Source organism: Salmo salar, chromosome 15, assembly GCF_965601325.2.
Source record: "Salmo salar chromosome 15, fSalSal1, whole genome shotgun sequence".
NCBI lineage: Eukaryota > Metazoa > Chordata > Actinopteri > Salmoniformes > Salmonidae > Salmo > Salmo salar.
The window spans coordinates 75,222,715-75,366,893 of NC_138305.1; the positions used below are offsets into that span (position 1 = coordinate 75,222,715).

A 144,179-nucleotide genomic window follows, 5' to 3' on the forward strand; every position below is an offset into this window, starting at 1 on the left:
GAATAGCAGCAGTGTAAAAACAAATGAGGGGGGAGGGGGGGGGGGGGGGTCAATGTAAATATTCCAGGTGGCCATTTGATTAATTGTTCAGCAGTCTTATGGCTTGGGGGTAGAAGCTGTTAAGGAGCTTTTTGGACATATGCTCCAGTACCGCTTGCTGTGCGGTAGCAGAGAGAACAATCTATTACTTGGGTGACTGGAGTCTTTGACAATTGTTAGAGGAGTACTCTGAGCAGGTGGGAATGTAGGGGTGCAGAAGGTCAATAACGTATGAGGGCGCCAGTCCATTGAGTGCTTTTTTTGGTGAGCATGAGCAGTTTGAAGGTGATCCTGTATTGTTCAAGTAAGCCAATAGCTCACGAGACTTTCACCACGACAATATCCTCTGTTATAGTTGACATTAGTATACAATATTTTCATCTCAGGTGACCTGACAACCATCAGTGGCATGTGGAGGAGTTTAGGTGAGATGGAGAGGAGGAAATTCTAGAAGATGGCTGAGGAGCTCCTGGAGTCAAGGGATAAAGGACAGATGACTGAAGACTTTAGGACAAGATGAGTTTTTACATTTTTTTATTTATTTTTATTTAACCTTTATTTAACTAGGCAAGTCAGTTAAGAACAAATTCTTATTTACAATGATGGCCTACCAAAAGGCTTCCTGCGGGGACGGGGGCTGGGATTAAAAATAAAAAATATATATAAATATAGGACAAAACAGACATCACGACAAGAGAGAAAACACAACACTACATAAAGAGAGTCCTATGACAACAACATGGCAAGGTAGCAACACATGACAACAACAGGGTAGTAACACAACATGGTAACAGCACAAACATGGTACAAACATCATTGGGCACAGACAACAGCACAAAGGGCAAGAAGGTAGAGACAACAACACATCACGCAAAGCAGCCACAACTGTCAGTGTGATTGATTGAGTCATGATTGAGTCTTTGAATGAAGAGATAAAACTGTCCAGAGTTGATAAAGTCACATAAAGTCATTTATGTGACTTCTGCACCCCGGTCGTTAGGATGGCAGCTAAACACTATATTTTAGCCCACACTTTTTAGCCACCAATTTGTAGTTTATAAATGTTTCATAGGTAGTTTATTGGACCCTAAAGAGGTATTACTTACATTTGATTTCAGCAACCCTCCAGTCGTTTGGACCAGTGACCTTGCAGCTATTGGCTCTTACTTAAAAGCTGCTAATTAGTCCCTGATAAGTGTGGGCTTAAATAAAGTGTTACTGTTTTAGAACCTCACATAGGGTAAGATAAGAAGTATGAAAGAAGATAAGAGGTTAATATAGGTTCAGAGATTACTTAGACAGAATGATTATGTCACGTCCTGACCAGCAGAGGGAGTAGTGGTGTAGTATTTTGGTCAGGACGTGGCAGAAGTTTGTATGGGCTGTCTAGTATGTCTGTTTCTGGGTTAGTCTTGTGACTCCTGATCAGGAACAGCTGGGGATCGTTGTTCCTGATTGGGAGTCATATATTTAGGAGTATGTTTGTCACTTGGGTTTGTGGGTGTTTGAGAACACTGCTTTTGTTGAGCCTGCTGCTCTGTTCATGTCGTTAGTTTGTTTATTGTTTTTCCGTGGTGTTCTCAATGTTATAATAAATATGTTGAGCACGCAACCCGCTGCGCCTTGGTCCCATTCTCACTTGCACGACAGATTATGTTACAGAAAATGTAATTAGTCATTTGTTTTCAGTATAAAAAGTGTATTTACATTACATTTATGTCATTTAGCAGACGCTCTTATCCAGAGCGACTTACAAATTGGTGCATTCACCATATGATATCCAGTGGAACAACCACTTTACAATAGTACATATATCTTTTTTGGGGGGGAGGGTGGAGGGGAGGCTTAGAAGGATTACTTAATCCTATCCCAGGTATTCCTTAAAGAGGTGGGGTTTCAGGTGTCTCCGGAAGGTGGTGATTGACTCCGCTGTCCTGGCATCGTGAGGGAGCTTGTTCCACCATTGGGGTGCCAGAGCAGCGAACAGTTTTGACTGGGCTGAGCGGGAACTGTGCTTCCGCACAGGTAGGGAGGCGAGCAGGCCAGAGGTGGATGAACGCAGTGCCCTTCTATGGGTGTAGGGACTGATCAGAGCCTGAAGGTACGGAGGTGCCGTTCCCCTCACAGCTCCGTAAGCAAGCACCATGGTCTTGTAGCGGATGCGAGCTTCAACTGGAAGCCAGTGGAGTGTGCGGAGGAGCGGGGTGACATGAGAGAACTTGGGAAGGTTGAACACCAGACGGGCTGCGGCGTTCTGGATGAGTTGTAGGGGTTTAATGGCACAGGCAGGGAGCCTGTACAATTTACTAGTTCTTATAAAATAAATGTAATGTTTGGTTACTCCTTATATAGTTTAATAAATGTTATTTTTTATTAAGTTGTCTGATTTGGAGGATCTGGGGGTGGAAGCTGTCCTCATCTTGAAGAAACATGGAGAACAAAAGGAGGTGCAGCACCTGGCCACTAGTGGAGCGCAACAGGTTGTCATGCCAACTTGCGTTGTCAGAGAATTTGGCCTTTACTTTGCAGGTAAAGTACTATTGTAAAACAGATTAAAAGCCAGTGTTAGGTATGCGTAAATGGCTGTACAGGAGTCAGGCGCAGGAGAGCAGATATTGGGTATCAAACGGAGCCTTTTATTTAGGCGAACCAAAAACCCACGGCACAACGAACACGAAATACAATACGGGTTGACATAACCCAGCGCAACCAGTCTAACGTGCGCATACATGAAACAAATATACAATCCCACACAAAGACATGGGGGGAACAGAGGGTTAAATACACAACAAGCGATTGAGGGGATTGAAACCAGGTGTGAGGAAAACAAGACAAAACAAATGGAAAATGAAAAGTGGATCGATGATGGCTAGAAGACTGGCGACTCCGACCGCCGAGCGCAGCCTGAACAAGGAGAGGACCCGACTTCGGCAGAAGTCGTGACAGCCAGACAATGTGGTTGCTGTGTTTCTTGTTTTCCTAAGCATATTTTCCATAAATACCTATAATAATTATTATTATTATGTGGGTGTTTATACTAGACCTATATTATGTCAAGTGTCATTCTGCACCATGTTATTTTAATTGTTAATAGGTGTAAACACAACTGGATCACAGGAGGTTGGGAGGAGCCCAGAAGATCTAGTCCAGGCAGTTAAAGACGTCTTCAATACTAAATTTAGTATGTTTATGTTTAAAGTGATTTCCTTTCTCACAATAGCAAACAGCAGATACATTTAGTCACATCAATAGATTACAGATACATTTAGTCACATCAATAGATTACAGATACACTTAGTCACATCAATAGATTACAGATACACTTAGTCACATCAATAGATTACAGATACACTTAGTCACATCAATAGATTACAGATACGTTTAGTCACATCAATAGATTACAGATACATTTAATCACATCAATAGATGACAGATACATTTAGTCACATCAATAGATGACAGATACATTTAGTCACATCAATAGATTGCAGATACATTTAGTCACATCAATAGATTGCAGATACATTTAGTCACATCAATAGATTGAAGATACATTTAATCACATCAATAGATTGCAGATACATTTAGTGACATCAATTTTGTTGTTTAGTGTTACCTGTAATGTACTATGTAGCATTTAATGTTTGATATATACAGTATGTATGTATGTTATCTGTGTCTTCCCTGTTAGATGAATGTTGTGGAAAAGGTTGGTTCCCCTACCGCTCTTTTGAGGAGAGGACCATCGTCATTAGATGTCTGGGGCATGAGTTAACCATCAAACGACTGTCATCTTTTGGAAAGAAACAGCTGGAAGACATACTGGCAAAGGCAGGGAACTTCAAATTTGAAATTAGTAGGTGTAAATTAATCATTCTATCTTGTTATTGTTCAAATTCCCGATTAAATTATTACTTGAGATAACTGAATAGATATTGTAGGCCGGCCCAGCTCCTGAAAATACTCTTAACTGTATCCAAGAGGTTTTTTTGTGTGAAAAATAAGTAAATAATGTCTCTTTCCCTCTCTGGTTAATGGGTTAATGTCTCTCTCCCTCTTTGATCATGTGTAGAATAAGGCCTTATTAATGGCAGTAATTTCCTATAACTTATGGTTTTGCCTTGTAATTCAATATTCTACTTTGATAGCCTATTAGTGTAACTTAACAATAGTCCTTTTGCACATTGCTCCAGTCCCTCCCAGACATGACGAGGGCTAGCCGGGCCCCAGTGGACCTCTAGTCCCCCCCCAGACGTGGCGAGGGCAGCCGGGCCCCAGTGGACCTTCAGTCCCCCCAAGAAGTGGCGAGGTCCAGCTGCGCCCCAGTGGACCTCCAGTCCCATCCATATATGGCGAGGTCCAGCCGCACCCCAGTGGACCTCCAGTCCCATCCAGATATGGCGAGGGCCAGCCGGGCCCAATTGGACCTCCAGCTCCCCCCCTTGTTGCATCCTCTCCTGCTCAGCCGGTGGGTCTACATTCTCCCCAATCATTTTTGTGACTAAATGAGCCTACCAGATGAGCTAAATGCCTTTTATGCTCGCTTTGAGGCAAGCAACACTGAAGCATGCATGAGAGCACCAGCTGTTCCGGACGACTGTGTGATCACACTCTCTGTAGCCAATGTGAGCAAGACCTTTAAACAGGTCAACATTCACAAAGCCAACTGGCAAGTGTCTTCACTGACATTTTCAACCTCTCCCTGGCCGAGTCTGTAATACCTACATGTTTCAAGCAGACCACCATAGTCCCTGTGTCCAAGATAGCGAAGGGAACATGCCTAAATGATTACCGCCCCGTAGCACTCACGTCGGTAGCCATGAAGTGCTTTGAAAGGCTGGTCATGGCTCACATCAACACCATCATGCCAGAATCCCGAGACCCACTCCAATTCACATACTGCCCCAGCAGATCCACAGATGATGCAATCTCAATTTCACTCCACACCGCCCTTTCCCACCTGGACAAAAGGAACACCTATGTGAGAATGTTGTTCATTGACTACAGCTCAGCGTTCAACACCATAGTGCCCACAAAGCTCATCAGTAAGCTAAGGGCCCTGGGACTAAACACCTCCCTCTGCAACTGGATCCTGGACTTCCTGACAGGCCGTCCCCAGGTGGTAAGGCTAGGCAACAACATATCTGCCACGCTGATCCTCAACTCTGGTGCCCCTCAGGGGTGCATGCTTAGTCCCCTCCTGTACTCCCTGTTCACCCATGACTGCGTGGCCAAGCATGACTCCAACACCATCATTAAGTTTGCTGACGACACAACAGTGGTAGGCCTGATCACTGACAACGATTAGACAGCCTATAGGGAGGAGGTCAGATACCTGGCAGTGTGGTGCCAGGACAACAACCTCTCTCTCTATGTGAGTAAGACAAAGGAGCTGATCGTGGACTATAGGAAAAGGGGGGCCGAACAGGCCCCCATTAACATCGACGGGACTGAAGTGGAGTGGGTCGAGAGTTTCAAGTTCCTTGGTGTCCACATCACCAACAAACTATCATGGTCCAAACATACCAAGACAGTTGTGAAGAAGGCACAACAACATCTTTTCCTCCTCAGGAGACTGAAAAGATTTGGCATGGGTCCAGTTGCAAAACATAGTCTGTTTTTTTTATGGCAGTTTTGGAGCAGTGGCTTCTTCCTTGCTGAGCGGCATTTCAGATTATGTCGATATGGGACTCGTTTTACTCTGGATATAGATACTTTTGTACCTATTTCCTCCAGCATCTTCACAAGGTCCTTTGCTGTTGTTCTGGGATTGATTTGCACTTTTCGCAGCAAGTACGTTCATCTCTAGAAGACGGCTGCATAGTCCCATGGTGTTTATACTTGCATACTATTGTTTGTACAGATGAACGTGGTACCTTCAGGCGTTTAGAAATTGCTCCCAAGGATGAACCGGACTTGTGGAGGTCTATAATATTTTTCTGAGGTCTTGGCTGATTTCTTTTGATTTTCATATGATGTCAAGCAAAGAAGCACTGAGTTTGAAGGTAGGCCTTGAAATACATCCACAGGTACACCTCCAACGGACTCAAATGATATCAATTAGCCTATCAGAAGCTTCTAAAACCATGAAATCATTTTCTGGAATTTTCCAAGCTGTTTAAAGGCACAGTCAACTTACAGTGCCTTGCGAAAGTATTCGGCCCCCTTGAACTTTTCGACCTTTTGCCACATTTCAGGCTTCAAACATAAAGATATAAAACTGTAATTTTTTGGGAAGAATCAACAACAAGTGGGACACAATCATGAAGTGGAACGAAATTTATTGGATATTTCAAACTTTTTTAACAAATAAAAAACGGAAAAATTGGCCGTGCAAAATTATTCAGCCCCTTTACTTTCAGTGCAGCAAACTCTCTCCAGAAGTTCAGTGAGGATCTCTGCATGATCCAATGTTGACCTAAATGACTAATGATGATAAATAGAATCCACCTGTGTGTAATCAAGTCTCCGTATAAATGCACCTGCTCTGTGATAGTCTCAGAGGTCCGTTTAAAGCGCAGAGAGCATCATGAAGAACAAGGAACACACCAGGCAGGTCCGAGATACTGTTGTGGAGAAGTTTAAAGCCGGATTTGGATACAAAAATATTTCCCAAGCTTTAAACATCCCAAGGAGCACTGTGCAAGCGATAATATTGAAATGGAAGGAGTATCAGACCACTGCAAATCTACGAAGACCCGGCCGTCCCTCTAAACTTTCAGCTCATACAAGGAGAAGACTGATCAGAGATGCAGCCAAGAGGCCCATGATCACTCTGGATGAACTGCAGAGATCTACATCTGAGGTGGGAGACTCTGTCCATAGGACAACAATCAGTCGTATACTGCACAAATCTGGCCTTTATGGAAGAGTGGCAAGAAGAAAGCCATTTCTTAAAGATATCCATAAAAAGTGTCGTTTAAAGTTTGCCACTAGCCACCTGGGAGACACACCAAACATGTGGAAGAAGGTGCTCTGGTCAGATGAAACCAAAATCAAACTTTTTGGCAACAATGCAAAACGTTATGTTTGGCGTAAAAGCAACACAGCTCATCACCCTGAACACACCATCCCCACTGTCAAACATGGTGGTGGCAGCATCATGGTTTGGGCCTGCTTTTCTTCAGCAGGGGCAGGGAAGATGGTTAAAATTGATGGGAAGATGGATGGAGCCAAATACAGGACCATTCTGGAAGAAAACCTGATGGAGTCTGCAAAAGACCTGAGACTGGGACGGAGATTTGTCTTCCAACAAGACAATGATCCAAAACATAAAGCAAAATCTACAATGGAATGGTTCACAAATAAACATATCCTTCTGTTAGAATGGCCAAGTCAAAGTCCAGACCTGAATCCAATCGAGAATCTGTGGAAAGAACTGAAAACTGCTGTTCACAAACGCTCTCCATCCAACCTCACTGAGCTCGAGCTGTTTTGCAAGGAGGGATGGGCAAAAATGTCAGTCTCTCGATGTGCAAAACTGATAGAGACATACCCCAAGCGACTTACAGCTGTAATCGCAGCAAAAGGTGGCGCTACAAAGTATTAACTTAAGGGGGCTGAATAATTTAGCACGGCCAATTTTTCAGTTTTTTATTTGTTAAAAAAGTTTGAGATATCCAATAAATTTCGTTCCACTTCATGATTGTGTCCCACTTGTTGTTGATTCTTCACAAAAAATTACAGTTTTATATCTTTATGTTTGAAGCCTGAAATGTGGCAAAAGGTCGAAAAGTTCAAGGGGGCCGAATACTTTCGCAAGGCACTGTATTTCTCCACCCAGCACAGAGCAGGTGTCTGCCTCTCAAGGGTGACACTGACATTCCTGCCCCAATCCCTAATGTTGTCCAGAGTTGTTCTTAAAACATAACACCAGTGACATATGTGACAACATTTCTAATCAATACTGAAATTCAATGATTAGATTATTGATACAATAATTACATGGAAGAGACTATGCAAATTTCTGCCATTTCCCTTTCTGCCTATGTTGCAACTTTTGTTGCTCGGGAAAGCCTCTGTGGCTGAGAGTCCACTAAAACAAAAAAAACAGGAAATGTTAGGAACATCACTAGAGTCAAGCAGCATCAAGTAAATGAATAACAATTCCAAGTGTACTAACGTTGCCTCTGGCGTATCTTTTCCCCATGGTGGAGAAGTGCATCAGTCAGGAGGTCAATACAATGGGACGGCGTCATTTCTTTGGTGAGCTTCCCAAAGCGCCTCAGGTACAACCACAACTTCTCCATCTGCTCCCCATCTGCCAGTCCAGCACCTTCGAAATATCTAGTCTTGAATTTCATCTAGAAATATAAAATCATGTCATACAAAGGGTTTATTTGGTTAAACCTTATAAACTATGAATAAATACCTACTGACAATATGAATGATCATGTTCAAGTACCTGACATGGCAAGTCATGTCCATCAGCATGGAAAACTGGCACAACGAGTTTGGTCCTATGCTTCAATTCAGGAAAGTTTCTCTAAAAAGACGAAATGTTAATATTAAAAACTATTTCAGGCGAAAACTGCTACTCAAATGTTAAAGTCAATGAGATCTTGAATAAAAAAGGTTAATTACTTGCACATGTGGCTGCATCTTGCATGCAATGTCATACATGAAGATGAGATTGATGTTCTTGCCTCTCATACCCTCCTTCATCTCTCTCCGCAAGCACACTGCATTTGACAAAACTACAGAAGAGATATCATTATTTGCAAACTAAATTAATCAAACACTGAACATTTTTTACAAAGAAAATGAAAAAAACCTCCTTATTACTGCATCCCACCTTTCACCCTTTTTCATGTTCAGGAAGTGAAGCGGGTCCTCATTCTCGCAGGAAAGCCCCAACACGCCTGTCTCGTCCAATTCCGTTATTTTGGGTTTGGACCTGATGTTGTTGCCCGCTTGAAATCCATGGCAACCTTAAACGTTTTTTTTTACATTTCAAGTACAGTACAGGTATAACGTACTGAGCTGTTGCCTGAAGCAGATCACACACAGTGGTGCCAGATTCAGTGCCTAAATGGATGTTGCATGACACAACCAATAATATTACATTCAACATACACAAGACCAACATACCGTCTCCAACCATCAGACCACTGAGCCAAACAGATGAAGTGGAGGGACAACTGCATCATTTAAATATGAATTAGTGGCGAGGTTTGGTATCATGAGTTCAAATAATTCTACATTTTGTTCACATTCCCTTCCAGTTGTGCATAAGGTAATAATGGAAGGTATCCTTAAAAAGAAGTGCATATTACATTCAGGTATTACCCCTGTCGGTGGTATGGGCTTACAAACGAATCGATCCACATCAGCTTGGTTTGCAAAGTACTTTTGTACTTTTTCCTCATATTTTGATGGCTCATAACCTGATCCAGACAACTTTCCTAGGCAAACCAAAAAGCCAATTTTCTGCTACCACCACTGTTCCATTGTCCTGTAAAGAGATGTCAAATATACTTGGATACAACTTTAGCGTTTTTGGACCCCATGAAGAGTAACTGCTGCTTTGTAACAGATCATGGGGATCCCAATAAACAAATCAAATGAAAGACTAGAAGTGTGTTCGTCTGTAAATTTGTTTGGCAAAAAATGGAACAGAGATGTTTCAAATAGATACTTTGTGTTTATAAAAGAGAGAGACATCACAATTGATATTTTATGCTTTGATGTGTTTTTTGGGGGTGATAAAAAATGAAATAGGCCAAAGCAATTACAACAAACCTTGGGCCAGAGCGGGCACTGGGTTCCATCGGCAGTTTCTGGGGCCAGACGGCGCAACATGTCAAGTATGTCGGAACTCCTCATAGGCCTCATTTGTCAGGGCGGTATACAAGTCTCTCCCCTGAAATGAATGAACAGAGTCACTTAAAGGCACTCTGATTAATTACTGCATTCCATCAGAGTAGGACATCAACACATACAGCAAATGCATCTTCACATAGTTTCTATGACAGATCTGTTTATCGAAACAGGAATTTGGTTATGAACTTTTGCAGACAAAGTAGAAATAGTATAGAATTAGATTATAAAAGTGATTACGCACTGTCCTATGAGGAAAATTGAATGACATGCATATGGCCCTCAGTGAAACACCACTCTCAAGCTGCAGGCTGGTTATCGGCTTGAGTAGTCAGCAGACCACTGAAGTCTGAGGCTGGTGGTGTGTGCGAGACCAATGACACTGCTTCTGGCTCATATACCTGACCAATGGCACTGCTTCCGGCTCACACTGGCAGAGCTCTACTCTCACATCATGCACTCGGCCTGAAAGAAGAAAAATAGTTAGTCATGAAAAGTTATATTAAAAAGAATGGAGCAAAAACTACACATTTTCCAATGCAAATATAAATAGTTTTCTTTGACATATCTGTGATGCGTAACGGGACAACCCGCAGTCAGGAATTCAGTTTCACCATCCTTCGGGGTCAACAACGTATAAACTTTGCACTTCACATAGTAAACATAACAAGTTGAAGAAGTTTAGGTTTGGTGAAAAACGTATGGGAAACAACGTTACCTCTGGGTGCATTATATTTCACCTTGTCCCAGCCATGACAGCCCATTGGGCAGAAGCCTATCTCCTGTTTCAGTAGTGTGAGGCAACTTGATATACAAGTATACCCCTTAGACAGGATGCTAGTCTGTCACAATGCCTTACCCTGAATCCATCTGCTTAATGCGGAGTGCCAAGCAGAGATGCATTAGGTCACGCTTTTTAGAGTCTTTGGTATGACTGAACTGGGGCTCAAACCCAACCTTCCAATCTCAGGGCCGACACTAACCCCAAGGCCACTGAGTTGATGGGTGCATTCTGCTTTAAATAAACAACATCCGCTGCAGATTGTCAGCTGCTGTAACTGAAAACTGAGGTTTTAGGTTTTCTCCTTCAATGATTTGAGGGCAATTGCTTACCGAAACTGTCATGTTCACTTTTAATATCTGTAAAACCATGTCTTTTGAGTTGTAAAGGGGTGGCCAGCCACATCATTAGTTTTAAAAGTCTCCCATGACTATATCCATTAATAGTTTCATATTGTTCTAGTTATGATCTCATAACACAGTTACGCTACTACAGTTAAGGCATAAGTCATAATCAAGGGATATACACTGAGTAAACCAAACATTAAGAACACCTTCCAAATATTGAGTTGTGCCCCCCCCCCCCCCCCCCCCTTTTGTCCTCAGAACAGCCTCAATTCTTCGGTGCATGGACTCTACAGGGTGTTGAAAGCGTTCCACAGGGATGCTGGCCCATGTTGACTCCAATGCTTCCCACACTTGTGTCAAGTTGGCTGGATGTCCTTTGGGTGGTGGACAATTCTTGATTCACACGGGAAACTGTTGAGTGTAAAAACCCAGCAGCATTGCAGTTCTTGACACAAACCGGCGCACCTGGAACCTACTACCATACCCCGTTCATTTTTTGTCTTGCCCATTCACCCTCTGAATGGCACACATACACAATCCATGTCTCAATGGTATCAAGGCTCCAAAATCCTTCTTTAACCTGCCTCCTCCTGGGTACCTGCTTTTATAAACCAATGAGGAGATTCGATGTGGGTACCTACTTCTATAAACCAATGAGGAGATGGGAAAGGTGGGACTTGCAGCGAGATCGGCGTCACAAAAAGAACTGACTTCTATTATACAGGCTGACTACACCGTAGTCAGGTTTATAGAAGCAGGTACTAACGTGCCATCTCCTCATTGGTTATACCCACGTGGGTGAATGAAAGACGAATGAAGTCAGTGGCGGTAATGCACCTAATTTATGAAAGTTGCCAATCGCAATATAAAGTCAAGAGAAGAAAAAGCCTGGAAGGAGGAGAGATGACTAGAAACGATTCGGTTGACCGTTTTATGTGTGTATTAATTGGCAGAGTAGAGGACCTTGTGCATTTCAGGTAAAATAACAACTCAATGTTTATATCCCAGGACAAATTACCTAGCAACAGCAAGCTAGATAAATAGGGCAAATTAGCTAGCAAGTGTAAGCTAGCTAGCTAAATTGCCATAAATGTTTAATGCTTTTCGACCTGTCCCAAATTAATATAATTGGTTCAGAGTTTGTTTCATATTTTAACCTGCATGTCATGATCGCGTTTGGTGTGGGGGACAAAATACATTTATGCATGATGGCGCACGCGCGCAGCCGGTTTGGATTCCGTGTTAGCCCTTGGCAACGCAGACGCTCGTTGGCGCGCGCGAGCAGTGTGGGTGCAATAATTGAATAATATAAATTTGTAGTCAGCCTGTTATGGGACTCCCAATCAAGGCCGGATGTGATGAAGCCTGGATTGAAACGGTTGCGTATAACAATGTGTGGTTCTGAATCACTATTCAAAGGTAACGCGTACCACACATGTGGCGTGTGGGGGATGTAATATTCATATGTGTAAACATTCTGAATTATAATTGGATGCATTCTACCGCGTGTCATACTGTGCTATGATTGGTTAAGACCACCCAGATGGATAGGTCACTGTCAGTTGATCATGGTTGAAGATAAGTGAACATGCAAGTTGTAGCTAACTAATAAAGAGCTACGTTAAGAAATATCCTGTAGTACTGCATTTTATTATTTTGTACAAAGCGTGCAAAACGAGACATGGTGTCAGAAGTGGGATGTCAAAGGGTGTAGGCGGATCGCTGCCCTAAAATAGTTCCAGACTGTAAACTTGTTATTGAACGTTCACTTGAAATGCTTTGGTATTGTATTTGTTTGAAATGTTAAGATGTCATTTCTACAGTGAAAGCTGAGTTGCTGAGAATCCCTTGTTCGAAAAGTAATAGTATGTTGGAACATTGTTTCAGTCTATGTTGATTCAGTTGGTGTAGTATGCAATATAAATGGTTACTTACCTTGAGTTCAAACTGCAGAGCATGTTTTCAAAAGAAACGCTTAGAATATGTAAACATATTATTTTGTTTTAAAAGAAGGGGATGTAATATTCATATGTGTAAACATACTGAATTATAATTGGATGCATTCTACCGCGTGTCATACTGTGCTATGATTGGTTAAGACCACCCAGATGGATAGGTCATGGTCAGTTGATCATGGTTGGAGATAAGTGAACATGCAAGTTGTAGCTAGCTAATAAAGAGCTACGTTAAGAAATATCCTGTAGTACTGCATTTTATTATTTTGTACAAAGCGTGAAAAACAAGACAGGGGATTCCGCATTCACCATATGAATGGTATGATGATCTTTACCTTTTAATGAGGTAATTGTAGTGTAATCGGGTGCACCACACTGGCAGTTAATAGGACTTTTAGATCGCAAAAAACAATATCATACATGCTAGATTTCAATACTGCCCGATGTAACGCGGAAGGTTATATTCTCTGGGATGAGCCATTGATCATATTTTTTTGCGATATTCCTACCTCGAGAAATATGTAATTTAACAGAGAGTACGCCACATTTATTCTATTTGTCTGCCTCTTCAGTCCAGGGTACATTGCATGGCCGTTGCGAATGTCAGATTCAACTCGGCGAGGAATCGATCTGCAGGTTGAACATGGCGAGATTGCAGACTCCTAAATTCATAGTGCAGTTTGTTTAGGCGATTTTACAGCTAACTAGCTACTTCACAAAAAAAAAAATAACAAAAAAAATAAACTAGCTACTTCACATGCTGATATTGACTTTGGCATTATTGTGTGTAGCTACATTTGCTAGCTAGCTACCTAGTGTTGCATTGTGGGTTTTGTATTCGACTTGAGCTGCAACATATTTCCACACCGACAAAATTAACCATTTGTTCGCAAAAAATAATGTTCTCAAATATGAGTGTTATTTAACACTGTAAATTATAGGATTTAGTGGTTTGCGGTGGATTTTTCCTTTAATTGTTGACATCGACTAGAAACAAATAGTTTTGCCTGAATAGTGCAAAAGGTCAACGCAATCATAATTATTGGGAGTAGGGTGGAGTTCTCTGTCTCCGCAGCCTCCTGCATATGGCTCTCCATTCATATTCGACTGATAAATTGCAATACGTTTCATCACCAAAGGGTGGCAGGAAATTATATTTTGGACCACAGCTCACACAAGCAACCTTGTTATGCATACATATTGTTTATGTTTTATCCAATCTATGAATAAGATATAGCCATAAGTGAGACTTGTATATTTATGTTAGGCAGATCTTCACCCCAAAAGCATTAGGCCAATTGAGGGCTTATAGTGGTTCCAACAGTTTACATATACTGAACAAAAATATTGAATGCAACATGTAACAATTTCAAAGATTTTACTGAGTTACAGTTCATATAAGGAAATCAGTCAATTTAAATAAATTATTTTGCCCCTAATCTATGGATTTCATATGACTGGAAATACAGATATGCATCTGTTGGTCATCGATACTTTTAAAAAAAAGTTAGGGCGTGGATCAGTAAACCAGTCGGTATCTGGTGTGATCACCTCATGCATGATATGTACATGTCGGGATAACTCTCATGTACATTCAGAAAGTATCCAGACACTTTCCCCATTTCCACATTTTGTTACATTACAGCCTTATTATAAAATGGATTAAATATTTTTTTCCCTCATCAATCTACACACAATACCCCATAATGACAAAGCAAAAACTGTTTTTTTCAAATGTCAAGGGGACTGAATGCTTTCCGAATGCACTGTATATATGGGTCATTCTATGAAAATGGTGGCTTTACGAAGAGCCAACTTTTACACATTTTATTTATTTAAAAAAAATCATAACTTATAGTCAGATAATAGTTAACCCCTTAACATTATATATCAACATAAATGACAGCATATTTTTTTATTTTTACTACATTACATAAAAAAATGCTTGTGCTGCCTTTTTCTCACTGGTTTTACCTATATTTTAGATGACAATTCAGGCTTTCTAGAATGTAATTTCAGTCTTTAATTTGCATATACAGTTGAAGTCGGAAGTTTACATACACTTAGGTTGGAGTCATTAAAGCTTGTTTTTCAACCACTCCACAAATTTCTTATTAAGAAACTATAGTTTTGGCAAGTCGGTTAGGACATCTACTTTGTGCATGACACAAGTAATTTTTCCAACAATTGTTTGCAGAGAGATTATTTCACTTATAATTCACTGTATCACAATTCCAGTGGGTCAGAAGTTTACATACACTAAGTTGACTGTGCCTTTAAACAGCTTGGAGAATTCCAGAAAATTATGTCATGGCTTTACATCATTTGAGTCAATTGGAGGTGTACCTGTGGATGTATTTCAAGGCCTACCTTCAAACTCAGTGCCTCTTTGCTTGACATCATGGAAAATCAAAAGAAATCAGACAAAAAAATGTAGACCTCCACAAGTCTGGTTCATCCTTGGGAGCAATTTCCAGATGCCTGAAGGTACCACGTTCATCTGTACAAACAATACGCAAGTATAAACACAAGGGGACCACGTGGCCGTCATACCGCTCAGAAAGCAGAAGCGTTCTGTCTCCTAGAGATGAACGTACTTTAGTGCGAAAAGTGCAAATCATCCCAGAACAACAGCAAAGGACCTTGTGAAGATGCTGGAGGAAACAGGTACAAAATTATCTATATCCACAGTAAAACGAGTCCTATATCGACATAATCTGAAAGGCCGCTCAGCACGGAAGAAGCCACTGCTCCAAAACCGCCATAAAAAAGCCAGACTACGGTTTGCAACTGCACATGGGGACAAAGATTGTACTTTTTGGAGAAATGTCCTCTGGTCTGATGAAACATAAATAGAACTGTTTGGCCATAATGATCATCGTTATGTTTGGAGGAGAAAGGGGGAGGCTTGCAAGCCGAAGAACTCCATCCCAACCGTGAAGCACAGGGGTGGCAGCATCATGTTGTGGGGGTGCTTTGCTGAAGGAGGGACTGGTGCACTTCACAAAATAGATGGCATCATGAGGGAGGAAAATTATGTGGCTATATTGAAGCAACATCTCAAGACATCAGTCAGGTGTCACGCCCTGGCCATAGAGAGGTTTTTGTTCTCTATTTTGGTTAGGCCAGGGTGTGACTAGGGTGGGCATTCTATGTCCTTTTTTCTATGTTTTGTATTTCTTTGTTTCTTTGGTATGGTTCTCAATCAGTGACAGCTGTATATCGTTGTCTCTGATTGGGAGCCATACTTAGGCAGCCTGTTTTCCTTTGGGTTTTGTGGGTGGTTGTTTTCTGTCTTGTGTTTTTCACCTGACAGAGCTGTGCGTTTTGTTCCACTTTGTTTTTTGAATCAGTGTTCAGATAAAATAAATACCATCATGAGCACTCAACACGCTGCGCCTTGGTCTACTCCCTTCGACGGCCGTTACATCAGGAAGTTAAAGCTTGGTCGCAAATTGGTCTTCCAAATGGACAATGACCCCAAGCATACTTCCAAATTTGTGCCAAAATGGCTTAAAGACAACAAAGTCAAGGAATTGGAGTGGCCATCACAAAGCCCTGACCTCAACCTATAGAACATTTGTGGGCAGAACTGAAAAAGCGTGTGTGAGCAAGGAGGCCTAGAAACCTGACTCAGTTACACCAGCTTTGTCAGGAGAAATGGGCCAAAATTCACACAACTTACTGTGGGAATCTTTTGGAAGGTTACCTGAAACGTTACACCAAAGTTAAACAATTTAAAGGCAATGCTACCAAATACTAATTGAGTGTATATAAACTTCTGACCCATTGGGAATTTGATGAAAGAAATAAAAGCTGAAATAAATACTTCTTTCTACTATTATTCTGACATTTCACATTCTTAAAATAAAGTGTTGATTCTACCTGACCAAAGACAGGGACTTTTACTTGGATTAAATGTCAGGAAATGTGAAAAGCTGAGTTTAAATGTATTTGGCTAAGGTGTATGTAAACTTCTGACTTCAACTGTATAATCAAAGACAGAAAAGGTTAATGATAATACTAAGAAATTGTTTGGATTAGTAATAATTGACTTTGAACACGTGTAAAGTTCTATTGTCTGACATTTTTCCATTTATACTATTGTTTTGCTGTTTGTAACATTAGAAATAATTGAGGTTGAGTCATCAAAAGTGAATGATCATATCCTTAAAATGTTTACTAATGAATGTAGCAACAGTTAGGTAGATACAAAAACCATATTCAATTAAATTGGGCTACTCTGATGCCAGAACACCAATATGCCATACAGTAACACCAGTGACACAATGTGAAACCAATGACAAACATAAGATTATTTCAAACAAATTTTATCAATTTATTAGCAACATTTTTAATTTCTGCTGCATCATGCCTTCTGCTCTGTGAGATGGTGCAGAAGGAGATAGGGAGCTCCTCTGCCACATAGAGGACACTTGCTTGTGTGACCCCCCGAAGTGAACTGACTGGATCTCTGAAGCATACTTGAAAGTGTAGTTCTCACTGAAGTCTATATGGATCAGGCAATCCCTGAGGGTCCGGTAGATGCTTTACTGCCATCTAATGTTGAACAGATGTCTCCTGAATTTAAAGAGTCTAGCTTGGAATTGGGTCACCAGCTCCTCCGTTATGGCTATATCCAGTGATTAAGCTGCTTTTCTCTTGTTCTTAATTTGCTCTGTTGTGCTCCATCTTCTCCAGACACCCCTGGGTGAGCGACACCTCTGTTAGATTGTTATTTGACCGGTGGTACAGTAGAGTGTTCACATTCTTGGCATTGATCATAGGCACATATCTTTGAATTGTTACAGACTGTGCTATCTGTCATCTCCTCCAGATTTCTGGAATGTGAAAGACCTAAGTTTGTGCATTTTCTCCTCCATAAACTGTAAGTTCTCATGAGTTTTGCACTGGCAAGAGTCTCGGTCTCTCCTTCGGTGTCACCACCCAAAATGGTCTCTCTCTGCAGAAGAAGGCATATGAAATGTTTTGGCCATGCTCAGAAAAAAATGTATTGTGGAGGTTTTTCCAGGAATCACAAGAGCCTCCTCTGTTTCTTAATTTTTCTTAGTGTTTTTCTTGCCAGGGGTTTGCCTGCTGACGTCATTACATTTACATTTTAGTCATTTAGCAGACGCTCTTATCCAGAGCGACTTACAGTAGTGAATGCATACATTTCATTTAATTACATGCATTTTTTTTTTTTTGTACTGGCCCCCCGTGGGAATCGAACCCACAACCCTGGTGTTGCAAACACCATCCTCTACCAACTGAGCCACAGGAAAGTCATCTCTTAGGTAGAACTGTCGTACAGCTCTCTTGTTTATTTCGGCCAAGCTTGTTTGTCGAGCTCTGCTTCGGGGCTTCCAGACTTTGTATGTGTCAAAAGAATTTTCTATCCTAATGATAATAATTAACAATCAATAAGCCTTGACTAATTCCCAAGGTTTGTAAGACAATGGGTTAATAATTAGGCATTTAAGGGTGGAATGATAAGAGAATTATCTAATAAAGGTAAATTAATCAATAATCCATTATTAATTAGTAGTTATGTAGCATGGATAATGAATAATTAATGTACTGAACGTTAGTCCCATAAGGTCTAGTAGAGGCCCGGGACAAAATGTGTGTGTGTGTGTGTGTTTTAGTGGGCCTAAGATAACAACAAGTAGACTGTGCTTGACCCGGCAGCTGAGGAACTTGAAGTAACTTAGAGGAGAAAGGGAGTGACCGTCAAGGTTTCCTAATCTCAGGGGAAAGCACAGACAGCGCTGGATAGTGATTAACAGTGGTGGGAAGTCAAGGGAGAGATACTGTTCACCTACTGTTTGTGTGTGTATGTGTGTGCATAGGTTATCTACTTTTGGTGTGGAGGTGTGGGCGTAAGCGGAGAGAGAGGATAAAATTAACTTCTTTGTTTATGTGGAGCGAAACGTTTTCTGAATAAACTGTACAGACCTTTTGCAGAAAGCTGAGTCCTTGCTTAATTATTAACCCATTGTCTTACAAACCTTGGGGATTAGTCAAAACTTATTGATTGTTAATTATTATCATTAGGATAGAAAATTCCTATGACAGTATGAAAAACCAATTCTCTGCTCACACAACTTTTTGAATTTGTATTTCTTTATCAGCTTTCCTGTCAGTATATTTACAAACCCCTGTTTGGCTTTGTCTGCTTTGTACTTTGCTCTTAGATCCCACAAGAGAGCATAGTGGAGGTATAGAGTTGTTCTAATTGATGAAGAGGCCGGGCAGCCTTGTAGAGTGCTTCTCGTCTTCGTTTTTGGACTGTCAAGGTCTTGATTTTTAGCCTGCAAACGGTGACAATGTTTTTGTGTTTGTGGTGTAGTCTTTTGTACTTTTCCAACTTCTCTTGCAACTCCTGACATTTTCTTCTGCCTATCTGTGCTTCTCTCCCGCGCACTATCCGCCCTTGGATTCGTTGTCTGTAAAGATGTAATATACAGTGGGGCAAAAAAGTATTTAGTCAGCAACCAATTGTGCAAGTTTTCCCACTTAAAAAGATGAGAGAGGCCTGTAATTTTCATCATAGGTACACTTCAACTATGACAGACAAAATGAGAAAAAAAATCCAGAAAATCACATTGTAGGATTTTTTATGAATTTATTTGCAAATTATGGTGGAAAATAAGTATTTGGTCACCTACAAACAAGCAAGATTTCTGGCTCTCACAGACCTGTAACTTCTTCTTTAAGAGGCTCCTCTGTCCTCCACTCGTTACCTGTATTAATGAGATAAACTTTTGTTATTGACCAAATACTTATTTTCCACCATAATTTGCAAATAAATTCATTAAAAATCCTACAATGTGATTTTCTGGAATTTTTTTTCTCATTTTGTCTGTCATAGTTGACGTGTACCTATGATGAAAATTACAGGCCTCTCTCATCTTTTTAAGTGGAAGAACTTGCACAATTGGTGGCTGACTAAATACTTTTTTGCCCCACTGTATAATTGTATTAGATTTTCAGTGTAATATGCATGCAACATAATACAAACATGAAATCCTACTCTGTCACGCCTATCCACAAAACTACGTAGCTTGTTAAAACAGTATATATCAATTCTCGTGCCATGTGACAAATATTGTGTAGGCCTACTTAAATGGATAATGCATCTGAATTACGAAATGCCACATTGGTTTCCTTACCGTGTAAGCAGTCTATGGACAAGGTATGACAGCAATCAATGCATTGGTTTTGTGCCGTAAATGCAAAATAATTAGCATTTGAAACAGTGGCCAGGTAAACAAAAGCAAGGCTTGCTGTCATACCTTGTCCATAGACTGCATACATGGTAAGGAAACCAATATGTAATTTGGGTGAACTATCCCTTTAAGTAACTCTGTAGATACAGAGTATATGTGTCTTCCTACAGACAGATTGTCTTAATTCTGACCTTGCAGTACTGGGTTCACTGTACTGCAACACTGTTGTTCCTGCTCGCAATCTCTGTTTTGCCTGTCTGACCCGCCATTTCCTTCACTCCAGTCTTTTTTCCCTTTCTGTGAGATCCATCACTCTCTTTCTTTTTTGACTCTCTAAATCCTTTAAGTAAGTCTGGTGTTTTTGTTTAAGGTAGGCTGCTCTGTGGTGTGGGTCAGCATCCCTGCGCTGTCTGTAGAGTCTTTGCTTTTCAGCAGCACCTAATTTCGCCATATCTAACAAAAGGAAAGCCATATTATGTGATTACAATATTGAAACAGTAATAAAATGCAAATAAGTATTTTTTTATATAATTGTTGGGGTTTTTATAAAACATTACGTTGAGAAAAAAGTTTGTGGTGTTATTGATTGTCACTGGCATTATCGTCATGTCACTGGTGTTACCAGCAAGAACAGAAACACCAGTGACAAGATGGCATATCTAAGATGGTGGCCACTGTAGCTCAAACCACACTTCTTAAATTGTAAATAAATCACTCATCATGCAATTTTATCAATAATTTTAATCCAATTTCCTTTCCCCTTACTATAAACTGTATAACACCAGTGACACATCTTAAGTCCTCGCATGAAATTACCAAGTTAATCATCAAATTGTTAACACATGAAGAGAGAGTGCACCATGTGCTTTTCAAAACAGTCCCATCTCCAATGAACCTTTGACCCAGGAAGAATTTGGCAAGGATGTTGCATTTTTTCAAGGTGGTGGTTTTTATGTATTTTAACACCAGTGACTTGAAATTGAGGGACAGCTATTACTTGTAAATTATTTGTAATATTTTAGTTTTTTAAGTTGTCCACTAAATAACTATAATACTTTCATTTGTATTATGACATTTAAAGAGGAAGAAAAATATATTTTTAAACAAAAAATATGTCACTATACCATCACTCCTGACCCGAGGGACAAGCCAATTTCATGGTACTGACCGTGCTCTACAATATATATAAACAATTGTTTGCAATATAACTGTCTTACATATGTTTTATTAATAATAAAACGTCAATAAAAAAAGTGTTTTTCCTGGTGAATAAGGCAGGGACAGGAAAGCCATCATTTAGTAGAATTACCCCTATCACTACTAAGCTATAGAGATGCATTCATTGTCATATTCTCTTGATGAAAAGTTATAATTCATGTTAAATCATGTTAGTTAAGCATTATATACTGAAGTACACATGTCTTCTGTCCAGTAAGTGGACAAGTTTAAAGACGTTCTTATTATTTAAGATCTGCATGGATTTTGTTTAGTTATATTTAGTCCTCTTTGGGGTTAAATGATAAAGAGACACATAAAACTCCCCTGTAAACCAAATGGTTATTATATAATGTATATCATTTTGCACTAGACTTCAGTATCCTGGGTCTGTGCAGATAAACGATATGTAAGCACGTTGTGTTATGTTACTTGAAAACATAACATGTCTCTACTTTCGGTATGTATTTTATTATTTATTACTATTGCGCATTGTACATATATTTAACTGTATTAAAAACTACAATACTGTGGTATATTACTCGTCCTATTAATTTCAACTATCCCTTGTTTTCTTTGTTGGTATGACTCGGCCTGTAGGCCATAACATAGCCCTGGACAAAGCGCCAAAATGTTATTTCATTTTACTTGGTAAGAAAACGTATTCGTACTGTATATATGCACGGAAGCGCTCTAATCAAGGTGCACCCATCAACTGTTACCCCAAAGTTTAAAGCTGCAAAGGTGCAACTGGTTGCTAGAATTCTAATAATTCGCCTAATTTCAGTTTATGTGATTGTACCATCTAAACCGCTGTGGAAATATATTTTCAATAACCAAAATATTGTATTTTCATCTGTTTGAAGCTGGTGTACAAAACCGAAAGTAAAAGACGCAAAAACTAAACTTAAGAACCGGAAACATAGAAATAGCCAACATAGAACAGATCAACTGCATCTTAGACTTGCTTTCAATTACAATGACATATCTATAACTCATTTATATTTGTATTTGGTTCGGTCTCCCAAAAAGAGCCATATTGCATCAGTTGGATTTGGATAGGCGCTTGGACAGACAGTCGTTGTGAGGAACAATCGCGCCCCTACAGACGACAAAAAAATCGTTGCGACCCATTAAATGGCATAGTCTCTGCCGCCCTCCCGCGGTCTTTTGTCGTGATGATTTGAACTGTATGTGCCAGTGACGCAAGTTCTTTAAACAGTTTAGCTAGCTTTTCCTGTAAAGGGTGACACTGACAGCTTCTCACGGAACTTATCATCTGTAGTGAGTTGTGGAAACTAGCTAACCTCCTAAATAAACATTTATATGTTCGTTCGTTCTGATCCACAGCAAAAACAGGTAACTTTTGAAATATAGTGCTTCCTTTGTATTCATTGTCAGTTTAACCTAAACAAACATGTTCGCATAAGCAGTAGAGATGACCAGGGATGTTCTCTTCATAAGTGCGTGAATTGGACCAGTTTCCTGTACTGCTAATTCAAAATGTAACAAGAAATGCATGGAGTCAAAAGTACATTATTTTCTTTAGGAATGTAGTGAAGTAAAAGTAAAAGTTGTCAAAAAATAAAATAGTAAAGTAAAGTACAGATACAAAAAAAACTTAAGTACTTAAGTATTTTTACTTAAGTACTTTACACCACTGATAATTTCTAGCTAGTATAGGCTACAATATAACTTCACCGGTAGGCTATTCCTTGAATTTTACGATCTGTCAAAACCATGTCCCTTGATCTTGCTAACCGGCTGCAATAGCATACTACCCGACTGAGTCTGCATATTGCTATCCTCACTGCACCAGGAGACTTGCGCCAAGACAAGCTCAACAAAGAGCCAGTCATCATTATCATCATGTCGGGAACACAATCGCAAGCCACAGCCTCCTCCCTCCAGATATGCAGGTAAGCGAAACGATGAGCTGTGTTAAGAAATGTAATTTATATGTTTCTGTATCTGTGACATATTGGATGAGATCCAACGAGTGTACTGTAGAGAGCAGTTCAACTACCGGTTTGCGTGCACATTTCAAAGCGGCCAGATAATCCGCCAAATAGATTTTGCTCTCGGTCTATTCCGGCAAATGTTGACTGCATAGAAGTCACATAAGGACGAGACAATCTAATAGGGAACAAATACTGGTATTCTTAATACAAAACGGCAGTGTGAGCCTCAAATTGTGCACGCGATCACATGTCGTGTGAGGACCTTTTCGACAATGATGCTTGGAAGTGATGACGAACCGGTACAAGATGCGTAGAGGCAAACAAGGACATCTTAAGGTCGTCCTGGGGCATTTGTAGTATATTTGCGAGACCCCTGTAAATCACACCACACAAGTAGGCCTAATACATAAATAAATAATTAAACTCCCAAATAACGTCTCGCTATTCAGTTTGAATGGGCAAACGTCAGACCAGTGTGTGCTGACTAGTATAATTGTAGCCGTTTTAAATCGTCTCCCAAACAGTTCCGGTTGTCGTAAAAAGTAAACAGAACAATAAAACATGGGCAGATAAATTATGCGCATTCCCGTCGGCGATAGTTTGGTTAATATTTGCATTGGCTTTTGTCGCAGCATTCATCTTATCAAATGCCTTTGCTGAGTCTTACAATGTAGTCTACAGCAGCGTCCATTTGCACTGCATTATGGTTCTGTATTATCATCCTCCTAAAGGTAGAGAGAAGCATTGCACCACACCAAGAGAGACAAAGGCATTGCTCAATATGAACATGTCCCATGAAGAAGAAAAAAGGCAAGACTAGCCTATACTTAACACTGATTGCTATAATGCTTTAATAGTTTGTTATAATCATTAATGTCTTATTATAAGGCTTATTATCTTATTATAAGGATACTAGTGTTATGTATTTCTATGCAGCAGTTACTCAAGCACCATAGCTGCTTGTTACTCAGTATCATTAGCTATAAAATGATAATACAACATTGTACGTAAGTTGTAGTAGGCTACATTGCTTTATGACTCTCACATACTAAAATAATTAATAATGTATTAAAATCATCTTGGTCCTACTCTGGAACATTCAGAGTAGGACCATTTGCAAAAGCGGAAATCCAACCAACTTCACCTCCCTTTCGGATCATAAACCAGGGTGGAGCAGATCCATGACATAGCAACACAGTAAATGAGAGTGAGTAGTTTCTAGACATGTACCGCCATATACGTTTATCATTAGCCAAGGCTCCTCCCCTGGCATTTGTTTACACTTGGGTCAGTCAATTTGGAGGGAAGCATTTTTACTGGATTGTATGGAACAAGCATGTCTGTGACTACTGCCAGGTAAGAGAGGACACTGCCATGTAGTGCTTAGAAAGTTCAAATTAAAACCTTAGAGTCGGTCTGATACTTTACAGGCAGCCAATGCAGCGAGGCTTAATCTGGAGTAATGTGATTGTACTTTCTTGTAATGTTGGTTAAAATGTGTCCGATAGTGATCGGTATAAGTTCTTATTTTAGGTACTTGACCAACCAGACCGTAGGGCATGACTACACAAAACCTTGCTCTCCCAGCTTGGGCCTTATCTGAATCAGATAAAATCTATTCTCTGTTGTCGATGACTTCACTAAGCTTAGACAATAGACTATTTGAAATCATTCAAATCATTTTAGCGTTTGCTGTAGTCTGCCTGGAGTGCCAGATGGGCAGGGTTTGAACTCTTGTGACTATTCTATTTGTTTCATTGTGCCAGGCAAACTCAATCAATCCCAGATAAAGTATTTTAAATGAGCGCTGGACACATAGCCGTACAGGCTGACACTTTATATTAAGTTCATCTTGTGCCTGTGTAACACTGTAATTACTCTAGTAAAAACCTTGTATTCACACGCTGTTGTATGCACTGTTTTGATTCAAATGATGAGACAATGCTTTTTGTGACCCTTGTGTCAGCAGATGACACCAGTGTAAGGTTGTAAGATATTTTAGGGCAGGGGTTCCTAAACATTAGACATGGCAAAATGTATGGAATTGCAAGAACATTTGCTTTAAAACAGACCAATTTTCTCTGCACCCCATGACAAAATGTGTAGAATTGCAGGAAATAAGCTTTACAATCGGTATAATGTTCTCGCTGCCATCAAGAGGCATTTTACATTTACTGTACTTTTCACATCATTTGTCAATAACGAACATCTCAAAATACTCTGGATACATTCAGTAACATAATAATATTCATAGAAACCTTGGAGTAGGTGCAAGATAAGAAAAAAGGATGACGAGGGTTTGAGTGAGAGGTCTAACTGGTGTCTCCAAGTGGCCAACCACCTCTCCAAACTGCACAGTTACTAAGTCATTTCAATGCACTTTTTTGACTCAATGAAAGAGCCTTCAACTATAAGGTGCTTTTTTGAGCTCTCCTAGCTTTGCCATTGAGGAACTGAAGCAAGCACACTTGTAGTTCCCACCATCACACAATTGCTGTTGTTTTTTACGCAATCCAAAAACGTTCCATTATAAATCACAATCCGGGTCAGATGTGCATCATTTGAAAGCTTAGTCTATTGCAACATGACTAGCTAAGTTATAAAATACGATCTTAGTGTTAGGATTTCAAAAGGCACTTCAGAGTAACAGATTGTGTCACGTCCTGACCATAGTAAGATGTGAATTTCTATGGTAGAGTAGGTCAGGGCGTGACAGGGGGTGTTTTGTGTTTTTCTATGTTTTCTATTTCTATGTTTAAGTTCTAGTTTTTCTATTTGTATGTTGTTGTTTTTTGGGTTGATCTCCAATTGGAGGCAGCTGGTTCTCGTTACCTCTGATTGGAGATCATATTTAAGTAGGGGTTTTTCTTCCTGGGTTTTGTGGGTGATTATATTTGTGAGTAGTGTTTGTTACTCCTCTGCGTCATGGTTTGTTATTTTGTAGATTTCAGTTATTTGGTGTATTGCATAGTTTTCACGGATTAAATAAATATGTGGAACGAAACACACGCTGCATTTTGGTCCGATCCTTTCGACAGCTGTGACCGATTGTAACTTCAGTGCTCATAGAATGGAGTCATGAGTGCATTCAAGTGTGTTCCACAGCTAATTGTCTTCACAATACAACGAACATGAGCTCATTCTGTTCAGGACAAGCCAGGGAATAACACGTCATCCTTGTAACTGTGGATCAAGCATAGCGATCATAAACATTGATACTGTAAATTACATTCGTTTTCAAAAATGGAAATGTGAAGTGCACATTTGGACTCATGGGTGTGTGGTTTGCTTCTATGACATCAAAGCGGTATTTATTATAATCCTCAACGTCTCTTCTTTCAGAACACATCGATTCCTCTCGATTTACAGCGTTTCCCTCACTCAGACAAAAGCAAATGTAGCAAAACCGATGTCAAAGCTGATGTGCATACCTATATTATGTAGGTACATGATGTAATGACGGCAAGTAAAATTTGGCGCTACACGTGCAACACAGCCTTCCTAAACTAGCCCACAATGTCTGTTGTGTTGATCGAGCAGTCAACAAGTCGAGCAGTCATTTGAAAGAGTAAGAAAATTTCAGCGAGACAACTCAAAGGCAAATCCATTAACGCCAAGATAATGGAATTCATTGTCCTTGACAATCAACCATTCTCTGTCGTGGGTGATGTTGGCTTTCGCCGACTGGTCGAGCACCGGTGCACATGTTGCCCTACCGGAATTACACAGTAATAGCGTCATTACTATTAGCTTCACGACATACTATGGAACGCCGTTTGGGTCTTTGTGTCAAAAAAGATATGCTTTTAATTTGACACGTCAAATAACAGTTCTATTATAGAATGTTGTGTGTCCTGAATTTGCACATGTAAGCCAGGTGCCACCACTACTATCAGTTGCACTGTCAAAGCTGTACAACAGTCTGCAAATTTGCAAACACCGGTCACGAACGATGTGTTTACAATACCGCGTTGGTAATAAAGCATTGTGTTCTACCGCAACTTCTGGGGTAGCTAGATTTAGCTTGGTACCTAGCTAGCACCAATACAACCAACATGAAAACAATGACCAGTAGAAACTGCTGTCATTTTCATTATTCTTAGCAATGATTTAGGAATCCTTGTGAGTAAGTATTAGCTAGGTAGCCACTTGTTGTTCGCCTACTGAAATTGAACTTCAGTTCATGAAAATAAATACCCTATGTCTTTTCAAAAGGCGGTTGATTGTAGGCAGGCTGATGGATGCCACATTGGCGAAGGTGTCATAGTTGTCCTCAATGACCTGTTTTATTTTTGTCAGCCCTATATCATTCCTAGCCCTCACCATTTCCACCACTTCCCGCTCCTGCACATGGCCACCACCATGGAGTCTTCTGTCATTCTGAGGGTAGAAAAGAGTATGGTCAATCTGTCATTAGAATCTAATCAAAATCAAATCAAATGTTATTTGTCACATGCGCCGAATACAACCTTACAGTGAAATGCTTACATACAAGCCCTTAACCAACAATGCAGTTTTAGGGAAAATACGTGTTAAGTAAAAAATAGATAAGTAAAAAATAAGAAATAAAAGTAACAAATAATTAAAGAGTAGCAGTAAAATAACAATAGCGAGGCTATATACAGGGGGTACCGGTACACAGTCAATGAGCGGGGGCACTGGTTAGTCGAGGTAATATGTACATGTAGGTAGAGTTAAAGTGACTATGCATAGATAATAAACAGAGAATAGCAGCAGAGTAAAAGAGGGGGGACAATGCAACCTGTCTGGGTAGACATTTGATTAGCTGTTCAGGAGTCTTATGGCTTGGGGGTAGAAGCTGTTGAGAAGTCTTTTGGACCTAGACTTGGCACTCCAGTACCGCTTGCCGTGCGGTAGCAGAGAGAACAGTCTATGACTAGGGTGGCTGGAGTCTTCGTCAATTTTTAGGACCTTTCTCTGACACCGCCTGGTATAGAGGTCCTGGATGGCAGGAAGCTTGGCCCCAGTGATGTACTTGGCCGTACGCACTACCCTCTGTAGTGCCTTGCGGTTTAAGGCCGAGCAGTTGCCATACCAGGCAGTGATGCAACCAGTCAGGATGCTCTCAATGGTGCAGCTGTAGAACTTTTTGAGGATCTGAGGACCCATGCCAAATCTTTTGAGTCTCCTGAGGGGGAATAGGTTTTGTCATGCCCTCTTCACAACTGTCTTGGTGTGCTTGGACCATGATAGTTTCTTGGTGATGTGGACACCAAGGAACTTGAAGCTCTCAACCTGCTCCACTACAGCCCCGTCGATGAGAATGGGGGCGTGCTTGGTTCTCCTTTTCCTGTAGTCCACAATCATCTCCTTCATCTTGATGACGTTGAGGGACAGGTTTTTGTCCTGGCACCACCCGGCCAGGTCTCTGACCTCCTCCCTATAGGCTGTCTCATCATTGTCAGTGATCAGGCCTACCACTGTTGTGTCATCAGCAAACTTAATGATGGTGTTGGAGCCGTGCCTGGCCGTGCATTCATGAGTGAACAGGGAGTACAGTAGGGGACTAAGCATGCACCCCTGAAGGGCCCCCGTGTTGAGGATCAACGTGGCGGATATGTTGTTACCTGCCCATAACCACCTGGAGGCGGCCAGTCAGGAAGTCCAGGATCCAGTTGTAGATGGAGGTGTTTAGTCCCAGGGTCCTTAGCTTAGTGATGAGCTTTGAGGGCACTATGCTGTTGAACGCTGAGCTGTAGTCAATGAACAGCATTCTCACATAGGTGTTCCTTTTGTCCAGGTCGGAAAGGGCAGTGTGGAGTGCAATAGAGATTCCATCATCTGTGGATCTGTTGGGGCGGTATGCAAATTGGGGTGTGTCTAGGATTTCTGGGATAATGGTGTTGATGTGGGCCATGACCAGCCTTTCAAAGCACTTCATGGCTACAGACGTGAGTTCTATGGGTCGGTAGTCATTTAGGCAGGTTACCTTAGTGTGCTTGGGCACAGAGACTATGGTGGTCTGCTTGAAACATGTTGGTATTACAAACTCAGACAGGGAGAGGTTGAAAATGTCAGTGAAGACACTTTCCAGTTGGTCAGCGCATGCTCGGAGTACACGTCCTGCGAATCCGTTTGGCCCTGCGGGTCTGTGAATGTTGACCTGTTTAAAGGTCTTACTCACATCGGCTTTGGAGAGCGTGATCACACAGTCGTCCGGAACAGCTGATGCTCTCATGCATGTTTCAGTGTTACTTGCCTCGAAGCGAGCACAGAAGTAATTTAGCTCATCTGGTAGGCTTGTGTCACTGGGCAGTTCGGGGCTGTGCTTCCCTTTGTAGTCTGTAATAGTTTGCAAGCCCTGCCACATCCGACGAGCATTGGAGCCGGTGTAGTACGATTTAATCTTAGTCCTGTATTGACGCTTTGCCTGTTTGATGGTTCGTCGGAGGGCATAGCGGGATTTCTTATAAGCTTCTGGGTTCGAGTCCCGCTCCTTAAAAGTGGCAGCTCTACCCTTTAGCTCAGTGCGGATGTTGCCTGGCTTCTGGTTGGGGTATGTATGTACAGTCACTGTGGGCACGACATCATCGATGGACTTATGATGAAGCCAGTGACTGATGTGGTGTACTGCTCAATGCCATCAGAAGAATCCTGGAACATATCCCAGTCTGTGCTAGCAAAACACTCCTGTAGCTTAGCATCTTCTTCATATGACCACTCTTTTATTGACCGAGTCACTGGTGCTTCCTACTTTAGTTTTTGCTTGTAAGCAGGAATCAGGAGGATATAATTATGGATAGTTATGGTCAAATTTGCCAAATAGAGGGTGAGGGAGAGCTTTGTATGTGTCTCTGTGTGTGGAGTAAAGGTGGTCTCGTGTTTTTTCCCCTCTGCCTGCACATTTAATATGCTGGTAGAAATGAGGTAAAACAGATTTAAGTTTCCCTGCATTAAAGTTCCCTTCCACTAGGAGCGCCGCCTCTGGATGAGCATTTTCCTGTTTGATTATGGCCGTATACAGCTCATTGAGTGCGGTCTTAGGGCCAGCATCGGTTTGTGGTGGTAAATAGACAGCAAGTGTGATCTACCGCTTATCATGAGATACTCTACCTCAGGCGAGCAAAACCTCAAGACTTCCTTAGATATCGTGCACCAGCTGTTGTTTACAAATATACATAGACCGCCACCCCTTGTCTTACCAGAGGCTGCGGTTCTATCCTGCCGATACAGTGTAAAACCCACCAGCTGTATGCTGTTCATGTCGTCGTTCAGCCACGACTCGGTGAAACATAAGATATTACAGTTTTTAATGTCCCGTTGGTAGGATATACGTGCTTGTAGTTCGTCTATTTTATTATCCAATGATTGTACGTTGGCTAATCGGACTGATGGTAAAGGCAAATTACCTACTTGCTGCCGGATCCTTACAAGGCACCCGACCTTCGTCCTTGATATCTCCGTTTCTTTCTCCTGCGAATGACGGGGATGAGGGCCTTGTCAGGATTCTGGAGTAAATCCCTCTCGTCCGACTCATTAAAGAAAAAATGGTCTTTCAATATGAGGTGAGTAATCGTTGTCCTGATTTCTAGAAGCTCTTTTCGTTCATAAGAGACGGTGGCAGATAACGCGAAAAAACACACACAATAGCACAATTGGTTAGTAGACCGTAAAATGGGAGCCATTCTATCCGGTGCCATCATAAGAATACACGTACTAACAAGATACATACAACACTTACTATATTATATTGTGTGAATTTACATGCATTCAAATATGTCATTTTGTGGTAAAGCATATTGCATATTCTGCAAACTGACCAATTTTCTTTGCGAAATGTCATAATGATAGAATTGGCCGCTGATTTCTTTAGGTTAGTATGAACCAACCTTGCAGCCTCTGCCATGGTAAGGAGTCTGTTGATAACATTTTGGATATGTGTTTACTGTAGGTGATGCATTTGTTACATACAATACCTCTCTGTCCTTGTCAATATCAGACTTAGTTTACAGTAAATTTGGTCCAGCTTACTACTTTGAACATCTCCAAGAGGCAATGTATCATCTTAACCCTGTAGATGCTCATTCCGTTAAGCCATTTCTCGTATATTTCAGCTATTCATTCTCCTTAATCATTCTCCTTACCGTATTAATCGAGAAGACGTCACTGGAAAACAAGTGTATGTGGAGTGGCTGCCAGGAACAGCTGTGTGTGTGTTTGTTTCACAGATACCTCTCTCGCTAGGTAGGCCTGTTGAGAGAACACATTGGGATGTGTTCATTAGGCATCAAATGTAAGAAAACAGACTTAAACCGGTAGGGACTACCTTGGATTGCCCAATAAGGACTGCAAATTTTGCAAAGTTTCGAAATATTTTAAAACATTTTGCTTTAGTGTGCCCAACTGAACACCACCCTGATATAATATTGGTGATGCTGAACCTCAGTCAGTCATATGCTTATAGTACCTGTGTACGCACCACAGCTTTCAATGTCTTAATTACATCAATGATGTACTTTCATGGGACGGGAACGATTTTTCGAAAGCACGCAAAATGTTTGGTCGTTTGCCATTCCCTGCTTAGGTAAACTGTTTTGTATTTTGTATTTTGCATGTTGTTGTTTCTTTTTGTTGCATGTCAGCTGGACATGGATTTTTCGAAGGAGAATCAGCACCACATTATAGTTGTTTGACGATGATTTAATTAACGCTTTCTACACCAATCTGTTGACTTATTGACTGTTGATAGTCATACCAGTTAGCCTACATGGGATGATTAATGATAGCATAAGAACTTTGTTCCACTTTTTAAGCAGTTACTTTTCAAAAGAAGGGAGATACAAATGTAACGTGGAACAGAATTTAAGACAACACAGGATCATTTTGAGCTGTATTAAATGCTTTGAAAAACTGGGCTCTGGAGTTACATTTTCCTGGGAAAATGTGTAATGTTGTGATGGCTATGGATTTAAAAATAGCTTTGATCTAAGAGATTCCAGCTGGTTCTCGTCCCTATCAGGTTGCCAGATCCTGCTATTAGGTTCTTTGTTAGAAGGAGGAAAGTGTGTGTCACTGTGTCGAGTCATAAAAGAGAGATGCTGAGATTAGAGACACGGAGGTGCTGGGCTTCATCTGATTTATCATAAACCCTGGACACACACACACACACACACACACACGCATTACATTTGATCTCAGTGTAATGCTGACAGATGTTATTGTATTACCTTTACACATTCCAATCATACCGTACATCTCTTTCCTGTAACTCATTATTAAAATGACTATGATTATGACATTTACATTGCCAGATCCAATGAAAGCTCAACCTCCCCACAATATTTCCTGTCCTGCTCTCCAAATATGGCAATTGCCATGGCAACCACATGGAGAGCGAAGCTGTTGGCCAAGGTCCCATGGGGATGGGCAGTAGCGCGAGTGCTAGGAAGCCAGTTAGTCCGGAAATCACAACAGAGGCGGGGTCAGTGTGAGTATGATGTCATTGTGGGTTGTAACAGGGAGATGAGTAGTGAATGAAGAGTAGTGAATGAAAAGGAGAGAGGCTGATCAGACAGACAGACAGACAGACAGACAGACAGACAGACAGACAGACAGACAGACAGACAGACAGACAGACAGACAGACAGACAGACAGACAGACAGACAGACAGACAGACAGACAGACAGCAGGAGTGTTAAGACTGATTCTAAGTCAGTGCACACAGGTTTCCCTCAATCAGCAGACTGAAGATGGGTCCCAAACAGCAACTCAGCAGGTAGAGTTGCCCCCCCCACACACACACACACACACACACACACACACACACACACACACACACATTTTTTCCCCAGAGGCCATGATCATGCTTTGTAGCCTACTTCTTTGAGTGAGTTATGACTACCTGTGTCCTTTTGTCATTTACTCAGTTAATTAAGTAGACAGGTTCAGTATACAGTAACCTCCATTGTGATTACAACGCTGATTTTCTAACATTGCATACTATTGGTCATTAGTTTCTCCCTATGACTTAGTGATCAGTCATGCATTGCGTGAATCAAAGTGAGACGAATTGGAAGTGCACTTGGCTCTCTTACTGGCACGGATTTCACTGATCGCCTCTTTATTAAGGAATGTTTTACTTGCAATGACTGTGATATGTGGTCGTCTTACGTACCTTAGTTGAATGCACTGATTGTAAATCACCCTGGATAAGAGTGCCTACTAAATTACCAAAATGTCAATTTATGATTGTGAAATAATGTTAAAGAAGTAGTAGAAGTATCAGAAGTAGCAGGCTTACACAATGTGGATTTGTATAAGACTGTCCTATTACTTGTGGTTGCTTATCTGAGATGTATGTGTGTTGTGTGTGTGTGTGCGTGCGCGTGTGTGTGTGTCTGCGCCGATACGTACGGTCCTGGTTGTGTACGGTCTGCATGAGTGAGTTTGTCAGGAGTCTTGAACAGTGTGTATTGACTCTACATCATGTCTGCGTGAGTGCGTGTGCCCACTATCTGTCCTCATGACACATTCAAACAGAGCAGGCCATTAACTCATTGGGGTGTGTGATGTAGATGGCTTTTTAGGGGGAGCACACTTCAGTGAGGCCTGTGAACAGAAAGACGGAAACGTGCCACCGTTAGTCGGGGACGGCTGATGGGGGGTGATCAATCTGACTTAACTGCTATGATACTCCTAATTTGTTTTCGGAGACAGAAAAGCTCAGTCCATCTGGCCAGAAACAGTGGAGATTTGCTTTGTGACTTCCATGATTAATAGCTGAGAGAGCTGTGCGTGTGTGTGTGTGTGTGTGTGTGTGTGTGTGTGTGTGTGTGTGTGTGTGTGTGTGTGTGTGTGTGTGCGTCGTGGAACGTTGGCATACCAAAAAACAAAACAAAATAAGCATCAATCAAAATATTTATACAAATATAACATTCTGATTATGAAACTGATAAGAATGATTTATGATTATTGAACCAAGAATGTGTGAATGAAAAAATATTTGTACTCCCTTTGTACTCCCATTGGTTCATTCTAGATCCAACCAAAGTATTCAAATGCGTGTATGAATGTTTGTACAGAATGGCTTTTGTAGCCCTCTAGCTACAACAAACTTTCAATAATGAAAAAACTCTCTTAACTTCAACTCATATTCAACTCATGCATCAACGTTCACAGAGGGAGAGAGAGAGAGAGAGAGAGAGAGTTACTATACTTTATTTATAGTGCAGAAAATGGTTTTCGGGAAACAGCTAACATGCTGACAAAGTGGGATCTAATGATGAATGTAGCACCAAGAAAAAACTGTAGCACTGCTCGTTTGTCGACAGTACCTTCCTGTCTACTGATCAGTTGATCTAACCTTTTTACTGAGACTGTCATCTATAGATGTTACTGCAACTGCACTGGTGCAATCATGTATCTATGTAGGAGGCAGTGAAGAGAACTTTCCCATTGGAGGACAGTAAACCATTGTATTCTTCTATTCCTAATGCTAATTTGTGATGCTCTCCATTTCTGTCTGTGCCAGGATCATGCGTCCCGATGATGCCAACATAGTGGGCAACGTGCATGGTGGCACCATCCTGAAGATGATTGAGGAAGCTGGATGCATCATAGGAACACGCCACTGCAACACGCAGTCTGGGGTACGTGTGTGCCTGTGCGAACTGGGTAAAGTGTGTGTGACTGATTTGCACCAGGAACAAGTGTTAGCCCTAAGTTGATATTTTATAGTGCTTGCACTACTAGCATATCTGAAGGCAAAATGTTCCTCAATTGCAGTTTTATTAATATAATCTGGCGTCTTACAGCTTGGCTAGAACGAAAGCCTGCACCTACCACACCTGCCCTCTGCTTTTTAATAAGAAGCCCCATCCCTGTCTTAGAGTCTACTTCACCTGAGCTGTACCTACCTCGTCAGTTTCACCAGTAGCTTCCTTTTGATTTGCATCCTCATGTTATTGTCTTATACCTTCTAGCACATTCTGAACTTGTTTTAGTAATGACAATCATCTGCGTCACATGCATTAGCATTTTTTCTTTCATGGTGCAGAGAGAAAGATTATAAGAGCATTATTAAATCTATTTTCATGCTATTTTACACATTTTGTCATGATGCTGAGAGAAAATGTTTCTGTTTTAGAGCTCAGGGATTCTTGAAAGACGGGAAAAATCGCAACTTTTTCCCCACAAATATTTGTCTTAAAGGGATACTTTGGGATTTTTGAAAAAATACCCTTTATCTTCTTCCCCAAAGTTAGATGAACTCGTGGATGCTGTTTTTATGCCCATGTGTCCAGTATGAAGGACGTTAAGAGGTAGTTTTTACTAGCATGTTAGCAGATACCGATAGACTTCCAATCATTGCGCAATAAAAACATAACCATTCTATCAGTTATTTCAGCACCTGACGGAGTTGATGTTAGATAAAAATCTGACAGAGTTGATGTTTTACGGAGTTGACAAAAATTGAAATTGTCTTCCTATTTCAAGTGGTTTGTATACACAGAAGCAATTTTGTTTTTCCTCAGTTGCTTTACGACTCTAAAACCTAATTAAATGTAACATATTTGAACCAAAATTCATATTCTATCTTAATCTATTAGGCAGAAGGAGTTGACAGTTTATGGTTGGGACCATGGAGATTCCAATATTGTTTGTTTAAATCTATCAAAAGTAGAGAACTTTACAGACCATTAGTGATCTTGTGGCACTACATGTAATGAGGACATGAATAAGGGGTCCTTATGGTATAGCTGGCCCTGCTCATTCCTGATTAATTTAGCATTTTAAACAAATCTGACAGAGTTGACCAAATCTCCAGACACGTCTTTTAGGAATCGCAGTTTTGAGAGAAATATTATTTAAAGTCACAGAGGGCTATTGCAAGAAACTACATAAGATCATTTCCCAGTTAATATCCATTATTGCCATTTTTCGTTCATTTTAAACACTTTTTTGGAGAGTTTGAAATTGAGATCCTTTGCTCCAGAAAAGGGCATTTCCAGGCGTAGAGCCGACATGGAAATTAATCATATTTAAAAACTAATATTTTCCCTTATAGCATTCCTCTAAATGTACATTTTAAGTTCAAATAATGCAACAAAAATGTATTTTTTTTACTATAAAAATAAAGTTTCCTTGCCGAACAAGGGTTGTCCCGACTTTCAAGAATCTCTGAGCTAATTTCCTGCTATTCTACACATTTTGCCATGAGACTGAGAGCACATTTTGCAGTTTTAAAGCTAATTTACTGTAATTCTAAACATTTATTTCATGGCTTATGATGTGTTCATATTAGAGGTCGACCGATTATGATATTTCAACACTGATACCGATTATTGGAGGACCAAAAAAAGCCGATACCGATTAATCGGGCGATATTTTTTTTTTTTTTTTTTATTAAAAAAGAAATATATTTGTAATAATGACAATTACAACAATACTGAATGAACACTTATTTTAACTTAATATAATACATCAATAAAATCAATTTAGCCTCAAATAAATAATGAAACATGTTCAATATGGTTTAAATAATGCAAAAACAAAGTGTTGGAGAAGAAAGTAAAAGTGCAATATGTGCCATGTAAAAAAGCTAACGTTTAAGTTCCTTGCTCAGAACATGAGAACATATGAAAGCTGGTGGTTCCTTTTAAAATGAGTCTTCAATATTCCCAGGTAAGAAGTTTTAGGTTGTAGTTATTATAGGACTATTTCTCTCTATACCATTTGTATTTCATATACCTTTGATTTTTGGATGTTCTTATATGTTCTTATAGGCACTTTAGTATTGCCAGTGTAACAGTGTAACAGTATAGCTTCCGTCCCTTCCGTCCCAGGAACACATCGACAACAGCCACCCTCGAAGCATCGTTACCCATCACTCCACAAAAGGGGAACAACTACACCAACTCTCAGAGCGAGTGACGTCACCGATTGAAACGCTATTAGCGCGCACCCTGCTAACTAGCTAGCCATTTCACATTGGTTACACCAGCCTAATCTCGGGAGTTCATAGGCTTGAAGTCATAAACAGCTCAATGCTTGAAGAATTGCGAAGAGCTGCTAGCAAACGCACGAAAGTGCTGTTTGAATGAATGCTTACGAGCCTGATGCTGCCTACCATCGCTCAGTCAGACTGCTCTATCAAATCATAGACTTAATTATAACATAATAACACACAGAAATACGAGCCTTTGGTCATTAATATGGTGGAATCCGGAAACTATCATTTCAAAAACAAAACGTTTATTCTTTCAGTGAAATACAGAACCGTTCCGTATTTTATCTAACGGGTGGCATCCCTAGGTCTAAATATTGCTGTTACATTGTACAACCTTCAATGTTATGTCATAATTATGTACAATTCTGGCAAATTAATTACGGTCTTCCTTAGGAATAAATGGACTTCACACAGTTCCAACGAGCCAGGCGGCCCAAACTGCTGCCTATACCCTGACTGCTTGCACGGAACGCAAGAGAAGTGACACAATTTCCCTAATTATAAGAAATTCATGTTAGCAGGCAATATTAACTAAATATGCAGGTTTAAAAATATATACTTGTGTATTGATTTTAAAGAAAAACATTGATGTTTATGGTTAGGTGCAATGACAGTGCTAAATCATCACCCGTTTGGCGAAGTAGGCTGTGATTCGATGAGAAAGTAACAGGCACAGCATCGATTATATGCAACGCAGAACACGCTAGATAAACTAGTAATATCATCAACCATGTGTAGTTAACTAGTGATTATGTGAAGATTGATTGTTTTTTATAAGTTTAATGCTAGCTAGCAACTTACCTTGGCTTCTTGCTGCCCTCGCGTAACAGGTAGTCAGCCTGCGACGCAGGCTCCTCGTGGAGTGCAATGTAAGGCAGGTGTTAGAGCGTTGGACTAACAAGGTAAAAATCTGTCGTTCTGCCCCTGAACAAGGCAGTTAACCCACCGTTCCTAGGCCGTCATTGAAAATAAGAATGTGTTCTTAATTGACTTGCCTAGTTAAATAAAGGTGTAAAAAAAAAAAAAAAAAAACGATTTCCGATTGTTATGAAAACTTGAAATCGGCCCTATTAATCGGTCATTCCGATTAATCGGTCGACCTCTAGTTCATATGCTATCTGGGGGGCCCGACCTCTGGAGGGATCCCAACCCCCTCAATAAGGGTTGGAGGCCCCCAAAGCTCGTGGGAGTGTGTGCTATGTCAGTGGTCACATGGTGTTCCTCGATGAGAGATAAGATGGCCGCCGGTATCATTTTCAGGGCACTCCAACATTCCTCACATACTGTAACTGAACCTGTCCCTCTAATTAACATCACCTCATCTGCCCAGACAAAACGACTGTGGGTATGTATGCGTGTGTGTAGGTGTGGGTGTGTTTGAAAGAAAATGGCTGTGTCCCAATACTGTTAACATGCATCTGTTCCTTCCTCCCTTCCTTAAGGGCCATATCTTAATATTCCACATTGTTTAACCCAGGTAAAGAATGCAGAGCAGACTTTGAATGAATCTTTGTCTGGATGCATTTCTAAAGAATTGGGAAGGGCAATATTTGAGCGTGTTAATGTAACATGTCATGGCTGGCATAATCTGAGCATAGGAGAGAGGCTCATTTAGATGTCAATGCTTCTAAACTCAGCAAAAAAAGAAACGTCCCTTTTTCAGGACCATGTTTTTCAAAGATAATTCGTAAAAATCCAAATAACTTCACAGATCTTCATTGTAAAGGGTTTAATCACTGTTTCCCATGCTTGTTCAATGAACCATAAACAATTAATGAACATGCACCCGTGGAACGGTCGTTAAGACACTAACAGCTTACAGACGGTAGGCAATTAAGGTCACAGGTATGAAAATTTAGGACACTTAAGAGGCCTTTCTACTGACTCTGAAAAACACAGAAAGAAAGATGCCCAGGATCCCTGCCCATCTGCGTGAACATGCCTTAGGCATGCTGCAAGGAGGCATGAGGACTGCAGATGTGGCCAGGGCAATAAATTGCAATGTCCGTACTGTGAGACGCCTAAGACAGCGCTACAGGGAGACAGGACGGACAGCTGATCATCCTCGCAGTGGCAGACCACGTGTAACAACACCTGCACAGGATCGGTACATCCGAACATCACACCTGCGGGACAGGTACAGGATGGCAACAACAACTGCCCGAGTTACACCAGGAACGCACAGTCCCTCCATCAGTGCTCAGACTGTCCGCAATAGGCTGAGAGAGGCTGGACTGAGGGCTTGTAGGCCTGTTGTAAGGCAGGTCCTCACCAGACATCACCGGCAACAACGTCACCTATGGGCACAAACCCACCGTCGCTGGACCAGACAGGACTGGCAAAAAGTGCTCTTCACTGACGAGTCGCGGTTTTGTCTCACCAGAGGTGATGGTCGGATTCGCGTTTATCGTCGAAGAAATGAGCGTTACACCGAGGCCTGTACTCTGGAGTGGGATCGATTTAGAGGTGGAGGGTCCGTCATCATGTTCTGGGACAGTGTGTCACAGCATCATAGGACTGAGCTTGTTGTCATTGCAGGCAATCTCAACGCTGTGCGTTACAGGGAAGACATCCTCCTCCCTAATGTGGTACACTTCCTGCAGGCTCATCCTGACATGTCCCTCCAGTATGACAATGCCACCAGCTATACTGCTCATTCTGTGCGTGATTTCCTGCAAGACAGGAATGTTAATGTTTTGCCATGGCCAGCGAAGAGCCCGGATCTCAATCCCATTGAGCACGTCTGGGACCTGTTGGATCGGAGGGTGAGGGCTAGGGCCATTCCCCCCCAGAAATGTCCGGGAACTTACAGGTACCTTGGTGGAACTGTGGGGTAACATCTCACAGCAAGAACTAGCAAATCTGGTGCAGTCCATGAGGAGGAGATGCACTGCAGTACTCAATGCAGCTGGTGGCCACACCAGATACTGACTGTTACTTTTGATTTTGACCCCCCCCCCCTTTGTTCAGGGACACATTATTCCATTCCTGTTAGTCAAATGTCTGTGGAACTTGTTCAGTTTATGTCTCAGTTGTTGAATCTTGTTATGTTCATACAAATACTTACACATGTTAAGTTTGCTGAAAATAAACGCAATTGACAGTGAGTGGACATTTATTTAGTTTACATTTTTGGAGGTTTGTCCATAAATCTGCTCAAACCAACTCTTGTCCGGTCCAGATGTGGCCTTGGATGTGGCATTGGGTGTGGCCTTGGATGTGGCTTCGGATGTGGCCTTGTTCTTGCGCTGGCTCTTGCTTAGGTTGGAGTATCCTGTAAAACAGGTTTGGTTGGTATCCGAGAGAGCAAAGGCGTCTTGATCCCTGACAGATTTGTGTTGTTGAATGGTGAAAGGCAAAGGGAAAAGGAGAGGGTAGAAGGCTAGGGAGTGCTACATGGTGATACAGTTAAATTTGAAAAGTAGAATTGAATGAAGGTCTTTGGTTTGTCAATAGGAAAACAAGGAGGATGAATGATCAAATTCTCTTCAAATAGTTATGTAAGTAAACCTACCTGGTTTTGGGCAGATAGTCAGTATCTGGTCGAGGTAGTAGAGATTGCAATATACATTGACTGGACACAAATAGCCGTCCCAGTACCTTGTCATATTGATACAATCCACTAGGTGACTCTCCAGGGCTGAGGACGTCTGCATGGATGTCTTGAATGGGTATTGACACCATTTGCTCCTTACATAGACAACCAAACATATAACCATGAAAGACAACTGTCGGTGTTAAGACATTGTTTGTGTATCTTTTTTTTGTCAGGTCATAAATAATTATATATACTAGCTATTGTCACGGGTTGTGAAGGATCATATCTAACCTAGATGATGTGAAATGTTTGGCCATTGTCAAAGCTGGAAACCATAACCTAGACTGAATTGCATCTCTCTCTCTCTCTCTCAGGATCGCTGCGCAGCGCAGCTGGCTCGTGTGGAGCGTACCGACTTCCTGTACCCCATGTTCATTGGGGAGGTGGCTCATGTCAGCGCCGAGATCACCTACGCCTCCAAACACTCCGTGGAGGTACAGGTCCACGTGATGTCAGAGAACATCCTCACAGGTAACCATAGCGACAGTCCATTATGCGTACCTCTTCCAATAAAACGTCAAGTGTACCCTCCTTCATGTCGATGAATGTCATCGGATATTCAAATGTAACACTTGCTGTCTGAGATTGTGGCTGGCAACAACACTTTTGGATGACCAATTAGCCAGATACTGTACTTTGGAATTGGCTCTGGGTGGGTTAACGAATGACCTCATTGTGTTTGGCGGTGGTCGGTCACTAGGGGGCAGCACAGCGTAAGTCAAAGAACAAAATGGAAAGAAAATGCTTCCTATTGTGTACTCTAGGACCCAAAATGAGAGCTTGACATTAATGTTGCTTCCATTGACAGTTTACTTCTATGATGTCATATATGTGCTTAGTCGTGAAGGGTATGGTTTTGTACCAGAATAATGTTACCCCGCTGACATCATCTGCACAGTACAGTCAAATGCTTGAGAATGGAAAGACTTGGTGTTTACACATGTTGACATTTTGGTGTAGCTATTCAACTTGGTATGTTGGTGCTCCAATGGTGTGAGTGCAGTTATCGTCTTCGTATCTCATGGTTACTCCTCAATGAGCTGCACACATCAGTCCCCTGCCTGGTCCCCAATTCCGGATTTTGCATTATGTGTGGACTAGCTACTATGTATTGGGACATTAGCTGTAAATCCACATTAGCTGTATATCCACATTCATGTGCGTGTTGTTGTATGTATGTATGTATGTATGTATGTAATCTTGGGCTGGGTGCACATGCACTGTAGACAAATATAGACTCCAGTTAGAGGTTGGATATTGGAAGGTACACACACGGCTAAAATGCACACACACCACACACTTATGATTCAGGTACACACACACACACACACACACACACACACACACACACACACACACACACACACACACACACACACACAGACTCCCCGTGGATGAAGGGAGCGAACAGCACAGTGGCACGGCCTGACATGCTCTTCTGAACCTGAAATGTCAGCTGACATGACAATGCTGCGAATGACTGTCCGAGCAGTACTCTGATCATATCTGTGACCTCAACAGAAAGCAGCAGGAGACAATCCAATGCGCGTCTTGGCCCAAAAGGCTGTGGCCATTAATTGTCTTTGAAGTAAACACACAGAATAGTCATGTATGTTATGAATGTTGGTTTGTTTTGTTTGGATCCTAGCATCGCCACAATGAATACACTGGACATTCCCACTAGCATGCTAAGCTAAAATAATGTACATTTGTGTGTTTTAGTTAAAAGTAGACTCAGCGAAATGAGGCAGATGCAAAAAGTAAACAGCATAGTGGGTCAATTTCCGCAACAACTAAGAGCGTTGAAGCGCGAGGCTCAACTTCTCCACTGTTTTGATCCCCTGGGTACCACGCTGTGTACAGCCTGAAGTGAACCTGTGCACATGCGCAGATACTGTGTGTGACTGTGTGAGAGTGAAGTCTTGCATCTCGCTCATCTCAATATCTGCGGTGCTGCTCATGGCAATGTCATTTCACTGAGTTTACCTTTAAGATCAATAATGGATCAGAGGAAAGAGTGTGTGAGAGAGAGAAAGGGGGATGAGAGAGAGAGAGAGAAAGGGGGATGAAAGAGAGAGCGAGAGAGAGAAAGGGTGGATGAGAGCGAGAGAGAGAGAGAGAGCGAGAGAAAGAGAAAGGGGGATGAGAGAGAGAGAGAGAGAGAAAAAGGGGATGAGAGAGAGAGAGAGAAAGGGGGATGAGAGAGAGCGAGAGAGAGAGAGAAAGGGGGGATGAGAGAGAGAGCAAGAGAGAGGGGGATGAGAAGAGGAAACAAAAGTGTGATCCCCCAGGCGGCCGTTGCCACAGCAACAATGTTTCTCCGTGTGGCAGGAGCAGGTTGGGAGACGCGGGGGCAGGGCGATGAGGATGACAGGTGGAGAGAGAGGAGCTAGCTGATGCTGCTGCTGCTGCAGCTCCACACAGGCACAGCCAAAGACACCCTTCAGTCAGGGTCCTTCCTGAGGGGAGGGACTATAACTAGACATGGGGAAGTCTATTAGGTCTGTCCTATGAAATACAATGGACTGGAGTGGGCATTTTAACAAGATTGCTCTTGTTCATTTCCATTCATTCTGTATCCTACTCACTTTGTCCACTAAATAGTATAGAAGTATGACATTCTGAACACAAACAAATGCTAGCAATGTTTAGGATAGCAGGGTATCTCCCTTTTGGCATGGGACATATTCTCCCTGTGTGTGTGTGCGTGCGTGCATGTGTGTGTATGTATATAGGTGTGTATGTTTGTGTGTGTGTGTGTGCATGTATGTGGGTTTGTGTATGCATGTGTGTTAATTTGTGTGTTTGTGTATGTGTGCCACTATGTGTGTGCTGTGTCAGTGTTTGGCCCTTTAAAGGCTCCTGCAGGCCCTAGGGGAAGAGAAGCTAACGGGAGCAGACATTATTTGCTTCTGTCCTTTCCACTCAGTGTCAGGCGTCACAAACAGCGGCCCAGTCGGCTACAGACGCCGTGTGTGTGTGTGTGTGTGTGTGTGTGTGTGTGTGTGTGTGTGTGTGTGTGTGTGTGTGTGTGTGTGTGTGTGTGTGTGTGTGTGTGTGTGTGTGTGTGTGTGTGTGTGTGTGTGTGTGTGTGAGTGTGTACCAGGGCTTCTGTGGATACACACTTGCCTCTTTATTGCTTCTACATCTGTGGCTGTTTTCACCAAGTGACATTTGAGATTTCGCCCTCTTGTGCCTCTTTTTTGACCATAGCCTCCCAAGCCTACTGGTTTACCTTGTACAGACCAGTTATAATTCCACAGTCCTATTCACTGATAGACGTGTTGTGGTAAGGGTTTGATGGTTTTGTATATTCATAGAAAACTAGCCTCTATACTCTTCTTCCCTGGGTGACGGATGGACGGCTGGGTACTGGGTTGTGTGTGTTAATGTAAATGTGTGACTGTTTTTTCTGGTGTGTGTATGTGGTGTGTGAAGGTGTGTGTATGTATGTCTGCACGCGTGTTAATGTAAATGTGTGTGTGTTGGTACATATATGTACTGTATGTGTGAGGGGTGTGTGTGTGTGTGTGTTTGTGTGGTCACATGACCGGGCTCCCAGGTTCCTCACAAGCAGTCAGTGTGCATCTCGTCAGCGTGGCCTCACTCACACTCCCCCAGGGGAACTCTGGGTACTGTGTGCACAAGCCGTGATGATTTTCCCCGCAGGGTGGACCATCCACACACGCACACACACACACACACACACACACACACACACACACATACACACACACACACACACACACACACACACACACACACACACACACACACACACACACACCACACACACACACACACACACACACACACACACACACACACACACACACACACACACACACTTTAAATACTTTACTTGAATCCACAAATCACATTACATCAAGAAAGATTTAAACACGTCAAAGGTATTGAATACAAGGACACTTAAGGATACAAAAAAAAAAAACACTTTCTCCACACAGCTAGGCAGCCTATAATGGCTGAAACAGAGAAGTACCTTACCAGTTGCTTTGCTTCTGTCTTAGACAGGCCGGCAATCTGAAGGCCACGTACCGTAAGCCTATGTACCTGGCCAAGACTGCCAAATATCAGTGCCACCAACTTGCAAGTATATCCAAGGCTGTCCAAGCGTGATAGAGGGGCTGGGGCTCCAAGCATGATAGAGGGGCTTTAAGAAGCCTTTCAGCAAAGGCCTGCTTCATGTAACAATCAAATGAGCAGCCCACTTCCAAAATGAGCACCTCCCTCTGGCCTTCACCCACAACAACACTATCTGGCGTATTTGGAACACAGGAAAACACATTATCATCAACATCAAACACACACACACACACACACACACACACACACACACATAAAATTGAGCATAATTGTCTCGCATATAAACAGTCACATCGCAGTCATCCATAGGGAGCAGAGATTTACACTACTGCTCACTGAAGTTTTCACATCAGATGTAGCCTATCCACTATCAACTCTATAGGATCTTTGGCAAAATTCTCAGGCAATAAGACTAAACACAATTCCTCTTGTGCTCTGAGAAATACATTGTTGTGTGAATCATTGAGCATCAATCAAATAAGCAAATGTTTACTCCATTCAAAAAGCCGTTACTTTAGTTTAAAGTACACTGTATGATGACTAAATTTAATCCCGCCCTAAAGTATATTTATAGTCTATCTTCCCCACCTGTTCTGTTCAGCAGGCCGGCAGTTCTGCATTGGTTTTAGCTTGGCTCACTTCTATGGAAAGTCTGTGGTTTTGAACATCGGATCAAGTGTTAAACAATCCCTGCTGTCCTGTCTTTGTACTTGGAACACATTGTTCTGAAGAGCCAGTAAAATATGGATTATGTTGGGATGGGAGGGATAGAAAGAAAGATCTTGGGGCCATCTCTTCTGGGGTTTGGATTCGGAGTGTTTAAAGTCACTAGGAATGGAAGAATGGGATGAAGGGTTGACTAGGGAAGGGGATGTGAATGTACTTTGTGCTTCAGACTAGTCAAGAATAGTCTCCTCACTAAGTGAACTCCGCATACAAATGTTGTTTGAATTAGGCCAGTCGGGGAGCAAATTTCTCTTCTTAGATTTAGCAACATTTGAACATCTCTTCCCCTTCAACCCTCCAAAACAAAAACAAACAAGAGTTTGTTTATTCCAAGGATTTGAATGACTTTGGTAGCAAGCAGGACTACGTAACACCGAAATCAGCTTTTAGGGAGTGGTAATGAGGTGCCCAATAATGGTTGCATTTTGAGATTAACTGTGTGGGTGAATTTAGCGTGTATTGATGGTTTAACGAGAGATCAGCTGGCGATATTCTGGTGGCCATCGATGGTTGCAATAGGCCCGTCAAGACTACGACGCCATATCAAACATTCACTTATGCAATATTATCCGTTTCAAATTCTGAGCCAGTGATCTGATAGCATTGCACTCCTCTCCCCATCGGTTCGAAAGGTCATGAATTGGAGTGGGAATCGCTTTCATTCGGATTCTTCCCTCATCCCTTCCCCTCCCACCCTCTCCCCTACATTTCAATGAGGAGGTCCAGTAGAGCTATTTATAGCCTAGTGTCAGTCTTGGTGAGCTGAGGATATGTAAATAAACCTCTGCTTCCTCATATGTGAGGGACTTCCTAGGTGGGAGAGAGCAGTGAGCTAACGAGGCCGGGTGAAGCACGCCCGATTCTGCGCATGGTTGGCATGGCAACGCCATCTGTCTTCACAGCTATAACTTGGGCGTGAATGCAAATCCCAAATGCAGTCTTTGTTGTCACAATTCCTCTTCCATTCAGAAGCTGCGCTACATTTTTACAGCCTACTACTATGTGGTGTGCCGACCAAGGCTACATACAGCGTGTAATAATGTGTGATGCTTGTTCCATTGTCAGCTACTAAGTCTCTGTTTAGACAGGCAGCCCAATTCTGATATTTTTCCACTAATTGGTATTTTGACCAATCACATCTGATCTTTTCACATCAGATCTTTTTCAGAGCTGATCTGATTGGTCAAAAGACCTTTTAGTGAAAAAAAACATCATAATTAGGCTGCCTGGCTAAACCAAAGATGTATATATACACTAGATGACCGATAGGGGGAGCTGTGTTAAAGCCACCCTGCCTCCATCTTGGCATCCCCACCAGTGTAAAACATATTTTAAAAGCTATAGAAAGGCATTTATTAATGTCTACATTCGTTTTTTGCCACATTTATTATATTACAGGCACCTTAAACGCATACTTTCAATTATATTGTGGGAACTAAATAAAAGAATAACATTTTTCAATTAAGTAATACTTAAATACATGTAATTTTGTAATTTTTTAATTTTTTAAAAATACTGTAGAGTTCTATTAATTCCTATGGAGGACTGGTCCTATATGGGAGTGCCAATATGGTCGACCGGTGGCTTCAAAGCCTCTCATTGGTCAATACATAGCATCAGCAATCCAGGGTTTATATACATCATTGGTCTGAACGCAGTCTAACGCCTCGATCACACCGGTAGCGTTGTTGCGCAAAATGGTACGCAGCATCAACAAAAGTTCAACATTCACCTTCTGCTACCATTTCTGTCAAATCGTCTACGCATACAGTTTGACGCAGACGTTAGATAAATCCAACGTATACAACACACAGAACGCACTGCAACTGCCTCTGCAAGGCTGCAAGGCAAACGCAGCATTCCATTGGAAATGAATGTACTTTTGGTGTACCAAAATACAATGATGCTGTCGGTGTCATCGAGGCGTAAGGAACACAATGGTGACAGAGGATATTATTGTTACACTGAACAAAAATATAAATGCAACATGCAACAATTTCAAAGATTTTACTGAGTTACAGTTCATATAAGGAAATCAGCCAATTGAAATAAATTCACATGACTGGGAATACAGATATGCATCTGTTGGTCACAGATACCTTTAAAAAAAGGTTAGGGGTGTGGATCAGAAAACAAGTCAGTATCTGGTGAATATTATTTGCCTCATGCAGCGCGACACATTTCCTTTGCATAAAGTTGATCAGGCATGTTGATTGTGGCCTGTGAATGTTGTTCCACTCCTCTTCAATGGCTGTGCAAAGTTGTTGGATATTGTGGGAACACGCTGTCGTACACATGGATCCAGAGCATCCCAAACATACTCAATTGGTGACGTGTCTGGTGAGTATGCAGGCCATGGAAGAACTGGGACATTTTCAGCCTCCAGGAATTGTGTACAGATCCTTACGACGTGGGGCTGTGCATTATCATGCTGAAACATGAGCAGTGGCGTAAAAAGTACCCTATTGTCATACAGTAAAAGTAAACATACCTTAATAGAAAATGAAAGTTGCCCAGTACAAAAAAAGTGAAAGTTGCCCAGTACAATCCTACTTGAGTAAAAGTATTTGGTTTTAAATCTACTTAAGTATCAAAAGTAGAAGTAAAAGTATAAATCATTTCTAATTCATTATATTAATCAAACCAGACGGCACAGTGTTCATGTTTTAATTTACGGGTAGCCAGGGGCACGCGCCAACACTCACACATCATTTATAAATTAAGCAAGTGTTTAGTTAGTCCGCCAGATCAGAGGCAGTAAGGATGATCAGGGATGTTATGTTGATAAGTGTGTGAATTAGACCATTTTCCTGTCCTGCTAAGCATTCAAAATGTAACGAGTACTTTTGGGTGTCAGGGAAAATGTATGGAGTAAAAAGTACATCATTTTCATTAGGTATGTAGTGAAGTAAAAGTTGTCAAACAGATAAATAGTAAAGTAAAGTACAGATACCCCCAAAAAACTACTAAGTAGTACTTTCAAGTATTTTTACTTAAGTACTTTACACCACTGAACATGAGGTGATGGTGGGGGATGAATGGCATGACAATGGGCCTCAGGATCTGGTCATGGTATCTCTATGCATTCAAAATGCCATCGATAAAATGCAATTGTGTTCATTGTCTGTAGCTTATGCCTGCCCATACCATAACCCCAGCACCACCATGGGGCACACGACGCCATACATGCTGTCTGCTATGTGCCTGGTACAGTCGAAACCGGGATTTATCCGTGAAGAGCACACTTCTACAGCGTGCTAGTCGCCATCGAAGGTGAGCATTTGCCCACTGAAGTCTGTTACAATGCCAAACTGTAGTCAGGTCAAGACCCTGATGAGTACGACGAGCACGCAGATGAGCTTCCCTGAGACGGTTTCTGACAGTTTGTGCAGAAATTCTTCGTTTGTGCAAACCCACAGTTTCATCAGCTATCCAGGTGGCTGGTTGGTATCAGACGATCCTGCAGGTGAAGAAACCGGATGTGGAGGTCCTGGACTGGTGTCGTTACACGTGGTCTATGGTTGTGAGGCCGATTGGACGTACTGCCAAATTCTCTAAAATAACGTTGGTGGCGGCTTATGATAGAGAAATTAACATTAAATTCTCTGGCAACAGCTCTGGTGGACATTCCTGCAGTCTGCATGCCAATTGCACACTCCCTCAAAACTTGAGACATCTGTGACATTGTGTTGTGTGACAAAACTGCACATTTTAGAGTGGCCTTTTATTCAAGGTGCACCTGTGTAATGATCATGCTCTTTAATTAGCTTTTTGATATGCCACACCTGTCAGGTGGATGGATTATCTTGGCAAATGAGAAATGCTCACTAACAGGGATGTAAACAAATTTGTGCACAACATTTGAGAGAGAAATACGCTTTTTGTGCGTATGGAACATTTCAGGGATCCTTTATTTCAGCTCGTGAAGCATGGGACCTTTACATGTTGCTTTTCTATTTTTGTTCAGTATATAAGATGATGGGAATTAGTAGAACATAATTTGTTTCAGTGTGATGTAGTGCACAATATGCAGCACAGTTCATATCTATGCTCTCTATATCTAGACAGATCACATGAGCAGTCCTAGATATGACATCATTATGCAATTGGGATGTCGTCATCACAACAGTCTGGGTGATAATAATGAAGCCTCCCTGTATGTCAGTGTACTACTGCTTCTGCTAAGAGGTCCTGGTTTTTATGGCACAGGTGTGCACTTGCCCCTGATAACGCATTAAAGATAATGATCAACTTTATGGGTAAAGCGCTTTTCAAACGTTACGCTCAAAGTGCTACATATAAAGGTCATAAATCATAATGTTAATAATCCACAAGACATTCTGCTCTTCTGTTGCACTCTGCATATGAGTTCCCTGATCAGATTGAATACCGACCTGAGTTAATTAGGTTGCATGACCAGGAGCGATGTGATATGAAGAGTGGGATTTCTTGATCTTTGCATACCTCACCTACAATTTCCTCTGTGCATCTGTTGTGTACAACAAAAAGTCCCCCCCCCACACACACACACACATGCATACACACACACACACCCAAAACACACTCGCAGTTAGTTAGCGAAGAACTGAAAATACCTCGTCAAGAAGGAGCTGATATCGCCATGACAACACCACAGCCTGACGACGGGAAGCGGTGCAATTTGATACCTAAATATTTTTGTGTCGAGACACTTGAGAGATCGACGCACTTAACTTTCTCATTCATTTCTCGCTGGTTTCATTTCAACCAATGGGATTTGGGGACCCTGGCTGTGCAGGTCACATAGGGTTTGGTCATACCTGGGATGAAACAAGGTTTCTGCAGAGTCTCATAGGTTTCCTCTGTTTGTCTTTTGAAAGAATACAAGTGTTGTCTCACTTTCAGCAAGTGCCACGTGTTTCCTCTGCAAAAATACCAGGAAAGGGAAGAAAACTGACATTCAGCCAAAGAATTTACAAAGGTTGCTGTAGTAGGCCTTTCGAGTGGTGCAGCGGTCTAAGGCACTGCATCGCAGTGTTGTGGCGTCACTACAGCCTGGGCTGTGTCACAACTCCCATAGGGCAGTGCACAATTGGCCCAGCTTCGTCTGTGTTAGGGGAGGGTTTGGCCGGGGGGGGCTTTACTTGGCTCATCGTGCTCTAGCGACTCCTCTTGGCGGGCCGGGCACCTGCAGGCCGACTTCAGTGGTCAGTTGAGCGGTGTTTCCTCCGACACATTGGTGCAGCTGGCGGGGGTTAAGAAGCGCGGCTTGGCGGGTCATGCTTCGGAGGACGCATGACTCGACCTTCGCCTCTCCTGAGCCCGTTGTGGAGTTGCACGGATGAGACAAAATTGTAATCATGGAATTGGGGAGAAAAAGGGCTACCTAAAAATTTCACCCCAAAAAAGGTTGCTGTAGTGCTAGCCTTTACTAGCAGTCAAACACTGAATTCTTAGATGTCATATCATTTCAAGGAGTCTCTCGTTATTTCTATCATATCCCTGTATGTTTCTAGCATTCCATTTTTAAAAGTGGACTCAGCAATATGACATCCTCACACACAGCGGGGTGACTTCCTGCTTACAGATATCAACATTGACAAACAAATCACTAACAAAAGGAGGGCGCTAATTAAAAAGAGCCAGTAGGCTGTCTTGGCAGATTTTAGTCTTATTGTTGATATTGTGTTTGATAATGTCATATTGCTGACTGTACCTTTCAGTCGCTGCGGATCTTTGAAGAACTAGGAGGGCATGAAATGCTATGTCATAGTAAACTCATGTTCACATTCACAGGTGCCACAAAGATGACCAACCGGGCTGCACTCTGGTATGTCCCCTTCTCTCTGAAAAACGTGGACAATGTCACAGAGGTGCCTCCCATCAAGGTAGGTCAATGCACAGAGAAGGATGAAGTTGACCCTAGACACTGATCTATAGTTAGTTTAGCATTTCCCTCACATGATGGTTACTGTGTGCGTGTCCCTTCTAGTATGCTAGCCCCGGGCAGGAGGAGGAGGGGAAGAAGCGCTACGAAGCTCAGAAGATGGAGAGACTAGAGACGAAGGAGAGGAACGGAGAGCTGCTCATGCCTGTGTCTGCCCCAGGTAAACACCACTTACCCCGATTGCTGACCTCTGACCTCTAGGACTTATGGGATTTATCTCCTCTATACGATCTAAACCCTAAGGGTTGGATAGAGGGCACACCCTATGTCTAAATCGGTGCAGTAGCATTGATATCACCCATGAGAAGAAAGTCTGTTTAGCCTAGGGGTTAAGCGCTTTGGGTTAGTAAAAAGGGACACATGCAAAGGTTGCTGGTTTGAATCACCGAGCCCACAAGGTGAAAATCTGTGGATGTGTCCTTGAGCAAGGCACTTAGCCCTAATTGCGCCTGTAAGTTGCTCTGGATAAGAGCATCTGCTCAATGACAAAAATGTAAAATTGCTGTGTTTGAGAACCGTGTTTGAATTCCCCCTAGTTGTAAACTAAATGAGTGTAAAAGTGTGATGGCTCAGTTGGTTTGGCCATGGTGCTTCTGCCTCTCTTGTCACAAAGTAGTTACCAGTTGTATTTGATGTAGGCACCAGAAAGTATACATTTTATCACATAAATCACTCTTACCCTAGTAAATAAGTGAAGATCAGTTGAAGTGCCAGCTTAAACCGAAGTAGTACAAAGTATGGTATAATTTCGATAGTGTGTGTATTACTGGTGAACAGCTGATCTGACAGTAAAATAGTGGGTAAAATAGCATGTTGTTTTTCTTTCTCCATCTAATTTTGATTTTCCTGGTTCGTTCGACCTGCTGCACAGACAGAACAACAAAAGGTATGTCTGTATGGATTTTCAAAAGACTGCATGCATGTCAGCACTGTCACGTCCTGACCAGTATAAGGGGTTATTTGTTATTGTAGTTTGGTCAGGACGTGGCAGGGGGTGTTTGTTTTATGTGGTTCGGGGTTTGTTGGGATATGTATTTATGTAAGAGGGGTGTTTGTTTTATGTGGTCCGGGGTTTTGGGGTATTGTTCTATGTTTTATATTTCTATGGGTTTTCTATGTTGTGTATTTCTTTGTTGGCCTGGTATGGCTCTCAATCAGGAACAGCTGTACATCGTTGTTGCTGATTGGGAGTCATACTTAGGTAGCCCTGTTTTCACCTGTTTTTTGTGGGTAGTTGTTTTTGCACTGCTGTGTTTAGCCTGCAAGACTGTTTGTGCGTTCGTTCGTGGTCTTGTTTTGTGATTAAGTGTTCAATAAAAGTAAATATGAGCACTCAACCCGCTGCGCCTTGGTCCACTTCATACGACGCCAGTTACAGAACTTCCCACCCCCAACGGACCAAGCAGCGGGCCCAGGAGGAGCAAGGACCCTGGGCCAGGGAGAGAAGGGAGTGGAGGACATCTTGGACATGAGAGGAGGTAATGGCAGGGGACAAGACCCTGCCATGGAAACAGGTGGAGACAGCGAGGGAGGAACGGCGAAAGTGGAGCGAAGAGCGGGCCCAACGAAGGAAGCACGAGAGGCCCCCCCCCCAATAATTTTTTTGGGGGGGGGCAAACGGGTAGTTTGGCTGGGCCAAGGGTGAGCCCTAAGCCAACTCCCCGTGCTTATTATGGGGAGCATATGGAGTGGAGAGCACCAGTATATGCAGAAGTGCGCACGATCTTGCCCGTGCGCATGCACAGTCTGGTGCAAGCGATCCCAGCCCCTCGCAAGTGCCGTGCTAGAGTGGGCATCCAGCCTGGAAGGAGGATGCCGGCGCAGCACATCTGGCCACCAGTGCGCCTCCTAGGCCCAGGCTACCCTACGCCTGCTCTACGCACGGCAACCATCAGGCCTCTGCACAGCCCAGTTCACCCTGTGCCAGCACTCCGCTTGTGCAGGGCTGCTATTACCATCCAGCCAGGGCGGGTTGTGCAGGAGGTGCGCTCCAGACCTCCAGTGCTTACCCATGGCCTGGTGTATCCAGTTCCTGCTCCTCGTACTAGCCCTGAGGTGCGTGTCTCTCGGCTGGCGCCTCTAAAGCCAGCACCACGCACCAGGCCTCCAGTGCGTCAGCCCAGTCCAACTCATCCAGTTCCTTCCCCTCCCACTAGCCTTGGGGTGCGTGTCTCCAGTCTGGTACCTCCACTACCAGCCCCACGCACCAGGCCTCCAGTGCGTCAGCCCAGTCCAGCTCGTCCTGCTCCTCGCACTAGCCCTGTGGTGCGTGGCCCTAGGCTGGCGCTTCCTAAGCCAGCCCCACGCATCAGGCCTTCAGTGCGCAGTCCCCGTCCAGAGTGTCCGGCGACAGTGCCTCGTCCAGAGTGTCCGGCGACAGTGCCTCGTCCAGAGTGTCCGGCGACAGTGCCTCGTCCAGAGTGTCCGGCGACAGTGCCTCGTCCAGAGTGTCCGGCGACAGTGCCTCGTCCAGAGTGTGCGGCGACAGTGCCTCGTCCAGAGTGTCCGGCGACAGTGCCCCGTAGAGAGAGGGCCCACAGTCCGGAGCCAGCAGAGACGGCCCACAGTCCGGAGCCGAGAGAGACGGCCCACAGTCCGGAGCCGGCGCAGCGAGAGTCGCCCTACAGTCCGGAATCGGCGCAGCGAGAGTCGCCCTACAGTCCGGAATCGGCGCAGCCAGCAACGCGCATCAGTCTGAGGTCTCCAGCGACGCGCATCAGCCCGAGGTCTTCAGCGATGCGCCATAGCCCAGAGACTTCGGGAAGGGTAACATTTAATAATTATTTAGTGGGGGTGGACAGGTTAGGTGGGGGAGTAAGGCCAGAGCCTGAGCCACCTCCAGAGTAGGTGGGTTGGGGAGGGGGGGGGGGGGGGGTGTAGCACAAGAACCGTCGGTGACGGTGGCCACCCTCCCTTTAGTTTGGGTTTATTTTTTATTTTGGGTTTATTTTTGTTTTTTGTGTAGGTACATCCGGGGTCTGCACCTTTGGGGGGGGGGGGTACTGTCACGTCCTGACCAGTATAAGGGGTTATTTGTTATTGTAGTTTGGTCAGGACGTGGCAGGGGGTGTTTGTTTTATGTGTTCCGGGGTTTTGGGGTATTGTTCTATGTTTTGTATTTCTATGGGTTTTCTATGTTGTGTATTTCTTTGTTGGCCTGGTATGGCTCTCAATCAGGAACAGCTGTACATTGTTGTTGCTGATTGGGAGTTATACTTAGGTAGCCCTGTTTTCACCTGTCTTTTGTGGGAAGTTGTTTTTGCACTGCTGTGTTTAGCCTGCAAGACTGTTTGTGCGTTCGTTCGTTTTCTTGTTTTGTGATTAAGTGTTTAATAAAAGTAAATATGAGCACTCAACCCACTGCGCCTTGGTCCACTTCATACGACGCCCGTTACAAGCACAGAGATATTAGGACGGATGGATGGAATTTTTCCATCCTTGAACGCTTCGCAAAGTCTTCCTGGTTATTCCCTGATTATTTTAGTAATACTGAGGCCATTTAACTGTCTCAATACTTATATTTCAACCCTGTTTTTTTTGTGTGTGTGTGTTGCAGAGCCCTATACGGTCGGCTTTAGCCAATCCAGTCTGATCCATCTGGTGGGGCCTTCAGACTGCACGCTGCATGGCTTCGTACATGGAGGTGAGTAAATCCGCTCGATCACTTCTACTGTGTGTGTGTGTGTGTGTCATTCAACAGAGTTTTAAATGGTTTGTAAGTTCCGGATAGATTGTAAGGAAGAGAGAGACAGAGAGGCAGCAGCATCCAGCCAGGATGTCTTATGTAATCACGACAGTGCTAGCATCCTCAGCAGCGTTCTCTGCATAGCGTCCTTAATGAGCCACTCCATGTGAGCGAGGAGGGGAGCATGAAAAGGGCACAAACTGCATTCTAAATGGCCGCCGCCGCTTGTTCCTCATTTGCCTCTTAATTGGACACATTCCTCAGTGGGTCCAAATTAAAAAGTCAGACATTTCACATCAGCCTCTTAACTGTGTCTTCCCCCCCCTCTCTGCCCCCCACGTCTCTGCTCTCTCTCTGTCTCTCTTCTGTCTGCTGTTATCTATCCTTTCCTCTCTTCCCTTGTGTCTCTTTCTCTCTCCTCCTTTCTGTTTATTTCTTCGTTCCCTCTGTAGCGATCAATGCAAATGAATACGGAAATGTAATATTGTCGCACAGCAACAACATTGACCTGACATATTATCACTGTGTCACGTTAACTATCAGTCAGACCTTTTCAAATCTGCTGCTGCTTAAAAAGATTGAAACTTCAAAAGAGTGCAAGTGAATGCAGGTTGTTTTTTTTGTTGCCCAGTATCTGTAAAATCTGATATTCAACACCATCTCTGGCCATCTGTAGAAGGTAAACACAGAACTTTTCCCGTGCGCTGATCTGTATTTCTCTCCGATGGCCATTCTTGTGGTAATGAGCACATCACAGATGAGGAGCAACAAGGTTCCCAAGCCGCCAGTTATCGATCGCTCATCATACACAGCTAAAGTCATCATGGGCCATTTTACCCCTCTCTCTCTCTCCCCCTCCCTCCCTCTTTTCATATAATGAAGGTTTTTCTCTTTCATCGTATGTCTGGCAGGATTTCCACGCTAGACAGGCCGGGATGGTCCTATGGAGTGTTGTTGGGAATACCAATAAGCTTGCCTGCTGGGTTGAATAGTACAGTGGTTGAAGCCGCTGCCTGATGCAGGGTTTTAAAGTTAGTACATGTGCTGGGAAAGCCTTGGAACACTGTGTGTGTGTGTGTTTTTGTCTGAAGAATCGTGTTGCTTTCTGAACAATATAAACCATTAAAGACAAAAAAAAGATATGATTTTGATTGCGCAGCATCTTTAATGACTGATTTCTAATGACTCAGGAGATTAATCCAGGGCAGATGAATCACCAATGATTTTAGTGAAAGTGAATAGATGGATGGGGAGCACAAGGCTCTCAGGCAGTGAGAGGGGGGCCTAAGGGGTCCATCCATGACAGAGTGGAGTCTGGACTTCAGAAGTCCTTCAAACTAGGCCAGCCCAGGGAGCCGTGACTGTGTCTCCCCCTCACAGCCAAACTGGATGTCACAGCCACAGTTTACATGGTCAAGGACAAGTGCCTCATCAAAAGGTTTTTCTGAGTAGGCGGACACTGCCCCTAGACCTAGATGCTGATCTTAGATCAGCTAATGGATTAAGTTAGGAATTGGGTAGAGGAAGCTGATCCTGTGCTTAAGAACAACTTCCATCTGCAGTCCACAGCCTGGACTCCCCACACTAGAGTGCTGCTGAATTCTGTTTCGCCAAAGTGTGTATCCATTCACTCCCAACCTCATAGGTTTAAAAGAAATGGACTGGTGTAAATAAGGTGAACATTTCCTCTCTAGCCCATGCTCAGACCAATCCAATGCTTTCAAATACTTGAGGGCTAACTCAGCTGGTGTGAGAGGAAAGAAAGAGGATATCTCTCCCTGCCAACCATCATTCATTCTCTTTCTTTCTCTCTCTCTCTCTCCCTCTCTCGCTCTCTCTTGCGCTCTCTCTCGCTCTCTCTCACTAGCTCACTCCTTGTGGTGTTAGGAAGCTTTCCACGTGTTTCCATGGAAACAGCTGTTGACTGCCATAGGCTGTGAGATCATGGCAGTCTGATTAAACAATAGACAAATAAATGGAAAAACATGGGTGATTCAAAGGCTTTGTCGTTTCATTTCAGAATTGTTTGGCATGTTGTAGCATTCATCAATCAGATGTAGTCCTGCTGTCTAACGGGGCCATGGTGTGTGTGTGTGTGTGTGTGTGTGAGTGAGTATATATATATGAGTGTGTGTGTGTGTGCTTATCAATCAATCAAATTCTCCTTCAATTCAAGCTAACTAACAAAACACATTGACCTGACGCATCACCAACATGACGCGTGCACACACAAACTGTCATTTACGACGCATCACCAACATGACGCGTGCACACACAAACTGTCATTTACTGTAAGTGTTAATCAACTTAACACCAGCCTTGGCTTGTTTTGAGTACTAGAGTCAGTCTGTCTGTTATAAAAGTGTCTCTTAAATATTCAGAATGTAAATAAACAATCATTTATATGTATATATTTGTTGGTTAAATCACTGTTAACACATATATCCAAGCCTTGTTTGTCCCTCCTTTTTGCTCTCCATATCCCCCTGAAACTTTGAAGCCATTTCTAGTATCGTGACACTGTTTCCTGCCAGCCCTTGATCAGCCGAAGCAATTTTTATGGTAACCATGACAGCGCCCACTTGCTATTTGTAGAATACAGCACCCACTTGTTATCTGTGCCCAGTGGGAAGTTGTTTATGCAGGAAACAGCTGCAAACTCTAAAACAGCGGACAAATATACATAAAATATGTGGCTTTTCAGGACCTCGGGAGCTACTTGCGAAAACATTAACGGGACCTGTTTCTATGGTAACACCTCATTAGGAGGCAGGTTGAGCCATTTGATTATAGCACTCGCTGCGGAGAGAACGAGAAACACAGAGAGAGAGAGAGAGAGAGAAAGAGAGAGATTTTATTTACCCCCATCCGTAGGGGAGTGCTGTTTTTTTTTTTTATAACTACGCATCCTGGGGAGGTCATGAGTGTGGGCACGGCTGATGGGAGACGAGCGAACACCTTGGCGCTGCCCAGATCTCCCTTTGTTATCTTAAAGCCTGGGTTTCAACTCAGAGAATGCTATTCTGTTCTTCTGAAATAGACTACATTTTCTTCATATCATGCTTCTTTAGACCTGTCTTAAAAAAAATTATGGATTTATTGTGAAGGTGCAGGCTATATGGATATATTAGACTTTTTAAAATGTAGATGTTCCTAAGGTCTATATCAGTAGCTTGTAGGCTATGTGTGGAAGCCAGGAGATGTTAAATGTGTTTGTTAATTAACGGTCAATTACCGTGAGGCCGACCAGTTATTTGCTTGACAATCACCGGCTGACGAAATTTTGTGACCGCCACAGCCCCAGTCGGAGGTCAATCCAAAGAGAGGCCAGTCGTATCTCAACAAGCTCCGCCCCCCTTCTCATCAGTTGCCATATTTTGAAATATACAGTCGAGACACTGACCTCTTACGCATTCCCTCCCTTGAGCAAGGCAGTTAACCCCAAATAACAACTGCTTCCCAGGCGCCGATGACGTGGATGTCGATTAAGGCAGCCCCTGCTCCTCTCTGATTCAAAGGGGTTGGGTTAAATGCGGAAGACATATTTTGGTTGAATGCATTCACTTGTGCAGCTGATTAGGTATCCCCCCTTTCCCTTTTCATTTTAGATGGGTTTTCTCTCCATTTGAAAGATATTTCCTGTCGGGTGGTTTGTGGAGGAGGTATAAACTCATGATGTGTCTCCAGGCGCAGGGCTTTTTCAAGCTAAATGATGGGAGGTGCTAGTGTTATCCATTAGCATGAGTGATAACATAACAGTGTTAGCCATTAGCATTAGTGATAACGTAACATAGTGTTAGCCATTAGCATTAGTGATAGCATAACATAGTGTTAGCCATTAGCATTAGTGATAGATTAGTGATAACATAACATAGTGTTAGCCATTAGCATTAGTGATAACATAACATAGTGTTAGACATTAGCATTAGTGATAACATAACATAGTGTTAGCCATTAGCATGAGTGACAACATAATATAGTGTTAGACATTAGCATGAGTGATAACATACCATAGTGTTAGCAATTAGCATGAGTGATAACATAACATAGTGTTAGCCATTCGCATTAGTGATAACATAACATAGTGTTAGCCATTAGCATGAGTGATAACATAACATAGTGTTAGCCATTAGCATGAGTGATAACATAATATAGTGTTAGTAAATTAGATATATTTCGGCATAGGAAGAAATACCAGGGAATAACAAACACCATGACATAAAACTGCCATATAGAGCGTATAATCCCATTTGCAGCATCTCTTGACTACAACAGATTTGACTTCGCCATTTTGAATTCCTTGATAACACTGTCATTTCCAGGACTGTAACGTTCTAATAAATGTTGATTAAAGGCAGAGAGAGACTTCATTGCCTAAAGCCAAAGGCACCAATACATGTAGGAAAATAAACAGTGCGTATTTTGAGAGAAAAACACAAAGTTTGTTCTTGTTTACATCCAGTTCTGTTTACATTCAGTTCTGATTAATGGCTCACAAGAGGGTCTCTAGGAAGTGGTAGCAGTGAACAGCAGCAGCAGGGCGGCTGCATGCACAGACACGACTCCCGACAGCTCCTGAATATATGCGAGTGGCATTTCCCTAGACCCAGGGGAAATTCAATCCGAGGTGAGATCCCATCAATTTTCACGTGGGGCTGAGAGGGGAAAAAAACAATGCAGTGTCTCATGATGCTTCATCACACACACGGTCATTGAAAATGATCCTACACCGATGGATAATAACTTCCCCTGTCCACACACTGAGAGCACGCTGGCTGCTGTCACCTTTTTAGATGCACAACCACATCAAATGGGAGAAACAAGGGAAAAAAGGAAGCCGGGCAGGGACTTTTTTTTTCAGAGGGCAGCTTCCTGCTGTCTTCCATTGTGAAGATTAGGGAGGTGAGAACGTAAAGGATGTGATTGCCTCCCCTGTAAATGGCCTTCCACATACTGTCTATTTTTATGACATGTATTGAGGCCCCTTCTTGGTCAGGTCTGCCTTGATAAAGATGTCCTTCCTCAATGGGACTTCCTGGTTCAAAAAAGGTTAAATATAATTGAAAAAATGGGTTACTTTCACACCTGTATGCCATCAAACCTATTCCAGAGCCATAGCACTGGTCTAGTATACACTTTGGAGGTAGCCGTGTTGCCTATAGGCTCAACCCATGCAAGATTATTGTTTTTTTACCGTTCCAAAACGACCATTAAGCCCCATTCATGACTATCTACAGTATGTCTGCGCAACGTGCAACCTCATGCAGGCAAGTTAAAGCACACTGCAGCACACCAGCAGGCTGTTAGACGTATCAACCGAATAAAATTAGTTCTCTCAGCTTTAACATTCCCATATGAACAGCTGCATGAAACACTTTTCAGACCTCAAAGTTGTAGCATAGATAATAGTGAGCCAAAACCTATCTTTGTATTTTTGCTGAACTTATAGCTCTCTTTGATCTCCAGCACCTGCTCAAAGCCACTGGATGTGTTATGTTTCTATCTTATGGCTACTATCCTAGAACCCCATGCTTACATTTCCTCAGCAAGAGAAGAATTGATAGTGACAGGCATTCATGTCTGGTACTGTATTACATAAGCAATCTCAAATGTGACTTTGCATCTTTCCCAGCACTTAAGATGCTACCAGCATATAATGACTACATTTAGCCTCGTCTAAATGTCTGGTACTTCGCAGAGAAACTGAGCTGTGCCGTCTCACTTCTCATGTAGAACCAGGCTACGTAATACATTCTGATTGCAAGAAACAACCTTGAAGTTCTGATCGTTGTAACTAGGCCTTCATCAGAACTGCGTGTGTGTGTCTGTGTGTGTGTCTGTGTGTGTGTGCTTGCATGTGTGTAGGTGTTTGTAGGTATGCGTGTCTAGGTCTGTGCGCGCGTGCATCAGTAGGTGTGAATTGGCCATTTATTGTCATAGAGCTCTCTGGCACAGGGGAAACGTATCAAGAGTTCTGCAGAGTTTTCTATCTTCCTGTCAGCGCTGACACCTCTGGTCCGCATCAATCTCTGGCTGTGGCCATGAAGGGCATGATTGGACAGTCTGCCAGCCCTCATACATCACATCCTGTCTCCTCACAGGAAATCCATCCCCCTTCCCCTTATCTCGGTGCACTCTCAGCCGACAGCAATCTGGTATCATCAGCAATGGATGTACAGTACAACCCCTCCTAACTCTCTATTTTGCTGTAAATCTCTTTTTCTCTATCGCTCTCTCTCTTTCTCACTTTCTCTCTCCTCTTTTTCACTTTCTCTCTCGCTCTCTCTGTCTATGCAACAGAGATGCACACCACTGATTTTGAGGCTCCAAATCGATATCAGAGATCATGCATTTGATTAGAATGGACTGAAACAAATGCAGTTTGACATTCCTTGTGCCTCCTCTTCATGAGCTAACTGTCGATACATTGTGAAAAAGGGGAAAAAAATTGATTAAATAGTCTGAAAAATAGACTGCAAAGTAGGTCATGTTCTCATGGCCCTGAAACTGATCAATGCTGAATATGAAAGACAGAATACTTTTATTGATATACTGTGGGGGAAATTATATTAGAGGAAAGATTTGATTTAATGACAACATAGGAGTCACATGCTATCTGGTCTCCCCAGGTGTGACAATGAAACTGATGGACGAGGTGGCCGGAATCGTGGCGGCCCGACACTGCAAGACCAACATAGTCACTGCCTCTGTGGATGCCATCAACTTCCATCGCAAGATCATGAAAGGTAAGGAAATGGTAAACGGACTGTTATCCGTACGGGTGTCCCTCAGATCTTAGTCCTTGGTCCCCTCCAATTTACTATAAGCAATGAAGAACAAAATGTGTCAATACTAAATAATATACAGTACATACTGCATAATTACAGGTAATTCACTTCATTGGAGATTTATTTACAGCTTTATATTAAATATATTTTATTTAATCACACATGTTTATTAACATAGTAGTAACCGCAGTAACCAAGCTGCTTGGCGATGGTCTTGTAGCCCATTCCAGTCTTGTGTAGGTCTACGATCTTGTCCCTGACATCCTTGGAGAGCTCTTTGGTCTTGGCCATGGTGGAGAGTTTGGAATCTGATTGATTGATTGCTTCTGTGGACAGGTGTCTTTTTTACAGGTAACAAGCTGCAGTTAGGAGCACTCCCTTTTAAGGATGTGCTCCTAATCTCAGCTCGTTACCTGTATAAAAGACACCTGGGAGCCAGAAATCTTTATGATTGTGAGGGGGTCAAATACGTATTTCCCTCATTAAAATGCAAATCAATTTATAACATTTCTGACATGCGTTTTTCTGGATAATTTTGTTGTTATTCTGTCTCTCACTGTTCAAATAAACCTACCATTCAAATTATAGACTGATCCTGTCACATCCTGACCAGTAAAGGGGTTATTTGTTATTATAGTTTGGTCAGGACGTGGCAGGGGGTATTTGTTTTATATGGTTCGGGGTGTGTATGTAGAGGGGTGTTTGGTTTATGTATTCTGAGGTTTTTGTCATTGGTCTATGTTAGTGTATTTCTATGATCTGTCTAGTCATTTCTATTTCTATGTTTAGGTAATTAGGGTTGGGGCCTTCAATTGGAGGCAGCTGTCTATCGTTGCCTCTGATTGAAGGTCCTATAAATAGGAATGTGTTTGTCATGGGATTTGTGGGAGGTTGTTCTTTGCATAGCTGTGTGTTGCCTGCAAGACTGGTTGTCCGTCCGTCCGTCCGTCCGTCCGTCCGTCCGTCCGTCCGTCCGTCCGTCCGTCCGTTTGTCTTGTTTTGTTTATTAAGTGTTCACATTAAAAGTTAAATATGAGCACTCAACCCGCTGCGCCTTGGTCCATCCATTACGACGACCGTTACAGATCCTTTCTTTGTCAGTGGGCAAATGTACAAAATCAGCAGAGGATCAAATACTTTTTTCCCCCACTGTAGGCTAACCTGCTAACTGATGATTAACAGCTTCAGAACACACCATTACCTGAGAATGTGTCAAATTCAACTGCCTTCAATTTCAACATTTGACAAGCAGCATGTTGCATGTGGATTAGCTAACCTGTGTCACATTTGAGTTTATCATTACCAGCCACTTTTGTTGTGCACCGTATCTGGAAAAAAACATGGTATTTTACCTTATTTCCCATTTACATTATTCCTGACTAGGCTAATATTGTTTATTGCTCTAGTGAGAGGATATAAATCATTGATGACAATCCATTACTTCCTGTTCCCTTACCTGGATGTCAATACAGTGAATAATTGATTCTCTGCTTGAGCCATAATACTCTCAGATTAGCAAGTGCAATAGGAGCCTCCACACAGAATGTTGATGTACTGTTGATCTTGGGTGAAGACCATTATCAATAAACCCGGCAGAGGGACACATCCATTTCTGAAAAATTGACATTCTATCTGCATAATTTGACCGTGACACTGTTGACCCATATGCCATGTCACAGTCTTGGCTCAACAGCAATTACCCATCTGAAACTCCAGACCTACCTTAGTCTATCTGTGTGATGGGAACTTGACAGAGCTTTTACAATTTGTGATTCTTTTATAAACAGTGTTTAACTTGAAACCCATACAACTCTTGTCAGTGTTATCATTCCAGGGTTTATTTGGTTGTTTAGTTGTACAGGCTCATGCTTTTAGAGATGGGTTTTGTTCTCAACAAAAGTTTCTTCATCATGTATCTCATGGAAGCCATGTTACTTGATGAGGTGCATTTGATGAGGGGCGGCAGGTAGCCTAGTGGTTAGAGCGTTGGGCCAGTAACCGGAAGGTTGCTGGATCGAATCCCCTAGCTGACAAGGTAAAAATCTGTCGTTCTTCCCCTGAACAAGGAAGTTCACCCGCTGTTCACCGGTAGCCTGTTATTGTAAATAAGAATTTGTTCTTAACTGACTTGCCTAGTAAAATAAATACAAATTTGATGTCCTGGATGGAAGGAGCTGACAGTTGGTTATGTACTAGCCCTTAGAAGCTAAGCAATTGGCTGAATGTCTTGCCATGATTTGGAAAACCGTGGACATAGCCGTTGGAGGCTGAGCAATGAGCACTAAAGTTGTTGTGTTATGACATGATCCAGATACACAGTGCTGTATTTATTCCAGTGATGCCAGTGTTATGGTTGTCATCAAGCACGGTGTTCCCATCCCACGATGTGGGGATCAGTAGGACACCGCCATAGAGGTATGTGGTCTGTTAGCATTAAGAGAGTAGTCGAAATGGTGCCTCTCTGCATCTCATCCATCAACAGTGGACAGACCCACTTAGACCTCTCAGATAGACACCTCATAAAAAAATGCAATCAATACTGTCACTGACTCAGCTGCCTTTACAGCATCCTGCGTAAACCAATGTGTTCGGACCGTGTGATCGCTGTTGAATACACGCACAGGATGCAACCGTTTGTCTTTTTAGAGAACATAACAGGATGCTAGCGCATCAGGAATATATCGTAGTTCAGCACAGAATGCTGGTCATGTCTTTAACCTGTCAACCCACACAAGGTAGGGGGGTGTTTCCGCTTATTGGCGATGGAAAAATACTGTATAAACCGGCATGCTTTCAGCTGATTGGTTTATGAGTTGTGGGTGGTCCCACCAATGTCTAACACATGTTCCCTTGGCCTACGCTCTGCACCCACACAATTAATGATGTGTTTATACAGGACTTTGACTTATGGTGTACAATGTTTTTGGTCCGCGAAACAGCACTGAACTCCGTTGCAAAAACCCCATAATACTCAAACGTTTGTAGCAGGAATTATCTTGTATTTTTTACTATGTCAGTGTCAAGGCTGTGAATATATATGTGTTACTTGCGATGTATGCGTTACCTGCTCGTTTGTAATTGCAATGTACAGTATATAGGTCATATGAGACCTGAAGATTCCCTTGACACATTGGGGCGTGCAGGCTTACCTTCCTAGCAGGAGGTGGGAGATGGGTGAGAGTAAGTGACTTGTTCTCTACGTAGTCAGTTTCCTGGTCTGATATATCCCATCTGGCAGTCCGTTTTGCGGCTGTAGAGGAGTTTGAGGCAGCGGTTCAATTTGTTTCTCTGCACCTCATCCATCACAGAGAGAGAGAGAGAGAGAGAGAGAGAGAGAGAGAGAGAGAGAGAGAGAGAGAGAGAGAGAGAGAGAGAGAGAGAGAGAGAGAGAGAGAGAGAGAGAGAGAGAGAGAGAGAGAGAGAGAGAGAGAGAGAGAGAGAGAGAGAGAGAGAGAGAGAGAGAGAGAGAGAGAGAGAGAGAGAGAGAGAGAGAGAGAGAGAGAGAGAGAGAGAGAGAGAGAGAGAGAGAGAGAGAGAGAGAGAGAGAGAGAGAGAGAGAGAGAGAGAGAGAGAGAGAGAGAGAGAGAGAGAGAGAGAGAGAGAGAGAGAGAGAGAGAGAGAGAGAGAGAGAGAGAGAGAGAGAGAGAGAGAGAGATGCTGCATAGGGAAGACAGATCAAATTCAATAAGGTAAATGGTGGATTTAAAGAACCCTCTCACTACCATGTATCACATAGATTGACTGAGCCCTTAATGTGGCCCCTAGTTGCCTTTTCACCTCATTTAACACCTGATATATGTAACAAAAGGCTAATCTCAATAGGTAGTCCAGGTAAATCATGACATCACCAAGTGGGGGAGGGGCCTTTCCTGTTTTGTTCTCTATTGCCCCTCTATTGTTCCTCAAGCAAGGGTGATGACATCAGGGATTCCCATCAGACCAACTCCCTGAATGCCTTACTCCTGGTTTGAAGTTGTGTCTAACCCTTTTGTGTTTGTACTTTACTGTATTTATACTTGGGATATTGCTTTTCAACAGAAAAAGTTCAAAAATCGCTGGAGGAAGTCTTTAAACAAGTAGCAGTGCACTCTTCCACACAGCGACGAGACTACAACCTACTTTTCTCTGTAAATGGAAACTAATGGTTTAATCCCATGAGAGTCTAAGTCCTGTCTAAACCGGGGATGGGGGAACTACTAAGCTAATCTCAGCAAAAAAAGAAACGTCCCTTTTTCAGGACCCTGTCTTTCAAAGATCATTCGTAAAAATCCAAATAACTTCACAGATCTTCATTGTAAAGGGTTTAAACACTGTTTCCCATGCTTGTTCAATGAACCATAAACAATTAATGAACATGCACCCGTGGAACAGTTGTTAAGACACTAACAGCTTACAGATGGTAGGCAATTAAGATCACAGGTATGAAAACTTAGGACACTAAAGAGGCCTTTCTACTGACTCTGAAAAACACCAAAAGAAAGATGCTCAGGGTCCCTGCTCATCTGTGTGAACGTGCCTTAGGCATGCTGCAAGGAAGCATGAGGACTGCAGATGTGGCCAGGGCAATAAATTGCAATGTCCGTACTGTGAGACGCCTAAGACAGCGCTACAGGGAGACAGGACGGACAGCTGATCGTCCTCGCAGTGGCAGACCACGTGTAACAACACCTGCACAGGATCGGTACATCCGAACATCACACTTGCGGGACAGGTACAGGATGGCAACAACAACTGCCCGAGTTACACCAGGAATGCACAATCCCTCCATCAGTGCTCAGACTGTCCGCAATAGGCTGAGAGAGGCTGGACTGAGGGCTTGTAGGCCTGTTGTAAGGCAGGTCCTCACCAGACTTCACCGGCAACAACGTCACCTATGGGCACAAACCCACCGTCGCTGGACCAGACAGGACTGGCAAAAAGTGCTCTTCACTGACGAGTCACGGTTTTGTCTCACCAGAGGTGATGGTCGGATTCGCGTTTATCATCGAAGAAATGAGCGTTACACCGAGGCCTGTACTCTGGAGCGGGATCGATTTGGAGGTGGAGGGTCCGTCATGTTCTGGGACGGTGTGTCACAGCATCATAGGATTGAGCTTGTTGTCATTGCAGGCAATCTCAACGCTGTGCGTTACAGGGAAGACATCCTCCTCCCTCATGTGGTACCCTTCCTGCAGGCTCATCCTGACATGACCCTCTAGCATGACAATGCCACCAGCCATACTGCTCGTTCTGTGCGTGATTTCTTGAAAGACAGGAATGTTAGTGTTTTGCCATGGCCTGCGAAGAGCCCGGATCTCAATCCCATTGAGCACGTCTGGGACCTGTTGGATCGGAGGGTGAGGGCTAGGGCCATTCCCCCCAGAAATGTCTGGGAACTTACAGGTGCCTTGGTGGAACTGTGGGGTAACATCTCACAGCAAGAACTGGCAAATCTGGTGCAGGCCATGAGGATAGGGGTGCAGTACTGCAGTACTTAATGTAGTTGGTGGCCACACCAGATACTGACTGTTACTTTTGATTTTTACCCCCCCCCTTTGTTCAGGGACACATTATTCCATTCCTCTTAGTCTGTGGAACTTGTTCAGTTTATGTCTCAGTTGTTGAATCTTGTTATGTTCATACAAATATTTACTCATGTTAAGTTTGCTGAAAATAAACGCAGTTGACAGTGAGAGGACGTTTGTTTTTTTGATGAGTTTATATGGAATTGTTTTAAGAAGGTCGTACCAAGGATTATTTTGCTATTTGATTTAGAATTTTAACACCACTTGAATTATAAAAAAATATCAAAAAAAGTATTTGATGTTATACAAGTGCATTGAATAACAAATTCACTACATGGAACAACAGATAGTCCCTCCCAAAAAATCTAAAGGAAGTTTGTTCTAAAGTGTCTATCCTATATCTGAGAGATATAAGAAAGATCAGGAAACATTATTATTTAAATTTTTTACATGTATTTAACCTCTTATTTTTTTCACTAAACAGTCTCCTTCTATAATGCCATTCATTTTTTAGAATGGTACCGGGGGACCTTGAGACGAGTCTTTTGAGGTCTACAACCGACATGTTCATGAGAGTCTCACCTTTACACATAGGGGTCATATTAGTGTTTAGGCTAAACTGTTCGGACGCTACAGACAATTTTGTGAGGAGGACGATTTTTGGGTAGTATCATGGTCTGACAAATACCGCTCTAACTCTGTGACCTTTCACCTCAGATGCGGAACTGTTACATCGGCGGATGCGGTGGATTGAGACGCAGATATCTCTGACTTAAACAGAGAGATCGTGACGGGGATGTTTTTATGACGCTAATTCGATTTCTGCAGGGGCGCGGACATTGATCTTAGGGGGTTGACGGGTTTCATTGGGCTATTACTGTTCTACTTTTGTGTTTGTCTCACTGTTTCTGTACTGACTAGAATCAGGACCATTTGAAAGATCTAGGGTGAGTGTGTTTACCACTTGAGACCAGTACTAGACCCAAAGCAAAAACCATCAGAACTCGGGGTGCCGAGTTGAGCCCCCTGACTGTATAGACTGTATTTTCAGTAGTTCAGGCATTACAGGAGAGGCATGTCTCGTAAGGCTGTCTCTCTCATCTGGCCGAGTGAAATGGAAAAATAAAAGAGGTGAAATTGTGATGAGATCCAGAGTTGATAAGATCAAAGCGAGCAGACGTGAGGGAAACTTTGGATGACGAGTGTGGTTCCTGGCACGGTTGACGCACGTCTGTGCAAAGTCTCTGGACTCAGTGCCAGCGGCAGATGCACTTTCTAGATATACTGCCTGTTTGGCCTTTCAGGTTCACGTCCACATTTTTTGTATGTTTTCCGTTCAGTTTTATTGTGAATATGCCTAGGTTTTAGAACATTTGATGAGTTATTTTGAATGCAGCCATGTTGCAGATGCATTGAAATGTTAATTAAAAAATAATGACTTTAAAAACTTTGAACAATAAAAACTATGTTTTTCTTCTTAATACAAAGTGGTCAACTAATATTTTTTTTTACAGCACCGATTATATTCAGTGTCTATGTTCTCAACAAAGACCATTAGCAAAACCAACCAGATGTAAACTCACACTTAGTTGTCGTCTTGTGCCGGAGGATATGCTGCTGTGAGAACTTTGTTGTTGTTAAACATTGTTGGCTGAGATAAAAGTGAACAAGGATGAAAAACAAATAAGTCTTAATTATTCCCTGGGTGGATGGAACGTTAAACAAGTTGAGTTGTTCAGTGCTTAGAAATAAAGATGTGTTCTTTCTTTTCGTGATATCTTTCACTCAGAGGCACAGGCACCAGATATTGTGTTGTAAAAGTCATTGAATGACTTTGTAATAAACATGTAACGAGAAGCCCGTGCTGTTGTTTTTCGGTCTTGCAAAGCCAAATTCTAAACTGTTGCCTGGCATCTTGGAACCTTAAACTTGTAATTCCTGTGCCTACACATAGAACCAAAAACGCTTGACTTTAGTCTCTCGTAAATCTGAACTGGAACGCGGGTTCGGAGGTCTAATTCACTTCCAGAACCCCGTACTTTAGCCAACTCCTCTGACTATTATTGTCATACCATTGGCAACATTTTACTTGTAGTAATGCACAGCATGGGCTAAATCGCTGTAATACTGACAAATCCTCTAGCCGCAGGATGTCTCAACTTCTCTTTGAACAATGTCCACAAGAAGGTGGCGATTATTTATGTAGATATCACGTCAAATTTGCTATGTGTGGTAATTGCAGGCTGCTGTATTCCTGTTATGTTAAAGGGTTGATAAAATGTTCCCTCTTCGTCCCCAGGCTGTGTGGTAACTGTCTCGGGAAGGGCGACATTCGCCAGTAACAAGTCTATGGAGATCGAGGTGTTTGTGGACGCCGATCCTCTGATAGAGGCTGAGAAGGGGAAGTACCGGGCCGTCACAGCCTTCTTCACCTACATCTCACTGGACAAGCAGGGCAAGCCTCTACCCATCCCCCCAATGAAGGTACCATATAAATATAATTCTTCGAAAAAGTGAATTGACTCCAACCCCATTGCTTGGTGCCTACCATAGATATAGAATTATATTCTAGGAATTATATTTCTATGGTAGACACTAAACAGCAGGGTTGGAGTCAATTCCATTTGGAATTGAGTCTGTTCAAGAAGTGAATTGAAATAAAATTCATGAATTTCCAATGGGCTAAGATTTTGTTTGTGTGCAGTCAGGAGAATTTCAGCCAACAGCTGCAAACTGAAATATGCATTGTCTTGTGTAAGTGACCAATTTGGTTTATCACACCAATTGAAGACTTTCAGCCAACAAGTCCAGGGCCTGTATTCATAAAGCGTCTCTACAGTAGGAGTACTGATCTAGGATCAGGTGCCCCCTATCCTTGTAATCATATTCATTGTGATCTAAAAGGTGAAACTGATCATAAATCAGTACTCCTGTTTGAGACGCTTAATGAATACGGGCCCAGGAGAGTGTGACAGTACATCTAAGGAGCTAATAGGGTCATTCTTGAATTGCGGTAGCATTTGCGTCCCTCGCCTTTGCAACCATGAAAAACAATTTAATATGACAAATAGTTACACATCGTACATGTTTTTGTTTACATTGGTCTGTTTATCAACGATAAAACGTAATGCAAGTCATTTATACAGCAAAACTTTCTGTTTATGCATTGTTTAAAGCTAGAATCCTTAATTGGTGAAACGGCCACGTCCGTTTGGGATATTATACAACAACAAAGAAGTTAATGCCATCAACAAACACCGTTTTCTTCCCCTCTGACATCACTGCACGCGCGATAGAACAGCACAATATGATGGACTGCAATTTTTACCTCGATGCCTGACGCTCCCCACCTCTGCTTCGTCAACAAAACAATAACAACGGCCATGGGGCGGACTGTAGCGCTGTTTTCCCCTACTGCGGGTTCCATCTTTAAAGTACTTAGAGTAAGCAAATTTGCTTGTCCCAGTAGTGACCCAGTAGAGATGTAGTTACATGTTTCGGGGATTTTGAGATCTGTTGAGATTTAGATATCTATAATTTTTTTATGATAGAAAGTAAACAAAATACTTGTATATATTGTATAGATCATCAATAAAAAGAAAGACGCCTATTAAAATAACTTGTTTTTACAAATATAATATGTGTCCCGAAGTTTAATGTCATTGGTGTTACCGCCTTGAAAATTACAAAGATTACAAAGATATACAAGGATCTTTAGCATTCCCTCTAGGGGCAAGTTGTTATTGGGGGATGGGTCTATATTAAAGAAAAGTATTAGCTAATCACACCCTTTTAGTCTGTCATACATTTGAGGATTCCATTGATAATTTGATTTTAAAAAAGTGTCACTTACTCAATTTAAATGAAGGGAAATTACATTGTGAGCAAAATTATTAATCATATCACTTTAGTAAATTAGGTTAGATTTGAGCATCTGTGGCCTCCATTTCAGAAAATCCTATTTTACCTAAAATGTATCATTAGTGTAACTGTCAAATGGTGTAATCTCGGTTAACTCAGAACCAAAGTCTTGCGTAATTGGTCAGATGCTCAATTAAGTTCTGGGTCCATACGTGTTTAAGAGAAGAGACCAAACAAGGATCGAAACCTGGAACGAAGAGCTCCACCCTCTCTCTTTGCAAGTTAGGGGTAGGCCAAATGTCCCCTCCCCTTCCGAAATGCAAAAGATGCTAACACCTGGGAAACTAATACTGCTCATTATCGCACACATCCTGTTGTATCATGACAGACCTACGGTACCATTTATGTTTACGTAGTCTGTCCGTGAGAGATTATCAGTGGTGTTAGTACTCCTACTGGTGGCACAATGGTATCATAATGGTAAAAAAATTAATTAAGTCATTAAGCTGCCATATTAGTTGATTTAGAATGGGAAGATGTACCCAAATACATTTTTTTTTAAATGTGTTGTTTAGAAAATTTCTAGAGTTCTTTTTTTGAGGGGGGCCCATGCGCAAATGCCACTGCAATTCAAGAATGATGCAAAAGGCAGATGGAGTACATTGGTTTTTCCTGTCTTATTTCTTTGAAAATAGGCTGGAATGGAAAATGTGCCAGATGAAAGGCTTGCAAATTAGTTTTGATAAAAGCAAAGTGTGGAAATGAATTGATGTGGCGGTGTGTGTGATGCGTTTCTTAGAGCACTGTAGGTAATACAGAGCTTACCCCCCCCCCCCCACACACACACACACACACCTATCCTTAGCCACTCCGCTCTGTGTCGTTCTCTGTCTTGCTTTTACTACCATGCCAAGGGGATTATAATACCACCAGTATACACTCCACCCTTTTGGAAAGGAACACCATCTATCCTACACAGACTGCATCCGTAGCCTAGACACTTCCTAGCTACATCAGAAAGACAGAACTGAACACCCCCCCCCCTTTAGTCTCCCTTCAGTAAGCACACATTTCCATTTCAGACAAACCTCTCTGGCTTTAGCATTGTCCGTTGTGAATTAATCAGCTAGGTTACCATTTTATACGGTATTTCAGATCCTGATCACAAGGCTTTTGTTTTCAGGGAGACCGAAGAGTGGCGTTGAACATTATTGTAATTTCTGGCGCACGCTTGCTTTTAAAACGCTTTTAAAAACGTCCATCTCTTTTAAGAATTAGGCCAAATGAGGCTAGGCTGCCAGTGCGCCTGTACTGAGTCATCACATTACTGGCAAAACTATAACAAACATAACATTGTAGATTTCAGTGGCCCATTATGTACATTTCTCATGATATACTAAAAGTAATACATCAATATCAGTCAATCAGTACAAACAAGAAAGATAATATCGTTGGGGATGAGGGGTCTTAATGAAGACTTTTTATGGCTTGGCCGAGCGCTCCAACGATGGACGGTGTACCCATCCCTACACCATAGATCTGAACATTTCTATTCCTAGCAATCCCACTGAGCCCCAGAGGCTGGCATCACGTGCAAGAGGAAACGTGTAACGTGTATCACTACAGTCAACGCCACGACTGATTTTTAAATGAAATGTTAAATAGAAATATATTACTAAATTCATATGGCCTTCTCCTGGAAGAAGTTGTTTTATTTTCTACGTCTTTGCTATCATAATGGATTTGGCACAATATAAGCTGAAAACCCCAAAAAATCCAACTCATTAAAAGACAAAACAAACTGACAGTTGGTGTGTGTGTGTGTGTGTGTGTGTGTGTGTGTGTGTGTGTGTGTGTGTGTGTGTGTGTGTGTGTGTGTGTGTGTGTGTGTGTGTGTGTGTGTGTGTGTGTGTGTGTGTGTGTGTGTGTGTGTGTGTGTGTGTGTGTCGTGCGTGCGAATTCTGGCCTGTGTGGGTTCTTACTCAGGGCACTGAACCATGTGCAATTTATGCAAAAAGAGTGGAGTTGACTCGGTACTGAAAAAACATCACTACACAGTGTTTTGATTGCCATTCACTCAGGGTCTATAAAAATAATATGAACATTGGCTGAACAAATGTCAATGTCTCCTTCTGTAATTGCACTTGTCACGTTGTGACCGATTTACACATGTTCCAACACTATAAATAGATTACACATGTTCCCAACACTATAAATAGATTACACATGTTCCAACACTATAAATAGATTACACATGTTCCAACACTATAATAGATTACACATGTCCAACACTATAAATAGATTACACATGTTCCAACACTATAAATAGATTACACATGTTCCAACACTATAAATAGATTACACATGTTCCAACACTATAAATAGATTACACATGTTCCAACACTATAAATAGATTACCCATGTTCCAACACTATAAATAGATTACACATGTTCCAACACTATAAATAGATTACACATGTTCCAACACTATAAATAGATTACACATGTTCCAACACTATAAATAGATTACACATGTTCCAACACTATAAATAGATTACACATGTTCCAACACTATAAATAGGATTACACATGTTCCAACACTATAAATAGCCTATCGACAGGCTTCCGCCTGACATTTTTTGGCTCCAGGTCATTTTTGCTCTCTCAAGTGAAAAATCTCTGCCGTCTATTTTTAGCGTTTCCATTTTTAGCTCAGCAGGGAGGGGGGGAGTGTGTGTGTGTGTGTGTGTGTGGGGGGGGGGGGGGGGGGGGGGGGTTAGTTGGGATTGGCTGCTAGTGTCTGTGGATAGGCAGAGGAGGGGAGCGGAGAGGGGGGGAGAATCAGCCTCAGCATCGGTACCCTTGAACATGGCCACAGTAAGAAAATTGTGAAAATGAGTCAAAGTCCACTGACTGTGTGTCCCTGAAGTACGTTGTGTTTCCATGGAGCCAGGAGTGGTATGCCCATGTATTAGGCTCTCTTCTCTGTACAGATGGGAGTGACAGTAGATACTGGGCAAAGAGCAGACTGGACTCATTAGACAGACATTAGATTTTTGCACCTCCCAAGTATGATATGTTATGTTACAAATGCAATAATGGTCTGGGGACTTAAGACAGAAACAAAATGATGGAGGTCGGATGGAGTGGGCATATACCGTGACCGTCTAGCAATCCAAAGGTTACGTGTTGGAGTCGCGTTGGGGACAACTGTAACATTTTAGCTAAACCTTCCCCTAACCCTTTTCCCTTAACTTAATTCACCCTAACCTGCTATGTAAATTATCCTAACCTTTGTTGTTAGTTCTCCTAACCTTTTAAATAAATTCTCCTAACCTTTGTCATTTGTTCAGCTAACCAAAAATGTACCTCCTAAGCAGCCTGGTTTCAGAAAAAGATGTATAATACTATAATACGAATGATAAGTTACTTCATCCAATTCGTATTATATTGTACAACTGATTTTCAATTCATGACGTAACCTAACGTCAAGTAATATATCATACTAAATGGAGGGAACTAATTTACATACCAAATCCTACAAATTTCCCTGAGGCCAGGTTGCAAAGAGATTAAGAAACATTTTGTGATAGAGAGAAAGAGAGCTGGAGGGCGAGAGAGAGAGAGAGAGATGGAGAGAAAGACGGGGAGAAAGAGGAAGGGAAAGATGAAGAGAGAGAGAGAGAAATAGGAAGATGGAGAGAGAGAGAGATGGAGAGGGAGAGAATAAGGATGGAGAGAAAGATTGGGCGAGAGGAAGAGGCGGAGGAAAAGAAGAGAGTGACTTGACAGCCCTGGGTTTTTACTCCTCTTTCTGGCTCCCTCCATCCCTCCCTACCTCACTCCATCCCGCTACAGAGCTGGCATAGTCTCAGCTGGCCCCTTTGACATGAAAACAAGCAGGGTTGTCATGGCAACCTCCGCTAGATCACATGAAGCAGCCTGCAATTATTTTTAGATGCCTCCCGTTGAACATGATCATCATCCGGTTAATGGCTGTGCCCATGTCAGGATTGTACCTCAACAATATTTTCGAAACAATATTTTTTTCCCGTTGATAATATTCTCAAAGATATTTTCTACCACAGCAAGTCCACTGATCAAAGGTAGCGAGAACAAGTCGACATGTAAAATAGATCAATTTTGACGATGTGTGGATTGATGGCATATCATAGCGTATTAGATTCTAGAAGGGAGGGAATAGGGAATGGAAGTTGTTGGGATGAATCCCACCTCTGATTCGAATGAAAAGCCAACAGGGAGGATTTAGATTTTCACACAATGTGTTGTTTCATGTATTCCAAAAGCTTTTAATTGTGCAGCGTGACATCCATGCGAGGGTAGAAAGTCTGTATTTAGGTTTAGAGCTTTGCCACACAGTGTATTTGAAACTAAACACTATTTGGACTACAACAAATGCTAAATTGAATAGTCAAAATGTCAACCTTTATCTCACATAAACACACATACATACACACACACATACAAACACACTATCCTTATGGGGACCAAAACATTTATTCCCATTCAAAATCCTATTTTCCTTAGCCTTAACCCCTACCCCTAAACCTACCCTTAACCTCTAAACCTAAACCTAACCCCCAATCCCTAACCTTAATTCTAATTGTAATCCTCACCCTAAACCTAACCCCTAAAATAGCCTTTTTCCTTGTTGGGCCTGGCGAAATATCCCCACTTGTCCGGATTTTCCTTGTTTTACTATCCTTGTGAGGACTTCTGGTCCCCACAAGAACACTAAAACAAAACACACACACACACACAAACACCTAGGACACCATCCAACCACATACCACTAGTGCAGATGGCTATTATTTTTCTCTTACCGGTTACTTACTGTTTAGAGCCACTGTTCAGGCGAGGGTGGCATTTGGCATGTCACTGATGCCTGTGACTGCTCCAATAACAGGCCATGCCAACACAGCGGAGCCCTCTGGCATTTCTCTGGCACCCTCTGAGCTGGCCTCCCTCCACCCTGTGTGCCAAGTTTATGCCACCGCATCCATCACCACCCTCTCAGTCTGTATACAGCCTTCTCCTGCCCTCCTTTTAGACAGCTAACATACAACTGATCTGTAGGTCTCAGTACTGGGGCTGTGTCTGAAATGGCTCCCTTTTCAATGTATGTTGTGCTGCTTTTGGCAGGTTTGGGAGGGAGGTCATGGGTGGTTTGGGAGGTCATGGGAGTACTGGGACTGGTCTTGCATTTGAAATGGCACCCTATTCCCTATGTAGTGCACTACTTTTGACCAGGGCTCACAATCCCTTTGTATCACAGGATCCCAGCTTGTACCTTTACTGCTTGCCAGATCCAATTACTTTTTATTTAAGCACTCACCCAAGATTGTGTGTTTTCAATTGGTTAATAGTTCATGACGAGTTGGCTGGACTAAGACAGAGTTTTTCCTCGGTCACGTGGTCATCATCTCAATTACTTTTTAAATGTACATTTACTTCATTTAGCAGACACTCTTATCCAAAGCGCTTGTACAGCGGTCTTTAACAGAAAAACAATTTTGCTGTAAATCTGTCTCTCTCGGCTCTCTCTTTCTCCCTCTCTCTCTCTCTGAGTGTCTATCCTTGAGTAACCTCAAGATAATGTCCCATTATGCAGGACCCAGTCGCTCTCAGGCCAGTTACAAAGGCCTAATGCCAGAGGCTAATTGAGCCATTATGGACGCAACAAACCACTTACAGTACAAGACCCCTTTTTGTCTCTGACACTACAGTAGCCTATATTAGTAGTATATACCTTGAAACCCAGCAACAGCAGGCACGTAATGGCTACCCATACAGGACTAGCCATTTCATATCATCGACATACAGTTGAAGTCGGAGGTTTACATACACTTAGGTTGGAGTCATTAAAACTAATTTTTCAACCACTCCCCAAATTTCTTGTTAACAAACTATAGTTTTGGCAAGTCGGTTAGGACATCTACTTTGTGTATGACACAAGTACTTTTTCAACAGTTGTTTACAGACAGATTATTTCACTTATAATTCACTGTATCACAATTCCAGTGGGTCAGAAGTTTACATACACTAAGTTGACTGTGCCTTTAAACAGCTTGGAAAATTCCAGAAATGATGTCATGGCTTTAGAAGCTGCTGATAGGCTAATTGACATCCTTTGAGTCAATTGGAGATGTACCTGTGGATATATTTCAAGGCCTACCTTCAAACTCAGTGCCTCTTTGCTTGACATCATGGGAAAATCAAAAGAAATCAGCCAAGATCTCAGAATTAGTTTTTAGACCTCCACAAGTCTGGTTCATCCTTGGGAGCAATTTCCAAACGCCTGAAAGTATCACCTTCATCTGTAGGTGTACACAAGTATACCACCATGGGACCATGCAGCCATCATACCGCTCAGGAAGGAGACGCGTTCTGTCTCCTAGAGATGAACGTACTTTGGTGCGAAAAGTGCAAAATAATCCCAGAACAACAGCAAAGGACCTTGTGAAGATGCTGGAGGAAACCGGTACAAAAGTATATATATCACAGTAAAACGAGTCCTATATCGACATAACCTGAAAGACCGCTCAGCAAGGAAGAAGCCACTGCTCCAAAACCACCATAAAAAAGTCAGACTACGGTTTGCAACTGCACATGGGGACAAAGATTGTACTTTTTGGAGAAATGTCCTCTGGTCTGATGAAACAAAAATAAAACTCTTTGGCCATAATGATCATCATTATGTTTGGAGGAAAAGGGGGGAGGCTTGCAAGCCGAAGAACACCATCCCAGCGTCATGTTGTGGGGGTGCTTTGCTGCAGGAGGGACTGGTGCACTATACAAAATAGATGACATCACGAGGGAGGAAAATTATGTGGATATATTGAAGCAACATCTCAAGACATCAGTCAGAAAGTCAAAGTTTGGTCGCAAATGGGTCTTCCAAATGGACAATGACCCCAAGCATACTTCCAAAGTTGTGGAAAAATGGCTTAAGGACAACAAAGTCAAGATATTGGAGTGGCCATCACAAAGCCCTGACCTCAATCCCATAGAAAATGTGTGGGCAGAACTGAAAAAGCGTGTGTGAGCAAGGAGGCCTACAAACCTGACTCAGTTACACCAGCTCTGTCAGGAGGAATGGGCCAAAATTCACCCAACTTATTGTGGGAAGCTTGTGGAAGGCTACCCGAAACGTTTGACCCAAGTTAAACAATTTAAAGGCAATGCTACTGTTAGGTTCTTATTTGTCAGAGTAAATAACACACGGACACTAGAGAAGCTTTAACCATTTTTACATTTACATTTTAGTCATTTAGCAGACGCTCTTATCCAGAGCGACTTACAAATTGGTGCATTCACCTATAATATCCAGTGGAACAACCACTTTACAATAGTGCATCTAAATCTTTTAAGGGGGGGGTTAGAAGGATTACTTTATCCTATCCCAGGTATTCCTTGAAGAGGTGGGGTTTCAGGTGTCTCCGGAAGGTGGTGATTGACTCCGCTGTCCTGGCGTCGTGAGGGAGCTTGTTCCACCATTGGGGTGCCAGAGCAGCGAACAGTTTTGACTGGGCTGAGCGGGAACTGTGCTTCCTCAGAGGTAGGGAGGCGAGCAGGCCAGAGGTGGATGAACGGAGTGCCCTTGTTTGGGTGTAGGGCCTGATCAGAGCCTGAAGGTACGGAGGTGCCGTTCCCCTCACAGCTCCGTAGGCAAGCACCATGGTCTTGTAGCGGATGCGAGCTTCGACTGGAAGCCAGTGGAGAGAGCGGAGGAGCGGGGTGACGTGAGAGAACTTGGGAAGGTTGAACACCAGACGGGCTGCGGCGTTCTGGATGAGTTGTAGGGGTTTAATGGCACAGGCAGGGAGCCCAGCCAACAGCGAGTTGCAGTAATCCAGACGGGAGATGACAAGTGCCTGGATTAGGACCTGCGCCGCTTCCTGTGTGAGGCAGGGTCGTACTCTGCGAATGTTGTAGAGCATGAACCTACAGGATCGGGTCACCGCCTTGATGTTGGTGGAGAACGACAGGGTGTTGTCCAGGGTCACGCCAAGGCTCTTAGCACTCTGGGAGGAGGACACAAGGGAGTTGTCAACCGTGATGGCGAGATCATGGAACGGGCAGTCCTTCCCCGGGAGGAAGAGCAGCTCCGTCTTGCCGAGGTTCAGCTTGAGGTGGTGATCCGTCATCCACACTGATATGTCTGCCAGACATGCAGAGATGCGATTCGCCACCTGGTTGTCAGAAGGGGGAAAGGAGAAGATTAATTGTGTGTCATCTGCATAGCAATGATATGAGAGACCATGTGAGGATATGACAGAGCCAAGTGACTTGGTGTATAGCGAGAATAGGAGTGGGCCAAGAACAGAGCCCTGGGGGACACCAGTGGTGAGAGCACGTGGTGCGGAGACAGATTCTCGCCACGCCACCTGGTAGGAGCGACCTGTCAGGTAGGACGCAATCCAAGCGTGCGCGGTGCCGGAGATGCCCAGCTCGGAGAGGGTGGAGAGGAGGATCTGATGGTTCACGGTATCAAAGGCAGCAGATAGGTCTAGAAGGATGAGAGCAGAGGAGAGAGAGTTAGCTTTAGCAGTGCGGAGAGCCTCCGTGACACAGAGAAGAGCAGTCTCAGTTGAATGCCCAGTCTTGAAACCTGACTGATTAGGATCAAGAAGGTCATTCTGAGAGAGATAGCATGAGAGCTGGCCAAGCACGGCGCGTTCAAGAGTTTTGGAGAGAAAGGAAAGAAGGGATACTGGCCTGTAGTTGTTGACATCGGAGGGATCGAGTGTAGGTTTTTTCAGAAGGGGTGCAACTCTCGCTCTCTTGAAGACGGAAGGGACGTAGCCAGCGGTCAAGGATGCGTTGATGAGCGAGGTGAGGTAGGGGAGAAGGTCTCCGGAAATGGTCTGGAGAAGAGAGGAGGGGATAGGGTCAAGTGGGCATGTTGTTGGGCGGCCGGCCGTCACAAGACGCGAGATTTCATCTGGAGAGAGAGAGGAGAAAGAGGTCAAAGCACAGGGTAGGGCAGTGTGAGCAGGACCAGCAGTGTCGTTTGACTTAGCAAACGAGGATCGGATGTCGTCAACCTTCTTTTCAAAATGGTTGACGAAGTCATCCGCAGAGAGGGAGGAGGGGGGGGGGGGGGGGGGGGAGGAGGATTCAGGAGGGAGGAGAAGGTAGCAAAGAGCTTCCTAGGGTTAGAGGCAGATGCTTGGAGTTTAGAGTGGTAGAAAGTGGCTTTAGCAGCAGAGACAGAAGAGGAAAATGTAGAGAGGAGGGAGTGAAAGGATGCCAGGTCCGCAGGGAGGCGAGTTTTCCTCCATTTCCGCTCGGCTGCCCGGAGCCCTGTTCTGTGAGCTCGCAGTGAGTCGTCGAGCCACGGAGCAGGAGGGGAGGACCGAGCCGGCCTGGAGGATAGGGGACAGAGGAAATCAAAGGATGCAGAGAGGGAGGAGAGGAGGGTTGAGGAGGCAGAATCAGGAGATAGGTTGGAGAAGGTTTGAGCAGAGGGAAGAGATGATAGGATGGAAGAGGAGAGAGTAGCGGGAGAGAGAGAGCGAAGGTTTGGACGGCGCAATACCATCCGAGTAGGGGGAGAGTGAGAAGTGTTGGATGAGAGCGAGAGGGAAAAGGATACAAGGTAGTGGTCGGAGACTTGGAGGGGAGTTGCAATGAGATTAGTGGAAGAACAGCATCTAGTAAAGATGAGGTCAAGCGTATTGCCTGCCTTGTGAGTAGGGGGGGAAGGTGAGAGGGTGAGGTCGAAAGAGGAGAGGAGTGGAAAGAAGGAGGCAGAGAGGAATGAGTCGAAGGTAGACGTGGGGAGGTTAAAGTCACCCAGAACTGTGAGAGGTGAGCCATCCTCAGGAAAGGAACTTATCAAGGCGTCAAGCTCATTGATGAACTCTCCAAGGGAACCTGGAGGGCGATAAATGATAAGGATGTTAAGCTTGAAAGGGCTGGTAACTGTGACAGCATGGAATTCAAATGAGGAGATAGACAGATGGGTCAGGGGAGAAAGAGAGAATGTCCACTTGGGAGAGATGAGGATTCCAGTGCCACCACCCCGCTGGCTCGATGCTCTAGGGGTATGCGAGAACACGTAGTCAGACGAGGAGAGAGCAGTAGGAGTAGCAGTGTTATCTGTCTATCTATCTAACCAAGTTTAATTCTTCCCAAAGTTTCTGTACAGCTGTATTCAGACACCAAAACATTTCTCTCCATTACAGTATATACATCCTACTTAAGACACGCCTTCTTTCCAGTCCTTACATCTTATGGTTCAACAGAAAGAGGGTAACAGGATACCAAACCCTTATTACTCCCTTAAGGGAATCTGTCCTCACCCCCTGACCTCAACTCCTCCTTCATCTAATCCACAGATGTCCATCTGTCTCCCCTGTATCAACACGGTGCTCTGCTCCCGTCCCCCAACACATTCCAACACATTCCACAGCTATCTGTCTTTCTACAGAGGCCCAGTCTCTTTCTCCTTTGATTCTATGCTTCTTTCCTATCATTTATTTAATATCTCAATGTTCAAAATGTCGAATCTAACCCCTCCAAATACTAATTGAGTGTATGTAAACTTCTGACCCACTGGGAATGTGATGAAAGAAATAAAAGCTGAAATAAATAATTCTCTCTACTATTATTTTTACATTTCACATTCTTAAAATAAAGTGGTGATCCTAACAGACCTAAGACAGAGAATTGTTACTAGTATTAGATGTCAGGAATTGTGAAGAACGGAGTTTAAATGTATTTGGCTAAGGTGTATGTAAACTTCTGACTTCAACTGTATGTTGTAGTGAACTCATTTTTAAAGTCTACTGTTGAAACAAAAATTGCTGTGTCCTGCAAAAAAAGGGAGGTGAGTGGACCACTGAACTGTGCTTCATGCGATGTAGTTGTTTTCTGTTAGTAAATAAATTGTTGGTTTTGGACAATGCAGTATAAGGTTTTTCACAGTGAAAAGCATTCTCTTTGTTTGCTGTTGCAAGTGAGACTTCAGAGGCAACCGATTTAATGGGGGGATGGAAACTGAGAGGAAGGAAACTGATTTGAAAGTGGTCAGTTAGAGGGAGAGGAAAGAAGTCCTGCAGCGCTGGTAAAATGGAACCGCGCATCTAGCGCTTCCAACTGACTGAACATGGTGTATTGAGGCTGATTTGAGAAGCCATTGAAATTCAATGAGCGCAGCTACGTGGGCAGTTAAGGAAAAGCAAGACAAAGAGGAGATATTGTGGCTGACCACATAGTCCTGTATTTGGAGTTCGTAGCTGAGGAGAGAACTGTCTAAAATTCAGGGATGTTGTTAAAGAATCCTATTCTCTTTCAAAAGGCTGCGTATTTTATGAAAGAATCTGAGAAGGTGTCCAAATGTTGTGTGAAATATATGTGTAACAGACCTTCATTAAGCCAGGCGAGCTCACTCAAGCACAGTATTTGAAGTTATTTCAAATAAGATTTTAACCCAGATCTGATTTTAGATTTTATTTAACCTTGATGTGTAATGATTGCCTTAAACAAAGATACAAACCACAACACAGTAGTGGTTTGGTCTGTCCTATAAAAACATGAATATAGTTAAGCAATAAGGCCAGAGAGGGTGTGATATATGGCCAATATACCAAGGCTAAGGGCTGTTCTTAGGCACGGCGCCACGCGGCGTGCCTGGATACAACCCTTGGCCGTGGTATATTGGCCATATACCACAAACTCCCGAGGTGCCTTATTGCTATAATAAACTGGTTACCAACGTAATTAGAGCAGTAAAAATAAATGTTTTGTCATACCCGTGGTATACGGTCTGATATACCACGGCTGTCAGCCAATCAGCATTCATTTAGCAGTTTACCACTCCTTTTACTACCAGACCAGATTGCTGTCCGTTATAAGTGTTCATAAAACAGATGAATATAATCTGAAAAATATGGGAAATGCAGCTTGAACGTTATAAAGAGGATTGTTGTGACTGAATCATTTTCTAATCGTGACATCTACATGTGTGGGGGTTAAACAGTAGGAGATGGTGGTTCAGCGTTATCATTGGTGATTAGGACAATGCCACCGAGGGAATACCAAACGATGCAGAGACACAGAAAGGATATTTACCCGAGCACTGGCGTGTCTCATGTAGTTATGCAAATGCACATCAATGGGTGCACAAACACTTGCACGCACACACACACACTCACATAGACATGCACACACACACACACGGACGATGATGCATGTCAAATCAAATCAAAGTTTAACATGTACTCTCTCTCTCTCTATCTCTATCTCTCTCTCTCTCTCTCTCACACCTCAGTTTCCCATCCTCCATAATAATTTCCTCACCAATGACAAAACAATAGCGAGACACATTTCACATTTCACGCTGACTGTTATGAGCTACCTTGTTCATTAACAACCGTCAGATCTAGATTTTAATTGGCTTCTCCCATTAGACAAAATGCCACATTATACCTGTTGTGAACTGGAGTGTCCTTTGTTACGTGTGTAATTAAAGACATAAAACCCAGAAAGAGGGAGCGAGGGAGAGAGAGAGCAAGAGGGAGAGAGAGAGGGATAGAGCGAGGGAGGGAGGGAGAGAGAGGGAGGGAGAGAGAGGGAGGGAGAGAGAGAGAGGGAGAGAGAGAGAGGGATCGAGGGAGGGAGGGAGAGAGAAAGAGCGAGGGAGAAAGAGAGAGAGAGAAAGCGAGAGGAGAGAGAGAGGTAAAGATATTACAGTGCAGTGATGTATCCTCCGCTGCATGCAAACAGCTTTAAGATAATACATATAACAAGAAGACATGTGGTGTATAAGATATACCACTTCTCAGACGTTCTTATCATAAACACCTTACTGTAGAGTGAGTTCATACATTATTAGCTTGTGTATGTGATGCCTTGGAGGATTGAACCCACAATCTTTTTTTTTGCCAGTGCTATGCACTTACCAACTGAGCCACACAGGACCAGGTGTATGTATGTGTATGTGTGGTGAGCCATCGTCTTGACAAAAGGTTGTGTTTGTTATATTCCCTAAGTCCTCCCTGCCTTAACTGTTAGTACCTAATCAGCTGGGCTGTGTGCCATGCAGTCTCTCTGACTACACAGCCTCTGCCCCTTCAGCTTAATTCAATTTGTTCAAGACAGGAACTGTTTAGTGCCCTCTGCCCCCCCCCCCCCCCCCCCCCCACCCTCCACGTACACATACACACACATGCGAGCATACACGCACGTACGCACACACAAACACACACACACACACACACACTCATCCAATGCCCAGAGCAACAGGACAGTCAGTGACCCAGGAAGGAGTTCCTTCAAGGTCACATGATGTCATCCTTTGGAAGAAAAAACAGCTGAGGCAAAGACAAATGTTTATTTTAGCTCTCAGATGGCCTCAGTGTTGTAGAGAGTGCTTTAGACATGCACCATGTCCATGTTACACTAACTGCTGGCTAATATAGGATTATGTTTTCCTCTTTATTGCAATACAGATTCACCTTTGCAGTGTGTGTGGTGCAGTAGTCGTGTGAAATAATCTAGAAGTGTAGGTACATGTAAATGTTAAGACACATTTTTATTTATGGATTATGTTAATTGCGTAAATTAAAAAGTAAGTACACCAACATGAGTTTTCCATTCATAAAATGTGTAGGGTAAATTGCCACAGTAAATTTGCCGTGGTAAACTGGGAAATATTTGATTTCAGTTGCACAGAATGATTGTCGAATGGTTAAATCTATGCTTAGTCTGGCTCAATGAGTAGGTTTAATTTATACCAGAGATAGTAAAATCCTGTGGAGGTTGAAAATTCTTGAAAGATTTTGGAGAAAAGCAGGAGTAGAAGTTAACACGGATAAAATCTTTAGAGAGGCGTAGTACAGTGGTCAGTAATGGTTTCAATTGTGATCAGCTGTGCGGGGGATTTGAGCTCATATGGTTTAACGAGAGATCACCTGGAGAAAATACGTTGGCCACCAATGGCTGCAATCGGCCCATAGTGTTTTTTTGAAGAATACCAATATTAACCCAGATTTTTCTAAAGAATCTTATTGTATGTATAATAATAATATTATCGGATCTCAGTGGGCCTCAGAAAGGAAAGGGTTGAGAACCCTGGCGCTACATATTTTTGGTATATTCTCATAGATAGACAGATTTATTTCCCGATTTAAAACAAAATACAACCACATGTGGATAATGCGTTTACAATCATCGAGGATGGCACAAAAAAGTTTGAAAACGTCTTTCCATGTTGATCCTCTTAAATAAATGGTTCAACAGTTAACAAACATAAACATAGTAGTCCTAGGCTACACAGGAGGTCTAGCCTGCTAGCCATACCGTGGTTATTTTCTTTTTTCTTTTTTCATTTCACCTTTATTTAACCAGGTAGGCCAGTTGAGAACAAGTTCTCATTTACAACTGCGACCTGGCCAAGATAAAGCAAAGCAGTGCGACACAAACAACAACACAGAGTTACACATGGAATAAACAAACGTACAGTCAATAACACAATAGAAAAAGTCTATATACAGTGTGTGCAAATGGCGTGAGGAGGTAAGGCAATAAATAGGCCATAGTAGCGAAGTAATTATAATTTAGCAAATTAACACGGGAGTGATAGATGTGCAGATGATGATGTGCAAGTAGAAATACTGGTGTGCAAAAGATCATATAAGTAAATAAGAACAATATGGGGATGAGGTAGGTAGATTGGATGGGCTATTTACAAATGTGCTGTGTACAGTTGCAGCGATCGGTAAGCTGCTCAGATAGCTGATGCTTGGAAGTTAGTGAGGGAGATATAAGACTCCAGCTTCAGTGATTTTTGCAATTCGTTCCAGTCATTGGCAGCAGAGAACTGGAAGGAAAGGCGGCCAAAGGTGATGTTGGCTTTGGGGATGACCAGTGAGATATACCTGCTGGAGTGCGTGCTACAGGTGGGTGTTATTATGGTGACCAGTGAGCTGAGATAAGGCGGAGCTTTACTTAGCAAAGACTTATAGATGACCTGGAGCCAGTGGGCCAGCCGACGAGAGCATACAGGTCGCAGTGGTGCGTGGTATATGGGGCTTTGGTGACAAAACAGATGGCACTGTGATAGACTGCATCCAGTTTGCTGAGTAGAGTGTTGGAGGCTATTTTGTAAATGACATCGCCAAAGTCAAGGATCGGTAGGTTAGTCCGTTTTACGAGGGTATGTTTGGCAGCGTGAGTGAAGGAGGCTTTGTTGCAAAATAGGAAGCCGATTCTAGATTTAATTTGGAATTGGAGATGTTTAATATGAGTCTGGAAGGAGAGTTTACAGTCTAGCCAGACACCTAGGTATTTGTAGTTGTCCACATATTCTAAGTCAGAACCATCCAGAGTAGTGATGCTAGTCAGGCCGGCGAGTGCGGGGCGCGATCGGTTGAAAAGCATGCATTTAGTTTTACTAGCGTTTAAGACCAGTTGGAGGCCACAGAAGGAGTGTTGTATGGCATTGAAGCTCGTTTGGAGGTTTGTTAAGACAGTGTCCAAAGAAGGGCCAGATGTATACAGAATGGTGTCGTCTGCGTAGAGGTGGCTCAGGGATTCACGCGCAGCAAGAACGACATCGATATATACAGAGAAAAGAGTCGGCCCGAGAATTGAACCCTGTGGCACCCCCATAGAGACTACCAGAGGTCCGGACAACAGGCCCTCCGATTTGACACACTGAACTCTATCTGAGAAGTAGTTGGTGAACCAGGCGAGGCAGTCATTTGAGAAAACAAGGCTGTTGAGTCTGCCGTTAAGAATACGGTGATTGACAGAGTCGAAAGCCTTGGTCAGGTCGATGAAGACGGCTGCACAGTAATGTCTCTTATCGATGGCGGTTATGATATCGTTTAGTACCTTGAGCGTGGCTGAGGTGCACCCGTGATCAGCTCGGAAACCGGATTGCACAGCTGAGAAGGTACGGTGGGATTCGAAATGGTCAGTGATCTGTTTGTTAACTTGGCTTTCGAAGACTTTAGAAAGGCAGGGCAGGACGGATATAGGTCTGTAACAGTTTAGGTCTAGAATGTCACCGCCTTTGAAGAGGGGGATGACCGTGGCAGCTTTCCAATCTTTAGGGATCTCAGACAATACGAAAGAGAGGTTGAACAGAATGGTAATAGGGGTTGCAACAATGGTGGCGGATAATTACACATACAGTACCAGTCAAAAGTTTGGATACACCTACTCATTCAAGGGTTTTTCTTTATTTTTACTATTTTCTACATTGTAGAATAATAGTGAAGACATCAAAACTGAAATAACACATATGGAATCATATAGTGACCAAAGAAGTGTTAAACAAATCAAAATATATTTTACATGTTAAATTCTTCAAAGTAGCCACCCTTTGCCTTGATGACAGCTTTGCACACTCTTGGCATTCTCTCAACCATCTTCACCTGGAATGCTTTTCCAACAGTCTTGAAGGAGTTCCCACATTTGCTGAGCACTTGTTGGCTGCTTTTCCTTCACTCTGCGGTCCAACTCATCCCAAACCATTTCAATTGGGTTGAGGTTGGGTGATTGTCGAGACCAGGTCATCTGATGCAGCACTCCATTACTCTCCTTCTTGGTCAAATAGCCGTTACACAGCCTGGAGGTGTGTTGGGTCATTGTCCTGTTGAAAAATTAATTATAGTCCCACTAAGCGCAAACCAGATGGGATGGCATATCACTGCAGAATGCTGTGATAGCCATGCTAGTTAAGTGCGCCTTGAATTCTAAATAAATCACAGACGGTGTCACCAGCAAACACCCCCACACAATCACACCTCCTCCATTCATGGTGGGAATCACACATGCAGAGATCATCCGTTCACCTACTCTGCGTTTCACAAAGACACGGCGGTTGGAACCAAAAATCAAAAATGTGGACTCATCAGACCAAAAGGACAGATTTCCACCGGTCTAATGTCCATTGCTCGTGTTTCTTGGTCCAAGCAAGTCTCCTATTATTATTGGTGTCCTTTAGTAGTGGTTTCTTTGCAGAAATTTGACCACAAAGGCCTGATTCACGCAGTCTACTCTGAACAGTTGATGTTGAGATGTGTCTGTTACTTGAAGTCTGTGATGCATTTATTTGGGCTGCAATTTCTGAGGTGCTGGTAACTCTAATGAACTTATCGTCTGTAGCAGATGTAACTCTTGGTCTTCCTTTCATGTGACGGTCCTCATGAGAGCCAGTTTCATCATAGCGCTTGATGGTTTTTGCGACAGCACTTGAGGAAACTTTCAAAGTTGTTGCAATTTTCCGGATTGACTGACCTTCGTGTCTTAAAGTAATGATGGACTGTCATTTCTCTTTGCTTATTTGAGCTGTTCTTGCCATAATATGGACTTGGTCTTTTACCAAATAGTTTTCTGTATACCACCCCTATCTTGTCACGACACTGATTGGCTCAAACGCATTAAGAATGAAAGATATTCCACAACTTAACTTTTAACAAGGCATACTTGTTAATCGAAATGCATCCCATTCATTAAGTTGGTTGAGAGAATGCCAAGAATGTGCAAAGCTGTCATCAAGGCAAAGGGTGGCTACTTTGAAGAATCTCAAATATAAAATATATTTTGATTTATTTAACACGTTTTTGCTTACAACTTGATTCCATATGTGTTATTTCATAGTTTTGATGTCTTCACTATTATTTTACAATGTAGAAAATAGTCAAAAAAAAAAAAATGAGTAGGTGTGTCCAAACTTTTGACTGTGGCTCAGTTGGTAGAGCATGGTGTGTGCAACGCCAGGGTTGTGGGTTCGATTCCCACGGGGGGCCAGTACAAAAAAAAAATGCATGAAATGTATGCATTCACTACTGTAAGTCGCTCTGGATAAGAGCGTCTGCTAAATGACTTAAATGTAAATGTAAATGTATAACACATAACAAAACAAAGAACAGGAAGACATTGTCATAGCCTGGAGCATTGTATACAGACATCAACAGTTGTTTTCTATTGCTCGATCATTAGCCAGCTTTAGACATTCTTTTTAAATGAAGTTATGGCCGGCGTTGCTTTGAGTTGCTGTGGTAGTTTATTCCACTCAACAGCGCCGGTATATAAAAAGGTGTTTTTACCAGATAGACTCTTACATTTCAATTTGATAGGTACCTGGGAGCTGAGTCAGTAATCATTAAATGGACCGGACCATGTCTTGTCTATTGGATATGACAGTTAGTACAGGGGACAGAATAAGTAGTAGGAGGAAGTGTACAATAAAAGCAAAGGGTTGGCGTTGAACCTGTGTGATGTGAGCCCTGATTCATAAGTTCCAGGGGCAGCGGCTTTGACCACTGGACCACCCCAGGTCACCGCCACCCGCTGATTAATAGTTATGTGAAGATGGGTTTGTCATGGCTAGGACCCTGCAGCTGGATGTGGTGAATCCACAGTGTGCCATAAGGTTGAAATGCCATCTGTCAACAGGTGCCCAAATATGCAGAGTCATGGGAAATTGCACGGTTTTACCCACGGTGTGTTTGTGTGTGTATATGTGTGTGTCTATGTGTGTTTGTGTGAGTGTGTGCACAAGTTTGTGCGCGCATGTGTGTGAGTTCATGCATGTATGTGTGCCAACAGCCATGGTTGCAACTGGTTGTTTCAGGCTGTTAATTGATTTGTATTCAGAGCTTGCAGTGTGAGATTCTATGTGTCGTGACATGAACAGTTAGGGGATACAATTTGAAAGAAGTGCACAGCATATAGGCATTCATAACTTGCACATTGAGTGTGGGCAATGCACTCTACAAATGAAATATGATGACTTATTAGAACTGTTTATAACCCCTGACATGAACGTTTTGTAACACCTTTATGAACTTCATAGTAACCCACACATTTTATTCAACATTACTCACTCATTACACGACCAGTGAACTTGATATTTTATTTTATTTAGCCTTTATTTAACTAGGCAAGTCAGTTAAGAACAAATTCTTATTTACAATGACGGCCTACCCCCGGCCAAACCCTAACCCGGACGACGCTGGGCCAATTGTGCGCCGACCGATGGGACTTCCAATCACAGACAGTTGTGATACAGTCTGGAATCAAACCAGGGTCTGTAGTGATGCCTCTAGCACTGAGATGTAGTGCCTTAGACCGCTGCGCCACTCGGGAGAACATTTTGATACATGGAGAGACAACATATTATAAGATATTATACTGGCTTATACAAACTGAAGTCGCTTCAGTTTCACATAGAAATGATACTGAAATCGCTCCAATAAGTAGTGAGCATAACATCAGAGCCACACAATTTTCCAGTGGAACTCATGCTAGAAATGTTTGGGGAAATATGCTTCAGTACGACTGAGGCATGTGTGATGGGTGCATCCATCCATCAATGTGTCATCCTGGCTTGCCTTGTACACCAGCCTGAGTGAAGTGACAGGATTTGGGTATTGTTGGTGTGTATGTTCACAGCAGACAGGGAATGCAGGGAAATAGGTCACACACACACACACACACACACACACACACACACACACACATTGATAGCGTCCCTGTCACTATACACTGTGAGTGGATGGAAGCAACATCCTAGCGATGAAACAGTACCATGTAAGGATATTTGACATTGCTGTAACATTGTTGTGTTAGTCGTGAGGTTGTCATGAGGTTGCCAGGCAGCTTCATTAACACTGTGCAGCCAGCGACCATGTCTTCCCGTGATGCAGCCAAGTGCAGCGCGGCTGAAGAAAATAGCCCCATGCAACAATAGTGTCGACAGGGGTGTAAAAGACTTGACAGAAGTGAGTGTGGATGTGGCTCAAAGACACGGTGTGTGTATGTGTATGTTGATCTGGGTGAAACTGTACTAAAAATGGCCGCCTTTCTCTTTCCACAGCTTGAAGGAGATGGGGAGCAGAGGCGTTTTGAGGATGGCAAAATGCGATACCTCCAGAATAAGGCAAAGAGACTGGCAGACAAGGAGCGCCAACAATGACACCACAACCCGGAATACTCCATCATCCAACCCACAGCACTTAGATGGAAAACCTCCCTATCTTATTACTAAACCTAAAACTAAAATAGATAGGGTCTGACTTGAAAAAATGTATGACTTGAAAAAATTCATCATACTCTTCTTGACTTTTTAATGTAAGTTTCATTGCTGCGCACCAAAGTGTCTATATGTGTATGTAAAAGAAAGGAGATACGTATGTATCTTTATTTTATCGTCAAAGATTTTTATTTAAGAAGGCTATCGACGATCAGTCTTTGTGCAAAGTTATGGGTCTGTATATGCATCGATAAATACATTAAAAGTAAATAAACACAGTACATGGTAGCCAGAGGTTTCTGTCTGTCCTTTGCTTGCTCACTGATGTCCTAGGCCCGGACTTGCCTTGGCTGAGAGGGCATCCACTAAACATATTTTATGCATTCTGTCGTTCACACAGAAATCAGTCCTCGGCTCGGGGGCTATGACTCAGCTCCTTCCCTCTCTCACTCACTCGCTCTCTTGTCATTTCAGCAAGACATGACACCCACCATCTCAGATTGTTCAGGAATCGTTTCGGTAGTTAGAAACAGATAGCGTTAGCGTTCCTGCAACATTATTTTGTTGCATTTTTATTTGAGCTAATTAAGCTAACTTATTGCAACCAAATGGGCCCTTTTAAATGATAGGATTCATATAATATCCAATAATTATAGTACACAACATCCGATTTGGACCAAACGTCTTCCTAACGTTGAGTAAGACATGAGGAATCCAATAAAATGGAAAAAAACACCCACGGCTGCTACTGCCACACCCTTATATTAATTTTGCTGGTCTCAATTAAATGGATCACAATATTTTCTTTGCCACTTTAGGTAGAAAGCCAATAGCTTTTGCTCATGATGAAAATAAATGGTGTGGTCATCCTCTTAAGTCAAGCCAGTTGTCCATAAAAGCAATTCATTATGGTCCAAATTGAAATACAAGGTACTATATTTATTGAAGAGTATATGAATCCTATAAATGAAAATGGCCAATTTGGGTGCAAGCTTATTTTCTTGGACATCAACTTATATTTCAACAAAATAATGTTTCAGGAATGCAAATCTCATTTGTTTTGAACTACAGAAACAATTTCAGCACAATCTGAGATGGTGGGTGTCAGTATCCTCTTTCTTGTGCTTCTTGAGGTGGAACGACCCTTAATCTGTCTTCCTCCTCTCGCTCTCCACTGATTCACTGTCTTTCACTTCATCTCTCCCTCTTTCTCTCTCTCTCTCTGTCTTTCTCTTTTTCTCTCTCTCGATAGATGCAGGGATTCTCCAGTTGCCTGATGTGTTGATAGGACCGTACAACATTTTTAGCCTGTGTGTGCGTGTGTGGTTGTGTGTGTGCGTGCGTTCGTGTGTGTGTGTGTGTGTGTGTGTGCATGTGTGTGGTGTGTTTCCATGCAACACGACAGACCTCTGGCACGTAGATTGTTGCTAAATGAACATAGATCAACAGCTATTCAAATATCTCCAAATGGGGATCCCGAGGCAACTCTACATTCAGAAGATGAAGTCTCTGGTCTTAGATTTCCTTTCATAGTCACCTGCCTGCTACGGTAAAGATGCAACTAATAGGAGAAACCATCTGAATCAAGAAAATGTAAAACAAAATGAGCCAAGGTTGTTAACCACTGCTTTAACCATCAAAAGTATTCATGTACAATACATGTAATATAGTTTTCCCATTTTGGGATAGTATCTATACGGCTATTTGAGATAGTATTTCCTACTATTTAAACAGGCGTAAGGTTACACAGCAAGACAGTGTGTCATTGGACTCCCAAAGGTTAGTGTCTTCACAGCTGGGTGCTTTTAATTTTCCCATTGAAAATGAAATTAGGGGGGGGTATTTTTATCCTTAGTGAAGGATAGAGTAGGAAGACGGAATATGAGGAGAGGAAAGGGGGTTGTAGACAGATTTTTATCTCAGATGGGGGGAAAAGTATTGGGCTTGTTCAAACACTGCTAATATACCACGTAGGCTATACACACAACCAGGCCTGCAACTCCTTAACCAGATAGTGGAGAGCAAACTAGTTTTGATTATTGAATAAAAAAATATGCTGTATTTACTGAGACAATCCCGTTTAAAGTAATAATGAGCAACTTTCAATGTGCTGAAACGCATTGAGTACACAACTTCTGTTTACTATTTTATTTTATTTATTTCACCTTTATTTAACCAGGTAGGCAAGTTGAGAACAAGTTCTCATTTACAATTGCGACCTGGCCAAGATAAAGCAAAGCAGTTCGACAACATACAAAAACACAGAGTTACACATGGAGTAAAACAACATACAATCAATGATGCAGTAGAATAAAAAAATAAGACTATATACAATGTGAGCAAATGATGTGAGATAAGGGAGGTAAAGGCAAAAAAATGCCATGGTGGCAAAGTAAATAAAGTATAGCAAGAAAAACACTGGAATGGTAGATTTGTAGTTTGAAGAAAGTTCAAAGATAAAATATAAATAATATGGTGCAAAGGAGCAAAATAAATAAAATAAATAAATACAGTAGGGTACAGTAGGGTATAAATACAGTACTACTTCAACTACTTCGTCTTGTGAGTATATCTCACTGTCCATCCTCTCTCCCCCACATCCTTGTTCCTCACTCCCAACAATACAAATAAGATGCATACTGGCACTCCTTTGCAGTGGTGGAAAAAGTACTCATTTGTAATACTTGAGTAAAAGTAAAGATACCTTAATAGAAAATGACTCAAGTAGAAGTGAAAGTCCCCCAGTAAAATACTACTTGAGTAAAAGTCCCAAAGTATTTGGTTTGAAATATATTTAAGTATCAAAAGTAAATGGAATTGCTAAAATGTATTTAAGTATCAAAAGTAAAAGTAAAAATAATTTCAAATTCTTTATATTAAGCAAGCCAGACGGCACAATTTTATTTTCTTTTTTTATTGACGGATAGCCAGGGCACAGTCCAACACTCAGACATAATTTACAAACGAAGCATTTGTGTTTAATGAGTCCTCCAGATCAGAGGCAGTAGATGACCAGGGATGTTCTCTTGGTAAGTGTAACGAGTACATTTAGGTGTCAAGGAAAATGTATAGAGTAAAAAGTACATTATTTTCTTTAGGAATGTAGTGAAATAAAAGGTAAAGTTGGCAAAAATATAAATGGTAAAGTACAGATACACCAAAACACTACTTAAGTAGTACTTGAAAGTATTTTTACTTACTTGACACCACTGCTCCTTTGCGGAGTGAATCTCTGAATCTCAGATTCTATAACCTAACCTGTTTCATAAAGACTGTGTCTCAGGTCGTTTCCTCCTCCTCCTTCATACGGCCCCGGATGTGTTCCCAACATCCCAACCCAGCCTTGGGGGGTTTGCGGCCGCCTCGCGCTCTTACCCAATGTGGAGACTGACAAGGCTATTTGGAAGATGAATTATCCACAATGGCGGGAGGAAACCCATTAGGAGGGAGGGATGGAGGGAATAAACCATCCGGAGGAGAGAGAGAGAAAAAAGAGAGAGCAATCCGGTTTCATCAACGCTGGCTCCCGGCCTGTTTTATATGTTCCACCCGCTGTGCATAGTGGGGAGAGTCACGATCACTAAGGTGTTCACTGATGGCAGGGCCAAACAACCACTAAAGGAGGAATAGCACAGAAATGCAGCCTATCTAGCTAACATCCACAAGGTTAATGTAAAAACAAATAAGCTCTTGAATGTTAAAACTCTGGTCTGCTGTATACTGTGGCCAACAGTCCAAGTCTACTCATAGGCATACTGTTAGAGGCAAATTGCTGTTGGAGAAAAATAAACTAGAAGATAAATAACAAGGGGATATTGGCCTACTCTTTGAAAGCTAGAGGAGGAACACAAACCTAGAAATACTAGATGCTGCCACTGAAAAAGAGTGAGTTTAATGAACCAATCCCATGCACCCTGCTGAAGAAAAGAAAACAGCATACATTTCATGCTGGTCCATGCTGGTATTTTCTGGTCCGTGTTGGTCTATGCTGGTCAGTGCTGGTCAGATGCTGGTCTGACTAGCATAGTCTAGCGGGTTATGCTGGTTTACCAGCATGGTCTAGCAGGTTTTGCCTGGTGACCAGCCTTCACTATGTTTTGGACACTGGTGATCAGTCTTCGCTGTGTTTTGGACACCAGTGACCAGCCTTCTCTGTGTTCTGGACACTGGTGACCAGCCTTCGCTGTGTTCTGGACACTGGTGACCAGCCTTCGCTGTGTTCTGGACACTGATGACCAGCCTTCGCTGTGTTTTGGACACTGGTGACAAGTCTTCGCTGAGTTTTGGACACTGGTGACCAGTCTTTGCTGTGTTTTGGACACTGGTGACCAGTCTTTGCTGTGTTTTGGACACTGGTGACCAGCCTTCTCTGTGTTTTGGACACTGGTGACCAGTCTTCACTGTGTTTTGGTCACTGGTGTCTTCACTGTGTTTTGGACACTGGTGACCAGACTTCAGTGTTTTTTGGACACACACCAGCATATGCTGGTGACCAAGCTGGTCCATGCTTGTCTATGCTGATCTAGCATGGTCAGACACTAGCTGGTTAAGCTGGTCTGACCAAGCCCGTCAATATCATATTTCCCAGCATGCTCTATTGCAGTTGATTTTTAGAATTGTTTGTTTCAATATCTTTTTTGTTTGTTGTACACAAAGATAAATAACATACATTTGTGTAAACTAATCCAATTTGTTATTTGGACTTATTGCACCTGTTACTGAAATGGTTGATCCAGTTTAGATGGTTTGGGTAGTCACAATTATTTTCCTTTCTAACCCTGGCAGTCATTCTGAATGCATATTTTGGTGAAGTAAAGTTCCAATTGTTGGATATCCCCACTCTGGCTGGATTCCAATAGGAATTAAACATCACTTTGCAAGCCAGCATGATGTGACTTGATGCTGGTTTTGCTGGGGATCAGCTTTGCTGGTCACCAGCAAAAACACAGCAAAGGCTGGTCAACAGCAAAGCACAGCGAAGGCTGGTCACCACAAAAACGCTGCGAAAGGGACCACGAAAACACAGCAAAGGCTGGTCAACAGCAAAGCACAGCGAAGGCTGATCACCACGAAAAACACAGCAAGGCTGGTCACCAGCAACACCAGCACCTATGCTGGACCAGCCTATGCTGCTCTATGCAAGTTTTGTCAGCAGGGTAGTGAGTGTACGGCTGCTTAAAGGGTCATGCTTTAAGAATTCTTTGCTGCCAGAAACGGAAAAGTGTCTTCACATACACAAGCACAGACTAGTTTAGATTCGACCTGAAGTCATGTAGATTTGGGTTGTTATTATTATTGCTTCTACTGACCTCTGAACTTAATAAGCAGACCTTCAAATGTGTTCCCAAAGTATTTAATGCTGGTGTGTACAGTAGGACTGCTGAGGGAGATTGGCTGACGGGTAGCCCTGTGCTGAGGGAGGTTGGCTGACGGGCAGCCCTGTGCTGAGGGAGGTTGGCTGACGGGCAGCCCTGTGCTGAGGGAGGTTGGCTGACGGGTAGCCCTGTGCTGAGGGAGGTTGGCTGACGGGTAGCCCTGTGCTGAGGGAGGTTGGCTGACGGGTAGCCCTGTGCTGAGGGAGGTTGGCTGACGGGTAGCCCTGTGCTGAGGGAGGTTGGCTGACGGGTAGCCCTGTGCTGAGGGAGGTTGGCTGACGGGCAGCCCTGTGCTGAGGGAGGTTGGCTGACGGGCAGCCCTGTGCTGAGGGAGGTTGGCTGACGGGCAGCCCTGTGCTGAGGGAGGTTGGCTGACGGGCAGCCCTGTGCTGAGGGAGGTTGGCTGACGGGCAGCCCTGTGCTGAGGGAGGTTGGCTGACGGGCAGCCCTGTGCTGAGGGAGGTTGGCTGACGGGCAGCCCTGTGCTGAGGGAGGTGGGAGACGGGCAGCACTCTGTTGCCCTGCAGACACAGTGGGCGGGGATGCCTTCTGTCACTTTACTTCCAGGTCACCTAGCGCCACACAGGAAAGGGCCCTGCTCTGTCTTTCTCCCTATCTCTCTCCATCTCTATCCCTCTAACTTTCTTTCTATCCCTCTCTCGCTATCTCTCCATCTCTCTGTTCTCATACATGACCTGTGATACCCTTGCAGCGTGCTCATCCAGTGATCAAGGATCACTGATCTCCTTTTATTAAATCAATAGTATCTACTACTATGGATAGATGGGATGCTGGGATGCAAGTCCAGTTTGTTAAACCACAATGAAGAATTCTCTATGTTGACTTCTCATCCAATTGGTTTGAGGTATACTGAGCTCTTTCCGACTAAGACTGACATGTTTGTGGCCTTATACTGTATATAGAAAAGGCAGAATGATTTTATTCATCACCATATGGACACTCCCCTCTCACACACACACTTGTTTTTCTATCCTCGTGGGGACCTAAAATTGATTTCCATTCCAAATTCAATTTTCGCTAGCCTTAACCCTAATCTTAACCCATAATCCTAACCCTAACGCCTAACCCTATACTTAACCCCTAACCTTAATTCTAACTCTAATTATAATCCTAACCATAAATCTAACCCCTAAATTTAAAATAGCCTTTGTCCTCGTGGAGACGTGGGAAATGTCCCCACAAGGACTTTGGGGGATTTCAGGTTCCCTTGAGGATAGAAGAACAAGACCACACACACACACACACACACACACACACACACACACACACACACACACACACACACACACACACACACACACACACTGTATTACTACAATATCAGGTTTTTTCTTTCACTTTGAATATCCTCCGGCGTGGGAATGATCCCAGAATGATGAGTATTTGGTATGGATGTTACAGACAGCCAAATAGTTACTCAGCTCATCTGAAGCGGCTTGGGGTGCTCAATTCATGGAATATTTCCATCCTGAGATGCTGTTACAGTACAAATGCTCATTAATGCTACTCCTTACAAGCATGTCACGTGGAACCCACAATCACCTAACACAATGCATTGCTATGGACACCAGAAAGGTATTGAGACAATACATGTAAGACAATGCATGCAATGGCTATAGGTTGCCTCCCGTGACCTTGTTGCTAATTCTAGTGTATGGGTGGGATAACATTTGAAATGTTATATTTGATGTTGAATGCATGTTTGCATGGTCTTTCAGATCTGATTGTAGGCCGAATGTAGAGGCCCTCAAAATAAGGTCCCAAATCCTTTTTCCTGAGCTAACTTGGAAACACAATATAAGATGATATACACAGCAAATTCTCTGGTTCAATCAAAATGCATCATGCAGGGGAGGATTTCTGTATTTTGAAAGTTACATATCTTGAACACTTGTCAACAATGGACTAATGAAACAAATACCAAAACATAGTTTTTTGGTGGAATTGTCCTTTAAACGTGTCTATGGGTCCACACTTTTCAATGTTAAATTAATAATTTGCTTAGTGTAAAGCCTTATGTGCATATTTTCCAGTGTACCTTGCCTTTCAAGTGAATTGTGAGTTACCACTCATGACTGTATTTGTTAGTGACAAAGACATGGTTGTTGCATTCATTCATTTTCAGTCCTGTGGCCTTCACCAAGTGAGATTCTAATTGAATATGTAACATAAAAATTACATTTTTTAACGCAATCAGAATGTACACATTATGCTGGCTTGCAAAGTGATGTGTAATTTCTATTGGAATCCAGCCAGAGTGGAGATATCCAACATTTGGAATTTTTATTCACCCGCAACCTGCATTCAGAATGACTTCCAACGTTGACAAGACTAAGATATGAGACTACCTAAAGCATTTAAACTGGAACAACCATTTCAGTAATGGGTGTAATAAGTCCAAGTAAGAGATTGGATTAGTTTAGAAAAGTTTGTTATTTATATTTGAGTAGCATAAGACTAAGTTATCAATGTAAATGCAAAAACATTTACATTGAAACAAACAATTGTAAAAATCAACCTACAATTGAGCATGCTGGCAAATATGATAATGTTTTGCTTCAACTCTGGTTATTAACACCAACACTGGGGTTCTTTTACACCAATGAGTGTTAATTTAACACTTACAAAGTTCATTTGTAACTCTGAATCAACACCAGAAATGTTACACTGAAAAATCAACACTAGGTAACACTGTCCAATTTGTTGTGTAGGACATTTTCTCACCCCCCAGAAAAGAATAAAATAAAATGGAATAAAATAATTATAAAGGTGAGTAGAGATCCTCTTGCCTGATTCACACTATAGGATAATTTATTTTCAGATTGTGCTTTCCAGCATGGTTACCTCTTAGCTGGAAGATGTAGCCTCACCTTCAGTATTCAAGTAGCCTACAGTGCATACTGCACATCATTGGTTGGACATCAGTTGAAATGCATAACGGGCCCACAAAAAGATGTCAGGCCCTGTATGCACTGCAGTACATTGTGCAGCTCACTTTGAGATGGAAAAATGATATTCTCTGCCAAGGATGACATAACTTCACTTGATTTTTATAATGCTGCCCAACTATTTAATTTCTGTTCTCATGGTTGTCATGTAGCTATGTTTATTAGTATTTCTCACTAGCCTACAATCTGAGCCCCAAAGAGGGAAACCCATTCATACAGAATCACCAGGAAAGAAGTCTTATGTGTTATGTAACAAGTGCAATAATGTCAGCGAAAAGGGACCGTGAGAAGAAGCATAAAGAATATTATTGGAAAACAAGTGGCTGAGGACAAAAAACAATTGATAAATATGAGGGTGTAATGGTTCTATGAGCTAGGGACTATGCTAGTCACTCAATGGGATATCCTTCCGCTTGGCGGCAGGATGAGTCGAGATATTAATATCAGAGTAATTCTGTGCCATGGGTGTGATGCGCGAGCCCCCACCCCCTATAAATATCTGGGCACGTAGCATCACTTCCTCAAGACACTTCACGAGGCTACAAGGTTACCGACATCTGGAATAGTATAGTCCCTAGCTCTAAGAACTGTGGTTACATGAGTAACCTTCGTTCTATTTCGCTTGACAGACTATGCTAGTCACTCAATAGGATGACAATACCAGAGGCAACTCCCCTGGTGGTGTGCTACAATAGAGGATGGCGCTGGGTGGCCAGCTAGGCTACATGCTTGCAGGATAGTGTCAACAATCCAATGTGACAACTGTTGGTTTGAGAGAGGCTTACCCTGTACTTCAACGTCCGCTCCACGTATGTGTTTAGGGATCTCACAAGACAAACGTACATCAACATCATGAGGAGGGCATGGAGGGGGCATGGAGGTGGACAAGGTTGTTGGCACAAATTCCCTGTTGTTGTGACCGGGGGGGCAGGACCTTCTGGAGGAAGGCAGGATTAGGCCGCAGAATAACGCTCGCCTTACCCGGGCCCAGACGATAACACTCATTACTAACAGATAAAGCATGGAGCTTGCCAACCCTCTTGGTAGAGGCGATGGCCACCAGAAACAGTCTATAAGAGAGAGACATTTCAAGTCTATAGCGTCTAACGGTTCGAAGGGAGGTCTTGATAGTATTCCAGAATCAGATCCAAATCCCATTTGGAAACTGAGGGGGCTCTTGAGGGGCGTAATCGACGGACTCCCTTAAGAAATATTGCCATGAGTGGATGGCTGCCAAGTGGACCATCCTGCTCTTTATCATGACATGCTGAAATGGATGCTGCGAATACCTTAAGTGTGGATGCAGCCCTGCCAGCATCGAACAAAGATCTCAAGAACAGGAGCACAGTTTTTATGCCGCAAGATTCTGGGTCAACCCCCTGCTCCCCACACCACTGGCAGAACACGCTCTACCTTGTGTCATAGGTTGATGTGGTGGACGAGGCCCTGGCACTCTGTAAGATGTTAACTACAGAGGGTTCAAGATCTAAACCAGACCATTTTTGCTGTTCAGCAGCCAGGCCCACAGCTGTAGGAGGGAGAGTTTCAGATGCCACAATGTGCCCTCCGCCTGTGACAATAGGTCCGATCTCCGAGGTACAGTAGTTCCCATGCTCTCCCTGCTAGGATTGACAGTATTGTGCTGAACCAGTGTCGTCTCGGCAATCTCGGGGCAATCAGAAGGTCCTGGTGGCCTGCTTTGCTGATTCTGTCCAGAGTCGCTGGAATCAGCGGGATTGGAGGGGAAGGTGTGTAGCCTCTTCCTCGGACACTCGTGTGCCAGGGCGTCTAGACCAAGTGGTCCGGGGGGGTTGGATATCGAGAACCAGAGGGGGCACTGTGTGTTCCTCTCTGAGGCTGACAGATCCACCTCCGCTTCCCCAAATAATCCCTTCATGCAACTCACTATTCGGGGATGTAGTCGCCACTCCCGTTCCGGAAGGCCGTCCCTGGACAGCATGTCCACTGCAGTGTTCAGGATCCCTGGGAGGTGTACAGCTTTAAGTGAGGCCAGATTCTTCTGTAACCACAGCAGAAGGGTATGTGCCATCTGGTGTAGGTAGATGGAACCCAGACCCCCCTGGTGGTTTATGTTTCGGAGAAAATTTAGCAGAGCTAGTTGGAGTGTTCATGTGGAGTTTGGACCAGCTAGGGTTTCATGTCCTGCTGGCTGCCCTCCCCCTCAATACTGCTCCCCAGCCTGTCAAGGAACCAGTTCCCTCCGATGGACTCTGCCCAAGCGTTTCCTGCCTGGAAGGAATTTTAGAGATCGCCACCTTGCCAGTGCTCGTGCGCATTTCTTGGACACAGTCAGGCGACAATACCTTTGTTCCTTGGGATGTAAACCCTGAGCATTGAACCACCTCTGCAGGTGTAGAAGGCCCACTTTGTATGCTATGCCGTTGAATGCAAAGCGCAGGAACTTCCTGTGAGCCGGGTGGATCGGTGTGTGGAAGTAGGCCTCTTTTAAATCGAGAGTGGTGAACCACTTGCCTGGGTTGATAGCCTGTAGGATGCGAGATGGTTGAGAGGCCTCAAGTCCAGGACGGGGCGAAAGCCAGCATCTTTCTTGGGGACTAGGAAATATAATCCATAGAACTCACTGTGCTGTTCTGATGGTTCGAGTTGTCTGATTGCATTCTTCTCCAGCAGGGAGGCAATCTCAGTTGGAGAGCTTCTCTTTCCAAGGAGTCGGCTGTTGTAGTTGACCAAACCCCTCTGAACGATGGTGGCAGGCATTGGGACTGGAGTTTGTACCCCTGTAGTACTGTATCCAGCTCCCAGGGGCACTCCACAAGCTCCTACCACTTTTCCCAATGGGCTTGGGAGAAGAGACCGATGCCGGGGCCACACCCATCAGGATGACTGAGGTGGCCCGTCTTTTGTCTAGGTCATTAACAGCAAGGATGGAGATAGCATCAGGATCCTGTCTTAAGTCTTCAACGGAGCCTGTCGGGCTGAGAGAGCGGACCTGCGAAAACAGAGAGGCTGCCTGGGCCTCCAACTCATCCAGAGTAGGTCCCCTGTCCTTCTTGGACTGCTTGGTGGGAGGGCCCACCGCTGGGGAGGGTTGTTACGCTTGAGACTGCTCCCGGAGCCTCTAGCATTTGTCTCCTTCGTCATAGCTAATCGTGCATCACATAGGCGTCGGCCAAGAGTAGCACAAAACATGCAAGCCAGCATTGCATTTATCGCAAAAGTATGGCATGGATAATCTTCTCCTCGTCTAGACATAAGCAGAAATACAGATGTGTCTTATAGACCAGATAATAGTCTTAATACCACCCATTTAATACTATACCAGGAGTAAGTATAAAGTAGTTCTGCTCTTAGGGCAATATGTGAGTTAAGTAATAATATATTCTATGGATATCAGAATACATTTGAGAAATTCCACTCACAATGCCCAAAATGTATGGATGTGAGGAGCCAAACACAACTGACATAGTAACAGACTGTGTGAGGAGATGTCCTGAGAACAGACTGGCCAACTCTTGCGAGATTACGGAGGCGCCAGCAAGAGAGTATGCTAGCTAGGATGCGAAGCCTGGAAATTAAGGTGCAACTCAGCAATCATCAGTCCTACTTCTGGAGAGCAACTGTGTTTAGCTAGAGCTAGATAACACACAGAGTTTCCCCTATCCTGGGTAGGTGCGGTACCCAGCCTCAATCTCCAGAGAGAAGAGACTAGCATCCAGCTGAAGCTAACAAGCAACAGGTAACGCAATTAGCCAGGAGGCTAACATGCGGACAGACAAGACAACTGAGCCTAGTGCCGTGAACAGGTTGGCCCAACCCGTTCACCCTACTTCGTAGCACGGTGTCGACCTGTAAGAAAAATCTTAACTGACGACAAAACACTGCAGAGCACTCCTGGGAGGATTAAGCTCTTCCCAGAATAGAGTATACTCTACACACTCAACAAAAACTAATCTACAGAGTCTTCATCCACTTCTCACTCTCCTGTGTAGCCGAGGGAAGAAAAGAGGAAGTAACGCTATGCGCCCAGGTATTTATAGGGGGCACGCGCATCACACCCGTGGCACGGAATTACTCTGATATTTATATCTCGCCAGGCGGAAGGATATCCCATGTCCCTCAAGCTGAATAGAACTTCTCTTTAGTATCCATTTGCGTGACGATATACTAGGATATACTATAATCATAATTCATGTCGTTACTCAGCTATCGATGCAAAGTCTTGTCCAGTATAACTTCAATTTCACGAAAATACATTTCACTGCCGGTGCAACCACACATGCACAAAATGTAGCATCCAGGTCAACTTGTGTTCTCCAGCATTACAATGTACACTGAACAAAAATATAAACGCAACATGTAAAGTGTTGGTCCCATGTTTCATGAGCTGAAATAAAAGATCCTAGAAATGTTCCATACACACAAAAAGCTTATTTCTCTCAAATGTTGTGCACAAATTTCTTTACATCCCTGCTAGTAAGCATTTCTCCTTTGCCATCTGTGTGGCAAATCAAGAAGCTGATTAAACAGCATGATCATTACATAAGTGCACCTTGTGCTTGGGAAAATTAAAGGCCACTCTAAAATGTGCAGTTATGCCACAGATGTCTGAAGTTTTGAAGGAGCATGCAATTGCCATGCTAACTGCATAAATGTCCACCCGAGCTGTTGCCAGATAATTTTATGTTCATTTCTCTAACATAAGCCTCCTCCAACATTGTTTTAGAGAATCTGGCAGTACATCCAACCGGCCTCACAACCGCAGGTCACTTGTATGGCATCATGTGGGAAAAGGGGTTTGCTGATGTTAACGTTGTGAACATCAGCAATGTTCACAACGGGGGTTATGGTATGGGCAGGCATAAACTATGGACAACGAACACAATTGCATTTATTGATGGCAATTTGAATGCACAGAGATACTGTGATGAGATCTTGAGGCCCATTGTCATTCCTTTTTTAAGATATCTGTGACCAACAGATGCATATCTGTATTCCCTAGCCATGTGAAATCCATAGATTAGGGCCTAATGAATTCATTTCAATTGACTGATTTCCTTATATGAACTGTAACTCAGTAAAATTTTGAAATTGCATGTTGCGTTTATATTTTTGTTCAGTATACTTCTAATGTTTTTGCAACGACATCTGGATCAAAATACATCTTAGGAGTCTTTTCTCCTCTGAGTCAAATAATAATATTCAACCAGGCGAAATAAAAAAAATGGTTAGTTGAAATTACGCATCAATATTGTATTGTATAGATGTTCAAAATATAGGCTAAGCACAGAGGAGACGACGACCAAGAAAATGATATTGTCCCAATAAATTATTTCTTATTATTGCGGTTTACTCCCACTGCCACAGGGAACTAAGCATGCCACATCCATCCAGCGGCGCAATCAGATATCGTTCAGTTACTGCCTCTCTTCGCGGCGAGTAGGCCTACATCCTATGTGATATGGAGCATTGTAGCCTTAATTAAATGGGGAAATTGACGAGCTATATAATTTCTTATTACTCATTTTTGTAGAGATGCCACTCCATTAGTGGGTGTGCGTCAAATATACGTTTTCTCCAAATAGGACAAAGGACGCGCGCTACAATAATGGCCACGTACAGCTGTGCTGATACTGTTTCAAATCTGCCCGTTCATTGTCGAAGTCACACTGTTGGATTGATGTTAACAGTCGCCCGTGTCGTTCCTCAATTCGGAATGTAAGGACTGACCACGACTTTTGTGGACTACAGCAAAAGTAATATCACAGAAAGATTGGAATAGTCTGCGGGTGGAATCTTTCATAAGGTAAGAATACAACATTATCCTAAGCATCCACGCATAATTCACGAGGCTGGGTGATTAGATTAATTTAGCAAACCTATTTAAATGATTTATGAACCAGATAAGTAGCTACTAATGCTGTTTATTAAACAAAACATAATTGCGTATTATTGCTAATTCAATGCTTAAGGTAAACTGTATTTCTCTTCACTTACATGTTGATGTCATGGCGAAACCAACCCTACAGCAAAAAAAGAGTCATAGACTAGAAAACCAGAGACTAGAATTTATATGCAAACCTCTTGAATAAAATATAGCCTAAACTGTGCCTACATAGGAGGTAAGCCTTAACTGTATTTTATTAAATGGTGATATGCCTAATTTGATGAACAAGACAGTATTCGAAACGAATTAACCGTTATCAATTGACAAGGCACGAGCGCTGTAATCATTGGAGAAGTCATGGCTTACTGTACATTGCCTGCAGTCAGAGTGAAGAAGCTCTATCTATGTATGATTTCATTGCAAAAACTCGGTTCAACTGTTTAAAATTAAGGGCTTGAGAACTTCTGAGTTTGTGAGAAGAAGATAGAAGACAGTTGTATGGTTTTATGAATTACATGTATTATGTATATGGAAATTGGATCTCAGAAAATACAATGCTTTGGCAGCATAGAAAACAGTAAATTACAATACAGAAATGACTAGAAAATGGATGCATCTGTGGTTAGGTCTACAGCCTAACACCCAAAGCTTCTGGCATAACGTGCACATAGCAGGTAGCCTAACTGTTAAGAGCGATGGGCCGGTAACCTAAAAGGTCACTGGTTCAAATCCCTAAGGTGGGCATTCTGCCCTTGAGCAAGGCAGTGAACACTGAACAACAACTGCTCCCTGGGCATTTGATTAAGGCAGCCCCCCCCCCCCCCCCCCCCCCCACCTCTCTGAATCAGAGGGTTAAATACGGAACTGACTAGGTATCCCCTTTCTTGCACCTCTTCAATGTATCAACTACAATGGTGTCTTATGAACATTATCAATCATTTATATCAGGCACATATTCATCCTCAGGCAGAGACTGTAGTACTTTGTCTCAACTTTTTTAGTTTCCTATTGAATTGCGTAAAACATTTTTGTTGTGTTTTTGTTAAGTTATATCAAGCTTTTGTGTCTAATGGCAGGAAATGATTTTGCATGTCTTGGCTCTGCCGTTGCGTTGCTTTGTGGCCAGTTGTCTGCACCAACCTAATCATTGAAGTATTGTCTAACAGGGCCATAAGGAAAGGGACTGAGGAACTGCTTATTGCCACCACTTTTGTCTGTAGATTACCATATATTACACAACTGACAGGATATTGGAAATTGGTTGTCGGTGTGACTGAAGACCAACATTTGCCTACTGAGCTAAACCTTAGACATTATCTCTGAGAGAGCCAATACACAATTCTTTAGGTCTCTGGCATGGTGTCAGAAGAAGCCCGTCTGGTGAACTGGCTCCACTACATTCACTCTTCCTTTCAATCTTGGCACCAGTGTTACTGACCATGTATCGTCCCGGACTGCAATAACCTGCTAAGCAAAAGCCGAGACGTTGGGTCGTTCAGCCCAAACACAAAATTACAAGTATTCAGGTCTCCGGCAAGGTTACTCATCACATGAAACAGTTGAATTAGCTAACTCATATACCACATCTATCTATAAATCACTGATAGGCCTACATCTGAGCACCAGTACAAACCCTTACATACACACACATGAACATGAGTACATCAATATACTGAACACAAATACTATTTACAAATACACATTCAGGTACACACTTGAATACAATTATACATGCAATCATACACCAAATGACATGTAGCCTATGCATTTGCATATGACTTGAGAATATTCCATATCATACACACCTGAACAGAAATTAGATGGTTCCTAGTCATTCAGTAGTATTAATTAAGGCAGCTTATGAGTCATACACACAAGCTTGTCACCTGCCGCCCCTCTGTTTAAAATATTTTAACTAGGGCATTGCCGACTGGGATTCTTTTTTAGACGTGTGAATTACGGGGTGCAGGTGCACCAGATAGCAAGGTTATTATAGTAAACTAAAACTGAAATTCAAGCCAAAACTAATCATGAAAAAACTATTCAGTAAAATGAAATCAAATAATTAACTTGTTTAAAAAACTAAAACTGTTCTGAAACTATTATCTTCGACTCCAAAATAAACTAAAATACAATAAAAATCATTATGAATTATGTTCAGTTTTAGTTTTCTTTTCTAAACTTTGGGCAAAAATCAAATGGGTTCTCATTTAGGTTTTCAAGCTTTTGGGGGGATTTTCAAGCTATTGATCTGTCTGTCAGGAAAGACGCAGGAGACGAGAAGCAAGTACAGGGAGTGAACATTTAATGAAACACGGACAGGAACAGAATACGGACAGCATCTGGACAGGGCAAAACGAAAACGATAATTCTGACACAGGGATCTAACAGAGGAACAGACAGATATAGGAGGGGCAATCAACAAGGTAATGGAGTCCAGGTGAGTCCAGCGAGCTCTGATGTGCGTAATGATGGTGACAGGTGTGCGTAATGATGGGCAGCCTGGCGCCCTCGAGCGCCAGAGAGGAAGAGCGGGAAGAGGCATGACAGTACCCCCCCTCCCCCTAGGGGCGCAACCCGGTGTCCCACCTGGGCGAGCCTGACGGGCCGGCCGAGATGTGGGCGCTGGACAAGCCGGCTGAGTCGTAGAAGCCCGGCGAGCCAGCTAAGGCGTGGGAGCCCGATGAGCTGGCAGAGGCGTGAAAGCCTGACGATCCCGCTGAGGCGTGGGACCTTGACGAGCCGGCTGAGGCATGATGTGGGATGTGAGCCTGATGAGCCAGCTGGGGCGTGGGAGCCCGACGACCCGGCTGAGGCATGACGTGGGATGGGCACCAGCCGAGCCAACCGAGGCAAGGCAACCTCTCGAGTCGGTAAAGGCGTGGAAGCCCGATGAGCCAGCTGAGGCACCCCCGGTTCCTACGGCAGCGGCACCCGGACCCGACGTCATCAACAAAAAACAAAACCCTCCCTGATGCTTCAAATATTGTTGTCAGCATTCTGTGAGGACAGACGCTAGAGACGAGAAGCAAGTACAGGGAGTGAACATTTAATGAAACACGCACAGGAACAGAATACGGACAGCATCTGGACAGGGGAAAACAAAAAGTCCAGGTGAAGTCCAGGTGAGTCCAGCGAGCGCTGATGCGCATAATGATGGTGACAGGTGTGCGTGACACTGTCAGGTCGAGCGCCAGAGAGGAGGAGCGGGAGCAGGCATGACACTGTCAGGTAAATGCTGCTAGGAGATGGTGATGTTTCAAATAGGCCTAGCTTGTGCATCACTATCACTAGCTAATCTCAGTTAACCTGGAACTAAAGTATTGCGTAATTGGTCAGCTGCTAGAACAAGGAGTGGAACTGGAACGAGAAGCTCCACCCTCTCTCTTTGCATGTTTGGGGCCCGGATTTCCCTTCCCCTTCCGAAATTCAAAAGATGCTAACACCTGCGAAATCGTGATTTGTCAAAATAACCAGTGACCAAAAAAACAACATCGGAACTACTGTAGCTCGTCATTAACTTTGTTGATATTTTTATCAACCTACTGCATACCTATTAAAATATACATTTTAGTGTGCAGGGTGTGCTACCAGCATGCTAACACTTATTAAGACAGAGCGGTAGCATCGCTAGCATTCACTGGTTGAAGTTGAAGTAACATTTGAGTGTAATGGAGTTCACTGGTGACTATGACATGAATATACAGGTAACTGCAAAAATAATGGAAACACTTGCGTAAATGAGGGATACAAAGTGTATTGAAAGCAGGTGCTTCCACACAGGTGTGGTTCCTGAGTTAATTAAGCAATTAACATCCCATCATGCTTAGGGTCATGTGCTGGGCAGGCCATTATTTTGCTTACCATGGCTAAGCCCCAATAGGATGAAAATGCCCCCATCCACAGGGCACAAGTTGTCACTGAATGGTTTGATGAGCATTAAAACTATGCAAATCATATGCCATGGCCGTCTCAGTCACCAGATCTTAACTCAATTGAACACTTATGGGAGATTCTGGAGTGGGGCCTCAGCTGAGATAGCGTTTTCCACCACCATCAACAAAACACCAAATGATGGAGTTTCTCGTGGAAGAATGGTGTTGCATCCCTCCAATAGAGTTCCAGACACTTGTAGAATCTATGTCAAGGTGCATTGAAGCTGGCTCATAGTGGCGCAATGCCCTATTAAGACACTTTATGCTGGTGTTTCCTTTATTTTGGCAGTTACCTGAATATCATTCATGACATTTGGACAGGAGCTATAATTACGGTTATAATACAACAAAATCTGTATGTCGTTATTGCTTGAATTCAGGAGTGGCTGAACTGTTTTTAATGGGGAAAGGTTGGTGCGTACCCCGCTTCTGTGATTTTCGTTGAAAGCTCTGCTTCCGGTGCGTGGACCGATTACTGCCGAATATAAAACAAAGAAAAAAACACACAAATATAATAAAGTTGGCGGAGATGACACTTTAGGACAGATGGAAGGTCAAAAAATTAAGCCATGACAACATCGTGGGGAATCATTGTACATGGATGAGGTCTGCCAAGTTTTTCAAATGTCAAAGGAGGGCTCTCACAGAAAAAGTGTGAATACCACTGCCAACCAGGCCACTGGCCTTACCACACGCTACTGGCAAATACTTGACTCCATGATGGTAGTATATGAGTCATTCTACAGAAGTGGTGCAAATATGTCGTCCAACATATATTAGGTAGACATACAGAACCAGTCAAAAGTTTGGACACACCTACTCATTCAAGGGTTTTTTGTTATTTGTACTATTTTCTACATTGTAGAATAATAGTGAAGACATCAAAACTATGAAATAACACATATGGAATCATGTAGTAAAACCAAAAAAGTGTTAAACAAATCAAAATATATTTTATATTTGAGATTCTTCAAAGTAGCCACCCTTTGCCTTGATGACAGCTTTGCACACTCTTGGCATTCTCTCAACCAGCTTCATGAGGTAGTCAGTTATTTGTCACATGCTTCGTAAACCACAGGTGCAGACTAACAGTGAAATGCTTACTTACGGGTCCTTTTCCAACAATGCAGAGTTAAAGATAAAAAATGTAATAAAAAATAGAAATAGTGACACGAGGAATAAATATCCAGTGAATAACGAATAACAATAATGAGTAAAAATAAGATGGCTATATACAGGGAGTATCGGTAGGGGTACGAGGTAATTGAGGTAGCTATGTACATATAGGTAGGGGTTAAGTGACTAGGCACTTAACTTGTCATGCTCTCATCTTGCTAGGTCTGGATCTTGGAAACAATGTCCTGGTATATATATTGTTCTTGGAACCTGGATATAACCTTAGTTTTTGGTTTACAAACCATAGGCAACCCAATTTGAAGAAGACTCCAGCCACCCAAGTCATAGACTGTTCTCTCTGCTAAATAGCTAATCATAAATGGCTATCGGGACTACCTGCATTGACCCATTTTTGCACTAACTCTCTTGCACTGACTCTAGTATGCACACACACTGGACTCTACTCACGCACTCACAGACTTACACTGACACCCCAACACACACATACAGTGCATTTGAAAAGTATTCAGAGCCCTTGACTTTTTCCACATTTTGTTATGGTACAACCTTATTCTAAAATTGATTAAATCGTTTTTTACCCTCATCAACCTAAACACAATACCCCATAGAGACAAAGCAAAAACAGCTTTTTAGAAATGTTTGCAAATGTATACTTTGATGAAGCACCTTTGGCAGCGATTACAGCCTCGAGTCTTCTTGGCTATGACGCTACAAGCTTGGCACACCTGTATTTGGGGAGTTTCTCCTGTTCTTCTCTGCAGATCCTCTCAAGCTCTGTCAGGTTGGATGGGAGCATAGCTGCACAGCTATTTCCAGGTCTTTCCAGAGATGTTCGATTGGGTTCAAGACCAGGCTCTGGCTGGGCCACTCAAGGACATTCAGAGACTTGTCCCGAAACCACTCCTGTGTTGTCTTGGCTGTGTGCTCAGGGTCGTTGTCCTATTGGAAGGTGAACCTTCGCCCCAGTCTGGGGTCCTGAGTGCTCAGGAGCAGGTTTTCCTCAACGATCTTTCTGTACTTTGCTCCGTTCATCTTTCCCTCGATCCTGACTAGTCTCTTAGTCCCTGCTGCTGAAATACATCCCCACAGCATGATGCTGCCACCACCATGCTTCACCGTAGGGATGGTGCCAGGTTTCCTCCAGACGTGACGCTTGGCATCGTGTTTCTCATTGCCTTTAGGTGCCTTTAGGAAAACTCCAAGTTGGCTGTCATGTGCCTTTTACATGTGCCTTTTACTGAGGAGTGGCTTCCGTCTGGCCACTCTACCATAAAGGCCTGATTGGTGGAGTCCTGCAGACATGGTTGTCCTTCTGGAAGTTTCTCCCATCTCCACAGAGGAACTCTGCAGCTCTGTCAGAGTGACCATTGGGTTCTTGGTCACCTCCCTAACAAAGGCCCTTCTCCCCCTATTGCACTGTCAACTGTGGAACCTTAGAAAGACAGGTGTGTGCCTTTCCAAATCATGCCCAATCAATTAAATTTACCACAGGCGGACTCCAGTGAAGTTGTAGAAACATCTCAAGGATGATCAATGGAAACAGGATGCACCTGAGCTCAATTTCGAGTCTCATAGCAAAGGGTCTGAATACTTATGTAAATACGGTATTTCTGTTCTATTTTAATACATTTGCAAACTTTTCTAAAAACCTGTTTTCGCTTTATGGGGTATTGTGTGTAGATTTCTGAATAAGGTTGTAACGTAACAAAATGTGGAAAAAGTCAAGGAGTCTGAATACTTTTGGAATGCACTATACACACACAAACACTACATACGCCCACACACACATAACATATGCACAAACTCACACACACACTTTTACACTCACCACATTTGCTGTTGCTACTGTCTATTATCTGTCCTAGTTAAAGACCACATTTATAGTAGAGTACATTACAGTACAGTACAGTAAAGTACAGTAGAGTAGGTTACAGTACAGTATAGGGGTGTGAACTTTTAAACGTTAAAATGTTTGAGCAAAATTGGGACGTTAACATAAAAATAAATCCTTAACCAATGTTTTATTTAATTTTTTCTCACAAAATTAAAATCCCAGTGCAGTTATTACAAAACTACCACTAACAGGTCCTGATCATCATAATAAAGGGAAAAATGTAAATTAAACAAATGCCTAACACAGCAATACTGTAAAGTTGGCATCTTTCAAATTATTTACCACAGATATGAAGTGCTCTGCACTTTATCACCATTAAGTTGGAGAAGTGGCAGAGAAAGGCAAGCGACAGCAGAGAACAGCCTGCTCTGCTCTGAGTCAGTATATCGAGTCTGCTGCTGCGCTGTGCTTTTATCTGACCCAATGTTACAACGATTGGTGCTTTGTAAACATGCTGAAGTACGGACTGACTACTGGGAACTTCATCAGCAAGCTGTCAAACTATTGCAAATGAGTGACAAGCTACACACTGTTTATCAGTGCAGTGCCAAACATCCTTACACTCTTAGAGAAAAGGTGCTAGCCCCATAGGACAACCCTTTTTTGGTTGCAGGGAAACCCTTTTGGGTTCCATGTAGAACCTTTTCTACAGAGTGTTCTACATGGTACCCCAAAGGGTTCTACCTGGAGCCAAAAAGGGTTCTACCTGCAACCAAAAAGGTTCTCCTATGGGGACAGATGAAGAACCCTTTTGGGTGTAGCTATTGTAGCTCGCTAAAGTTCTATCCCTGTGTACAGGTTAGCGTTTTTCGTCATCAATCTTGTTCTGGAGGCAGCTCTTCAGAGTGGTCACTAGCTGGCACAGCCACAAAATCATAAAACCTAATCCTAACCTTAACCCTGACCTTAACCATAATGCTTAGCCTCCTAACCTTAAATTAAGTCCAAAAAGCAATATTTATAGCGAATTTTGACTTTGCAGCTCGCCTATCTAAGGGGAAGTCACTCAGTTCTGCTTCCAGGACAAGACTCGTGACAATAAATGTCAACCTGCCCCTGTGTTTGTCAGTGAAGCTAGCTAGCTAGCTAGCAGGCAGGCTACAACAAGCTAAATCAGCTGAGGAAATCACTGGTGGCCGACATACTTGCACATATTTTGTGCATGAGTAGAGAGAAGTAATTTTGTCATTTTATTTTCTCACTGTCTATCAGAGTGTGCGTCTGTGTCTGTCTCAGTGCCCGTGTTTCATAGCGAGTGACCTGCACAACAGGTCACGGGAGACAATGCTAACAAATGAATTTAGAATTTTGTAATATTGCTACGTGGCAGTTGGAATGTTGAGTGACCAAAACCACTATCAAACTATTAAACAGGGATCACTATAGAAAGCGGCCACTTGATACTGGACTTAGGGGCCAAGTTTTCGGTTTGAGATTCAGCCTATGACTGAATCATTGCCCCATAGCGGTCAAATGCAATAGGACCATATTTTAATCCCAAAACCGTATTTTACATATTTCTTGATATATTAGATGTTCGGCAGTGACACTTAAAAATACATGAAGATTTACCAACATGCTCACTAATTTTCTCCAAAATGTTTGCAGACAGACTACTCACCATGTGGCGATGCTGGAGAGGGATGCAATCCCATCACCTGGTAATATTTGTAGGAGTGTTGCTTAAGGCACATTCATTCTACTGTCTTTTAATGTGTGTGTTCGGCGTTGATTTCAAAAGGTGGGACAGGATAAAACAACTCCTAATTAGATCAGTATATTTCAATGTAATAACAGAACAACTCAAGATGTTTGATTGAAATAATGGTGTTAAAAAATTGCTATATTTTCAAACAGCCACCTCTCAATAGAAATACGTTTATAAACAATGACTTTGTACTACATTCATTTAACAATGAATATGTGTTTGTTATTGCCTTGGATTGAATTAGAACATATCATGATGTTAATAAATGTTTAAGTTTAGAGACTTTTTTTATACAGTAGTTTGTTTTTATTTACCCCCAAAAATTTGATTTGAATATATCGTTTTTTTTTACAGCACCTTGTACTTTCACCCTATGCATTCTTTTGAGCATGGATTCAATTAAGTATATTATTTTTGCATCTCGACCTCCTTGGGTTATTCCAATTCATTGTTTTGAGTCCGAATACCTTTTGAACTCCCCAAAAATATTTGTCATAATTCGCTCTTTTATGATTTCTTAATCAATAGAGACTACACCAACGCACAGAACATACTTTTGCTCTGTGCAAAGTTGAGGATTTGATCATTCATTTACTGTCAGCGTGTCTTCAGCATGACCTCCAGTCCCTAATGACTCAATCAAGTACTTCATCAACCTGGAATGAAGTGTTGCCGATCACTCTGCATCAGAGATATCATATTGGGATAATTGTTTATCACAAGTTGATTATTCGTCATTCACTGAAGATGAGTCAGATAGATTGCATCTTGGCTTCTGAAGGACTAGTTCATCCCACTTGGTGAGAGTGCTGTGTCTTCACATCTGCTGCCTGCCTGCCTGTGGTGGATGACTCAGCGGGCCACGCCAGCTGTAATTCCTAAACTGTCTCTGACTCCCCCATCCTGGAGACAGGCTTTGTACTCCATGACACTACAGTATTCTGCACTATTCCAAAAGGGGAAGATCAGTTAATACCTCGGAATAGTAAGTCCCACTCTGCTTCCATTCAGGCCCAGTCTCTCACATGGACAATGGGAGTGTCAGATATCTTCCAGTAACAGATCATGCTGATGATGGTAGACTGAAGTGGGCTGTTTGTATGCATGGGAGAATGACACTGTAGTCAGCCATTTGATAGCACTCCAAGAACACTCGCCACAACACTCCGAGGCCTTGTACTTGAAACAGAAAATGTCACCCCTAAAGATGTCACGATTGTACTATGTATGTACATGGTCTGAGAGACCCTATGACCTAACCTGTGTCATTAATAAATTGGAGACCTGTGTCTCTTAAACAACACAGTAAAAACAGGCGAAGGGTAATCTGATCCTAGATCTTTCATTCAGGGCAACTTCTGACTAAGCTCTGCTATATCTGGCTCTTATTTATCAGCTGTTCTCCATTCACTTATAGGAGGCATAGTGTTGCCTTCGTGATAATGTCATAAGCATGTCATAATACTCCATAACGTGTGAATTATGTCAGTAAGCTGCCGTTAGTTTCTAAGACATGTTTGCCAGCGTTCGTGACATTATTCAGACTCATATTTACATTGTATTTACATTTCAGCAATACATGTTATTAACTTCCTAATGGGACCTCCATTATGGCAGTTCACTCACGTCACATAGAATTGCTTGGAAACACAAATGTACTACTCTTTATTGTATTGTTCTGGGTTTTGTGGTTCCCTTTCAGGTTTTCACTCGATGTTACCACAAAATGGGAATACCAGCTTGGAACCACTCCCTGACTAGACAAGTGACTTCTCTTTTTGAGTGTGGCATTTGTGCTATTTTAGCTCACTTCCCAAGCGGTAGGTGAAAACCTCTCTTTGGATGACCAGAGCCTTTCAGTGACTTAATGAGTCTCTCCTGGGGCCAAAGCAAAGTGCTTGTTGGGTTTTAGGGTCGCGAGGCTTCACGGCTACGAGGGTGTGCAGGCGGCGCTTCCGGTTTAGACGCTGGCCTGCTGCGGCACGGAGCGTTCATCTTTTCCGACAGCTCTGGAGAGACAGGCGCTTTCGGCCTAGGCCGATGCATCGTGCTGATTGGCAGCAAGGCACCGGGGGCATGAGCAGCTCTCCCACCCCAACTTACAAACCAATGGGGAGATGTAGGTCAGCTTCACATTCAAACACACACACCTCTGTTCTGTCTCTCCAAACACACTGACCTGTCTATCTGTCTGCATCCTATCCTTTTGTGTGATATGCTGTCTCCATCAATCTACTTTATATTCTATTTATTTATTTCTCTCTCTCTCACTCTCATTAACTCACACACTTATTCACTTACTCTCTCTCTATATATATACAGTACCAGTCAACATTTTGGACACACCTACTCATTCAATGGTTTTTCTTTATTTTTACTATTTTCTACATTGTAGTATAATAGTGATGACATCAAAACTATAAAATAACACATATGGAATCATGTAGTAACCAAAAAAGTGTTAAACAAATCAAAATCTATTTTAAATTTTAGATTCTTCATAGCAGCCACCCTTTGCCTTGATGACAGCTGTGGTAGCCATGCTTGTTAAGTGTGCCTTGAATTCTAAATAAAGCACAGACAGTGTCACCAGCAAAGCACCCCTACACCATCACACCTCCTCCTCCATGCTTCACGGTGGGAACCACACATGATCATCTGTTTACCTACTCTCACAAAGACACAGTGGTTGGAACCAAAAATCTAAAGACTCATCAGACCAAAGGACAGATTTCCACCGGTCTAATGTCCATTGTTCGTGTTTCTTGGCCCAAGCAAGTCTCTTCTTCTTATTGGTGTCCTTTAGTAGTGGTTTCTTTGCAGCAATTCGACCATGAAGTCCTGATTCACACAGTCTCCTCTAAACAGTAGTGGTTGAGATGTGTCTGTTACTTGAAGTCTGTGAAGCATTTATTTGGGCTGCAATCTGAGGTGCAGTTAATTCTAATGAACTTATCCTCTGCAGCAGAGGTAACTCTGGGTCTTCCTTTCCTGTGGCATTCCTCATGAGAGCCAGTTTCATCATAGCGCTTGATGGTTTTTGCGACTGCACTTGAAGAATCTTTCAAAGTTCTTGCAATTTTCCGGATTGACTGACCTTCACGTCTCAAAGTAATGATGGACTGTCATTTCTCTTTGCTTATTTGAGCTGTTCTTTTTATAATATGGACTTGGTTGTTTACCAAATATGGCTATCTTCTGTATACCACCCGCACCTTGTCACAACACAACTGATTGGCTCATACGCATTAAGAAGGAAAGAAATTCCACAAATTAACTTTTAACAAGGCACACCTGTAATTGAAATGTATTCCAGGTGACTACCTCATGAAGCTGGTTGAGAGAATGGCAAGAGTGTGCAAAGCTGTCATCAAGGCAAAGGGTGGCTACTTCGAAGAATCTAAAATATATTTTGATTTGTTTAACACTTTTTTGGTTACAACATTATTCCGTATGTGTTATTGCATAGTTTTGATGTCTTCACTATTATTCTACAATGTAGAAAATAGTAAAAATATAGAAAAACCCTTGAATGAGTAGGTTTGTCCAAACTTTTGACTGGTACTGTATATCTACAGTATCTATCTATCTATCTATCTCTATCTGTGATGATATGATGCATTCTGTAGGCCCCCCCCCCCCCCCCCCCCCCGTGTCTCACTAAGCTTCACTGACAGATTTGCAAAGCACTAAATTACTCATCCAAAGAGTAGGAGGACGTGGGACTAAATCTTGGCTCCTTATGCAACACTTTGTTTGAGACCTTCATTGAAATTATTTTGATAGGCTACTAGGCTTCCACATTGCCACAGACAACGCTGGCATTGTATTTATTTGTTTAATGAAGTGAACAACATGTTAGACAGTATGTTTATATTACAGATACAGCATCATTTGATACATCATTTGGCATCACTCTGTATCTGGTTCTTATGTCGGTGCACATCCTGCAATTTATTTAATCTATACTCAGTGATTTTATGGCTCGCCAGCATTTTCCTTGGGACATAGCCATAAGTAAACTGTATATTTATGTAATGAGTTGTTGATTAAGCGGGTCCACTGACTGGAAATATTGATGAAGCCAGACTGATATCAGATGATTTGTGGACTTTGGCTTTGGGGGATGTTTGGCCTGCAGACTTGGGCTGGCGCCTTGCTGCTTTGGCAATGTCGCCGGCACACAAAGGTCTAGAGAAAAACTGAAACATGGACAAAGAGGAGACTTTTAAATAGCACTTTGACAGTCCATCAGAGTTGGACATTTTACCTTAAGCTCCTGAATGGCTCAGACAGACAGCACAGATTGGGAGCACAGATTCAGCTGCAGAACAGCGCCCCTGGAAGATTGTAGGGCTTAAGTGACTCGCTCAAATGCAGGAGAGGCTATCTGTGATCTACCTTGCGGTGGCCAGTTCATCTCCCCTATTGTCCGCACGGGATTCAAACTGGATACCTTCTGGCTTCTGGTCCACTCCTCTAACCTCTGAACTTCCTATTGCCCGAGATCAGAGGAGATGTGAAGGAGGAAGCACCCCACTAAAACTGTCCCGTGTTTGCAACGTCAGGGTTGTGGGTTCGATTCCCACGGGGGACCAGTATGGGAAAAAAAATATATATATATATGAAATATATGCATTCACTACTGTAAGTCGCTCTGGATAAGAGCGCCTGCTAAATGACTAAAATGTAACTGAAGCCACATAATGAGAACTTAGCCAATAACCCATGTGTCTGTCCACTCCCTTCCACATCTCTGAAAAAGCCTGTCAAAAACAGACCAGGCAAAAAAGATTGTAGACAAACAATATGTGTAACTTTGACGAATGACTTACAAACTATCCTGAACAAAAATATAAAAACGCAACATGTAAAGTGTTGGTCTCATGTTTCATGAGCTGAAATAAAAGATCCCAGAAATTTTCCATACTCACAAAAAGCTTATTTCTCTAAATTTTGGTGCACAAATTTGTTTACATCCCTGTTAGTGAGCATTTCTCCTTTGCCAAGATAATCTATCCACCTTACAGGTGTGTCATATCAAGAAGCTGATTAAACAGCATGATCATTATGCAGGTGCACCTTGTGCTGGGGACAATAAATTGCCTCTTTAAAATGTGAAGTTTTGTCACACAACACAATGTCACAGTATGTCCAACCGGCCTCACAACCGCAGACCACATGTAACCACGCCAGCCCAGGACCTCCACATCCGGCTTCTTCACTTGCGGTATCATCTGAGACCAGCCATCCGGACAGCTGATGAATCTGAGCAGTATGTCCGTCTGTAATAAAGCCCTTTTGTGAGGAAAAAAATCATTCTGATTGGGTGGGCCAGCTCCCCAGTGGGTTGGCCTGGCTCCCAAGTGGGTGGTCCTATGCCCTCCCAGGCCCACGCATGGCTGCACCCCTGCCCAGTCATGTGAAATCCATAGATTAGTGCCTAATTCATTTATTTCAATTGACTGATTTCCTTTAATGAACTGTAACTCAGTAAAATTTTGAAATGGCATGTTGCATTTATATTTTTGTTCAGTATAGTTGTAATGTTTTTGCAACGACATCTGGATCAAAATACATCTTAGGAGTCTTTTCTCCTCTGAGTCAAATAATAATATTCAACCAGGCGAAAAAAAAAAAATGGGTAGTTGAAATTACGCATCAATATTGTATTGTATAGATGTTCAAAAGATAGGCTAAGCACAGAGGAGACGACGACCAAGAAAATGATATTGTCCCAATAAATTATTTGTTATTATTGCGGTTTACTCCCACTGCCACAGGGAACTAAGCATGTCACATCCATCCAGCGGCGCAATCAGATATCGTTCAGTTACTGCCTCTCTTCGCGGCGAGTAGGCCTACATCCTATGTGATATGGAGCATTGTGGCCTTAATTAAATGGGGAAATTGACGAGCTATATAATTTCTTATGACTCATGTTTGTAGAGATGACACTCCATTAGTGGTGTGCACCGCCAGGCGTCAAATATACGTTTTTTTTCTCCAAATAGGACAAAGGATGCGCACACGCGCTACAATAATGGCCACGTACAGCTGTGCTGATACTGTTTCAAATTTGCCCGTTCATTTTCGAAATCACACTGTTGAATTGATGTTAACAGTCGCCCGTGTCGTTCCTCAATTCGGAATGTAAGGACTGAGCACGACTTTTGTGGACTACAGCAAAAGTAATATCAAAGAAAGATTGGAATAGTCTGTGGGCGGAATCTTTCGTAAGGTAAGAATACAACATTAGCCTAAGCATCCACGCATAATTCACGAGGCTGGATGGTGATTAGATTAATTTAGCAAACCTATTTAAATGATTTATGAACCAGATAAGTAAAATTCATTCCTGGCTCCCAAGTGGGTGGGCCTATGCCCTCCCAGGCCCAGCCATGGCTGAGCCCCTGCCCAGTCATGTGAAATCCATAGATTAGGGCCTAATGAATTTATTTCAATTGACTGATTTCTTTATATGAACTGTAACTCAGTAAAATCTGTGATATTTTTGCATGTTGAGTTTAGATTTTTGTTCAGTGTAATATTGCTCAATTGCTGCACCCACAATAATTTCAAATCAAGATTTCGTTAGAATTATGCTCTAAGTGCATCTCATGGGTAAGTTTGGGAGGCAGCTGTGACCTGGGTATTTGGATAAGGCTGGGTTTACATCATTATGAATGTCTGAGCCTTCTGCTTATAAAAGGACTCTAATGGCTCCAGCCTGTCTGTAGACATAACTAACAGCGCATGCTGACTGTTAGTTACCTTTGGTATACTGTTGGAGTGTTGTAATTTGTAGAAGCTTCAGGTAAGTGAAGACATCCCGGGATTCGTCATCATCTTTCTAATGGATAGCAACAATATCTTGAGCAGTATTGCAATAATCTTCCACTTATTTTGCAGGTTAACGTTAATTGGAATGAGTCTTGTCCTGGAGGCAGAACTGAGCAATTCCCGCTAGATGGGCCAATTGCAATTCAAAAGTGGCTATATTGTAAAAAATGAATGAAAGCAAAACAATTGCTTTTTGATGTTAATTTAAGGTTGGGATTAGGCACAAGGGTTAGCAGTGTGGTTAAGGTTAGAGTTAGGGTTAGGTTTCAAATCAGATTTTATGATTTAGCGGCTGTGCTAGCTAGTGACCACTCTGCAGAGCTGCGTCCAGTACAAGATTAACGACGAAAAACGCTAATCTGCATTTATTTCCTGTACCTGGGGCTTCTCCCAATTAGTAACCTCATGCTGTGCCTGCAGTACACTACCATATCGGCTGTCATCAGTAGGGCTGGGAATTGCCAAGGACCTCAAAATACGATATTATCACAATACTTAGGTGCCGATACGATATGTGTTGCGATTCTATATATATCACGATTTATTTACAATTCTATAAGTATTGCGATTCTATGTTCCTAACATATTGCTCACTATATGTCTGCTGCAGAGGGACAAGAGAGAGCCATGAGTAAACAAGTATTGATCAGACATATAGTGCTAAAAACATATTGGCTCATGTTAGGGTTGAACTGGCTATTTGTATGCATAACTTATATAATATACCGGGGAAGCTATGCTACAATATTAAGTATATAAACTACGAGTAAATCAACTGTTGAAGACAAGAAGAACTACAACTGGCAACAGGAAATGCGTCACGACGCTGGGATCAGCCTGCACGCCGACGACAGGAGGAGCAAGTTTAAACCACGCTCCTCCTCCCTCTGACAGGCCAGCATTGAGCAGGAACTAACTCTGTCAGAGAATAAAAGAGAGAACAAAGGAGGTGTCGTTCTCTTCTCTGTTTTGCCCTGCGAGGTAAAACAGCGAGACCGTATATACGAACAACCCATTTACCACACACGTGTTTGCATTAATTAAAGTACAGCTAAATCAGAAGTTACTATGTGCTGACTATTTTGTTCTGATACCAGAAACGAACTGTCGCAACATTAACACTCACAAAAAGATTGAGGCCAAGCTATAAAAGGAGAAATACCAGAGTTTTGGAGTAGGTACAAACGACTAGCCCTAGCTAACGTTAACTACCTACAAGAAGAAGAAAAAAAGAGAAAAAAATGATATACTTTATATATTTATTTATTTATTTTGAGAATCGATACTTAGAATAAATATAATCTCGTCATAAATTATATTGTGATACTCTACTGTATCAATTTTTCCCACCATCATTAGTCATCAGTATAATGACAAGGTTCTGACATTGACTTGCCTGCCTGCAGTGGTGTGCTGTCTCATAACCAGCAGTTATCCAATAAGTGCTTGCTAAATGGGAATTCAGTCAAATATCAACCAAAAGTTGATGTTAATCTGATGTCTTTACCCAGTAGTTTCCCTTAGTGTAGAATGTAGTTGGTTGATTGATTGAATGAGTGATTGATTGATTTAGATTATTAAAAACACAGTACTCTGTATCATAACATACACTATATATTCAAAAGTATGTGGACATCCCTTCAAATTAGTGGATTCGGCTATTTCAGCACAACCCGTTGCTGACAGGTGTACAAAATCGAGCATACAGCCATGCAATCTCCACAAACATTGGCAGTGGAATGCCCTTACTGAAGAGCTCAGTGATTTTTAACATGGCACCGTCATAAGATGCCACCTTTCCAACAAGCCAGTTCGTCCTGCTAGAGCTGCCCCAGTCAACTGTAAATGCTGTTATTGTGAAGTGGAAACGTCTAGGATCAACAACGGCTCAGCCACAAAGTGGTAGGTGACACAAGCTCACAGAACAAGACTGCTGAGTGCTGAAGCGCTTCAAAATCATCTGTCCTTAGTTGCTACACTCACTACCGAGTTCCAAACTGCTTCCAGAAACAAAGTCAGCACAAGAACTGTTCGTTGGGAGCTTCATGAAATGGTTTTCCATGGCAGAGGAGCCGCACAGAAGCCTAAGATCACCATGCGCCATGCCAAGCGCCATCTGGAGTGGTGTGAAGCTCACCACCATTGGACTCTGGAGCAATGGAAACGTGTTCTCCAGAGCGATGAATTACGCTTCACCATCTGGCAGTCCAACGGGACAAATCTGGGTTTGGTGGATGCCAAGAGAACACTTCCACTTAATTCCAGTGAAGGGAAATCTTAACGCTACAGCATACAATGACATCCCAGACGATTCTGTGCTTCCAACTTTGTGGCAACAGTTTGGGGAAGATTTTGGAATGAGATGTACGACGAGCAGGTGTCCACATACTTTTGTTCATGTAGTGTATCTTTTTGCAATGCAACCCTGAATGTGAAGCTCATACCGAAAGCTAGCACCACAACAACAATGCAACAGCTGTTGGAGGCAGGAACTCGGATAAGTTGGCTAGCCTTTGTACGAGAGGCCTAAGCGATGACATGTCACTCATTTTGAGTGTCTCTCCTTGGGGTACGGCCCAGAGCACATCACTCTTCGGACAACAAAACAGACAGGAAATAGAAGTGAATTGACAACACTCCAGCTGCGCCAAGTGTTTTACGCTTCACTGTGGTGTGGGGGAAAACGGATCTCCTTTGTGTATTCTCTCTAGCAAGGGCAATTTGACAGAGAAAATAGCTTTGAATGCTGATCAAAGAGCATAATGCAGTGTACACATACCTGCGGATGGCTGATGTGAAAAGAGTGGCAAGTGGATTTTCTGGGGTCATTATGCTGTTCATACAGACATTTTATGGAAAACAGGGAGTTGATTGACACATTGTCATATGTCCTATTACCATACTGGCCGTATCTATTATTGGGAATAAATGTGATAAAAATGTATTCAATGCAGTAGCATCTTGGTATGCTTCTGTATTGAACTATACAATATACTTTACACCACCGCCAGTTTGAATCAGGAGCAAGAATTGGATTTCGTGTTACTGTCACCATTTCATTATTTCCAGATGGTGAAATTCCCCAAGTTGGGGCTAATTGCAGGACATGGCAGTGAATGGTGAAGCCTACCTTATAGCATCCGTAGCCTACCGTAGAGTCTAGTTTTGGATTCATCCAATGAACCTAATAGATGGTCGAAATTGTAAACTCTGCTGGAGTGTGTTGTCAAATTCTCTTTGGTTGCACATGAAATTAACCTGCCTTCGCTTGCACCATGTTCACCATAAGTGTTTTACAATGAGTGGCCTATCAGTTGATTATTAAAATTGAATTGGAATTGTTATGTATTGAAGTAATGTGAATGTAAACTATTACTCCTTTATCATCTCTCTTTGTATCCTTCTCCCCTCCCCTCTTTTCTCTTCCTTTTCACCCTCTCCAGGCCTGTTAGCGACGCTGGCTGGGCTTGGCCACTCCTCCCCAGTCTCTCCCCCTCCTTCACCCTCCCCTTCTACTCATTCTCTCCTGCTGCTGCCACCACCATGCCCTCTGTCCCCTGCTGCACCACCTATCCTGTGGAAAGTGCCTGTCCGCCCCGGTAGGATGCTCGAGTCGCCCTGCCGTGCCCTGCGCCCCCTCCTGCCCGCCTCCACCACTACCAACGCCGTTACCTCCTCCTCCGCTGTGACCTCTCCTCTTGCCGCCGCCCCGCCCCCCGATGGCGTCGTCCCCGCGCTCCGCCATGGATGAGGATGAGGTGAGCGAAGTGATCAGCACCAACGCGCTGGCCTGGCTGGTGTGCTCAGCCGTGTCCATCCTGGCCAACGCCTGGGGCATCCTGAGCGTCAGCGCCAAGCAGAAGAAGTGGAAGCCGCTGGAGTTCCTCATCTGCACGCTGGCCGGCACGCACATCCTCAACATGGCCATCCCCATCACCATGTACTGCGTCATCACCCTGCGCCGACAGCACTCCAGCTACCAGTGGAACGAGGGCCTGTGCAAGGTGTTCGTGTCCACCTTCTACACCTTGACACTGGTCACCTGCTTCTCAGTCACCTCACTCTCCTACCACCGCATGTGGATGGTGCGCTGGCCCGTCAACTACAGGTATGTGTGGGGAAGAACTGGCGTCTAGTTTGACTGCTTCTCTCTTGCTGTGTGTTGTTGCAGGCTGGTGGACTCTCTTGTGCGAGTGGCCCATATCTTTTCCATTGGTTTCTTTTTTTTTAATAATTGTTTTTTTTTCCATTTTATATTTTTCTCACTCCATATACAAACTTATACATACGAACAATAACTTACAGACGCACACAAACAATGACTACGTTTGTTTGTCTGGTTTCTACAGATGCTGTGAAATGTTGCACGTCCAAAAGAAAAGTGGAAAGGCATACAGTGCATTCGGAAGTTATTCAGACCCCTTTACTTTTTCCACATTTTGTTACGTTACAGCCTTATTCTAAAATGTATTCAATTATATTTTTTCCTCATCAATCTACACACAATACCCCATAATGATGGAGCGAAAAAAGGTTTTTATACATTTTTCCAAATGTATATAAAAAAACAGAAATACCTCATTTATATAAGTATTCAGACCCTTTGCTATGACACTCAAAATTGAGCTGAGGTGCATCCTCTTTCCATTAAACATATCATCCTTGAGATGTTTCTACAACTTGAATGGAGTCCACCTGTGGTAAATTCAATTAATTGAACATGATTTGGAAAGGCTCACACCTGTTTATATATGGTCCCACAGTTGGCAGTGCATGTTAGAGCAAAAACCAAGCCATGAGGTCGAAGGAATTGTCCGTAGAGCTCTGAGACAGGATTGTGTTGAGGCACAGATCTGGGGAAGGCTACGAAAACATTTCTGCAGCATTAAAGGTCCCCAAGAACACAGTCGCCTCCATCATTCTTAAATGAAAGAAGTTTGGAACCACCAAGACTCCGCCGCCAGGCCAAACTGAGCAATAGGGGGAGAAGGGCCTTTGTTAGGGAGGTGACCAAGAACCCAATTGTCACTCTGACAGAGCTGCAGAGTTCCTCTGTGGAGATGGGGAAACCTTCCAGAAGGAAAACCATCTCTGCAGCACTCCACCAATCATGCCTTGATGGTAGAGTGGCCAGACGGAAGCCACTCCTCAGTAAAAGGCACATGACAGCCTGCTTGGAGTTTGCCAAAAGGCACCTAAAGTACTCTCAGACCTTGAGAAACAACATTGAACTCCTTTGCCAGAATGCCAAGCATCACATCTGGAGGAAACCTGGCACCATCCCTACGGTGAAACATGGTGGTGGCAGCATCATGCTATGGGGATGTTTTTCAGCGGCAGGGACAGGGAGACTAGTCAGGATCGAGGGAAAGATGAACAGAGCAAAATACAGAGAGATCCTTGATGAAAACCTGCTCCAGAGCGCTTAGGACCCCAGACTTGGGCGACGGTTCACCTTCCAACAGGACAACGACCCTAAGCACACAGCCAAGACAACGCAGGAGTGGCTTAGGGACAAGTCTCTGAATGCCCTTGAGTGGCCCAGCCAGAACCCGGACTTGAACACGATCGAACATCTCTGGAGAGACCTGAAAATAGCTGTGCAGCGACACTCCCCATCCAAAAAGGCACAGCTTGAGAGGATCTGCAGAGAAGAATGGGAGAAACTCCCCAAATCGTAGCGTCATACCCAAGAAGACTTGAGGCTGTAATCGCTGCCAAAGGTGCTTCAACAAAGTACTGAGTAAAGGGTCTGAATACTTATGTCCTGTAAATGTGATTTTCTTTTCATTTATAATACATTTTCAAACATTTCTTAAAACCTGTTTTTGCTTTGTCGTTACGGGGTAGTATGTGTAGATTGATGAGGGGGGAAAATGAATCTATTTTAGAATAAGGGTGAAACATAACAAAATGTGGAAAAAGTCAAGGGGTCTGAAGACATTTTCGAATTCACTGTATATACAGGGCAGCCATTGATTGTGCTTTTGGTCCCACTTTTTTTTAAGTGGTGCATATACCTGTCTTAATGGTAGTTAAATAATGTTGGGAGATCGGACAACAATGTAAAGCAAAAAAAATAAAAAAATAAATAGAAATGGTGCAGTGTAATTGGTAGACATTGTTACTTAGTAATTACAACCATTACACCTGTTCGTGGGATTGCAAAGTTACATTTTGTCACGCATTAGATAAACTACAAATGATTAATGACCTTCCAGTAGTCTAGAATTATTGTAATCTACATTGTGAGTTTATTTGCAAATCTACTAACAGCTAGCTATAACAACAGTTGTACAGTAAATTACGTTTTTCTACAAGACATTCAAGTAATTCAATGCAGCCTCCCTCTGACAAAGCATTCAGCTACAGCGACATCATATAATTTCGCCAAATATAGCCTAGGCTACATTATCTCTCCCCCAGAACACATAGTCATACTCATCCTTTCCAACCATGCCAATCATCATTTCAAAAATCTGACTGAGTGTCTGATGGACTTTGATTCATAGGGTTAGAGAAACGGGAGAGTTAGTGATGCGTTCCCAGTGAATTCACTTTATCCTGGACACATCTGTTGGGTGTGGAATCCAGGTAATCCCGTGTGGGACTAGACTTACTAGACTGTGAGAGCATCCGCTGCATCACTTCCATCCAGCACCATCTGGCTTCCACAACCATCAGAAGTAATGTGATCCTCGTTGGAGCCACTTGAACAACACAGGAACCATGAATTAGGGTCAAAGTCCAACTTATCTGAATGATCTGTTCTGTGCCATTTCTACCTTACGTGCCCCTCAATAAAGATGTTTCAAATCTCAGAACTACAAGTAGGTTGTAGGACTAGGAGAAACCTGGCTGCGTTTTAAAGCCACCATTTGTAACTTGTTTATCAACTGCGGTTTGTTTAAAAAATATATTGTTTTTCTCCCCGATTGGTAGTTACGGTTTTGTCCCATCGCTGCAACTCCTATACAGGAGAGGCGAATGTCGAGAGCTGTGTGACCTCCGAAACATAACTACACCAAGCTGCACTGCTCCTTGACACAATGCTCACTTAACCCGGAAGCCAGCCGCGCCAATGTGTCAGGGGAAACACCCTATACCTTGCGACCATGTCAGCATGTCAGCATGCATTGCGCCCGGCCCGCCACGGTAGTTTCTAGAGTGCAATAGGACAAGGACAACCCGGTTGGCCAAACCCTCCCCTAACAACACTGGGCCAATTGTGCACCGCCTCATGGGTCTCCCGGTCGTGGCCGTCTGCGACACAGCCTGGGATCAAACCAGGATCTGTAGTGACGCAGTTAGCGCTTAGATGCAGTGCCTTAGACCACTGTGCCACTCAGGAGGCCCCAACTGTGGTTCGGTTTTGACAGTTATTTGAATAACAGATTAAAAGTGAAGTTTGTGCTTTTAATTTCAAAATGTTTGAAAGTTATTATTGTTATGCAAATCTGTCCCCATGTTGATCATCAAAAAGTTCATAACAATCATTTTTAGATGAATGCATCTGAAGAGCGATGTAATTGCAGGCCAAGTGCACATGAACAAACACATTTTAGTGAAAAAACCATACTGCAAACCAAATGAGTTTGGGGGTGGGTATCAAACCACCTTAAGAGTAACATTTCAACCACTTTGAAACTGAATGCCATTTTAGAATGTCAGAATCAGCCCAATGAAAACAGGGAGATGGATACTGTGTGTTGATGACAATGAGATGAATGAAATGGTGTGTATTTATAAGGATTCTCTAAATAGCCCTTCCTGTGCACAGATACTAACTTATTCTAGCTCCTATTGTCAAATTGTCTACAGATGTTCAGATCACAGTTAACAAGGCCAATTTTCCAGCCCAGCAGAGACAAGGTTTTTGCCAAAAAATACAATTAACAACATTTTTGTTTACCCAACAACCGGTGCTTGTCCTCAATTATCTTTACCTAATATAATTTCAGAGTAGCTGAAGCTATGGGTTTGTGTCCAAACAAATCATCCCAAATTGTTGTGAAACCTGTGTACAGATTCTCGCTCTCTCAAAAAAGAGAGACGGGGATAGGGAAAGAGCAAGCAAGAGTCAGTTATAGACCTGAAGCTTGATTCACAATAACATTATCCATCTTCTGTCCCCAAAAGTCATCTTTTTCCTCACCCCGCTCCCATAAAGACCCTCACACATTTTTTTCCAGCTCCTTTTAACAATGTAATTCCACATATAACCTCTTTCTATCATGACACAAGGCGAGACCCAGATGCCCACACAGGAAGCAGATGGTTGGAGTCTTACAATGTTTAATAATCCAAAAGGAGTAGGCAAGAGAATAGTCGTGGACAGGGGAAAGGTCAAAACCAGATCAGAGTTCAGGAGGTACAGAGTAGCAGAAAGGCTCGTGGTCAAGGCAGGCAGAATGGTCAGGCAGGCGGGTACAGAGTCCAGAACAGGCAAGGGTCAAAACCGGGAGGACTATAAAAAAGAGAATAGCAAAGGCAGGCGTACGGGGAAACGATGGTTGACTTGGAACATACAAGACGAAATGGCACAGAGAGACAAGAAACACAGGGATAAATACACTGGGGTAAACAAGCGACACCTTGAGGGGGTGGAGACGAGGACAGGTGAAACAGATCTGGGTGTGACACTTTCATCTTTCACCTGAAACACACCCATTTTCCCCTTTTGAATGTACATGGTCGTGTCCTTTACCTGACGTGAGCATACTGAAGGCCTGAATTATGAATTTTGCCATTGTACTGGAAACAAATGCTTCAGCATCTGTTCTCATCAGCCAGTGCTCACTATCTCTCAGGAGTTTTTTTCTCTCTTCTCTTCTCTTCCTTCCTCTCTTTTTATAGTAATAGATTCAAGCAGCTTGATGACGTAAATCTCTCTCTTTGCTCCCACCTCAGGCACTTTGAGGAAAGGCTAGCGATCTGTGACTCGAAGCAGCTAAGAGACCCACTTCTTTAGCACAGCGATAAAGGCAGATTAATGCAAACATGGCAGACCCAGGGCTGCTGCCTTCCTCTATGCGTTGTTCCCATAACCCTGCATACATGTAGCACAGACCAATTCAAAATCTACCATTATATATTTTGTAATACTGTATACTTTACTTCATTTGGTGAGGTTGGTGTCGTTCTCTGTGCAAAGACACACGTACAATGTCTCTGTGAAGCGAGGGAGATTAATCAAAGGATGTGAATGAGGGTAAGAGGAGATGAGAGAAGAGGGGGATGGACGAGGCTGGCTTTGATCTCTCCCCTGAAAGAAAGCTTGGGTTTACCGAAAAACTCCTCTCGGACAGTTGTGGTAGGCTATGGGGGTTGGAGGAGGGGCATCCTGAGCCGGAGTAAACTCTGAAAATCTGCCTGGATACTCTTGAGTCCCTTTATACCATAGCCACTTTCTTAAAACAACCCCCCAAAAATCATACAATCGGGTATCCATAAGTAAGGCAACCAACCAGAGGCCTTTGCAACATAAACCGTCTCTCATGATGTCTTCAATTCTTTCTAGTTTAGTTATTGAATTTCAGGGCTCTGTTTAATCAAACTCGCACTGGTGTATTTAGACAGTGGCTTGAATTATTTTGGGTACATTAAAACCACTAATGCTTCCTGAGACTTGCTTTTCAGTGTCAGGGCTTAGTTCAGTCTGTTAAACTGAAGCGTTACTGATTCTGCCATACAGATGAAAAGGTAATTTCCCATTGAGCCGAGATATGCAGCGTTTACCGTGAATGTGGTCTTTCAATTTCAATCATTCTGTAAATCTGAACTTCTGCGATGCGGATCGAATAGAGCCCTGAGAAGTGCAGCAGTTTTTAAACCATGACACTGCATCAACATTGCAGTTCGATTTGAATTCCAGACTCAGTCTTTGTGCAGTTGAACTTTGTGAATGTGCTTTCATGTGCTGCAACTGTGTGTGTGTCTTAGTTCAGGTAAAGCCTGTGTCGTCTGTTGTAGATTGGGGTGGCAGAGTAGGCTAGTGGTTAGAGCGTTGGATTTGCAACCGCAAGGTTGCAAGTTCGACTCCCCGAGCTGACAAAGTACAAATCTGTCATTCTGCCCCTGACCAAGGCAGTTAACCTTAACTCACTGTTCCTAGGCTTTCATTGAAAATAAGAATTTGTTCTTCACTGACCTGCCTAGTAAAATAAAGGTAATAGATGTGTTAAAAGGAGAAATGCCCCAGCCTCCTGCAGTATTTTTTTTGATGTGTGCCGTGCACATAGCAAATGCATACTTCCAGAGGACACTAACACTCTGAACAAATTGCTAGGCTAAAACAATTAGTTAGAGGTGAGGGAGAACCCTTTAAATAGACCAAGGAGACAAATATACCAAAGGGCATGGCAATGATCTGGGTCATCAACCAACCATTTCCATTGATTTCCTCTCCTACTCTCTATCCAATTGAATGGTGTTATTCATAGAATGATATTGAAATGATGTGCATTAAGTAAGTCTATTCGTGTAATATTGATTTGATTGTAATCAAGTTCTCTCAGACCGATCCTTATAATATCATGAAGCTCATATAGAAGTTTAGATTTTGTGGCAGTTTTATTATCGTGTCCTCTGATGATGTGGAGTAGATCTTCAAACATCCCCCCTCCTCTTCCTCCCCCAAGTTGACTCTAATAATAGGAATCGTGTAGGAATTAGACATCACTTTGCAAGCCACGTGGAGTGTGGTTTGCAGAGCCAGGAGTTTCAGACCACAGTTTAAGGGAATAACTATGACATCAAAGATAGGATTATGTTATTTACAATCCCCCTCTTCCTCCCCCATGTAGGTTGAGTAATACCAAGAAGCAGGCGGTGCACACGGTGATGGGCATCTGGATGGTGTCCTTCATCCTGTCCACGCTGCCCGCCGTGGGCTGGCACGACACCATCGACCGCTTCTATGCCCGCGACTGCCGCTTCATCGTCACAGAGATCGGCCTGGGCTTCGGCGTGTGCTTCCTGCTGCTGATCGGCGGCAGCGTGGCCATGGGCATCATCTGCATCGGCATTGCCCTCTTCCAGACCTTCGCCATCCACGCGGGCCACAAGGCCGACAAGAACAAGTTCAACGTGCCCACCATTGTGGTGGAAGACGCGCAGGGCAAGCGGCGCTCGTCCATCGACGGCTCGGAATCGCTCAAGACCTCGCTGCAGATCACCTACCTGATCAGCGGCATCGTCTTCATTTATGACTTCCTCACCGGCTTCCCCATCCTGGTGAGTTCAGCTTCAAGTTTTAATAGTGATATGCACAGGATACACATGGTATATACCGTCCAATGAAATGCTTACTTGCAGGTTCCCTCTCGATAACGTAACAACAATAAGAAATAATAAAAGATAAAAATAAGAATAACCAGTAAATGGCTCACTGGTAGAATATAATAAAATGTTCAGCATAAGTATAAATATAGGAAAGGCACTCAACAATTGATAGTAGAATATTTACACGTGTGTCTGGAAAGGGGGGATTGGAGAGCAGGTGTTAAAACTGTTTAGCAGTAATAAATAAAAGTCTAGTAGCAGCAGTTGTGATGTGTGTGTTGCATGGGTGTGTATGTGGATGTGTGTGTATGTGTGTGTGAGTGAGTGCATGTGTGCTAAGTTGCGGAGAATCAGTGCAGGTGGTCAGTCCAGTCTGATGTCTTGTAGATAGAAACTGTTTCTGAGCCTGTTGGTATCAGACCCGATGCTCCGATACCATCTGCCCGATGGTAAGGAAGTGAACAGTCTGTGGCTGTGGTGTGTGGGGTCCTTGATGTTGCTGTGGGACTTCCTCATGCACTGTTTTGAGTGGATGTCCTGGAGGGCCTTGCGATTGTGGGTGGAGCAGTTTCCATACCAGGCAGTGAAGCAGGTGGTCAGGACGCTCTCGATGGGTGCAGCGGTAGTATTTGGAGAGGGGGTCATGCCAAATTTCTTTAGCCACTATAGGAAGTAGAGGCGGTGTTGAGCCATCTTGACAAGAGTGGCGGTGTTGTGTTGTTGTGTTGTTTTCACGTTTAAAATTGTGTGTGTTTGTGTGTGTGTGTGTGTGTGTGTGTTTGTATGTGTGTGTGTTTGTGTGCAAAACATATGGGTTTTATGGAGCCTTTCCCCATAGTCGCCCCCCCCCACATCCTATCTGGCACCAAAATTGTCACATGAACCAATAGAAGACAAAGTCCTTCAGTTCGGGGGGGGGGGGGCAAGTATGCCCCACTTATGCAGCGGTGGGGGAAAAACAGGTTAGATGTATTGGATGGTTATACAGTCTGTTGCTAAAACTATACAATACAAATAATAATACATACAAACTCAGTTATACAAGCCTTGTAGTTGGTGGTTTGAATTATAGAGCTGTTGTGTGCTGTAGCTTAATCAATTTCTGCCGTCGGTAAAGGGTGTAATGGTTCACCAAACACGGTACGTATTGCAATTTTGGGGTCACGGTTCAGTTTTTGGTACAAAGGGAGAATTACATGCCATTCACGATGTTCAGCGTTCACAATGTTCCTGGCATTGTCTGTTGTGACTCTGGCATTGTCTGTTGTTTCCACTCAGCTTTTGTAACCATGTGGGAGGTGGGAATTTACCAGTTGTGAAGTCGTAAATAGCAGTTGGATGTATTCAAGTTATTTTAACTCGTTGAGAAATGCCAATTGGCTATCATGCGTGTAAACAAATTATAGAGTTGAAAAACCACTTTAATAGATTGCTTTTTATGAATAATGTTTTGCTGTTGCATTTAACTGCCAAAAATGCTGTTATAGAGGCCATTTCCTTAGTATGTGACATCAGAGGACACCATGTAGGAGAAGTGGGTGCTCAAGATGAGTTTCCCACAAGTAATTACCAGTTGGAAGGCCGTTCATAGTGAATTTTTCCCAGTTGTATGTGGTAAATACCGACTTGCATCTTGGTTACAAACGCACCATGACACTGTCAGATGATTCTCATAAAGGGGGTGTGCCTATAGCACAGTACATCTCCCATTCCAGGTTAATGTTATGGGCTGTCACTGTTAAGTAAATGCAACACAGAGTGCATTGGCCAATTAGCAGGTACTACTTGTTTGCTGAAATGGATGCAAGGGAAGTTTGTAATGTGTTTCGAGCACTTTCAAGAGTTGCTGACAACCACCGGAAAACCACAGAGTGGATAAACCGTGGCAAGTGGATAAACCGCCTCTACCCTCCGTTCTATTGGCGAACGTGCAATCACTGGTCCCCACAGTGACCGTACGTACATATCCCAACCAGAAGCCATGGATTACAAGCAACATCCGCACTAAGCTAAAGGCTAGAGCTGCCGCTTTTAAGGAGTGTGACTAATTCGGACGCTTATAATAATTTCCATTACTCCCTCCATTGAACCATCAAACAGGCATAGCGTCAATACAGGACAAAGATTGAATCTTACTACACCGGCTGACGCTTGTCGGTTGTGGCAGGGCTTGCAAACTATCACAGATTACAAAGGGAAAACCAGCCGCTAGCTGCCCAGTGACGCGAGCCTACCAGACGAGTTAAATGCCTTCTATCCTCGCTTCGAGGCAAGCGACGCTGAACCATGCATGAGAGCACCAGCTGTTTAAACAGGTTAGCATTCACAAGTCTGCAGGGCCAGACGGATTACCAGGATGCCTACTCAGAGCATGCGCTGACCAGCTGGCAAGTGTCACCACTGTCATTTTCAACCTCTCCCTGATCCAGTCTGTCATACCTACATGTTTCAAGCAGACCGCCATAGTCCCTGTGCCCAAGAACACCAAGGTAACCTGTCTAGATGACTATCGCCCCTTAGCACTCACATCTGTAGCCATAAAATGCTTTGAAAGGCTGGTCATGGCTCACATCAACACCATCATCCCAGACACCCTGGACCCACTCCAAGTTGGATACCGCCCCAACAGATCCACAGATGACGCAATCTCTATTGCACTCCACATTGCCCTTTCCCATCTGGACAAAAGGAACACTTATGTGAGAATGCTGTTCATTGACTACAGCTCAGCTTTTGGCACCATGGGGCGACAGGTAGCTTAGTGGTTAAGGGCGTTGGGCCAGTAACCGAAAGGTTGCTGTTTTGAATCCCCGAGCCGACTAGGTAGAAAATCTGCTGATGAGCCCTTGAGCAACGCACTTAACCCTAATTGCTCTGGATTAAGTACCTTGCTCAAGGGCTCATCAACTGATTTTTCACCTAGTCGGCTCAGGGATTCAAAACAGCAACCTTTCAGTTACTGGCCCAAAGATCCTAACCACTAGGCTACCTGTCGCCCTATGGTGCCAAAAGCTGAGCTGTAGTCAATGAACAGCATTCTCACATAAGTGTTCTGTTAAATGACCAAAAGAAATAAATCTAAATAGTGTCCTCCAAGCTCATCAATAAGCTAAGGACCCTGGGACTGAACACCTCCCTCTGCAACTGCATCCTAGAGTTCCTGACGGGCCACTCACAGGTGGGCCATTGACATCGATGGGCCTGTAGGGGAGCAGGTCAAGAACTTCAAGTTCCTTGGTGTCAACATAAGTAAGGACCTATCCTGGTCCAAACACACCAACACAGTATTGAAGAGGGCACAACAACATCTCTTCCCCCTCAGGAGGCTGAAAAGATTTGGCATGGGCCCTCAGATCCTCAAAAGGTTCTACAGCTGCACCATTGAGAGCTTCTTGACTGGCTGCATCACCGCTTGGTATGGCAACTCTTTGGCATACAACCACAAGGCGCTACAGAGGATAGTGCGTCTGGCCCAGCACATCACTGGGGCCAAGCTCCCTGCTATCCAGGCCCTAAAAATGTTCTAAGACTCCAACCACCCAAGGCTTAGACAGTTCTCTCTTCTACCGCACAGCAAGCGGTACCGGAGCTCCAAGTCTGGAACTAAAAGGCTACTGAACAGCGTCTACCCCCAAGCCATAAGACTGCTGAACAGTTAATCAAATGGCTACCCGGACTATTTGCATTGACACACTTTTTTTTGCACTGGCTGTATTAACACTCACTGTACTCTACCCACACCCTCACACATACTACACTGACACTCCAAAACACACATACGCACACACTTTTTAACTCTGAATAGTTGGGAAAGGGCTCGTAAGTAAGTATTTCGCAGTAAAGTCTACACCTGTTGTATTCGGTGCATGTGACAAATAACATTGATTTGATTTGAATGGGTGCATATCCACGACTACAAAGCAAAGACTAAAAATATATAAATCTGGCCTACCTATTGCTATTGCAATTTCTTTGGCCCTGTCAGAGTCAGCTGCCAAGGGCTGCTTGAATGCAGAGGGAATATGATGCAGTGTTGCTGTTTCTTTGCGTTTCAGTCTTTCTTTTATATATTGGGGTGATGTTGGCGTAAATGTGTCAACATATTTCAGTTGTTGGCTGCATAGGCTATTCTCGTTAAGCGTGGCAACATACTGTTAACGTTTTATCCACAACTCTCTGTCCATCGCTGTTGTAATCTACTGGGAAGCCAACATTTTCCCAAACTGGAGATTTAAGCGATGATGGAGGATCCTCCAATTCTGGTTGATTGACCCCACCATTCGCTATCGTACAGAACTAGTTCCCGGCTGCGTCTCACAAAAGGACAGCACTAATTAAGATTAGAATTTTCATCACAACATGCACATGGATTCTAGTTGTTTAAACAGAATAGCCTGAAATGTTGTTGTTTTTCCAGCTCAGCTTTACCCGAGTCATAGACCTACAACGCAGCGTAGGCATAGCCTATAGGCCTCGTGTTTTCATTATGGAAATATCAATGTTTTTATCTATTCATTTGGGTTCACAGTGCAGCCCGAACCGAGGTCCCTGTATCAAACGGTTGAATACGAATACATGTACCATTACAAACGCAAGCCTAAATATGTAGATAAAGAAGCTGTACAGCATGCTTTCACTCACTCACTCACTCACTCACTCACTCACTCACTCACTCACTCACTCACTCACTCACTCACTCACTCACACACAAACACACACACACTCTCACTCACAAAAGCACTCAAAGACTCCCCTAGCAACACGCCTGTGACATGCTAACTCAACTGCGGATTGAAAGATTTATGTATCATATTCAGTAATGCACTTATGATTTTAGCAGGCAAGTGACAAACTAGGATAAGGCTACAACTCTCAGATAATTCCTCAAGAAATCCTATTCCCGTCACATAGCATTCCACACATTTTAGCATGCTGCTAAGCATTTGCATCTTCTTAAAATGTCATGCAGTATACTGCTATGTAGGCCTTCAATGTTTGCCCACCCCCCGCTGCCCCCTCGCAGTGGTGGCAGCCATTTTGTCTGACATCAGCGGAGCTCCGTCTGTTCGTTGTGCTCCAAAGAGGGAGTAGGGCTGAAGCAGATGGGAAGGAAGAGGATGCACTTTGAGTCAGCACAGGAGGACTTCAAAACACCATAGAAATGAGCTACCTCGCAGGAGAACGGAGCATGAACAGAGTATGCTCAGTGTGGGCCAGTGTGAAGTAAATGCAAAAAGTAAAAAAAAGTGGTCACCATCGTTAATTAGTAGACTAATGTTCCCCGTAGGGCCTCCTATAAGACTAGTTTATTATTTAAATTAACTTTAACGTTTTACCCAGCTCATCTGGGCCTTTAAGTAGCTCTGGAAGTGAGGGAGGCAGGGTGTGTGTGAGTGTGAGTGTCTCTGCTCCAGTGCCCTTCAAGAGTTGCTCCCAAACATCACACTAGGGGGCAGAGAAAAGTGGCTATGCGTGCATATGCGTGCGTGTGGCGGGAATCCCCCTCATCTCATTGTGCAAGACTGCTCTACCCAACAGAGTGTTTTGTAGCATTGCAGGGGACATACAGTAAACCCTTGTGATAATCAATGGTTGTTGCCATTTATCGCCAATGTGTTGCAACAAATGGCATCACATACAGCTTCTGGAGCCATTTCGCTGACCTTATGAGTGTTCCTTCATAGGAGAGAGAAGTCTGTACCCTAGGGTTAATGCTGCTCTATGGCTAATGTACTATGTCATGTACTTCTCGTGGTTTGTTAGCAGTAGACATCTGCGTAGCCTGTCAATTTACTCTCCCTCCTTGCTCGTTAATGACCTTGAATTTTGTCAGCAGGTTTTTTTCTTCTTCTACACACTCTTTGGTTTAGCGCTGTTCTCATCACACAAGTAAGCAGACTAAGCACCATCCATCCACACAACAACTCCGGATTCGAAACCTTTAGGAAATGGGTGGGTGGCACAAGGCCAAATTCGGCATCAACTGTCCCAATCATAATGTCTATTGCGTTGGTTAGCAGCGGCAGTTCAAATGTCGGATCATTCAGTTAGCCGCAGTCGACCTGCTGAGAATCCGTATGGCAATCAAACAGGTAAAAGGTCAGTACAGAGACAAAGTGGAGTCACAATTCAACGTTTCAGACATGAGACGTATATGTGGCAGGGACTCCAGACAATCAAGGATTACAAAGGGAAAACCAGCCATGTCGCGGACACTGACGTCTTGCTCCCGGACAAGCTAAACATCTTCTTCGCCCTCTTTGAGGATAACGCATGCTGCTCCCGAGGACTGTGGGCTCTCGTTCTCTGTGGCCGACGTAAGATATTTAAGCTTGTTAATCCTCGCAAGGCTGCCGGCCCAGACGGCATCCCTAGCAGCGTCATCAGAGCATATCCCAGTCTGCTGTCCCCATTTGCTTCAAGATGTCCACCATTGTTCCTGTACCAAGAAAGCAAAGGTAACTGAACTAAATGACTATCTCCCCATAGCACTCACTTCTGTCATCATGAAGTGCTTTAAGAGGCTAGTTAAGGATCATATCACCTACACCTTACCTGACACCCTAGATCCCACTCCAAACAATCACCATCGCACTGCACACTGCCCCATCCCATCTGGACAAAAATAATACCTATGTAAGAATGCTGTTCATTGACTACAGCTCTGCCTTCAACACCATAGTACCCTCCAAGCTCATCATTAAGCTCGGGGCCCTGGGTCTGAACCCCTACCTGTGCAACTGGGTCCTGAACTTCCTGACAGGCCGACCCCCAAGTGGTGAAGGTAGGAAACAACACCTCCACTACGCGGATCCTCAACACAGGGGCCCCACAAGGGTACATACTCAGCCCCCTCCTGTACTCCCTGTTCACCCATGACTACGTAGTCCCACATGCCTCCAACTCAATCATCAAGTTTACAGATGACACAACATTAGTAGGCCTGATTACCAACAATGACGAGACAGCCTACAGGGAGGAGGTGAGGGCCCTGGCGGAGTGGTGCCAAGAAAAAACTTCTCCCTCAACGTCAACAAAATGAAGGTGCTGATCGTGGACTTCTGGAGACAGCAAAAGGAGCATGCCCTCATCCACATCGACGGGGATGCAGTAGAGAAAATGAAAAGCTTAAGGTTCCTCAGCATACACATCACTGACAATCTGAAATGGTCCACCCGCACAGACAGTGTGGTGAAGAAGGGGCAACAGCGCCTCTTCAACCTCAGGAGGCTGAAGTAATTTGGCATGGCTCCTCACAAACTTTTACAGATGCACCATTGAGGACATCCTGTCGGGCTGTATCACCACCTAGTACAGCAACTGCACCACCGCAACCGCAGGGCTCTCCAGAGGGTGGTGCGGTCTGCCCAACGCATCACCGGGGGCACACTGCCTGCCAATGTTCCCTGGAATGAGCTAATTTCAGGTCTGCTGAGCGCAAACTTGAATGTTGTGAAAATTCTGTGCAACTTCCAACACACGTTTACTGTGAACACTGAGGCTGTACCCGCTAAGTTACAGTTTTAACAGTGGTCAAGTAGGCTACTATGGATATTTGATCATAATGTAGGCCTACCAGAACAGTCTACCATCAAAAACAATGTTGAACATGCATCCCATAACATTTTACCATGGAAATAGCTGTTCTATAATTCAGCCTACAGTAGAAGCCAATGTGTGGTGTTCAATGTAGGTCTACATTCTATGAACCTTTTGGGGGGGGGGGGGGGATACAGGGCTTGACATTAACCTGTTTATCCACTTGTCCTTCAGTCCTCCACTTGTTAAAATACTACATTGCCCCTTTAAGACAAAAAAACTTCTTTACCTGACTTGCTTTTCAAAGATGTCTAGAAATGAACATGTTTTGCGCTCTTGTAAGAAGTAATCACTCCCCAATTGCTGACTACAAATTATCTGTAACTGGGCTAATAACTCACTAACTAGCAAAGGATATGAACAAAATGTGCACATGTGGCTCTTTGCAGCTCTCAGTTTGATCTCAAAACAAGCACATCTACTCACTACCACTCATGCTGTAAACACAGTCCAGTTCAAAGTAAATGGCACAGATCCATATATGGCAATGGTTTATTTTCATATAGGCTGATTGTTTATGCTGCACCGGTCTGTGTAGAATACGACTGAGTAGTGCGTGTCAACGCAATAGAATCCTACTCCGATGCATATTTTTTTGGGAACATGACTTAAAAAACCTATGCCTATGCAACATTAACCAATTTAAAACAGTACTGTAGGAATGACGTTTGTGCAGTAAGATATAGGCCCAATACACCTTCCCTGCATACTGGCTTTGCTTGAATTGCCCTGCCAATGCATTGTTGTTCGGGTCATTTTTTAAGATTATATTTAAAAATTTGAGGTAGGCTATATGATCACACTGTTAATGGATCCGTTGTTGTATTACTTGTGAAGCACAGCTGAATGAGCATACATTTGAATCATTAGCTTTTTAATTTTTATTTTACTGGGCTGATCGTGTCTGCATCTGATGGTCAGTCTCAGTGAAATATTGTGAAATATTCCTTGATATTAAAAAAGAACCAAGCTGCTAATAATAACAACAACACAAGCCTATAGATACCCTTGGTGACCACTGTTCTAGAAAGTTGAATGATGTTCAATCTCGTGCTTCTCTCTGTGTGCTGCTGATATATTCTGTGTGGCAGTCTCGGGGGAGCTGCGCGGCAGTCTCGGGGGAGCTGCACGGCAGTCTCGGGGCTACTGTGCATACACATGCAGCTTAGAGGGAATATTGCTGCCTCCCCTCCAGGACACCTACAGCACCCGATGTCACAGGAAGGCCAAAAAGATCATCAAGGACATCAACCACCCGAGCCTATGCCTGTTCACCCCGCTATCATCCAGAAGGCGAGGTCAGTACAGGTGCATCAAAGCGGGGACCGAGAGACTGAAAAACAGCTTCTATCTCAAGGCCATCAGACTGTTAAATAGCCATCACTAGCCAGCCTCCACCCAGTACCCTGCCCTGAACTTAGTCACTGTCACTAGCCGGCTACCACCTGGTTACTCAACCCTGCACCTTAGAGGATGCTGCCCTATGTACATAGTCATGGACACTGGTCACTTTAATAATGGAACACTGGTCACTTTAATTACAAACTGTTTACTGTCAATGCCATCCTATTCAACTATTGCTGTATATATACTATTCTATCTTACATATTATACAGATATACTAAATATTCTATCCGCATACTGTCCATAATGTCTATACATCCCATCACATATATATATTTATACTGCGGACTCCGACATTGCTCGTCCTAATATTTACATGTTTGTTAATTCCATTGTTTTACGTTTAGATCTGTGTGTATTGTTGTGAATTTTTAGATGTTATTGCACACGCATTTCACTACACCCGCAATAACATTTGCTAAATATGTGTATGCGACCAGTAAAATTTGATTTGATTTGAGCGGGCGCACACACAGTGGCTCAGGTTGTGTTGTTGCCATGTCCACGGATGTGCCCAGACTGAGTAATTATACAGTGGAACAAAATGGCGTTAGGATGAATGCACCGTGGTCCCTGCCTTACTGACTTTAATGATCTCTTCTTGTGGACTACAGCAGCTGAGGAGACGAGAGTGATTGAATTCATAAGAGCGCAAGTCAAAATGACCAACTCTAAGCCGACTCTCATAATCAGAGAGTCCCAAGTTCCCAAGAAGGCCTGAAGAACCTGGGATGATTGTGGTTGTTTTGGCTTAAAGGAGAGAGGTTGTGGTTAATGCCTTTTTTCTCTAGGAAAACACTCCTCTTTTAAGTGAGTGGGTGTAGGAGTTCTATTACTCTGTTCTATATTCATCAGCTTGCCTGCTCCACTGTCAGGTTCTCATCCATTTTTCAGTGAGCCGTTTTCTTGGGTTATCATGCGGACTTGAGTCGGTGGTGGGTGTGCTCAGAGGGATAGGATAGGAGGGACTGGTGGTAGTAGGCAGGGACCATGCAAGGAGCCAGGAACCAGGAAGGCAAAGTCTATGAGGGAGGTCTATGAGGGAGAGACCCCACCCCCTATCTTTGCCATTAGGACAGTAGGACAATACTTTATTGGTGTTCTTATTGGACAAGTTCAGGTGGCACAGTGACGTTTGAGAATGTTTGCTCCCATTTGGAACCTAATGAGCGTGACTGGGGCTACAGGCTATAGAGGCTGCAGCAGTGTTAGAGCAGCATCTGGTACACATGTGTTTGGGCCAGCAGACAGCTTGTAATATTGTGGAACGATGAAATTGGACAATATACAGTATATTGTGGCATTCATGAATACAGGCATGTACTGTATTGTGAAAATACAGGAATATATTGTGATATCTAAGAATACAGGCATATATCATGACATCAATTAATTACAGGCATATATCGTGATATATATAAACAGGTATTTACTGTAATATCCATAGGCCTATATCCATCAATAGACAGCATAAAGCTTAGACCAAGTTCTTTGGCGCTGACTATTGGCCAGGGCATCCAAGCTTCATCAGTATTTCCAATGTTAATTGGAATCAATTCCATTGTTCTGTTAATAGATTCCTGGTATACTTCCCTTTACTGAATTCAGGTCAGCAATGGTTGGATCACACTGCTTGCTGTATAGCCAGGCAGGCGATGCTATTTGACTTTGCTACCCAATTAACAAGTCAATCCAACTTAATTGATCGTGTGATCAGTTTATAAGCTACAATTGAAGGCTCCAGGACATTGGCTGGTGATGCCAATTGATTGATTTATAATGGCGTTTGTACTTACTAATAGAGATTTAACCAAAGGCATCAGAGTTGGTATATGAGGATTATTGCACATACTTATCGAGGGGACACCTATAGTATTGAAAGATAAACTGGTATAGTATTTTTTGTGACTCTCGGTGGAGCAGTAGACAGAGTTTATGTTTTATCACACACATACACAACAGTATACTGTGTGTGTGTGTGTGTGTGTGTGTGTGTGTGTGTGTGTGTGTGTGTGTGTGTGTGTGTGTGTGTGTGTGTGTGTGTGTGTGTGTGTGTGTGTGTGTGTGTGTGTGTGTGTGTGTGTGTGTGTGTGATTTATGGAGGCACTCCATGATATCTGTGTATTCCTCGTTTACTGCGTCACATAATCTCCCCCTGGAGTGAGAGAGAAAAAGGGAGAACGAGAGCGAGCGAGAGAGAGCTAAAGAGAGATACAAAAGAGAAAGAGAGAGATAGCAGTGGTAGTATTTATATGTGTAAACCAGTTGGCCATGTCCAGCTGTTTGAAATCGATAAGAGAGAGCGAGACAGAGAGCACACTTTTGGTTATGACCCATGAATTTATTTATACTAGTGGCTGGGGACAATTTCATGAACACTTTGTTTAAACCCCTCTATATTCCATATGTGACCTTGAATGCTACTGTTCTCAGCCACTTCATCCTTAATGTCATGTGGGATCCATATACCTTCTACACAGTTTCACCCTTTTGACCTGCACCACATACCAGTGGAGACTGGTGAAACACACACATTCGCACAGACACAAACACACACACACACACACACACACAATTCCCCCCCCCCTACACACACACACACACACACACACATACAGAATAGGCCCAGTTATACGAT

The 144,179-nt window shown here is 43.0% G+C and overlaps 2 protein-coding genes and 1 long non-coding RNA gene across 12 annotated transcripts in view; 2 read left to right on the top strand and 1 right to left on the bottom strand.

Moving 5' to 3' along the window:
- Positions 1-6,288: 6,288 nt before the first annotated feature.
- Positions 6,289-11,208, bottom strand: LOC106572205 (uncharacterized). Of its 3 annotated transcripts, none has more exons than XR_006759236.2 (5): positions 10,260-11,208; positions 8,834-9,901; positions 8,623-8,735; positions 8,444-8,524; positions 6,289-8,342 (listed from the first exon to the last, which is right to left on the bottom strand). It is a non-coding gene; the product is annotated as an uncharacterized LOC106572205 (long non-coding RNA). The 3 variants fall into 3 exon arrangements; XR_006759238.2 differs by having other exon boundaries at positions 6,292-8,342; positions 8,834-8,969; positions 9,781-11,208; XR_006759235.2 differs by having other exon boundaries at positions 6,292-8,342; positions 8,834-11,208.
- Positions 11,209-22,601: 11,393 nt separating this feature from the next.
- On the top strand, positions 22,602-91,816 carry acot7 (acyl-CoA thioesterase 7). 7 transcript variants are annotated; one of them, XM_045696014.1, is made up of 11 exons: positions 22,602-22,747; positions 23,162-23,307; positions 34,842-34,959; positions 41,232-41,388; positions 51,526-51,617; positions 51,722-51,836; positions 52,548-52,562; positions 55,233-55,319; positions 61,991-62,107; positions 69,953-70,137; positions 91,373-91,816. In XM_045696014.1, the coding sequence occupies exons 1-11, from the start codon at positions 22,715-22,717 to the stop codon at positions 91,469-91,471; spliced, it is 1,164 nt and encodes a 387-aa protein (XP_045551970.1). In that variant the 5' UTR covers positions 22,602-22,714; the 3' UTR covers positions 91,472-91,816. The 7 variants fall into 7 exon arrangements, with proteins under 7 accessions (XP_045551970.1, XP_045551971.1, XP_045551972.1 ...); XM_045696016.2 differs by having other exon boundaries at positions 22,610-22,747; positions 23,208-23,307; XM_045696017.2 differs by having other exon boundaries at positions 22,612-22,747; positions 23,211-23,307.
- A 13,404-nt stretch (positions 91,817-105,220) lies between these two features.
- gpr153 (G protein-coupled receptor 153) overlaps positions 105,221-144,179 on the top strand; it is a 57,739-nt gene continuing 18,780 nt past the window's right edge. Inside the window, exons 1-3 of one of the 2 annotated variants that reach the window (XM_014146171.3) lie at positions 105,221-105,657; positions 124,699-125,363; positions 132,061-132,490. In XM_014146171.3, coding sequence (XP_014001646.1) covers positions 124,975-125,363; positions 132,061-132,490 — 819 coding nt within the window. In that variant the 5' untranslated portion in view covers positions 105,221-105,657; positions 124,699-124,974. The remainder of the gene's footprint in view (positions 105,658-124,698; positions 125,364-132,060; positions 132,491-144,179) is intronic. The other variant, XM_014146172.3, reaches the window with a different exon arrangement.

Coding starts and splice junctions, on each gene's coding strand:
- acot7 (XM_045696014.1), top strand. CDS start 22,715: ATGTTCGTTCGTTCTGATCCACAGCAAAAACAG. Junction 22,748..23,161: donor CTGATCCACAGCAAAAACAG/GTAACTTTTGAA, acceptor CGGCTGCAATAG/CATACTACCCGACTGAGTCT. Junction 62,108..69,952: donor CCATCGCAAGATCATGAAAG/GTAAGGAAATGG, acceptor CTTCGTCCCCAG/GCTGTGTGGTAACTGTCTCG.